Below are 144,179 nucleotides of genomic sequence, written 5' to 3' on the forward strand. Positions count from 1 at the left end.
TTACACAATAAACTACACTGAAAAACACTAAAAGAGGGTTTATAATCATTGCCTGTAGAGTTAGATAGTCTATCAGAACAGCCTGTAAGCATATCTTAAATTAACGTATTCCCATACCTCTGAATATACTGAGATCCCAAAAGATACTGTGAATCATTCTTACAGCCTCTTCATTTTTCCTTGATGACATACGATTGTGTTCAATTCTCTCTTTTCTTCTTTATTAAAAGAAAGAGTACAGGTTCAATCTGACAGCAGACCCATCTCTGAAGCCTCCATATAACACATTCCCCCACCACTTCCTGCCCCTAAATTAAGATTAATTACAGAACAGGCCTATATGCTGAAATGGGAAATTATATGCTCCCAGGAATGGGGCTTTATAGATGCTCTGTCTCAGTTAGTGGAACAGCTTTTAGATTGCACTCACATATCCTTATGCTGAGCACAGCAGGTGTGGGATTCACTGTCTCTCTGTATTCTGTGGGCTTGATAATACCTGGCAGAGGGGTCTCAGGATATGATGACACTGATTAAAGCCACTTTTATTGCATGTCAGGTGGGGTTGAATTCCTCTTATCTTTCATATCAGTTGATACGCACAGTGAGACAATATCGACTTCTACACTGCGGTATGCGTAGATATAACTGACAGCATTTAAAATTTTATGTTGGAGTCTTGTAAATCACCTGAATGTGTATATTTACAAATATTTAATACACACATGGAATGATGCACCACTTATCTATCATGTCAGCTGGCAACAGCTCAGGCAAATGGAGTTGTTTTGTCAAGGTTTTTCTGTCTTTTAGACATTGGCTTTGCAAGAGGAAAAAATACAAACCCATGGCAACATAATTTCACTTTATACTTTTATTATTTAGGCTGTTTTGTTAGAGTTTTGCTCTTGCATCCCATTGCACAGCATATTTTCACTAGAGATAATTTTCTATGTTGGCATTTAGCTGACATTTTTATTCAGACTGAAAGATACATACATTCAACTGAAAAAATTACCAACAACAAGACCAATAAACAGAAAAAAAAACAATAGAACCAATACTACTGATGAGTAATATTACCAGTAAAGTAATATTGCACTAGTATTGTACCAGAGTAAGGAAGCAGAAAGTAAGGAATCACTGTCTAGCCACTCTGCCACAAACTGCTTTTTGTCAACAACCTTGGTTCATTGTCACGGCAGTACAATATTTCTATATTTTATGTGCCTTCACAGCTGCATACATAACTACTGACTGCATACCTCCCTTTGGAGCCATTACAGTATGAGCATCAAAGGCCCTCCATGTATTAGAGGCTAAGCTTTGACCAGCATGGACCAGCTCAGCCACATGATCTCACACTGTGAACATCACCAGAGGAAAATTCATGCTGAGAGAGCTGAGGGAGAGAAGGGGGAAAGGAGTAGCACCTGACATGTTATGTAATGTAAGGACATCATTGTTCCACATGCAACTCTCTGTGTTGTGCATTACAATCTGTGAAACGTTATGTCCTGGACTGTGTTCGATCCTCTCACCAAGGATGGAAACAGTGATGGGCAGCTGGTGGCTGCAACATGCTTCTAAACAATTTCCCAAAGATCAATTTCACACATGCCAGAATCTGAAACAATGTTAATCAATTCAGTTTTGAGGGAAAGAGAGCTGTGCACAATGCAACCATTTAAAAATAGACCAAGGCTTCTGTCTCAAAATCTCTCTGTGTCCAGAACCTTGTACTACTGTTATAAGGTGTTCAATTCCCTCATGTCAAACATGAAGGTCTAGAGAGAAAAGCTTGAAAGCTTGGTCTAATTTTTAATGCTTGTATTGACCCTGAAAGTGTAGAATGTTCATGGCTTCCTATTTGGGTTTTGGTTTGCACTTCAGCAATTGGTCGTGAGAGCAGCGACATCCTTTAATGAAATAGCTACATTGTTTAAACTTTAACTCAAAAGTATTACTGTTGCATCCATGAATTTGGACAGAAAACTTTTTAAAAAATCTTTCCAAAATAGCCATGAATCATTTTACATTTTAAAATTTCAGCTTAGTTACAAAATAACTAAATAACCAAGGTCAAAGTAAACTTTATTAACCCAGATAGGGAAATTAGGGTGGTCAAGTACACAGAACAGTCAAAAAAAAAGATATAAACACAACTATACAATATGCAGTCCCCCCTTTCATCCCCCAACACTCCACACACACACACACAGCATTTTCAAGCATGCTTGCTCTAGCATACGCTGACACACTCACTAATGTAGAGGCAAATAAACAGTGGACTACATGATCCCTGAGAAACAAACTCTGCATTAGCATTAAAATCAAATACTAAAATATAAAATATATTGCACCATGCAAGTGTTGCACAAGGATTACCATTTCACATAGCCCTGGGCAAAATACCATCAAATCAAAGACTTGCTAAACCTGGTTTTTCTTATTTTCCTTTGCAGAATCCTTCCTTTATCCTGATAGCTTAGTTGTAACCTGTTGTGTAGAGGGTGAGTAGGGTCACTGAGGATGGGCTCAGCCTTACTCAGAAAGATGTCCTTACCCAACTGAGCAGCTGACATCTGGTCACACCCAAAGACCCCACTTGCCATCTTGATGGTCTTGGTTGTGCATGTTACCAAACACACAAATCAGGTCAAAGGACAAGATGCTCTGTGGGACAACTTTGTAAAACAGTTGCAAGACATAACAATGAACATTAAAACTGTACAATTTCCAGGAGAAAAACATTCGCTGTTGCAGTTTTCGACCTTCACAGTAGCACATTCATTGAACTTCAGCTGGTCATCGATCTCTATCCCTGAGTATTTGTAAGTATTAACTCTTTCAATGGGTACATTGTTGACATTGAAGAGTGGGACTTCTCCTCTACTACGTCTAAAATCTGACCATTTTCTTTTTTTTAGTCATGTTAACCTCGAGGAAATTGCTAGTTCCCTACCTCTTCCTCAAAACTACCCAAGGATGAGTTTTAAGGCTTTACGAACCCCATCAAGGCTGTGTCATCTGCATACTTAAAAAAGGTGTGACCTCGACATCCATTGGTGTACAGCATATACAGTAGTGGGAGGTAAAACGTGGGGCCCCTGTATTTATAAACTTAGGGGGGAAATAATAACTAAGAAAATTAATACAATTGACTGTTTTTATCAGCAGTCATGCAACTGCAATCAAGTATTTGATTATAGCATAAGATTGTTTTTTCAGAGAACTTCACCAGTGTCCCCATCAGAATTTAATTTTTATATTTCATCTTTCCAACCAAGGAAAGTAACATAATTTTGGTAAGGGGGGCCTCTAATAAATGATGTAGGTTTTTGACCCACCTGCCATTTCTCACTTTTATCCAGAAATACCTATAAAATTGTATTATAAGTGTCAAACCAACTTCTAACATTGCCATGGTAGACATTGACAATGACTGCAGACACTAAGTGCCTGACAGGTATGCAGATCAATAGCCTGCTGCTGCCTTCATTTAAAGAGAGAGGGTCATTGAGAGTAAGCTCTCTTTTAGCTGTCTTTTATATACTGTAGATCATTAGTAAAACCTATCTGGGTTTAAGTTTGGGGCATAGCAACAGTACAGTATACTTCATGAAATCGGATAGAATGGGGGAAAAAAACATAATATGGACATGATAAGAATATCAATAACTTATGGAGGATTAGTCAGCTAACACGGCCACAACAGGTTTAAGATAAGTTCTCATGAATTATTGTGCAGTTTCAAAGTTCAGTGAAATTCATAATTTTAAACCTGCTCTTACTGCAGAAAAAGCTTATTTTGCAATTTAGTACCAGAAACATCTCAGAAGAAGCATTTATTTGGGGTAAAATTGCACACAGGAGTCAGAGTAGCCAATTCTATCCTCCAATTGCTCAAACAAGCACTTGTATGGGATGACTGGTTGGCAGTCAGAAGAACAGCTAAGGCTGCCGACATGAAAGTTATGCCTTCTGTACTTTTCACCAGGGATGGAAGTAAGGAATTAAATGCAGTATTATCACTGTAATAAAATTCGTTTTTGTTTACTTCACAAAGTAAGAATAAAAGTCCTTTTAAAAAGTCACAATAAACCGTATGCAAACATAACCAAAGAAAGGTGTCAAATCAGCAGCTCCACCAGAGAAGAAGCTGCTGCTGTGAATGAAGCCGCAGGATGTCTTGATGTCCTGTGAGATGTCACTCAACACTCCACTGACATTGTGTAAAAAGATTCATGTCCTAAATATAAACGTAGACTGGCGGAGCGTCAGATGGTGCGAGAGGTGTGGTTACACTGGGACCGTGCCTAGCCAATTGTGATAGGACAAAAAAAAGTCTAACAGTGCAATAAAATTAAGGAAGGTGTACAACAGCTGACACTCACACCACCCTTTTCACAAGTCCTGAGTCGATTTGCGAACAGGTCCACTTCTGCTCTCCCAAACTGGTTCCAAATCTGCTGCACTATCTCGGGGTGTAGCACCCACTCGTCTGCCGGAGGGCTGCCTCTTGACATGAGGTCGGTGCCCCTGAACTCCAGAAACGGAATCACTGGCTCATACCAACATCTTCAGCACAGCAGTGGACCGGACTCCACCCTTACTGTTGATATAGGTGACCGTGGTGCTGCTGTCTGTTCTCATCAACACATATCTCCCCTGAACCAGAGTCAGGAAGTGTTGGAGCACCAAGAGCACAGCCTGAAGTTTGAGGAGGTTGATGTGTCAGTTTTCCCCTGAAGGCCACACACCACCTATCGCTCTCCCCAGGCAGGTGCCCACCTACCCCACAAGGGATGCATCTGTGAATGCCACTATGTAGGAGGTCTCTCAACCCAACAGTGTCTCCATTGACAGATACTGTGGGGGACCCCCAGCAGCGCAGGTCCTCCTGCACTGATGGGGGAACATTCACCATGCAGTGCTTGTGCCTCTTGGCATCCAAGTGCAGGCTGACAAACCACCTTTGCAGGCGGCGCATGTGATGGCCCGCTGCCATGAGCCCCAACACCTGCATATAGTCACAGCTGTCACCGCTGCTCCTCACCCTAGTCTGAGAACTGCCTGCTGCAGGGCCATCCATCTGGTCCGACAGAACAGCCTGCCAGCTCTCTTGATAGCAACAGGCGGATCATGTTGCGTTGTTAAACATACCCCTAGTAACCCTTACTCTATCAAACTTTGTCAGTTCCTGCTCACTATATTCTAAATTTGTGATTTATGGTAATACTTCAACTAACATTTACAAAAGTGAGATAAATTCAACATTGTGGTGTTGTTCTGTTTATACATAAAAATCTAGTGTCCTCCTAAGGGTGACAACACAATATTTTTATCCTTCACCATCAACATATCTGATCCCAGACTCAAGAGACACTGTCAATGTCACAAATCTCACCAGTTCTGATGGTGCACAAAAATCAACAACATAACTGCATCCTGACTCACCACTCCGGTTTTAATGGTGAATGTTGAGTAAAATTAAGAAGAATGGCCCTATGTCAGCGCTTGATATAAGTATCAATCATCTGACAATAAATGATGCAGTGGAGGGAAACTGAAAGGGTCCTGCTTCTGTGTAAGACCTGATAACTCTCTCCAAACATATCTCGTCCTTCAGCAGAATGTCAGAGTGAACCTGTTTCAGAGACAAAAGAATGCAATGATTAAATTCCTGCCTTCAGCCACAGAAACTCAACACTCAACAGTATAACACAAGCCAAGGTCATTGCATTCACATTCCAAAGCATGGCTCCTCAGGTCTGTTTGCTTGTTGTTGTTTTTCCTCCTAGCTCCCTGTAAAGAAATATGATGTCTGAAACGCGAAGGGGAAGGAATGCCAGAGAAAGATCGGTCGGAGAACTATCAATGTGGTGGACTGTAATCTATTACAATGACGTTCCCAAGGATCAAAAGCAATGAGCTGCTGACTGTTTAATAAACTGCAAGCTTACACTGCAGTATGGTCTTAACTATGATTCATTACTGTCACTGGATCTTCTATGAAAATAAAAGAGGTGCCTGAGGAGGCAGCTGGATTCCAGCCACACTAAATTGCTGCAAATTGCCTCTGCATTACATGTAAAGACTTTTTGTGGAGTTCATTTTGGTCTGTTTTCTTTCGTCTTCCCTTTATTTTACCACCAATTAAAAATGCATGAAAATAAGACTTTTAAGATCCTCATGAGTTGCCACGGGGTTTTCAAGTTTACATACTCAAGGCCCATTTGATATTTTATTCATTAATGTGTTTTCTTACATCATAATTATAGAGGTAGACTTAAACAGCTTGCCTCAAAGTCACAGCTGACATTTTTTACTTTATGAGGGGCTAACTGCAGTGAATGTTCTACAGCTCTTGGGGGCTTCATCTCATCTCTTACCGCACTGCTAAATGAACTCTTTTGGACACTCTGGCACTGTACAGAAGATAAAAGCTGCCATATTGAGGTCAGAAATGTGTAGAATGAGAGATAATACATTACTTATCACCAGAGATGAAAATCCTCTACATCCTAAATTAAAAGAAAATCTCCAATATGAAATTCTGTTTCATGTCATCCATTGAGAATCTTAAAATGTTTGTTTTGAGGAGAACCATGTATTGCTCAATTATGCATTTTCATCTTAGGATCTATGGTATGTTTCAAGATTTTCCAGTTATTACAAAGGTGAGGTTGGCGCTGTTATTTGCATTTTAAATGCCAAAATTAAAAAGCAAAGGCGTTGCTTATCGCTGAAGAAAGGCTGTTTGGAAGGCCAGCCAGAGACTGGTGGGAATTGAAGGGGAAAGCGCGATACACAACACACAGCAGCAGCAGCAGCAGGGCTATGGTTTAGGGTGCTGCTCTGGTTAAAGCCAACGCTTGGCTGACTCATTACAGTGCTGTGAGTACACTCATTAGTCAGTTTGTGTGGGCACTGGAAACAGCTTAAAAGTGCCTTAAATGGTCACCAAAATTTACTGTGTACTATAGTGCTCATATTATTCTTCAGAGTAGGATGATCCATAATTCATTCTGCTGGGTTCATTGTTATTCTCACTGGTGAAAAGGATAGTCTGGGGAATGTGATAGTGGCTCTCCTTACTGTTAATTAGCAGAGCAGAGAGGATGGCTTTTTTTGAAACTTGTCATGAACATGACACAAGGCCATTAGGTGACTGGGAAATTTGACTCAATGCGATAGTGCTGAAACACAATCTGTAGTTCACTTCTTATTTTTCAAAAGCTATCTTTCACCAATGTATCATGGAAATTGTACATAAAGATAAAAAAAAAAGAGGCAACAAACCAGACAGAGAGGAGGAACCTTGTGCATGCTTCAAATGCTTAAATCCTTGTCCACTGCCCCGGTGTGTATTCATGGTTTTGTTTAAGTGAGGGGTTTCAAGGATGCATAGCTACCTCATAACAGAATAAATAAGCACATGGGAGGCACTTCTTTCCATTCATACATGATGATCCACTTTTTAACCAGCAAACACAATTCACCCGAGATTGTAATGTAGAGTAAAAATGTACCTTTCTATCAGCCTCCAAGTGTACAAAAACAGTGCTACAGCAAAGTAATGATAAATGCCTGTCAAACTCTATTAAGGTACCAATTCACTTCCCTCCAGAGCTCTAGGTTATATTTATGATATAAATATATGAGTGGAGACGAAGCATTTACATCAGGGTCATTAAAGAATGCAGAGCTACGTTATGATTGACGGAACTCCGCGTTTCTCGATACTGAAAATATTACATACTATACCTACCTATTATGCAATAAATAATGTTTGAGCTTTGGACAGGTATCATCAAATTTTCATTTCAGTTTTTACAATGCTGTATCTGTAGGTAATAATAACAATAACATTTATGTGGATCTTGGTCCATCCTCAACTATCACCCACTGTCAGATTCTGCTTTTCATATTGTAAGAGGGGTGAAAAGAAACAGAAATAAAACCACATGATGAAGTGTTACTTTTAGAGATTTGACAGATAATAAAGAATCCCAGACCAAGCTTAACAAATACATTAGACCATTCCCTAAGCCCAGGGACATATAGTGCAGTTGGAGAATATTCATTCTTAAATAAATAATGTTGAAACAGCTTATGGGGGCATCTGGCTTTATATTCGTATTAGCTGCTGTGCTCATGAAACCATGTATCATGATAAAGAGGATTCATGAGCACTGAGCCGCTCTAAAATATGGTTTCTATTCAAGCTTTTTGTTTCTGCAGAAAGGCATAACACCCGAAGATGCATTGTTTTCTTTTCTATTGCATGTTCAATCATGCTGTTTTCATAAAATGTAGATAACATTCTACATCAGAGTAAGATTGAATGTATACATACATTTTCCAATAATCGTCATGTTGGAAAAGGTTAATCCAGTATACAGTTTGTAAATCTTTCATACTGAACAGGCTTGTGTACTAGGGATGTGTAGAGAGCCCAGTATTTGTATTTGTATCTATATTTGTTGAAGCAGCAAAATTATTTTGATTTGTATTTGTTTTCGAAATAAAAGCGGAAAGAGGCTTAAAAATCCTGTTTTTGTTTTTATTAAGCTTTTAATTTTAGAAAATTAAAATGTTACAATAAGTGTTCATGAATAAACTATCTTACGAAGGAGGTCACTATACCATGTTTCAAACTGGAGTCTCCCAGATCATACACGACTATCATAAACGACTGCGCTGACTACTGAGCTAAAACTTTATTCATCACCTCATTGCAGACAGACCTCTACTTAGTTATACAACCATAACACAGAGACAGCACACCGTGTAACGTGTAGGGAGGAACTTCAAAGGTGATTATTGCTTTGCACTTTTCATTGATGGCCTATTTTTTACAACCTAACTTTGTGGAAAGGAGAAGGGGAACAACAGGTTATGGAAAGTCCCTCGTAAGCACTTTGCATGTGTCAGTAACTCAGCTTTATCTCTGGCGAACACCCCCAACTGCAGGAGTGATGTCCAAATTAGGAAATGTGCGTCATATAGCAGGTGGATATGACTCCCCTCGTTGAGATCTGCTGATAGATGTAACAGTGGACCAGAAGAGAAGACTGAGATAGCATTTTTTTTCCTCCTGAAAACAAATAATTTTTAAAATATTTGTACAAAATAAATACTCATAAAAAAAACACTATTTGTGCTTTGCCGAATAACATTTGTATTGGGGCACACCCCTATTGTGTAAATAGTTGGTTGTTACCTTGATAGTCTTGGGCTGTACCATCCTCCTCATAAATTGTCCAGCAGGTGGTGGCTATTATGTCTGGAAATGGAAAGACAGTGACTTCCTGGTGTTGTCTGGTCACTTTTTTTACGACAGTATACCAGCTGTAGAATGGCTGGCGGGCTGATTATCCCAGTTTGCATTCCATTTGGCCCATTTCTAGATTTCTACTGCCTCCTGAATCCAGCATTGATACTTGTTGCTTTCAGACGTGACCATATCTCTGAAAAGATCCCAAGTTTTGTTGCAGGAGAAGTATTGGATCTCACAAATGTGTTCACGTTTCTTCTTTTAAGTTTAGTTCTGGGACTGGAAAGTTCATGCAATCCCATGGGTACGAAAGCCAATACCAGAACTGTCAAGGTAAACATGAAAAATGACAAGAAAGAAAATAAATGTAAAATAAATGTATGCATACTGTATGTACATATGCAAATGAAGTTCTGACCTGCTCACTGACGGGTTCAGGCATTTTGATCCCAACTTGATGGAAATCACATGTCATCAGAGTAATTGAAAGTAGAAATCTGCCAAGCAGCATTGTGCAAAGGGATCATTATACCTGTCTGATCCTGGTCATACAACCATGACAACAAAAGAATGGAATATTTACGTACTGCATGTTATTACAATGTAAAATTGTTGGCAGTGGTGGAAAAAGGTCATTCACAGCCATGTCAACACACTGATCCACGCTGTTGATTAAATGTCAAAACAGTAAGTTTGTATTCTGCTGTATCTTATGAAACATGTAAGATACTGTCATATACTTGGATATTATGGTATATATATCTTGATATGTACTAATGATTACATATTCCTGTTGTGAGAACATATTGTTTCTGTGATTAAGTTGTAATTCTATTTTCAGAAACAAAATACTTGTTGAATTAATCACAAATCTGGAGAAAAAATAATAGATGTTTTTGTCAAGTCAAGTCAGTTATCTCAGCTTTAAGCTTTTTTTCACATAGAGCAGTTCTAGACTGTATTCTTTAATTTACAGAGAACCGACATCCCCCCTTAAACAAGCACTTGGTGACAGCGGCAAGGAAAAACTCTCTTTTAACATGAAGAATCCTTGAGCAGAACCAAGCTCTGGGTAAGTGGCCCTCTGCCTTGACCGGTTAGGTTTATAGAGAAAGAGGGAGGGGGAGAAGGGAGAGAGAGACACAGAGAAGCACAGAAACAACAATAATAACAATAATAATAATAGAAAACTTGACTAATAATAATAATGCTAAGTGTAGGCAGATATGACTAATAATAATAGTAGTAGCAGTGGGCATCAAGCTGGACCACAAGGACAGCAGGTGGTCCGCAGCCACAGGCAGCAGCTGGTCCACAACTGAAGGTCCACATTGCGAGATGAGAAAGCACAAAACTACAGGGAAGATGCAAAGTTAGTAACATGCATTAATGGGACATGAATATGTACAGATGAAGAGGGGGAGGAGGAGAGAGAAGCTCAGTGCATCATGGGAAGTCACCCGGCAGTCTTGGCCTATAGCAGCATAACTAAGGGCTGGTCCAAGGCAAACCTGAGCAGCCCTAACTATAAGCTTTATAAAAAAGGAAAGTTTCAGTCTACTCTTAAATATAGAGAGGGTGTCGGCCTCCCAGACTCAAAATGGAAGATGGTTTCAAAGGAGAGGAGAATGATAGCTGAAGGCTCTGCCTCCCTTTTTACTTTTGGAACTACAAGTAAGCCTACATTCTGGGAGCACAGTGTTCTGGTGGGGTAATGGGGTACTATGAGTTCTTTAAGATAGGATGGTGCCTGACCATTAAGGGCTTTGTAGGTGAGGAGAAGTATTTTAAATTCTATTCTGGATTTTACAGGGAGCCAGTGAAGAGAAGCTCAAATAGGTGAGATATGATCTCTTTTTCTGCTTTTTGTCAGTACATGTGCAGCTGCATTCTGGACCAGCTTGAGAGTTTTTAGAGACTTGTTGGGGCAGCCTAATAATAAGGAAGCTGCAATAATCCAGCCTTGAAGTAACAAATGCGTGTACTAGTTTTTCAGCATCTTTTTGAGACAGAGTGTGCCTGATTTTTCTAATGTTATGTAGGTGAAAAAAGATTGTCCTTGACATTTGTTTCATGTGGGAGTTAAAGGACATATCCTGATCAAAGATAACTCCCACAGAGTTTGATTTGATCCTTGGAGTACATCTGTCTGTGAGTACAGTTACCTATCTTTGTAATTTAGTCATGTGTTTCAGAAACGCTGTTAAGAGGATTTGTTGTTGTTTATGAGAAGAGTTATCTAGCTGCTGAGTTAACAATCTAAACTAATTTCTAGCATAGGCTACATTTTAAGTTAACACATTAATGCAAATTTATGTTGTTTGGTCTGTATAAGTTGTGTAGGCTAACTGTTACCTCACTTGGAAGCTTGTGAAGAAGAAAATTGTTGTAATATTGTTGCACACATTTCATTGCAACTGTGTGACATATTATGTATTCTTGTGTTTGTGATTGCAGTTTTACAATCTCAAGCTTCAGTAAATCACACTCAACATGAAGTACAGCCTACTGAGTCTTGTGTTAGCTACCTGTCTAGCTATGCAGTATGACGCATCTGCGAGGGCAGAATAGTAAAAAGACATTTACACAGCAGGAAAGACAAAGAAATAACTCTGTGAACGGCACACCACTGCTTCAACCTTCAGACTCTCGCAAGAAACACCACTATGATGGATAGCCAGCAACCTACCTGACGACAGAGCGGAGATTCCCACTCCTGAGATCACGCAGCATTTCCCACACCTCAGGCCAGTGGCTGACAAGATTCCTCCCCTCGATACCAGTGTTCCTATCCTCCTCCTGCTATGCAGGGACATTCTGAGCTTACATAAGGTACATGAACAGTGCAGCGGACCTCATAATTCACCATATGCCCAATGCCTTGACCTAGGCTGGGTCATAGTGGGAGAAATATGCCTAGGTGGAGCCCACAAGTCAGATGATGTCAACGTCTACAGGACTCATGTCCTTCAGAATGGAAGCACCTCCTTTCTCAAGCCATGCACCAACAGCATCCACGTGAAGGAGAGGTTAAATGTTCCAGCCCCATCTCACAGCCTGGTGATCTCTCTTAACACAAATTTGGATGGTCTAGGGGAAAGTGTATTTCAAAAAAGGCTCTACACTTACGTAGCCAACAGAGTGGCTCGCATAAGAAGTTCCACCAAACCAGAACAGTGGCATTATGTGAAGACCGAAGAAAACCCTGCAGACCACGGAACCAGGCTAATTTCAGTAGCTTATCTGACTTTGTCCAGTTGGTTCTTCGGTCCATCATTTCTCAGCAAGGCAAACACAGGTCAAGATGATGGGACTGAATCATTTGAGCTTGTGCAACCAGAGACAGATGAAGAGATTCGACCTCAAGTTACCTCTCTTGCAACCAAGGTCACAAAGCAGTCTCTTGGATCAAAAAGGTTTGAACACTTCTCTACTTGGAAGGCTCTAGTAAGAAGTATGGCAACTCTCATTCATGTAGCCAAGTCCTTTTCCAGTGAGACTCATATTGATGGGTGCAAGGGATGGCATCACTGTAATCGATCATGCACCTCAGAGCTTTTTCAGGCCAAGACAACCATCTTCAAGGCAGTGCAGGAGGATGTGTACAAGCAGGAGTTCAAATGCCTAACTCAGGGCATTTAAGTTCACCGCTGTAGTTCCCTTGTAAAATTGGATCCCTTTCTTGACAGGAATGGATTGCTTAGAGTGGGAGGTCGCATCCACAAAGCCGAATTGGAAGATCAAGAGAAACATCCACTGATCTTACCAGCTGGTCATCATATAGCCACTCTCCTAGTCCGGCATTATCATGATCAAGTAGCCCACCAAGGTCGCCACTTTACAGAGGGTGCACTGCGTACCGCTGGTGTCTGGATAGCAGGAGGGAAGAGGCTCATCTCCAGCATAATATTTAAATGTGTCATCTGTAGGAAGTTGAGGGGCAAGTCTGAGGTTCAGAAGATGTCTGACCTGCCTGCTGACAGAGTTTCTATGGATCCACCGTTCACACATGTAGGACTTGATGTCTTCGGTCCGTGAAGTGTGACAACCTGTTGTTAGAAACACAACTGATTGGTGACTACTTGCTCAAGGATCTTAGAGAGAAATGGAAGGTTAGATATAGGTCTATAGTTGACTAAAACACCTGGATCAAGAATAGGCTAGGAAGAAATTTAATTACAGCTACTTTAAAGGACTATGGTACATAGCCTGTTAATAAAGACAGATCGATCAGATCTAATAAAGAAGGGTAAGACTTCCTTAAGCAGCCTAGTTGGGATGGGGTCTAAGAGACAGGCTGATGGTTTAGATGAAGAAACCTTTGAAGTTAGTTCAGGAAGATCGATTGGAGAAAAACAATGTAAATATATATCAGGTTTCACAACTGTTTCCAAGGTTTCTGTGTTTGTGGATAAATCAGTGCCTGTTGAGGGCAGGGGGTGATACATTTTGTCTCTAATAGTTATAATTTTATCATTAAAGAAGCTCATGAAGTCGTTACTACTGAGATCTACTGTATAGGAATACTTGGATCAGTAGAGTTATGTCTCTGTCAGCCTGGCCAAAGTACTGAAAAGACACCTAGAGCTGTTTTTATTATCATCTATTAATGATGAGTAATAGGCGGCTCTGGCGTTACAGAGGGCCTTCCTATACATTTTAAGACTACCTTGCCAGACCAAGAGAGATTCTTCCAGTTTGGTGGAATGCCAAATCCTTTCAAGTTTTCATTTTGTTTTGTTTGCTTTAATTTGCGGGTTTGGGAGTTATACCATAGAGCTAAATTCTTTTGTTTTATTATCTTCTTTTTTAAAGGGGCGATGGAGTCAAGTGTCATTCGCAATTAGCCTGCAGCACTATCGACAAGGTGATCAATTTGGGAGGGACTAAAATTAGCATAAGAGTCCTCTTGTATTGAGACATGGCATTGAATTAAATGCTGATGGCATAGCTTCCTTCAATTTAGCTACAGCACTATCAGAAAGACATCTGGTGAAGACATTTTTGTCTAATGGCATGTAGTCCTGTAATAGGAAATCAAAAGTTATTAAGTAATGGTCTGATAAAATAGGTTTTTGTGGAAAGACTATCAAATGTTCAGTTTCAATGCCATATGCCCCCCAACAAACACATACATGCACCCTAAATTGGAGCATAACCCTACAAGACAAATATGGATAATAAATGTTTTTTTATAAGCATGCTATTTTCATAAGAGAAGAAAAATCAGTGCAACACTGGGACAACATTGTGATTGGATGTCCATGTGTGTTCGCATCTATATTAAAATCAACTCACTGTTCGGATGGCTCTGATCAAAATCAGGAAGACTGACGATTTCTCTCAGTGCTAATCTTGGTGTATTTGCTTTGTCTGAAAGCACTAGATAAAGAGGGAGAGGAAATGACAGCAGGGAATAATAAACATTCAATAAATAAAACAATGAACAAAAAACAGATTCTCATTTTCTTTGAAATTTCACTCGTCTTGAACCATTGATGGGTCCCCAGGTGCTTAGATCTAAGTCTACAGGTACTGAGTACCATTCAGCAGTCCTGATGACAGGGGGACATGGCCTTCAGCCAAAAGACCACACAAACACACACATACATACTCCACTGAGGGATACACCACATTGCAGCCGTCCCACCTCCACCCGACTCCACTGCTGTCTTGGATCACTGCTCATGTTGTCCAACACTGTTCCGCCTGGGAAAGATCTCAACTATCAATCTCCAAGCTGTCAGCCACACTGAACCACTGGACCCCTGACGAATCCTGCAATAGAAATCAAACAGCCCTTCCTCTCTGTAGTGAAAGTCTGTTGCTGTCTTGTCCTGCTTTGAACATCAGCCTGTGAAGGTTGATTGAGTGGTCTCGGGGAAAAAGGAAAACAAACAAGCAGCGTGAAAGTGAATGTGAGATGAAGCTCAGCAGCAGATAGTAGAAAACACGCACCTAATTGGCTGCTACAAGGAGGAACATGACAAATTAATGTTGTTAGTGGGGCAGTGGATTTTACAGCAGATTAGGTATTCAGTGTATTATTTCCAACTTTTAAATGAAGGTCAAAAACAACTAAATCTTGCAGTGTTTATGAGCTCTATCATCAACAATTGCACTGCTATAGGAAGAAAATTATTCAAAACAATCTCTACCATGACTGCAGATGAATACAACCTACCTTCCTCTTAATGGATTAAAATAAGCACTTACTTACAGATAAGAGGTAGCATCACTACCTCTTCACAGCTGCCATTATACTCCTTTTATATGTGAGACCCCAGTTACTGTGAGGCCTAGACACTTTATAATCTGTTGTTACAGACAGGTTCATGTTAGTGACCTTTAGCTGTGCCAGCACATGCATATTATGCTTAGGGTCTTGCACTTCTCTCCGAGAACCTCTCTGTCTCTGTCTTCCCCTGGTCCTTCCCTTGAATTCCAACCTCCTTTTCCTGCCTTCTAAAATCAATTATTATTGATTTTTCTGCACTCTTTGGGGTGGAGTCAAAAGAGGGGACAAAGGAGATAAAACCACAGGCGAATTGCTAAAGTAACTCCACTGTACCGTGGGGGACTGACATTATCGTGAGAGAGGAGTAAGGTGTTGGTTTGACTCCATTTAAAAACACTGGAGAATAAGAGTAAATGGCATCCTCTGCTTACCAGGAAATTTCAAATGATTCATGCGCTGGATCTCAGCCAAGAGTCAACTGTTTTATGGCACAATCTGATATGATGCCTACTAACTAGGCGTAGAGAGAGGGGGGGGGCAAACTACTTCACACTTTGCACAGAGACAACTGTGGCTTAAGAGCTGCTTTAAAATGATCAAAATCAGCAAAGTGGTGTGATATGACGACAGATGATACAACATTCAGCCCTCGCTTCTTATGGACACCAAATATCTTCAACAAGAGATCTGTTTATATAGTTACAAAAGTTAGTATAAACCCAGAAGGATATAAACAAAATGTAAAAGCATGGCAGCTGTTTGTGCTATATTGGTTGAAGACGTTATACTGGCATCTAGAAGCATTTTTTATGGAATTCATCATATAGTACAGGAATGATTAGTTGAGTAATCAATGAACAGAAAATTATTGATTAATGAGTACAAGCACAAGTACATTTACTCAAGTACTGTACAATTTAGATGTACTTTACTTGAGTATGTCCATTTTATGCCACTTCATATACGACATACCACATGCCATTATACACAGAATAGTAGCTGTACTTTACATGCTTTACGCTGCTAATACTTACTTTCACTTAAGTAACATTTTGAAAAGACTTTAACTTGTAATGGAGTATTTTCACATTGTAGTATTGCTATTTTTACTTAACTGATTGCAGCTTCAAAAGAAACTTAAAGACATTACTGGTGGCCCGGATCACTAGTGATCATTTTTTGCATAATGAGCATAAAAATCAAATTAATAAATGGAAGAATCAACAGCAGATGAAACAATAATGGCTCAAAGCTAGCTGTTAGATACAGAAGGAGCATACTGTTTACAGACAGCAGCTCATCACTTTACTTCCTGCTTGGTTGAAAGAAACCTAAAATCTGATTTGTTTCAAAGTATTGACTTAAAATGATCTTGAGCCAAGAACATGAATTGAAATTCTTATTGTTTATTAAGACAAAACTAAACTAATATTTAATTCTCAACCAAACAGTGTTAAAGGTGTTAAACGACAAGTGGACACCCCTCTCAAGAGTTAAAACTGAGCTCAGACATGCATCTGCACATCTCAGCTCCTGCACCTCCATATTCTGCGGCCAGCAAAGGCTTGAAATAATAATCCTGTCCAGAAATTTAGAGCCGCTCATGTATTGCACAGCCTTGAGGTCTCAGATAATAAAGTCTCTGCAGCAGTGAGACAATGAGCAGTAGATTTGTGTGCTCACACACACTTGCCCAACCCCTGCTGGATCTAAAGTTGATAAGGGGGGGGTGGGGAGGCATTTAAAAATTAAAATTAAAAAGGGCTTCAAAATGTGTCTCAAACTTGTGACAGCTGCAAGAACACAAGCGCTTTTGTAAAGGCTGACTGTGGACAGCCTTGCACATATACTATTGAGTGGTTGCACTCATTATTGGCTCAAGGTAAGTTCACAGACTTTTCTGACATTAATCAATGTGAAGTTGTGAAACAGTAATGTAGAGATCTCTGTAACTTTAATGTTCAATTATTTTTTATGCTGAATCAATGAGTTGAGCTACATGTTGTATAGAGGCAGGCTGAGGGCCCATTTGTTAGAGAAAAGCTCCCTCTAGTGTAAGAATAAAAATAACCTCACTCTACATGGACGAACCCTGTTGCCCTTATCAGGGGCATTATAATACAAGACACCACTGTAACTCTTTGAATATTTTTAATCAGATTTTTCATTTTGCATACTTGCATGGGTAAACCAACAAACAACAAAGTATATACACATTTGTCCTTTTGGAGAAATACAAAAAAAGTGCATACATGATAACAAAAGAGAAATAAATTAACATAGAAGACTTTGACACAGTCTAGTGTACTTGCTTGAAATTACTGAATGTCAAAACACTTTTCTCAATGCTTAAAAAATATAAAAACTTAAAAGAGAAACTCAACAGGCAAATGCTGGAGCAGAGGCCCTAATGTAATTTTTCTTTTTTAAAAAAAAGAGTTGGCCAGTACAGTCGATGCAGATGTCAATAACAACCTCATGTACAATAAGGAATACAGTAAAACAGCCTTAATAGGTGAAAAAATTCTCAACAATTGCAACATACTGTATTTTACAAATGCTTTAGGACTGATCATTTTTAAAAAGACATAAGTAAAACACAAAAAGATCAAATGGCAGACACTTTAGCACTGTAGTGTTTTTTAATGTTAGCTTAAAAATAACATCCATTACAGTTAGATTCCTACTCCAGTTGGTTGGAAATGACATTCATTCATTACGCAGCCCCTTGGTTTCTGTATCATCACAAAGATACAAACGATCCAATACAATTTGTTTTGCTTAAGGCTTCTGAAAAGTTTAAATATCATTTGTTTGTGGTGGTTTACATCTGAAAAATGTCCTCAAAAGCCACATCTATCTGACCAAAAACAGTTTTACTCAAAACTAACAATTTAAGTTCCTTATTTTGAGTCTTTAATATTGTTCAATGCAGCTGTACAGCATCTGCAGAATCTTAAGGCTGTGGCTCAAATGTAGGATTTAGCTATTTCAGTTTAAGTGGTTTTTGCTAACTTTGATTTAGTGGTAAAACTCCTACACAAAAGTTGTTGCAGATAATAGAATTAATTAATGTGTTTCACCTTGCAAAAGTAGAACTTTTTGTGACTCGGTTAAACAACTACGAAAACAAAACAGCCGTGTCACAACAATAACTTGATGCGGGATTCTCTAATCTTAATTAACTTCTGCTAGGAAGCCTAAATGCATTTTCGCAACTAGACTGAATAATGTTTTATACCCACTTCAACAGTCATCAGAACAGAGTCGCACTGCTTTAAAGCATGTTTGGAAGATGCTGCTTGTTTACTGATAAACTGTCTGTTTTGAATCAAAAAACTAATAAAATCACATTATGACTAAAATGATTGATGTGGCAGAAATACTACAAAAAGTATTAACTGAACATTTACATTTTAATGTCACTGTTCATTACATACTGTAATATAAAACTATAAATGTGTTATTTTACTTTATTGCATTTTGATGTATATATTTATATGAGTTTAGGGATTGGCCACATCTTTGATGCGACTGAGAACATTTTAACAGAAGGGTCACAAACTATTATCACTTGGAAGTGAATCAATAGAAGGCTTTTTCACAATACGTACATACATAAATGATGCTATTTAGTAAAATTATCGCATCCATAGTGTTGTCTCTGCTGGTGTACAACAGTAAATCTTTAACATCTTGTCAAGAAAAAAAGACTAACCCACCAATTTGGCAGGAGCACCCAGAGAGCACAGATCAGCAGAGTTAAAATAAAATCAGAAGAAAAAAACAAAAACAAAACATGAACATTACATGGTAAAAACAATTATGGCATTAAATAGTATTTAACATAGGCAAGTGTTTGTGTGTTTAAGTTTTTTCTCTGTACAGATGAAATATTCTGTAATTTACAATTTCTAAATATTGGAATGGTGTGCAAATGAAGCTATGGAATATACCAGCCATGCTCTGCTCTCTACTTTACACAGCAGCAGATTCTTGCATAGTTAATGAAATACATGCATTAGCGTTTCCATGCAATACTGCATTCCTTAATCATTCTCAATTCTGTACACTGACAACAAATAGAAAAAAAAAAAAGACAATAACTGCAGTGAAGAAAGCTAGAGAGGAAAATCAATCATGTAAAGATGTGGATTCATTTTCTCTTACATTTACATTGATTTTCAACATCTTGTTTCAACATATGGATTAATTAGTTAGATCTACTTCTCATATGGACTACAGCACTCAACTGGTCTTCGATGGCCTTTTGAACTCACAGAGGTCAGCCATGTCACACTTTTTGCTTATTCAAACCTCAGACTCTTTAGCCTGATTGATAAACAGCAAACTATAAGATTATTAAATTATTGCTTTACCACTAGTATGTTGGTCAAGGCAAAATAAAACAAAACATCCTACTTAATCTAAGTTTAATGTTTGTCACTGAATGACGGCAGTTACCTGTCATATAATACAGGATCCAAGTGATACTACAGACATTCAAATCTTACATCGGGCTCTACAGCAGCTCTACAAAACCCTACAGACCACCTGACTGCTACCGAATGAGCTGCTGAACCATCACATCTCATCTTATCTCATGTTGAAAAGGATACTGTAACATGGGCTATTATTTAGTGGGCAATGTGGTGGCTACTAACACAGCTGTTAGAGGTGAATGAAAAATCATATATTATAAGAAATATACAGAATGACCCACACCGTATCATTCCCAAAACAAAGTTAATATAAATAACTATCAAATGTAAAAAAAAGTGAAGTGGCATCAGATCATAATGTACGGGGTTATATCTACATGAATGGATTACTAATCCAATAAACTGCTTTTCTCACAAGTGGACAAATGGACAAACAAGTGAGTGTAATGGCATGGTGCAGTTCTAAAATTCACACCGGCCATTACAACTTAATTACAGACTTTAAAAACAGGCAAACAAGACGGTGAAAGCCACAATTACATAAAATTGTCCTGCTTTGTTCCGAGGTGCCGTGTACATGGCTGCAATTACAGGTTCCTGATAGATTATAATGTTACATAGAAAAGAGCAGCTACAGGAATACCACCTCATTTAAACAATTTAAGGACGTTATTGTTCTATGGTCTTACACAGGAGATGAAGATGATTCATGTTTGGTTTGTGTTTTGTTGTGTCCAAGGCCTAATTAGTATTCTTAACAGATTACTGTTAATTTAAGTAAAACATTCCTGTGTAGGATTTGGGTAAATAGTGATGCCATAGAGCAACTGGTGAACAATCTTTTTACAAATAATAACGTCTAGTGAGAAAACAAGCTGTAGCTTTCAAGTTGATACATGGCTATGTTGCCTTACAGTTTATTTTTCAATCATGATATGTAAAAGATTGTTAAGAAAATTTGATTTGGACTGGTTACTTCAAAAGCAAACCTCTCTGACCAAAGACAATGGCACCCATTTGAATCCAGGCACATCAAGTGTGTTGATTTGTTTAAACTTGTACAGGCCAATCAAATAACATACTTAAATCTTTAAATTGGGTGGTATTTTCCTTTAAAACCATCTGAGAACCAATGTAAACCTTGTAGGTGCTACACAGAGAAATATTGTATAGTTCAAAGATTATGTTAATGTTTAAAATAAAAACTACCGACTAATGGTTAAGTTTTAATGGCATAACCACATTCATTCATTAAAAACATACACTATGCTGGCATCTAATGTATGTATATTGCAATTGCAAGTGGGGTATTTCTACAATGATACAGCTGATTGTTCAAAATGTGGCCAGCAAGCATCGTGGCAGCTGCAGCTGTAACAATATGCTTTTATCATTTTACTGCAAAACAAATAGGCCATGCAGTGTCTGATAGCTGAGAAAATTCAACCTAATGTAGTTCTATGATCAATTAAACAGCTCAATATCAATGTTCTGTTTCAGTCTGATAAAGAGAAAAAATGTCAAAGTATTGTCTTCTCCAATGAGGTACCACAGGTTATGATAAACGCTGCCAACAGGTTTCTAGTTCACTGAAGTGTGTGGTCACAGTTCTGAACATCAGCATGTGAAAATATGCTCATTTAAGAAATATCAGTGCCAGAAGAGCAGTGGCTTGTTACAGCACCAGGTGTAGTAAAGGGGTGATTTCTTCAAATGACCCCTGAAACATTGAGATGAATGTACCCTTTTACCATTTCAAGTCTAAGGCCTGTTGACACTACTTTACGATATGTCTTGAAATCATGTACAGACAACATATTAAAAATGAGATAATTACATTGTTAAGTTAGTGTGTGTGTGTGTATATCACTGTTCTGGGAAAAAGAAAACTATTTTATCGATATTTTATCTATACAAAGTGCGAACAACATTCCTACTCAGTGATGCATACAGTAGTGGACTACTATGTTGCCAAAGGCAATTATTTGTTTCCATGTACAGCATAGAGAGGCGAAGTCCCTCCCCTCCCACTAGACCACCATGCGACCTTATTTTGGAAAACATATGTATGGTAATGGTCAACAGCGAGAGACAAATCATTTTTTGATCCCGTTTGTGCCATGAATTACACATCAGATGTTTGTCAATTTAAAAGATAATTTTGCAAGTCCACAAAGTCATAGTTTGTAATAAAACTGTTAAACTATAAGATGGTGAAAATATTTAATTAGAAAGACTATACATGCAAAATTTGTGCAAGTAACTTCATAACTTTCTCTCCCCACAAGCTACCCAGAGCCGCTCAAGCTAACGTTAACACGATGCCTGTGTGTTTTGTACTAGGATGTAGTCCTTTCGCTTAGCTGCAGCTCTCAACATGGCCAGACTTGTAGTGATTTTCACCTCTTTTAATACTTTTAATGAGTGAAATGCCAAAGTGCCAAAGTGACAGCCATGTTGTTATGTGTATGTGTGAAGTCTTAAATACTAATGCACCATTTGAGGTTGACGCAATTGGAATTTAACTGTGTTTGCACAATGACAATAAAGTTACTGCATCATGTTGGTGTTGGTGATGTATATTGTGCGAGACGAGGGATGTAGTTCACTGAGCGGTTTCACACAAAACTAAATGGTCCTTTACTATTTTTACACATAACTTTTTTTGTGTAATTCATGGCACAATTCAAACTGGATCAAAAAATTGTCTCTTGTCTTTGACTACTGTACACATTTTTTTCTGAAAAAAGGTCCCATGGGGGACAGTGGAAGGAGAGGGACTTTGCCTCTTTATCGAAAGGCGCTTAAGATCATTTTCATCTTGCTCATGGAAACGAAAAGATGAGTATATACTATATACTTTCTGTACAGACCAAAGACTGTATATAAAGATGGATGACGTGTCTCTACTTCCTGCCCCTATGCAAAAGTGAAGCCAAAATATCTTGTTTCTGGGAGCTGGCTTCTTGCTTATGATGTCATTTGCAACCAGCCTGTGCAGTAGAGTCAGGTGGCAGGATGACGGCCTGCAGGACACACCCCCTCAGCTGTCACCTTTGAGAGTGACTGTCACAGCTGTCAATCATGACATCACACTCCTTTTTATATGAACCAATAACCAATTAAAACAAACTTATCAGAAAAATGAGCATTTGAACAAATGTCAGCGTGATAATAATTACCTAAAATGATGGAAACCATCTTTGGGAAAAATCTATTTGACATGAATTTTGATTTTTTAATGTTTGGCTTAGGTCCCATCCGCTAACATGGAGGGGGCGGGACTTATGACCTATACTGCAGCCAGCCACCAGGGGGCGATCGAGATGTTTTGGCTCCACTTTTGGGGAGCTGTCATGTCGTCTATCTTTATATACAGTCTATGATACAGACACATCTATATATATACGTGTATATATTTATATACTTTGATTTTAAAGGGTTTCATTCCAAAACGCACCATCCTTTTAAGAAAAAAGTACTTAATTTCAATAAGCATTTAATAAAATACATTTCTATCATAAAACTACTAGTATTTAAACAAAAATAAAGTTTTAAAAGATCTGAAAACTTGTCTCAGTTTGTGTACCAATTCTAATTTTTTCTCACTGCAAATCTTTTTTCTGTTTTGGTCAAGGGCCTGCCATCACCTTTGTATTTCGATTCTTTTAATGGTCATAATCAAGAAGTTTAAAGTAAACTCCTCATCTGTCTTTTCATCTCCCTAACGATCCAAGATACTACCAAGACATGAAGCATGTGAAATAACTAAATCAGTACATTTAATCTACAAATGACTGTTCCTCCGTAGCTTTTGACAAAAAGCGCTCATATGGGCCCCTTTAACCAATGCATTAGGTGTGTGAGAAAAGATGGAAAAACAGATTGAAGGTTTTTACTTATTAGTGGTCAATTTGATCAGCTCAAATCAATCTATGAAAACTACTATGAACACTTTGCCACAATTATTTCGGAATGAAACTCTTTTGTGTGTGTATACAGTATATGTGCGTGTGAGCATATCAACTGAGTTTCAGTATTTGTCCAGAGACTATTTCTTATGTTAAGGTGCCATACTCTCTACCGATTAAGATGCTTAAACGATAACAGTGAGGTTGAAACAGCAACAACCAGCTTTTATAACAGGATCTAGCTTAAAATATTACTAGACAATATTTACTAGTCTTTTTGGTGCAAACTGAAAATACTTCTTACCACTTAATTTTTGCAACGTGTATTTAAAAAATGTCTAAAAAATGTTTAGCAAGCAAACTACTCATATTCGTGCTGTACAGATGAACTGAATACACGTGCCACACTTATGTATCCTCAATGCCAGAAAACAGCTAAGGTGTCAAGTTATTACCCTGCACTCAATTTTCTCACTCGTACCAAACTTGCTTATGCTCAAAGCTGTAATTGGTAACAATACATGATACATGGACAATATGAAATTAGCAGCATTCCAGGCGGCAAATTGTTTGGCACCCAAAATATCCAAATGACAAAAAGATCTTTGCTTTTTATCCTGTACAGCTAAAAATAATCAAAGCTGGTTGCCTATATTCAAACCTCAAAAGGCACCGTACGCATCTGATGCCAGTGTGCTACCACAACATCAAAAAATGTGTCCCTGTACAAATACATCTAGTGCTCACTGAAACTTAGGCACAAAGAAAATAGCTGCATTATGTAATATAACTACTATGGATATATCATTGAGGCCTCTGTGTTGTACGTGCAGGAGATTGCATGCTTGATGACAGCTTTCGGGAAGATGCCATCCTTTCTAGAGGCTTCTTCCCGTTTGAGGGAGACTTAAGACTTACTTCAGAAGTGGAAGACTTGGACTTGCCTACATGTAACAGAGTGCGACTGAGAGAGCTGGAGGGCTTGGAAGACTCCTTTGTCTCGGTCTTTGTCTCACCTCCATGAGTCTCTAAAGATGTCTGTGATGACACAGCGTCTCCTTTCTTTCCGTTATCACCACTGATGTCCTTGGCTTGTCCGTTCTGCTTGCACGTCCTCTCTGAGGCCTTTTTGGCAAGCAAGGTGCTTTTTCCTAAATCAGCCGACCGGCGGCTTTCCCTTTGTCGAAGGGCACTCTTAAAGAAAGACAACCCTTTTTCCTCGGATTTGCTGCTACGTTGCAGGTCTCTAGTGGATACGCTGGGTGAGCGCAAGCTCGTGACAGAAGAGCTGCTGCTGGAGCTCCTCACAGATCTCCTCTCAGGCCGGTTGCTTTCTCCAGTCTTAGACGGGGTAGAGCGGGCTACAGAGCTTCCTCTGAGATTGTCGACCAGAGGGCTAGTGTGCATAGAATCTCTGCTGTAGCTCCTTTCTACCAGTCTTTTCCGACTGCTCGTGGAGATCTTCTCAGTGACGCTGGAGCTCTTCTTTGCAGTTGGAGAAGGAGAAGCTGAGGACTGTGGTGTGGAGCGCACACATGGCTTATGTTGTGGTGTTGCCTCTAGAAGTTGAGTCGACTCCTTTGTTTTGGAGGGAGTCCCACTGGGTGTGGAAGTGCTTTTCTTGGCACTGACACTCTTCTCTTTAGTATTGCTCACCTTTTTGCCTTTCACAGGTGTACTGGAAGACGTCTCAGAAGTGGAAGTCTTAAGGGTTGAGCACAAACGTTTCTTGGAGGTTTTCTCTTGCTCCACTTTGGAGGTCTTTGTGGAGCCTGTGCTTTCCGCCTTTGAGGCAAACCCTACGATACTGCTTTTGCGTTTCTGTTCTTTGGAGGGAGTAGCTTGGGTGGGGAGAATGTTTTGGTCTATAGCTGTAATCTGGTTGTTGTTTTCAGTTGGCTCATTTTTGGTGGTCTTCTTTTCCACTGGAGTGGGAGCCCTACAGTATATCATGTCTAGGAACCTTTTATTGTTGTCCTGGTCACTGAAGTTGCTCTCCGTCATAGACGAGGGAGTCCTGCTGCCAAAGTAGCGCTCATGTCTACTGTAGCTGCCAAAACAGGACGTGGAGACTTTGTCATCACAGGCCTCACCTATCCTCTCCAGAGGAGGTGAACATCGAGAGTCGAGGGAGAAACGTGAGGGTGAGTTGGATCTCATGTGCAGCTTCGCAGACAGAGACCAAGAGGGCTTTATCCCGCTGTCGCTGAAGGCTAAAGGGCTAGCGATGGACGACCTGGAGGACAAGCTCTGACGCTGAATGCTCCTCACAAAAGGGCGGACAGAGAATCCTCCTTAAAACAAGGAAACATTTCAGGAAGAGATTTAATTCTTGTTCGGGAAGTGCTGAAGACCCTGAACTCAGCTTCCATATGCAACTAATAAAATAAACTCATACAGTCTGGCATACAAAAGGCACAAAACAGGACAAACCGTCATACTGCTTTTCATTCTTCTTCCATAAATTAAGTTTTGCAGATTATACAGTACTATTTTAATTTTAATTATGATGACCCAATCACATTTTGTTTTTATACAGGCATCAATATTTAAATGTTGTATTAAATGAATTAGTCACAGTTTTGCCTGCATAATTTCTGCCTATTTAATTTCCTTCTATTCACCATTTTGGCCTTTGGGTTAACATTGTATTTATGAAGTACCTGGAGCTATATGAATAGCTTTAATTAATTTACTCTTTCACTGATGCACCTCTATAGTGACATGAATATCATCAGGGTTTCACACAATTTTTTTTTTTATAACTGAGGGGAACCTCTGCCTGAAATAAAGCTCACCTCTACTAAAATCATAAAACATGTAAGCACTTTTATAAAATAAAACATTAACTTTTAAAGAGGTGCTATTTTCACACAGTAAATCCCATACAGTTAATTAATCTTGTTATTTTTAGGTTGTCATCTAACTAAATTGATGATGAACTGACCACCACCCTGTACATTTATGTAAGTTGTGTAAACCTACTACAACCTGCCTACAACTTTACTATTATAATGAGAACTGATGCCACAATTTAATGATCTGAGCACTGAAACACGTAAGTATTGAAAAACAGGAAATATATTAAAATACATTACACTGCATCACATAATTTGGAAGCATTATCCATAGTCAGATCTGTGGAAACTAGAGTGAAGTACTAGTTTAGCTGGCCACATTATTTGAAAGGCTGCTGATCCTGCACTCTGGAGAGTAACAGAGATCCTACATTTATATTAACCACAAACAGCAGCCCGAGCCAACGTCTGACTCACTTTGTATTCACCCCATGTGTGAGGTTACAGATTGGCATTTGAACTATTACACTAAGTTTTAACTGTTACACTCTTGGTACAAAGGTTTGTGTTGCTAATCTTAAGGTGGAATACACCGAAATACAATGAAAGCAAAGCTGTCTCTTTGAAGCCATTTAGTCTGTTTTCATTTTGCCACTTAGGTCTATAGATAGATGAAAAAAGGTCTAGTTTCATCTTGTGAATGAATAATCAAAAAACAAGAGTTTAAAATCATAAGCAATTCTAAACTTTGTGCTTTTGCAACATCAACATGAGTCAGAAGACTTGCTGCATATACTAAAAATGTACATAAAGGCATCACAACAAAGAATTACAAGCTGGTAAAACTGTATTAATTAAAAGCATATAAATATGAGCATCGTCTCACCATCATCTTCACTACGTTCTCCAGGAAACTCTACTGACTCAGCCAGTGAAGCCAGTGAAGTGCGTCTGGATGAGGCTCCAGAGGCCAAGCTAGCAGGCCTACTACCAGGCAACCTGTTGATCCAGTGGTCACACAGGGACGAACTGGTGGAACCTGTGTTAAAGACAATAAAAATTCCAGTTTCTACAAACTTTGAAAGCCACAATAAAGCATATTACCCAGTTTTTTTATTCAAATAATATGATAAGAAAACCCCCAAAAAGGTCTGAGTCGGTTGCTGAAGGCTGCCGTCACAGTAAGGGGAAGATCTAAACTAAAGATTTAATGTTACAGATCAAAGTAACAGCTCTAAAGATATTGAGCATCATCGACAAATATCTTGTAAAATGTCCGGTGTAACTGGTAACACTGGTTTATTAACGAGTTTATTAACCAGTGGGAAAATTTCCTCACCCTGGCATCGTTAGTACAAATTTATTTCTTTTGCCTTGCCATGTCTGTGTTTGATGAGATCATACAGAAACCATGTGTATCTTCTGCAAATTGGCTGTGAACATCTAATATCTAAATATGCAGGAGAAAAAAGAGAGAAATGGAGTGAGTTAAAAATGGTTTAACTCCATGTGTTATCTGAAAAAGGTTAAATTAAAAGCTGGTCTCTGTGGTCGGTTAGTAGATTTGAGGCTTCCCCTTGAGGGTTGAAGGTTTTTTTCTGGACCAATTTCAGGTTGCATTCCGACATAGATAAAAATGATAAAATTCACATCAGTGGAATTACACTCTCGGGGAAGACGTTTTGAGTAGGCGGGTGGGCTTATTTTGGTGTAATTGATATCTGTAGTGTGAGTTTATGTCCGCAGGGAAAGGAGATTCTGAAATGCTTCTGGCTCCAGAGATCTAGGCGCCAATTAATTGTGTACACGGGTTCATTTATTATGAATAAATAAATGGATATTCTCAAATTGCCTGATTAAAAATAAAAATAAATCAGACTAGAAGGGAGCGGAGACTTTTGGATGCTGCAACCAGATGTGTGCGTCACTGCAACCAGTCTGGATGTAACAGTTACTACAAATACATGACAATGTTAATGTAAACACTGCAATAAAACTCCACCTTCCTCAAAATATGATTTACATTTCTAAATACATCAGGTAGACACACAACGAGAGATGAACACTGACCTGCAACAGAGCTGTTGGCTGACCAGGAGGGAATAGCAGTCCTGCGCTGGTAAAACAGTATATAGGCCGTCTGCTGACATACGTCATCATCAGCTACTGGTGAAACCTCACTGTCATCAAAGCAGTACCACTGACCATCAATGGAGTTCTTACAGTAAGCTGTGAGCACAAAGCAAAGGGAAGAACGAGTTGAAAATAGATGACGAACACATGACTACACAGTCTAATTCTCCTACATCCTGATCATTTTCACATACAGCCTTTATATTAACTGCTACATGTGTTACCTGTGTAGTGGCCTCCGTGCATATTCCCATGATGGTTGCACACAGCGTACAGGTCGTACAGGTAGTCATCAGGGTTTCTTCCCAGGCCGTACGGTCGTCTCCATGGTGACCAATGGGAAGGTAAACTCCAGCTGCTCTGGCTTCTTTTAACCACATGAGGTGCCATGTCCATGCCCATCAGCGGGAACTTCACCATGTTCTGCATCTTCACCCTCCGATCCCCCTCCTGAGAGAGAGGGAACGACATACACATTAGCAGCTCACTTAGTGGTTGCAGCAGTGATACATTTTCCTTTTTCAGTTTATTGGAGATTAAAATACATTTTGCCTAACCTATAAATGATGTAAGCATCAGAAAATAAAATGAAATTAATAAACACATCAAGTGGGGCTTGAAGTTTTTTCAATATTAGTGCAAACATGACCAGTACAGATAAACAACTTTTCATTACCTTTAAGTACTTTGAGAAGTAAACATATAAACAAATGAAGAACTTTGCTAAAATAAACTGACCAAATGTTGATTGTAAATCAGGAAATGTCTCATCTAGGGCTGCAACTAATGATTATTTTCATTACCGACTAATAAATAAATGGTTAAAAATGTCGATCGCTGTTTCCCAAAGCCCAAGATGCAACCTCAAATGTCTTGTTTTGTCCCAACCAACAGTCCACAACCCAAAGATATTCAGCTTACTATCATAAAAGGATAAAAGAAACCAGAAAATATTCACATTTATGAAGCTGGAACAAGGGAATTTCTGCATTTTATCTTAAACTAGAAATATCGCTGTGCGGTTGTATGTCTCTGCCAACCAGTTAAGTTGCATCCAAGTCTGTCCGGACTCATAATATTTGTAGTGAAGCCTCTGAAGGAATTTAATAAAAGTTATTATGTGTATTTTCCTTTTATGTGTTCACATGTTTGGCCAATAAGGATGATTCTGATAGAACATAAAGTTGTAGCCACGACAGCACACAAAGCTTCAGATATGGATGTTGCTGCACAGAAGCTTCAAATTCTAAAACACAGATGGTTCACACACACATCTTCAACCCGGCAGCACAGAAGATTTACACAATCACATTAGTGTCACCAATTCAGTATCCAACCAAATGTGAAATATGGTCACAATCTCCCCTTCTGTTTCTGAGTTATGGCGTTAAATAATGGCCAGAAAAGATTTTTTTTCCAAAACAGTAAAGTTGATCTTTGTCCTTTTGGATATAAAATGTCATCACATTTTATCCTATTAGACATTTGTGTGAAGCTTTGTCATAATTAGCTTATGAATTCTTGAGTTATGTCCAAAAATGTGTTTTTAGAGGTCACAGTGACCTTTGACCACCAAAATCTAATCAGTTCATCCCATCAGCGTGCCAAAAAAAGCACTGAGATTTGATACCCGGCTCTAAACTTCAGAATTCCAACATTTACTTCAAATCCAATAAACACAGATTAAGGAGAGCAAGTCCTTCTCGCTCTTGACAATCAGAGAGTATTTGAACAGTGATTTCTACTGATCTGTGTGGAGATGAGCTGAAATATACCTGTCTGAACCTCTTGAGATGCAGTATGAGCACATCCGGCAGCGTCCACAGGCTGAGCTTAATGCGGCCCTGCTGCAGCTGCTTGCAGTGGGGACAGCGCCAGGCATCGTCTGGGGCCAGCTGAAACACACACACACGCACACACACACACACAGCACAAAACAGCGCCCATCAAGGACAAGCTCCGACCACACTGCTTATAAAATAGGCCTCACACAGGATGAGGCCCTGAGTTTTTCCTCTCTATTCTCCTCTTAGAGCAGTCGCAAGCAAGTCAAACCACAATGTATATGTAGGTCTTTGCTTAGAATTTCTAGTTTATTCCAAACATAGCATTAGGAGTCAAATACCCGGCAAAACCACAGTGAGTGAAAGGCTTTTCAAACTTCAGATCAAGAATAATAAACCCGTGGGGAGGAGACAAATGTGAGGCTATATTTCAAAATATACTTATCACTGACATGTGCCAAAGCAAATCTATTTATTAGCTAATGTCAAACTACTGACAGAGCAGTAATCGACTGTGTGTTTATGTATGTGCGCTGTTACCTGCTCCTCCTTCGTGTAGAGCTGGAAGCACTGAGCGAGGGTGCAGGCCTGCGGCTGATGATGCTGTTCCCTGTGCAGATAAACACTCTCGGCGTCAGGGATGTACTCTTCCTCGGTGTGTCCAAACAAACTGTGGGGGGGAAATAAAGCACAGTCGTCCATTCATTCGCCGACGTCGTCATGTGAGGATCATAGGATCTGCTTTGTGATTTTGGTGAAATTGTTTTTCTATATCGAACTAAAATATTTAATTAAGCTCACTGAAATGTCAGAGGTTGATGTGATTGTTTAACACAGAATACCAGTTGGTCTTATGATGTATTGTCTATGTATTAAAACACAGAAAAAAGGTTGAGAACAGCTTCACAAACTTAAACGTTTACAGGTTTGTAAGGAATTTCCTGCATATGCTTTGGAGCCGACTTGGAAAATTGATTAAAAAGTAAACTTGTCATCAACACATGACTTCTGATCAAGATGTGACTTCTATTTGACTACCAACGGGTGTGTATGTGTCTTCACCACACGACAGTAATTAGCTTAAGTGAGGCGACTGAGCAGACGTTTTGTTGATTGTGTAGTTGGGACTACAGACTCTGGTGTTTACTTGGTTTAAAAAACACAACTGTTTCAAATTAAGCACATCTGTTAGTAGATTTAGTAAGTTTATTTTTCAAAAGCAAATAGTGTGAAGAATAGCAGTTAGAGAAAAATGTTGGGAGGGATCTACACTGAAGGGCCTCGAGAGAGGGTGAGTCTTGTATAATAGCTCAGTTTAAGACTGAAGTGCTGCTGAACTTGACAGTTAGTCTTTTCAGAAGTCCTGCGCGGTTTAACGACTGTCACCTTCAATTACTCTCAGACGTTACCACACCTTCACCTGCAAAATTGTGTCCTTAACTGACAGATGAAGGTGTGGTGATGCTTGAGTGAGTTTATCTTAGTGACTGGCAAGCAGGAATGTCAGGTTGTGAAAACGAGGATTTAGCAATGAAGGGTCAAACCTCGGTAAGGTTTTTGGCCGTCCTATCAGGGCCCACCGATACTTTGATTCAGTGCGTGATAACGTTTGTTTCTTACTTCTCGTCTCTCTCATGGCTGACACACACACACACAGCTGCAATGTTCAGGCATATTTTTTCATAAATTTTTTAGCATTCAAAAGTCATCAATTGTGCTTTCTACATAATTGCTTACAAGACAAATCTTATTAGCCTTAGTAAATAAATGGCTTTCAATTAAAATTCTAGAAAATTACACATTAAATGCCATATCTACAAAGCAACTGACGAGTTATTAAAATCAGTGGTTGAACCAGTTCCATTGTTTAATCAAATGTCATTTGGTCTCCCAGACTAACAGTTTTGCAACAAACAGTCCAGCTTTTTGAAATTCAATATATTGTTCCCAATAAAGATTACTGCAAACAAATGTCAAAAGGTGGCATTTGTTTAGTCTGTGCAAAGCAAAGGCAAAACAAAAACGGACGGAGCAAAGAACCCCAGTAAATATTAATCTTTTTCACTCACTAGTCCTTGGTCTCTTTGTCCCACTCGACCACAATCTTCACATGTGGCGGCCCCCCCTGTCCACAGGACTTGTACGCTCTACGGTGAAAATAGAAAGAGTAGAAAACACATGACATATTTAAGCAGGTTAAATTTAAATTAGATTATACCCCTTAAGTTATGTAATTGCAGGCAAGTGTGAGAAGTCAGTGCTGGGTAAAGCTGTGTGCTACATGTGCAATTATGTGCAATTTAAGACAAAGTGCAGGACGTGTTTATCCAATACAAGAAAAAAAAAGAAGAAATAATTCAGTTTATTCTTGAAAAACAGACGTAAGTTAAAAGTTGAAACATATTTTGTTAAGGTTATAGAACTGTGTACATAATAAACAAGTATATATTTAAAGACATTCAGCTCTCTAAGGACCCATTTATCAATCACAGCAGTGACAAAAACAACTGTGATTTCTCTTTGATTCATGCGTCTTTATTGAGCAACACTGTTGTGGCTTGTTTTATTATTATGAAGTCATGCAGGCTACAACCCAAACTTGATAAACTGGCATTTTAACAAACAGTCAAAATCATGTCAGGGCACGTCAGCTAACCAGGCCTGAGAAGGAACAGAAGTGATGGGGCATGTTTGTAAAAATAAGATTTAACGAGAGGAGTGATACAATCTTGACCTCACCCCTATTAACCAACGTCATGCCTGTCTCAACGTTTGCGTGCACGTATGCAAACAGTGACAATGTCGCTGACATTAAGGTTTGAAAAACACTTTTTAAAAGACTTAGTTAGGCATAAAAAATTCACCCTCTTAAAACGGATGTATAGTTTTGCTAAAATGACCGTGTTACTCTACTACAAACTATCTGATTCCATGATTTGGTTTCAAATATCTTCCAATTTCAATCCTAGTAAGGACTGTATTTCCTTGCCTGCAACACAGTGGATGAAACATTTGACTCTGCCTGTACTTGCTTCACAGGAAGAGGTAAAAAAAAAGAAAAAAAGATGGAAATAAAGTAAAATCTCGTCCAAAGCTGAAAGAATCTGATTCAGTATCAATATGCAGATGCAAATGGGCTCCAGTAAAGTAATACAGTATTTTTATGCAACAGTAAAATGCCAAAAAAAACCCTCAAAAAATGACATATCGCTCAAGATTTACCATAATATACATTTTACATCATAACACCCAGCTCTAATGAAGCAGTTAACAGATATATAAAATAGCAGCGCTGACCTTTCCACAGTTGGGTGACACAGTGGTCGCTCGTCTTGAGGAAGGAGGTAGGTGATACCAACGACGCCGACCACTCGGAGACTGAAAGGTCCCACCTGCACCCAGAGACGTAGTAACATAAAACACACCGCAGTCGATATTTTCTATTTACTAACATAATCTGAAAGAAAGGAATTCCTGTCGCTATGTAATATCACTAGAAATAATTGAGATGCTTTCACGTTTGTAATCTTCCTACCTGAATGTAAACCCCGGGTCTCAAAAGATGACGCATTTTCTCCAGGATCTCTTTCTGCAGAGCATCCCAGGTCACAGTGCGCTCCATGTACAGTACAAAAGGAAGACCGAACCTAAAACAACATAGGCACCGTTAGCTGTATAATACTGTGTTGCAATGACATTCTAATATTTCTTATTGACATGAACATGAAAAAAAAGGTTATACAGTCATAAGAAAGACAGAAGACATGGTGGCATCTAAGGATGGAAAATATTTGAAGTTGCTGTACCTCTTTCCTTGGTGGCCGGAACAAGCTCTGTTACACACCAAAAGGATCATTTTCTCTGGTCCCAGGTTTTTATTGGGTGATGCAGTAACAGGAGTCATGGCCCCCTGCATGAAAGATGGAGTCCTGCTGATTTCTGTCCCATATTTCAAGTTGTTATGATTTAGGTTTGCCAGAAGACTTCCTGCGAAAGGTAGAAAGACAGGTCTTGATAGTTTCCTTTGTATTAATTTATGTGTAAAAGAAAGTATAATATTCCAAAAAATATTCGATATGAGTTACCTCTTTTTGTGCGTATGTTTTCCAGTTTAAACGTCTCTGGTGTCTCGAAGGCAAAGATGGAATCGCTCTCTTGAATGATGTCAAGATCGTCGTCGTCGTCGCAAAATGAACGATGAAAGCCGTCATAGTACATTTCAGTCAAAACAAACTGAAACAGGGAATAAGAAAGGAAATTTAACGATGTGTAACACTAATAGTGTCTTAATTTCTTCAAGTGTTTCTACTGTTTTATTCCAAAAACAACACAAACATCACAACATCCCTCCTTATGCCCCCCCTTAACTGTCATTTACATGTACTCTCGTGGCATTTTCATCATGTCATTGTTCATTAACGTTGGCACCCAGCTGTTGCAGCCCTGAGGACAAATGTGTTTATAAATGTGTTACTCTCTTAACTACGTATCACATTCACTCTATTAAAAAAACTGGGCGTATAACAAACTACTGCTCAGAGGTAGAACTGGCTTAAAGAGTGTTGAGCTAACATTGTGTGACTGTAATACAGTCTCACTGTGGCAGACCCTGAGCTGGTAAGAGACAGAAATAGCACCTGGTCCATTGGGATCTTGGTCTCACGTGACACAGCATCTCTGAGGCGATAGACAGTGCTGTTGAGGGGCACCGCAACTCCAATCCTCATACAGTGAGAGTACTTCCCCTGGTAGACCACTGTCACATACAGGGGCCTGGCAAAAAAAAAAAAAAGGTAACACAGTTTACTATGCTGGCGGTGTTTTTCCTGCTTTAAAGCTATGATTTACATTTATTATACCTATAAGAGCAACATAAAGTATAAGTTTAAGGCTATTACTCACCGTGTGTGTGGTAGTGGGATGGGTAAGGAGATGCAGAGGAAGGGATCAAATGTATTGCTCTGCTTTTGGCAATGTGGGCAGGTGAGAGAAGACCTGTTGGGACAAAAAAAATTTAAAAAAATAAACCTCTCAATGTACCAGATACATAATGTGACAATACTAACAGAACACAGAAGTTTTTATTAGATGTAAAGCTTACCTGTACTGAGCCTGAAACAGTTCTTGTACAAACGACCCAGCTGAGAGAGGAGGAGACGGCCCCTCAAGGCTTTGATCGTCTTCCTCAATAGGTGGCTGAACAAACACATGCAAGTTTTATTAGTCAGATTAATAAGTCATAAATAATGCCGGTCTATCAGGATGCATAAGCTACTTTGAAAGCCATACGGCCTCCTTATACTCTGTTATTATTGACTAATTCATGAGGATCAAACAGAAGCAAGACAAGGCAAGTCTGGCTTAGCTAGACCCTGAATGCAGTCTGTTGGTAAGATACACTAAGAGTGACCAGAATAATTTAAGCACTTCAGCTTTCCAGATCCCACCAACTGCACAGCTGAGCAATACAAGGGAAATATCCCATTTAGATTTTTATACTGATAATGTGATTTAAATTGCCAAATATTTCTTTTATACATTAAAAATCCAGGTTTCTACTGGTGAGCCACATACACTGAGCATTTTTCAATAAAAAACACCAGAAAATGTCCATTCCAGCACCAGTAAATGCGTTAAATTCACCTTTATAGCAGGCCTGCTGTTGGGGACTGTGTTGAGGTCCTCGTGCACTCTGTCCAGCAGCCACAGAAGAAACTCTTGAGCATCATGTTGAGCATTCCCTTTAAACTGAGTGGCATTTTTTGACACAGCGTTCTGCAAAAAAAAATATGCATGACCAAAAAGTTACAATGTGTGCAAGGCCGAAGTCACTGTTTATACTTAAATTACCCAAAATGTGTGTGTCAGTTGAGTTTCATTAACTGCAGATCTTTAACTTCATTTGTGTGGCAGTTTGGTAAGATAATTTTTTAACTTCTTATACCTTCTTACATGCACACTTATGCTTCTAAAATCAGAACCAATAACAAAATACAAAACTTAAAAGGTACTTTAAATATCTACTAGATGTTTATCATAATGGCTTATCTGAAGAAGCACCAACATAACAAAAAATAAATCCTTTTCTACATGTCTACTGTATGTTGCCATTTAGATTTTTCCTTGATAAACACTGATTATAAAAGCACAGTGTCAGTCCACTTCTGACACTATCTCGCCTTGCATCATCCATGCCGCTCTTACCTTAAAGTCCCTGCTATGTTGAGGGGTATACTCAAATGTCCATAAAGCCCGCACAAGTCCTGACAGTTGCTCTGTAACCTCTCCTTTGGCCAGGGGACCCTTCTTCTGCAGATGTACACCATTTGTCTTTGGTTTGTCCTCATTCAGCTCATCGTCCTTATAGTGCTCCAAAACGAGGTACTCAGCAAAGAGTTCAGTGTTACTGAGGCACTGCAGGATTGCATTCATGAAGCAGGTGTTCCCGTGGTTTTTCAGACCGGACACTCCAGGAATTCTCTCTCCGGACAGGAATCCCCCGAGGTCCCCATCATCCATGGGCACATCCTTGTTTCCAGATTTAAACGTGGAAAATCCTCCATCATCTTTGTCATCCTCGGTTTGCACTTCAGATCCAAAGTGGGATAACGCTGATAGTGTCCTCAGGACTCTGCTCATGAAACTGCCCACAGAGCGCACAGAGCCTCGCCTGAACAGCTTCTTGCTGAAGCTCGACTTCTTGTCCTTGGTTGCGGCTTTGCAAGACATGATTTCCCTTTTCACAGGCGTCCAAACTCAGACAGATGTGTAGTGCAGAGCCAGAAACACCTCAGCGGCTTGCAATCTGCTGCTCCATCTCAAAACATGTAGACAGCAAACTCTTGCTGCTGGCAGCGATAGGTGAGTTAGCTAACCTTCTGATAACTAATAACATTTTAACTGAGGTGGCTCTCCCTACAGTATGCAACGGTAACAGCGTTAACTTAGATGTTTAATTTCACTAATTAACTAAGTTATAACCTTGCCTAAATCAACATTGCTAATGTCAGTTGTTTCTGTCTGCAACTTGCTCCGGAGTTGCCTTGCTTTTGCGGTTTACTGTCCCGCAGCAGTGAATCAACATCGGCTCTTCTGAGAACGAAAACAGCAGTGTTGGCTGATTTAGCTAATGCTAACGCTAGCTACAATAACAACAAGAGCCACAGAAACCGCGACAGTCCAGTTCAGCCGAGATGTCCAACTCCAACAGAAAGTGACAGTCCGCCATGGTATGCAGCTAATGGCGTTCAAAGCAGAGAGTGTGTCAGAAATGTGGTTAACCTCACATTTCTCACATATTTGGAGGCACATTCGGGCTAAGCTACCAAATAGCAGAATCCTTCTACTTCTTCTTCTTCGTGTTGTTTGTGTTGGCAGCTGCTGAGCCAGTTTACAGGCGCATTACCGCCACCTGCCGGACCGGAGTTACAGCAGCAGCCTGGTTGTAAAATAAAAGTTTATCCGCCAACCTTGTTTCTTTTGAGTAGTTCACAACATACACTCACCGCCCACAAAAGTGTTCCTAATATTTTGTCCACTCCATTAACATAGATGAGGGGGACAAAATATTAGGAACACCATTCAATATAAAGCACTGCAGTACACCACCACCACCACCACCCATTACGACGTCAATAATAAACATAGGGTAGAATTATCAACTTTCTGACAATGTCAACAAAAACTGGAAATGTATAAGCTTCACAGATGTATATTTCATGGCAGAGCTATTGTATTGGATTGCTTTAGATTGCACAGGTATACCTAATGAAGCCGTCTGTGAGTTAAGAACCAGCCAACAATTGTAATTGGCAATAATTTAATTCTATATATTGATAAATTATCAAATGTTCTCTGCATCACGTTAAGGAAGCAAGTATGCCACACATTTTTAACCAGAATCATGACTAAACATATCCACAGGGTTTATTTCATGAGTAGGACTATAACATTGCATACATTATTCTCCATGCAAATATAGACTCAGATATATTTTCTTAATTTCAGCAGCAGATGTAGAGCTGAGGTTGGCATCACAAATACCCAGAGTTTTTGGCTTTTGCATTACTTATCCATTGAATAATTCTAAAATTAGATTCATTATGCTTTCAATACTTTTGTAAGATGCACTCTGTGTGGTGTGAGCTGTTCCCTGAATGTTAAACCAGTGCATAAGTATTAGTCTGACTCTCCTAATCATTAGCATTTCTCCCATTTCAAACTGTTTTGAAGACCACCAATTATGCCAGCTCAAAACCCACTTTTTAAAGATTTGTTTCTGCTTTTGACTTGAAGGGTTCATATTGTGATACAGCATCTATATCAACCTTGATTATGCTTTTTTTTTTTTTTTTTTTTACAGCTGAACCTCCTACTGACTGAAACTGTGGAGGATTCACTTCTTAATGATGTTTCTTTTAAAAGGAATTTATGTTTTGAGGGAGGTGATAACGTACCAGGAGGTGAAATTTACAAAAGATCAGATGTGTAATCAAGGATCACCATGATAATAAAGACATAATGTATTAAAACAAAACAAAAATAAGAAAAAAGTAAGAATAAAGTCATCATATCACTGCTTCTGGTCAGTTCCCTCCTCTACCTGAGGGAGGCACAAAGAGCACGGGAAGAGAAAAAGAGACAGAAAGGGAGACAATGTGCCCACATGTGTATGCGAATATGTCTAATTATTTGAGTCCCTTAATACAGTAATGTTATCAGGTGGTGTGTGTATGTTTGCATGTGTGTGGGTGTAGTACAGTCATGCTATAATAATGTGTGTGTATGGTATGTGTCTGAATAAAGACTCATGATACACTTTGTATATCCATGTCATTAAAGATCTTAGCCTGAAACAAAATGGTAAGAATATTGTTGCTTCAGTGGCCGGGCAGGTATGATTAAATAAAGTGAAATTGAGTTTGAAAGAGCAATAACACTGTGAGTATTTTAATCATGAATCATCCATCTGGACAGATGATATAACAAGTTTCTTTTGTCAGGTTAGTGGGAGGAGAAAATGGGAAATTTAATGATGCCAGTGTTAAAAAACGTTGTGTAGTTTTTTATGCTGCTTAGCGTAGGACGTCATATTGATGCTGTAGTGTTAGAATATCATGTGAGGTGACTAATACTAATGTTGAAACTGCCTTAAGTAATGCTATATTCCTGCTGTACCTGTATGCACTTCTACATATGGGTTTTGTCATCTCTTGTAATTCCTTGGAAGCCAAAGTTTGACCTTCTCTAATATCAAAGGCATAATCAATGCAACATATTGTAAATACGCCTATAATGTGATGGTTCTCCCTTGAATCAGCATGTAATTACTCAAGTGAAAAGAAGTGTGCAGGAGAAAAAGTGCTGTCGGACTTGTCAATAACTACACAGATAAGTGTTTGCGGATAAGAACATTAAGTGACAATTATTTTGTGTTGACGAGTGCTGTGATGTCCATCACATGCTGCAGATGAGCTGCTGTTATATGTACATGACACAGTCCAAGGAAGCTCAGATGGGACAGGGTCGCTCAGGTCGTGCTTCCATTTCAAGCATTGATTTGAAAGAATGTAATGATATCACAGGAGTTAATGTGGTTTTCTTGTAAAACACATCTAGACTTGCGTGTTGCACCTCGTTAAAAGCTTTACTGATGATGTGTCACATACAAAAACACCGACCGAGGCTACATACTCACTACTCACCACTGGGTGGCTGTGCATGCATTTCATACTTTTTAAAGCCTTTTTCTGTCTGCTAAACTTCTACTTATTGAAGATATGTGAACGAAAAAGTGTTAACATGTGATATACCTCTCTTCTCATGGATAATATACTGAGGTCAATCATCTTACTGTATATATTGTACACATGAGAGAAGAAATCAATAACTTCTATCTCTAAAAGTTGCAACAGTAAGATGTTAATACAGCATGTCTCTGACAGGCTTCGGTATGATTTTGAGCAGTTAAATGTAGTGACTTGACATTGATTGGTGATTTCACAGTCTTCATAGGATTGGATGAAATAATTGAGACAAACCGATAAAGGAAATAATCAAAAATACAAAAAATAAATATACACAAGTAGAAGACATTTTATTTTTTTAAAAAAATGTAAATGTGGAATTAAAAGTCAGTTTTGTTTTGGTCTTGGGTTGGTCTCTTGTTATTCGCCGTAGACACTTGGAGCAGTTGGAGCCAGCTGGGGAAGTTCTCTAATGATGTGTCCATGGAAACAAGGCAAAGGGTCACATGTGTCTTATCACTCAACGCAGGAAAAGCCTTCTGCTCCGGTTTATCTGAGATTTTAACATGATGTCAAAGCATATCAAAATTTACAGGAGAGTCTACCCTTTTCTTTTTGGCACCATTAGTGAATTAGAGAAAGCTGATAACTCGCTGTCAGACTGTTATGTGTGGGGTTTTTTTTTGTTTGTTTTGTTTTTTTCATTCACAGCTCAGGAGGCACTCAGGATCAGTCAAAAGAGAAAATTTCCTCTCTTAACATGCGTTGGTGAGAAAACACCAAACAACTCAGGCCCTTAACATGAGCAATTATCCAATCATGACCCTGTTAAGGATCAAGTATTAAGGCTTTGTGTTGAAAAACAGTGGATGTCGGATGCCGTTTGAATACTGAACTACAGCTATTATGTTCTTTTAAGTGTTTACCCCATGTACAACTGAAGTGTTGTATTGTTTTGACCTTAGCAGGAATGTGAAGTAGCTCCAAAAAGGCTCCTAAACTTTTCTTTTTTTAAAAAAAAATCAGGCATTTGCAGCAGAGATTTGCAACACAACGTCGCATTGTTTTCACACAACAGATAAGATTTGATTTTACGTTACCTTGGAGTTATAAACACATTTCACTCTCCGTAATTGATTTGAATTGTTTCACATTGTAAAATGAATGCTTCACAATTGCCCCTCATGTAGATTATTGCAGGTAAACAGTGATAAGGAACACTCTCTAATCGCAGGATGCTGATAAGCTTTGACTTTGTTGACGGTGATGAAGGGTTCCATTCTCGGATTGTCAGTCCTGCACTACGGTGCCCGTCTGCAGCTCTGTTATAATAGCCATGTGTGAAATAATTTCTATGCTTAGAGAGAGGCACCTCTCCCCTGCGAGCATATAATTAATGTTCCTGTGCCTATTTAAAGCATTTGTGCACATGCCCCTCCGTTCATGTGTCCTAATGTGCAAACAGACGAGTGAGGAAAATGCCTGATGTGTCCTATAATACGAGAGGGCTCCACAGTGCTGTTTATCATCTGCTCAACCGTATTTGCATGGGCTGTAAATATTAGGAGCTTAATTCAATGAAGCATCGGCACACAGCATATTGTCAAAACAGGTGTCAAAGCCAAGAGTCAATTTAGCACAAGAATCATCAAGGAAATTACATTTTTTGTTCCATTATTCAAATGTTAATCCCACGCTTGATCTTCTATTAATCAACAGGAAATTGTGGTTCAGATAGGATATTGAATATGTCCAATGGTTTAATATGGTTACCATTACATGTTTAGTTCTCAACATACCTGTAGTAGCTCATGGTGGACATATACAGTGAACAACAGGCTCTTGGGGCGGTAACTCTTGTCCCTTTAATGATGATCTGTCTTTTTTAATGGAAATATCCAAAGGTATTAGGCTATTGTTTCAAATAATGTGTTACATAATGAATAAATCATTTAAACACTAACAATCACAGTAAAAGAGAGGTCAGTGTTGACTCCTGCTTTCATTCATGGCTAATAAGAATAATGAAATATTATAAGGAGGTGTTATTTCATTGGCCAACACTAAATGTTCCCCTTACATATTAACACATTAGTGTATGTTTGTTTGTTGAGGATAGACTACACTGATACCTGGTTTACTGGTCTCCTGCTTAGTCCACTGACACACAGGATTTAGTCCATTGAAGTAATGTTAACGACATTTTTAAAGCACCGGATGAGCTAATTAGGCAGAACAAAGTAAAAGTACATGAAACCCAGCCTGACTGACAGCTGAACCTGTTACCTCTTTCAGCGAGAAGATTTTTCTCGGCGGCATCCCTCAGCAACAGTCAAATGATGCCTTCAAGTGCACTCTGTAAACTCCTACATCTGGTTCCATTCGAGTGCTTTTGGTCGGAAGTAATTATCCCAGGTACTGAGCAACCCAGATATGTAATATGAATATTCTTAGTGTTACTTTTCTGATAGAAATCGAAATAAAAAATAAAATGACTAGGTATAGTGTATTTAAAATTGAGGTTGTCAGTTTTGCACATAATTTAAGATGGTTATTTATTTCATTAAATTCTTGTAGGACTTAGTAGGGGGCATATGTCAACAAGACACTTAAAATATGAGCATAAAAAACTGAAACCATTACTTCTCTTATCTTCTTTTGACCAGTTGATGATATTTCAGGTTATGGGAATAATGGAAAATGTGTGCTCTATAGCAAATTCTGTTTAATTTGCTATTTGATTAACTGCTTCCCTCCAAAAAGCAAAAGAATAATCACAAACCATATCCCAAAATGTCCCAAAACTTGCCCTAAACATCCAACTACTTATACATCATTAAGTAAGTAAGTAAGTAAAATGGATTTTGTTTGCTGTTGTTCATCTCAGTAATAATAATGGGGACACGATAAATGTAACATGGAGCAAAAATTGTCATACAGTACATTTACATGGCCACTACTTAGCATGCATGTCACGTTATGATACAAGACAATGATAATCAGTACATTTGAACAGCACATACAGACTTGCTGTACAAATAAGTTGATCACAAATGCAAAAACAGCAACAACCAGGCTACACACAATACAACTACTTATAAAAACATGGCTTTAACAACCAGTTGTCCGCACAGCTCCTACCTCTATACGTCAAAACTAAGATTTTCCTTATAAAATTCCTTGTTTTTAGCTCCTGCACCTTTTTGGGTCGCTCGGTCAAACTCGCGGTCTACGATATATCCGACACTAATCGAGGTCAGTGAAGTATCCCTGCTCTTCCTATGGCCATATTTGGCTGAACATCGGTGAAGCGTGAGCTCAGGAAAGCATTTCGAAGGATTAAAATGAGCTTTTGTCTGTCGTCTATCACAAGAAAAATACCCAAACGTTGTTTTCACATAAGTTGATCGCGTCACGTTGACAGAAGAGTCCTGCTGCTTTGACCAGAGCTTTGATTCACTGGAACTCTGACACACGCAGCAGCAAAAAAAAAGAAAAGAAAAAAAACATTGCACCCTGGAAAACTGTCAGGAGACACAGGTGAGCTGGATTTCTCATTTTTTTATCAGCATGACAAATTATACCTTTATAGTTTGAATGAAATAAAGCAGAAAACATGCATCAATTGCACTGACTCAACTGATTAATTGGCACCTGTTGATCTGAATTTTTTTCCTGCAGCTGAAAATATTTTGAATTGAGCCCTTTTGACAGAGGATAAAGTTATCTTGATACCCAGATAACAACACTATATAGTCCATATTATATGTATATATATATATACATATGATTGACATGATAAAGCTCAACTTGTGAATTAGACCTGTTCCACGTATTGTGTAAAGAAATTACATGCTGGACTAAAGGATATCTGCCACACAGAAGTTATAAAGATTTTATGTACAATATTGGAAACCTTTTTAGAAGCTGCTCTATGTGAGGTCAGATTTAGGGAGACACACATTCTGACAATCCTTTTTTTTCTAGTAAAATGTCACATAATGTCGGTTTTATCAAAACTCTTAACAGGTGGATTAGGTTGCATGTTTTTATGAGGTACTGAATTTGCCATTTTTGTGTGGTTTTGTACACCCTCTCCAGCCACATAGCCTATTACTCTGCACATCTCAAAAGCTAGAAACGCCCCACACCCATCCAGTATCAAAACACACACACACACACACACACACACACACACACACACACACTAAAACACACAGTATATACAGGAGCACCAGAGCAGCATCACATCACATAAAGATTAAGCATAAAGTTGCTGTTGGAGACATGAATTATTTTTGCGGTGAGAGGTGAGAGCACTGGTGACGAACATCTTGCATGTTCCTTCTCTGTTTTACTTCACTTTCCAAGTTTCACCAAAAAAAAAAAAAAAAACAAGTTTTATCTCTCATGAAGATAAAGGCAAGTTAAGACCTTTTAGTCTTGATGCGATTTTGACCCCTTTAGCAGCTAACACATAATGCTTGCTGAGCCTCATACTGTGTATAAATCAATCTAATGCTTTGCAGATGCTTGTGGAGTGAGCTCAGAGAAACAGAGAGAGAGAGACATAGCTCAGCTAGAATTAGCTTCCCCCAAAGGACAGCAACAGCAACTCTGAGCCTGTAAATTACCTGTGCTTTTAATATTGGCAATAATTACAAATACAGCAGATTAAAGGGGTAATAAAAAGGATTATGTGTCATAATTGATTAACTGCATGAATTAGACTTTTCTTTTCTATTAGACTGCCGTCTAGCTCTGGTTCACCATGTAGTACAAAATTATTATAGATGTCTGAATTCTGCAGAAATGATCTTTTTTGGTTTTTTGAGGGTTTTTTTGATAGTTAAAATTTTCTGTCTCTGTGTGACTTTCTCCTTTTTTCTTAAGAAGCTGCCTGGCACAGGTCATAACTCCACTTTAGACTAATCATCAAGAGTCCATTAGTCATTAATTAATCATTAGCACTTATTATTATACAGTAGATCAGTGGTCATTACTCATAGCCCTGTCTATAAAAGACTGGGCTGAAGCCAGCTTTCCCCTGTGTTTTCTTCTCGCAGCACATTCAAAGAGACATCATAAAAAGGTTATGGCAACGCTGTGCAAACATAGTTGTTCTGTTCGGAAGTACGCCATTAATTATAGCATGTGTGAGTAGTTGTATGACTTCAGAGCATCACTTGTATTGTAGCACATCGTCTTGTAGATGCAGATTGATGTTTTTGCGTAAACTACGGAGGTGGCTTTATTGCCTCGGCATAAAGATTTAGTGGCTGCTATTTTTGACGATAGTGTTGCTGCTGGAGTGAGTGTTTTCAGGGCGACAAAGGCTCTATTATCTGTGGTATAATAGGCAAGGATTTGTAGCATTGTTTAAGTTTTATATTTTGTGCGTAGCTGTCAGTGATTTCTGCTGCTTTGGCTGTGATGCATACGCCCTTTACAAAAAAGCTCACAACCGTCAATTCCTGGGATTTTCTCTTGCAATCAATTTCTTAGCCAAAGTGCCTGTCATTTGCCTTGACAACACTGACTCTAGGAGCTTTTGGGAATAGATTGGGTTTCTGGATTTCCTGTTTCTTTAGGTCAGAGGCTAGGTGCATGCGATATAGATCACAGCAATATCTACACTTTTACACACCCAATCAAGTGGACAGCTTGTTAAGGATTTGACACAGAACTGGCAGTTTCCATCTAGCCAATGTGTCCCTAAGGGTTATTCACATAATAACATTGATGTCCGATCCATATCCCAGCTGATGAGACCCTCGGTTTTTGTCTTAAAGGTTATGATAGTCATGCTCTCTAACACCAGCAACGCTACCGTGTGATCTGCACAGTTATGATTTGAGTATTCTCTCGGGCTGATGTGGCTAAGTTCTGACGAATATGGAAGTCAAAATGTGCACATCTTGTTTCATTCAATTACATAATCTGCCGTCATAAAAGGAGAATTGAGAGGACAGTTAATATTTCTCTTTCATTTTGTAGACTCATTGTAGACTCAGGAGGATGCTCCTAATTACATTGATTATGAGACAACAACAAAAAAAAGAAAAATGTAGAAAATCATAGTCTCCCCCACCCCCTCCTCTCTTTCTTTCTCGCCCCGTTTGAAACACTCAACAATGCTGTAAAGGATGAAGCTTTTCACGCTCAAACAGACACTTGGAGAAGTGCTCCAACAACAAAGACTAATGACTCAGAAATGTGCATTGAAAAACACACAAAGACTAATCTTGAGGTGTCTGTTTGAGGCTGTTAATGACCCACTGGTGCAGAAGACATTGTAAACCTTGCTACTTTATCGATCTGCAACATTATCTCTTGTTGTTTTTTTTTTTGTTTTTGTCTGACATATACATTAGAGGCTTCAAAAGCGAAGGCAATGAGAAGCAGGAATAATAGTTTACATGCACAAGATCATGAGTCACATTGAAATCCATCACTGTGGACTGATTGACACCTCAACAGTGAGTGAAATCTGCAGATTGGGCTGCTATGTGGGTGAGGAAGTGTTTTATTTGCATCTGGATTGCAAATCCCCTTCATATATGTCTCTCTCACAGTTGCGTTAGGGGACGAAGTAAGAAAGATTTTGGCCTGTTGTGACTGGCAGTATGAACTGTGTATATGTAATGTTTTGCTGCGTTAAGGTGAACACATTATAACATCAAGGGTCTTTTTTTTTTTTTTAGCCTTTGTAGAATTCCATTTACCTGTATTTACCAGCTCCTTTTCCTCTGCTGTTACCATAGAGACACTCCATCCCTATCAGCAAGGCGCCTTTGGCTGCTGGGCTCATTGGCTCTCACAGGAGAGAGACACTGGTGAGCAAGTGTTTCCCTGGCACGACTTCGGCACCAGTGTAGCGAGAAAGGCATTTACTTGGCTTTGACAGTGTTTCCTTGGCAGTGGGCGCCCCACCGACGGCGGCGCGTCGACTCGTTTTGTCACTATGGGTTGACGGCTGAGACAGAGTGAAATCCAGTTGGGAGAGATCCACTCCTGTAATTGAAATGAGTTCACCAGGGAGACAGCTGCTCCACGGTGCCTGTTAGCTGTCAGCACAGTCCCCCTGCTCACCAGCCTGCATGCACTGGATATGATGTGATGCTTGAGCAGGGTTTTTGCCTGTGACACCATAGTTTGAAGTCAGAAAACATTTTCCCTGTTTACCACAGCGAGCAAATATGCCTCAGGTATTTCAGCTGCAGGACCTTTCAAAGATGTCATGAAGAGAGCCTAACACTGTTAAATAGAAGTCACCCAGTAGAGCATGAAACAGCAAACAATTTCTCACCTTGCAAAGCTGCAGCCTCTGATGTTCACTGACAAAATGCACATGAATGCAGTGTTGTTTAGCAGCCAACACAAGACCTTCTCTTTGCTCTAAGTGGGCTTGCACATTTGATAAAGATGACAAAATACAGAAATGAAAATAAAGCATTTTTAATATTTAATATTTAATTTGTCATGGGCTGCACATAAACAAAGACCTTTTGTAAATCAAAGACAAAGAAATGTACAATATGTCATCTTACACGGTGATGTTACTTATGTTTCAGGTCAATTAGACCCCAATGAGCAAACTGTAATAAAACTCCAAATCATGGCTCAAACTACAGATTATTTTCATTATCGATTAATCTATCAGCTGTCTGGTTTATAAAATGTTAGAAAATGTTTATTACTGTTTCCCCAAAGCCCAAGATGCAACCTAAAATGTTCTGTTTTATTCTAACCAACAGTCCACAACCCAAAGATTCTCAGTTTTCTATCATAGGGGACTAAAGAAACATGTAAGAAGCTGCCCACCTGAGACTTTGGCATTTTACTTAAAAAAGGACTCAAAACAATTAATCAATCACCAAAATAGTTGCCACTTATGTGGATCAACTAATCGATTAATCAACTCATCATTGCAGCTCTAATCCAAATAGAGGGATGGTGCTGCGTCATAAGTCCTGTTAACACCAATTATAGATGAAGAGCTGAAAAGCTTTTAATCATTTAACCAGGTTTTAGCAGCTGCGGTCTCTAAGACCCCAAATAGAACATTAGAGTTAACAGATTTGATTCCCTTCATAACTTTGAGATGTTTTGCAAATCACTTCACAGTTTTTTTTTTTCCTATTCCTGGTGATAAATATCGCACTATACTTTCTTGTTTGTGACATATTTCCTGTGCAGACACAGCGGAGATTGACAGCAGAAAATATCATTGACTGTGAGATTCAGCCAGACTCAAAGAGCAAGAGCTCTCTCAAGGCTCGTGTTTTAGCACTGACATTCAAAAAGCACACCAGAATAAATCCATCATAGACGATGCAGAGGCAGACAGTCTCTCCACTCATGGGAGCTTTTAGTAGACCATGATGCAATGCAACCACAAGACATGTTGCTGTGTTGACAGACTAGTCAGTTAGCTGTATGTTTATCGGCACATGGAAATAGAAAGTTCACACCTTTATCTCTTTGAGAAATATGGGAAATCACTATCTGAAGAAAAAAAATAGAGAAAATTCTCAGCAACAGTTCGTCACCGGAGCGCCTCGGAGATGACGCGTTGATGATATCTGACGGAGGAAGAGTATTGACACTTCAGTGTAACGGAGTGAAGTGTGGATACTCTAGGTGGCATCCTGGATCGATAGCGTACTGTCCTTTGGCTCAGCCGATGATGCAAACTTGTGCCATGAATTTCTGGCTTGTTCTAAGCTGGAAAGATGACCGCGTGTTGCTCTCTGTGTACAGTTGGCCCGGAGCGCCGAATGATAGCAGTCATGCAGGCAAATATGTTTCATTTTCTCTGGATCTGTTTGGTATAAGCAGTGTGATTGAAAACAAGTGACCTTCAGCAGTGCCATCCAAAAAAAAAAAAAAAAAAAAAAATCCTTTTAAAATGGGCAGCATCAGCTCAGAATCACTGAGCTAATTGTCCTCTATTACAGTTTGTTAATAACAGCGACTATTGTGTCTCCCAGCCCACGGTTCATTGCTTCTTTTTCACATAGATGTGCAGACATTGGCTGTCAACTGTTGAAAAGAGTGTCTGACTGAGTATGTCTGACTGTCTTCTGAAACAACTTCTCCATCAATCAAACCCTCTCTCTTGTGTCCTTGTCATTCCTCCTTTTTTTTTTTTTTTTTTTTTTTAGTGTTCTGTCTCTTTCTCCTGCTCCGCTTTCTGTGATGTTTGGTCGGCACACCGAATGTCGGAGGCTCATAAAAGACTCCCAGTCATCCAGGTGGAACCGGCATCACAGTCGCATTTTAAAAGAACTTCACATCACAGTCAAAAACGGAGCAAATTGGACAAGCAGGGACATAAATGATTGGCTGCTGTTCAGGAGACGGTTTGATTTGACAATAAGCTTCACTCTCCTCCTCAGTTGCCAGGCAGATGTGTGAGCATCCTTAAGTGTTTTTGCTTTAGTGACATTTGTGTGATTAATGACCTTGCAATCAGATTATTTTCATGCTTTTTTTTTTTTTTTTACTGTCATGTCTCGAAATGAATAATGAAATGAAATGTGACATGCCCTATTAACAGTCTAGCTGCCATAGTGGCTTGAAATGTTGTGTTACACTTGAAAAAATGTGGCAGCTAATAAATATACTCTGTTCCTGTGAGGATTTAGTGACCGACTTCAATATTGAACTGCAGGTATTTATAGACATTCAACCTTCTGTCAAGCTTAAAAGGATTAACTCCTAATAAAAGGTAGATATACTGCAGATACATAATGACATTCAATGTATGACTCTGACAAAAAGGGTCATAAAGGGGCATTACACTAAAATATAGCCAATTATGTGGCTCTTGGGTATTTCATATGGAATATATTCTCATTAAAACCTGCAGAAAATGGAAGAGGAGCCAGTTTATATTTGACTTTCTGTGTCTATAGTGGAGCTCACTGCAAACTCAGCTTTGGTTATAGTTAATAGGCTAAAGAGAGCTGATATAAAAAGCGTCTGATGTCGCTATTGCATGGAAATTGTAAAGTTTCCTTAATGCCTTACTTCTCTTCCCTCACTTGTGGAAAATGCAGGCATGCACAGTTTCATTAAATATCTTTGACAGAACAGTTTATTTTATTTTTTCGAATCTTCTTCTCTCGGGAGCACTGACAGTGCACAATATTGTTATGGAGGTCATATAATATAGTTATACTTTAAAAGACACCGTGAAGCCAAAATGAGAGTTCACTTTATGGCAAGTGGCTCAGAGGAAGACCCACTCAGTCTCAGTGAATTGCTTAGCAACACAGTGCCAATCTCTCTAAGGTCGCCAGATAGGCTCATTTTTCTAAATTCATATTTCACAGTTATGATAACCCAAGTATACGTTTCTCTAAAATGCTCGGATAAAGTTACTGCTTCTGTTAAGAAGGCCGTGTCAAGATTCATAATATACTAGTGATTCCATGCAATATTTGTTTATTTTATATTATTTTATTGTACTCTTATGCTTGTATTCCATCATTTCTCCCTAAATTGCTAATATCACGACTGCTTTGTGCTATGAAATAACCGTTCCTTATACAAAACTCAATGGTTGGTCAATGAACATAAAGGATGTACTTATGTTTTGTCTCATAATTTACCAGATTCAGTGGCTGGATAAACATTCATGTACACAACATTTATTCTAAAATTGTATCAGACGTTTTCAAGCTGTAAAAGACATGAACAGTAACTTATGGACAGGCCACTCCACTGTTTTTTGATTGACATCACATGTGGAGTGTGCTACTTCACATAACCTTTGGGCATCAGTGACACCTGGTGTTGATGTGCCTCTGAGCAAAGCATGTGACCCCCCACCCACCCCCACCCACCCCCAACTGTTTCAGGGGAGCTGCTTCCTGGTGTGAAAGTTTATTATTATTTATTATTTTGTTGAAGAAGAAGAACATTCATGTTTATGTGTTTAAAAACAGGAGTCTGTTTTGCACCACCGCAGTTCTTACTACATGTTTATAATTACTTGTTGAGACATGGCAGCTTTGCAATTAATGTCAATTAAATGTTTATTGTTTGAGCAAAGAGGAGGAAGTGTGAATCATACAATTAACAATGAATCACGTTTAATTATAGATCATGATATTACTTTTGTACAGGTGAGTACAGAAATTGTTACTTAACCAGTTTCTCATTATCTTAACAGAAAATCACTAGTGCATTTCTTTATTAGTCGACTACTTCTCCAAAAAACTTTTTTTAAACTAAAATTATCTCAACACTTTGCCATCTGCAAGCCCACATTACATAACAAGGTCTTATTTTGTGGAATTCAATAACAAAAGAAAAGCAATCTTTAAGTTCTTTGTTTTCAAGTGATCCGGCTGTTTTTGTATCATTTTGTAGATCCTCCTCATTTAGACCCTGCAGATACTCTGTGATGAAGACATTTGGGGAACATTTCTAAAGATAACTTTTACTTAGCTCTATTTTCTTTTTCCTTTTTCATTTTTATTTCATGGTTGAACCGTTTCTGTGACATTGCTGTTATGTGGCTCCTGTGAATCTCAGCTCTGGGAATCGTCTTGATTTGCATATTTTGTACAAAGTGCAGTCCCAAATATAAAGGTCGATTGACTCTGAAGTGACCACACTAAAAAGGTGGAAGATAAATTGCACACCCTGTGGCATCAGTCAGCCTCAGACAGAAATAGAACACACCTTCTGCTGAGGAAGAGTATAATTATGTTAAAAGCGCGTGGGGGGTGATTATGCAGCTGATTAGGCCGAAAGAATACCCCGAACCAGTCGTGTTTCTAGAAACAAATGGTTTTATAAATATGATTTCACTACTGACATGAAAATGTATTTTGACTCACTTCCTTACCCCAATCAGACTCAACCAGAATAAAGGCGAGTGAATCACTCCTTCTCACCGCCAATCAGGGTTTGCAGCATCTGCAGCGGAGTGACAGTGTCTTGATGTTTTGCTCTTTGTGTCCGTGCCGGCAGTGAAAGATCATGACGACGCTGCTGGACCTGAAGAGTAGCGTGCTGAGGCAGGTGCAGAGGAGCCAGTCGTTGAGGAGCAGACGGGAGCCGCCGCCCACCGCCAGCAGCCCCCTCACACACTGTCCTGACCCCATACCTCGCAGGTTAGTCGCTGGTGTGCACACATACAGTACGTACATATATATATACATGATACTTTAGATCATGGAGCTCTAAGATTCTTGACAAATAGTCTCTCACACATCATTGTTCCTTGTACACCCGGCTCGGCTGATACTCTTTAACCTCCAGTAGCTTACAGCATTAGATTATATTTAAGCAATATTACATGAGATGGTGTGCTTTTCCGTCATTGTTGGCACAGTCAGGAACAAGGCGTCTGATAGTTCTAAATGTCTAGTTGACCAATCAGATTGCTTGGTCGGAACTACCTGTTGTGTAATCATCTATACGCCGTTCTTGGATTACAGCTACTTTATTTAAGTCACTGTTTAAAAATGCCTGAAATTCTCTGGTTCCAGGTTCTTAAATGTGAGAATTTGCTGTTTTTCTTCAACATACATAACAATCAATTGAACATCTTAAGATTCTGGGCCCTGTTTCCCAAAAGCATCTTAAAGTTAAGATCATCTTAGTCTCATCGTAAATCAGTGGGCTAAGATGTCCCTGGACTGTTGGTTGGACAAAACAGGCAAATTGAAGGCATCACTGTAGGCTCTAAGAAACGGTAAAAGGCATTTTTTTTCACTATCTTTTAACATTTCTCAGACCAAACGACTCATCGAGAAAATAATCGGAAGATTAATCGATAATGAAAGTAATCATTAGTTGCAGCTCTACTGAATTTTGTGCCTTTTAGAGGTGGGTCTGCTTTTACCTTTTATATAATATACTGCATTACTGTCAGACATAAATGAAGCCTTGCTTGCTTGAGTCTTAGCAATCAGCGGGAGGCAGGCTGTTTACTAATATATTAATTTTTCTAGAAATATAGCTACAGTTAATATTTGCCTGATTGTTGCCATTTAGGACAAGTAATAGCTTCAGTAATGAGAGTCTTTGTTTAGGAAATTAAAGTGCAGTCAGTGTAGCTCAAAAAGATAATGACAGCCTTTCGTAAACAGCGGCGCAAGCTCAAAAGCAGTAATTCATTCCTGTTATTCATTTGTTTTCCGCCGGCTGTCCTGCTGAAGCCACAGGTCGTCATTTCTTGTCAACAGAGTGTTTTAATGTGGCTGGCATTTATTCCAGAGTAGCGACTTGCTGTGAGCAGGCCATGCACAAGCTGCTTCTCCCCCAAGGACACATCAACCAAACTATTACATGCACAGTCAGGCTCTGTAGGGATCACAAATGCTGCTTTCTTGTATATCAGTTAACGCCACATGATTCTGATGTCCACACGTCCCCTACATCATACAGCACACTGCTGTTTTTACTTGAGTGACAAAGATATTCTGCTGCATCGAGAAGCAGGAGAATCATCACCTTATACATGTTGATGTATGTATGTGTTTGTGTGTGAATGGATATATACATGGAAGTTATGGGTACTTTTGTTTATGCATGTATATGTGTAGATATATGTCAAAAAATTAAAAAAAATACAGAAATACATCTTACAGCTCATATACAAAGCCAAAAAGAAGATCATAATAATAAATATACAGAGACAAGCTGTACAGAGGGAAGAAACAAAAGGAAATACTTTTGCTATAAGCTTAACTTTCATCCTGATAAACAACTTTTTTTCAATGTTTTCTGTGTGAATAACCAACAATAAAAAACTAAATAGATTTAATTTTCTGTGTCGTTGAGATGACAAATCATCTACATCTTCATCTACATCTTCCAGACAAAGCATCCAGATGGTAAAATAGATTTCAGCTGCATATAACGATGCACACTTCTTCAATAAATGGCATAAAACATATTTCTTTACACTGTATCTGTACTTTATTGTAATACATGTACACAGTTTGGTTAACTCCACTTATGTTTTCCTTTTTTTCACTGTCTTTATTGTTTACAAATACATCCCAAGTGCAATATTGTGGATAGAAAGGATGTCTGTCTGCCTCTATTGATTTCTGTTTTTATCTATTTTTATTTTTGCACATTGTCTTTTAATATATGTTGTTTTTAGTCGTGTCTACAGTACCGTTTTGTTGTACTGTACATGTGCAATGACAATAAAAGGCATTATTTTATATTCTGTTCTATTAACATAATATTAATGTTTACAATATTAGAAGATACCACAACAAATTCATAGCTCTTGATCTGTTATGTGTTGATTTGTTATTGTTTCATGTAAATTCCTGTTCACATATACTGTTTGTCTGTATGTATTTGTAGTAATGGGGATATGCTGTAAACTCGGTGCATATATGTATGTCTTCATTTAAACATATGTGTGTATATATATAGATAGAGTGTCTTTTCTGTACATGTATGTTAAGTGTATGTGTGTATGTATACATGTATGTGTGTATATGTGTAGTTCAGTGTATGTATGTGCCATGTAATGCGTGTGTTAGCATTAGTTTGACAGCACTGTATTCTCGGGAGCATGAGGTCATTAACAGGACCTCAGTCTTGATCTTGTCTGATCCTTATCAAGATTTATTCAATTTTTTTTTTCCGTTAAATATTTTTTTGGGGAGTTTTGTCTTTGCCTGCCTCGTAACAACAAATAAAGTGGCACAGGTAAAATAAATCGTCTGATTTTTTTTTTTTTTTTCAATCTTGTTTTGAAGCTTCGTGTGAAGCCAAAAGTAATAGTATGAACCTGAGGTTTCTATAGCAACCTAAACATGGGTTTCTGCCACGATGTGAACTTATACTCGTAATAACGACTATGTCTATTTTTAACATGGAAGATAACCTCAGATGGTGTGCTGAACATTGATTAATTTTGGATTTCAGAGACTAGCAATAATAGACCTCGAGGGGACTTTGTCTGTACATTTTTATTTAATCAATATTCTTGATGCTGCCTCAGTATGTTTTCATTTTAAATGATATTTCTAACATAATTTCCCATCACATCTTCTTCAGTAGGACCCTTTTTGTGTTGTTCATTAAAGAGTGATTTGAACCGTCAGTATTGTGCATCTCACCTTTTTCTCATTTCCCATGCCAGCACCCTGGTGCTGCAGCCTTCCCACTGAGCCTCAGCCGTGCACACACTCTGAGCGCTCATCATTAGAGGCAGGCTGTTGATCTTTGTTATCCATTCAGACTGCTGCTGACCCGCCTGCACTCTCACTTTAATTGAGAATTTGCAAATGAGGCCGGGTAGATTTGGACCGTTCCATCCGCAGTTGTTGACCCAGTAGTACGGTCGGCTGTCAGAGCCTCTCAGAGCAGAGACTGGCACATTGGAGGTGTTTAATTCAGTTGAGCAAATTATGCTTTTTTAGGTCTGTGTGAGCTAGTTAAGGCTCTGGCAGTGTTACAGCATAGATCCCACAGGGATTTACATTTGAATGTATATTTTGGCTTATTATTGTTTGCTTATTTCACTGTTCACTGTCAACAACAATGGACGTCATATTGACTTGACAGTGTTTTGAATCTTGAGCTTGCTGCAGTGTCATTAATGGATTTGACTCCTCTGTGTCAGTGTATTGAGGCTCATGTTTTTTTAATTAATGCAGAATAACACAATCAATTTAGAACGACACTAAACGGAAACCCCTAATGCACCTGTGATTACATTCATTAATGGCACATATACAATACGTTTAAAGGACGAGGCTGCTGCTACTGTATATTTTTCATCTTTAAATCCAATTAAAAGAAACCAGCAATGTTCTAATCCGTCCGCACAATATTTTCTCGACTTCCCGACCCTGTTTGTGTCATTCAGTCTCAAGCCAATTTGCTCCTATTGAAGACATAAATCTTTAAAAAGGAGTTTCAAATATATAATTAAATTTCTTCTAAAAGACTAAATAATTTCCAATAACAGAGAGCCACTGTAGTTTCATCAAACATTAATAAAACAGGAGTGAATAGTGTATTTGTTGGGGATTTTCTGCAGTGGATTAACACACATTTGGTGATTTGGTGTTCACGGCTCCGGAACAGTCTATGTGGGGTTTTACTCTGACTAGCAGAGGAGTGGATTCACTTAAGTACAATTTTGAGGTGCTTGCACTTATACTTTATACTGCACCACATCTATCTGACAGGGATAGTTACTTTTATAAATAATATTGTACGTGCAAAACATATGGGCTTATAAAACGTGATGTAGTGTTATATATCCAGGATATATACTGTATAAACCAGTGCATAAACCAGTTCAAAACAGCCATGCTCAATACACATGCATCAATAATAATAATCCAATATTTTGATATGAAGTATATACAGGGTAATAAAACACTTACTGGGGCCATTTTTCTTTTGATACCTGTGTACTTTCACTCAAGTAAGATTTTGAATGCAGGAATTTCTCTTGTAATGGAGTATTTTTACACTGTTGTATTGCTAATTTTCCTTTTATATAAAAAATAATCTATATCAGTTGAAATTAAAAGTTCATACTTGACCGTGGATGCATTAATTGACACAAACAATCTCACCATAAAGTCCGTTAGTACCTGTTCTGAAGCTTATAGTCATATAACATTATCTTCCTCAGCCAGAAGTCCCCCTTCAGTCAAAGATGTATGTTTCTTCTTGTTACTTAAGTTGGATGTTTGAGCTTTACTGTGCAAAAATGTGCAGAGTTTGAAACTAGTAGGCATGGTTTGTGACATCACAACCAGTTTGGAAGCCAATCCTGTTCCAGTATGCAACTTACACAAGTTCTAGAAGCCTCCAGTGCACAAACACTGAGGATCCCATTGAAGTAGGAGACATCTTGTGCTCAGCAGTTAAACCTTTAAACATTATTTGCATATTTATAGATTGTGGGTTTTAATGAGGTAGGAGGAGGAAATATCATTTTAATTATATTTAACATGGTAACTGAATATTTTTTGTGGAGAAAACATGTCAAACACCATTTATTATTTCAAGCAGAGGATTTATATATGTTGTAAATCATGTCTGGAGGGGATCTTTAAAGTGCACAGAAATATAGAAATTTGAACAGCTATAAAGTTTGGCTAAACAGGCAATACTTGTTAGTAAGATTGATTCATTTTTGGTTTTTTGTTAGTTGTTTTGTTAGGGAAATATCATCAACCTTATCCTTTAATACCTAACCTAATCCTTTAACATGTATTTACAGCCATTGATGACAGACCGTACATTAAGGGCTGAGAAGAGAATATCCACTATACATTATATACTGATATAATATTCACAGTATGACCTAATACTGTCAGATATATCCAGGAGTAACTTCCCATGAGCTCAACATTGCTTTAGCTGTAGCATAATACCTTACTGTGTTGCTTGATGAATAATAGATAAGGAACATAAATCAGAAGTTTCACCGCTCATACATTACCCAACTTGCAGTCAGGAATCATATGTGGAAACATGAGATCCTTTGCCTGTTTTAAAGTAGGTTTAATCTTCAGTCAGCTATTGACCCGCACAGTGAACTGTGAAACAGAATTGTGAAGCACCCAACTTGGATATAATTTCACACCAGGCTACTGTTCTGTCTGTCAGTAGTTGTAGCTGGGAGACTGCTGTTTTCTTTCACAAGCTATTGAAAGGAGAGATTCTATCAGAGATGTTGTGCTTATAATCTCCACGTTGAGGATTTGTCACCTGTAGTGTCTTCTTGCTTAATCAAAAGTGTAATTAGAGTGAAACAAACAGTCGCGTATCAGTATCGAGGAGGGAGGGATCCTTGTCATGGAGATCCTCGCTTGTGATAGGAGCTCCAGGCTGATATTATGCAGTGACAACCATGATCAATCAGATTAAAAAAAAAATCATCTTATTTTATTAGAATGCATACAGACGTCACGTTGTCTTTCATGCTGCAGACGACAGTGACGTCTGCGCTATTAATTACCATGTATGCACTGCCACATTATATTGGAAGTTGGAAGTGAGGGGTTGCTGTCACCTTCAGATTCTCAATTAGTAATGTTTGAAGACAGATTTTCGCAGATAGAAGTTCAGAGTGTTTGTGTTTTTTTTTTATTTATGTTTTTGCTTCTGATTTACACTCCAGACAGGGAAACATAATTGAAGCGTTTGACTGAATTCTGAAAATAAATTAGAATAAAATGACAGTAAAAAAAAAAAAAAAAGGACCTGTTTCCTAGCAACATCAAATCAGTTTGTTATTCTAGTGGTGTGTGTCTGTGTGTGTGCGTGTGTGCATGTGTGTGTGTGTCAGAGAGGGAAAGAAAGGTTGAAAAATATCGGCATCATTTTTTTTTTTTTTTTTTAGATGTATCAAATCAGAATTGACTGGATTTGCATCATTTTAGCTTTATTTCTGCTCAGGAACACGTCATCCCAAAGCTCAAAACAAAACATCCCAGGCTGTCTGGACAAATCGTTAGCTGCATGACTGACAGATGATGGGGTAGATTTCCGGATACGAGAACACCCGGGACGATTGAAGACGGATGTGGAGAGATTTGAGTGTCTCATAACACGAGCATGACGATCAAATGAAGCTTATTTGTACTATATGTGCAAATGAAAACTGTAAGCTTCAAAAAATCTCTAGTTAGAGGACAGGCTTTGTTTGTGGAGTCATTCACTGATTGCAGACTCAGTTTGTAGTTTTCAAGCTTTCAAACACTGACTGAGGGGTTCAGATGAGAATAACAACTCAGTTTTTGATCGGTATTTAGCAATATCAACAAACACACCAGTGAGACTGAAAGTTTTTGATGCAAATTAGTTTTAATTCTAACAAATGAATGGTTAAGCTCCAGCCTTTAGTAGAAATACAGGGACTACCAGGCATGACTAAGGAAACTACAGATTAAAACTGTGGTGGTGTAATTTGTACTCAAAAGAGGTCGTTTATTTTAAAGAATATACTGTTAATGAGCCTTACATTGATAAAATATTTCAACACTTTTAACTGAATGCCTCCGCTTTTGAAGTTTAAATGGGGTTGACAGCACTGGAAACCTGACCAACTCTCCCAGCATGGCTGCCATTAGTCTTCATCAATACCTCAGGGGTTTGCCATCCGCTCCCCCACCATGGCGAGAGTCAGTAGGTGCTGGGATGGGCTGCCACACGCCCGCTGTGATGCGATGACGCTAATAAAGGAGCGTGACGGGGGCCTCTGCGGACGGCTCTCCTGCATAATACGACGGGGGTTGGCTGAGAGACGAGGTAGCTGTGAGGGTGAGGTGCAGACGGCATGGCTGTTCCTGACCGTTCTGCTACAGCTCACATCAGAGCTGCCTGCCCCCAGTGATTTCCATCACAGGCCAGGAGGAAGATGCCCACTGAGAGATTTGGGGGGGGGGGGGGTGAGGGTATTCCCAAGGTGTTCAGCCATCTACTCCCTCCATGAATGTGCCTGTATCACCATGACAACTGGAGCTGGTGGGGAGTCCGGGGATCCACTCGCACCTGGAGGAAACAGAAAACATCATTTGCATTTGCACACAGCCCTGCTCATCATAGTAGATTAACATGGTTCATGCAGAGTGCAGACATGTTGGGTCGCTGAGAGCTTTAGTCCAGATCTAGCTTTTGCTTTTTTTAGTCCATGAGATAAGACAATGTTTGATAGCTAATAAAGAGATGAACTGTAGGCGATGGAGTCCAGTAGTTCAACATAAAAAGGAAACATAGTCTATATTGACAGACGCTCCTCCAAAGTGTTGTCAGTAAACATGATAGCGTGATGCCACCAATGTCACCGGATCCCACTGTGTTTGTAATTACCATCCAGACATATTCTGTTGTTAGACTGAATCTCAACCCTAACCTTATACTATGCATCTCTCGACTCACCGTTTCTCATAAATGAATATACTTTCCTATTTTTAGAACTGTGTTTGCCAATCTGCTCCCTCTTCTTGGCAGGATTTCTGAGGAGAGCGTGGCGTTCTTTGAGCGTATGAATGCCATCCTGCAGAAACAAGAGAACATGCTGCGGGCTGCCCAGGCTGAGGTAACCTTCACCCAACTTCCACCTTTCCGTCTGTCACACACTTGAGGCACATGTACGTGTAATGAGTAGGCCTCGGCGCTGTCACTCAGCCCACTGCTGTGGCCAGTATGACGTCCGTAGACAGAAGGGCCGGGTTTGAGTAGGGTGCCCAGAAGACTAGAAACTCAGCTGTGACAAGCTGCTGTCGATGGCTGCGTTCAGCTCATCCTGCTGCCAGTGCTAAGACAGCAATGATGCTTTATTGACATCTTTGCAGTGAGTGCTTGATGACTGCTTCTCCAAATTGCTGTATGACAGAGGAGCAAAGACAGAAGCAAAAAGTAAGGGACATCCGCACTACATTTCATAATTGGGAAGACATCATACTATCTTTTGAGACCTTAAATTTTGGCTGCAAAAATTTGGAACGAGTCGTGTAAAGTGATAAAGTGGTTATGAAACCAGTGGAGAGATTACTCCTTCCAAGTGATTATCGAGGGTCTACTGTCGATAATACCTTACTATGTCTTCAGCTTCTCCTTTGGCCAGTTCTTACTCAACACAGCTTTAAGGAGCAGATTCTGTGTTAAGTAAACTGTTTCTGTCCCCTCACAGTGCCAAAGAGGAGCCTGCACAGTGCCACCTCCCCAAGAGCATGTGGACCAGGCCTTTATTCCTGACAGGATCAGCAGGACAGAGGTAAGTTAGCTCAGCTTTTCTTTTTTTTTCGGCGTATTTCGAGCAGAGATTAAAGTTTTAAAAGTCACAATAACAGAGCGCAGTCGTGTTTTTTATCCCCGCTTTTGATGTGCAGCAGAGCAGAAACCACAAAGGCGAGAGAGAACATGAGCGTTTATTTTTCAAAGGTTGTTATTAAGTGGAGTGTGTTTTCGTGTAGCTGGATCTGCTTTATGAGGAAGCTGTGTACACGGTGGTCAACCGAGTGGGAGTGCCTTCACCAGAACAAGTGAAAAGTGACGAAGAGCTGTTTGCTTACCTTCTTAAGGTATCTATCTATATGTATTTATCTACAGTATCATCCTTTACCTTCCCATCAAGGACAGATTCAATGATACAGACAGTAGTACATTTGAAAGTTTAATTTAATGACCATGGGCATATCAGAAAAAAAACAGACTCTATTTCCTGAGCTCCATTAAATCTCTGCCAGAAACACTGATGCTGGCCTCGTAGAGAGTGTTATTTGTTGTGAGCAAGAATCTGAGCAGATGCTTTTGGCTCAAACCTGATTAAACATCAAAGCCCAGTCACACTGTGTACTGATATTCAGCTGTGATATTACATCTATTCAGCTGATGTCATGCTAAGCTTTGTGGCCTCTTTTGTGTCTGGAGTAGGCGTCTTTTATTCAAAGTGTGTAGCATGTGTTCCCAGCTGGGCAGGTGCTAGCAGGGGCTCTGACTTACCATAAGATGTTATGAAGGAATTTTACTGGTGTTTCTTAAGCAATGCAGTTTTTATTCATTCAGTCTTGAATTTCAACTGTATTTCCATGATGATAATACAAGCTTTTTTCTTGCCTGACCATCTCTCTGAGGTGTTTGATATGGGCGAGGAGGAACAGGATATCATTCTCCAAAAAGTCCAAGAATCCAAGGTGAGGGGCACTTTGTACATGACTCTGTGACACTAACAGTCCTTATTCACCAGCTTTCTATAATTAAAGGGACATTTTGGCAGTAATCGTGCACATTTCCATATTCTGCTAATGATGTGCCATGTAAATAGTTCCTATCTTGTGTGCGATTGCAGATTTAACACATTAAAACAGAGTGGAGGCATCTGGTTTGCTCATTAATGTTTCAGAGATATTGAACAATGAATATTGAAGGAGCTTACCACTATGATTGCAAGTTGTGGCACCTTGATCCATGTATACTTTCTTTTTTGTGAACCTTTTTGGATGCATGCTGCATACTTTTGAAGTTTTTACATATTTTTTCTGCTCTTAGCAGAACTAAAGGCTCTAGGCAGCCTTTAGTTCCATTACTGTAGATAACAGATACTTACTATGAATAGGCAACATACCAGAAAAGTGGACCTGTGAATATACCGGTGAAACTGGTGTTTTTTATAATTAGTTTATTCAGTTGGTTATAAAGGTCTTTTGACTGTATTGTTGGGTTAATAAATAAACACATTTTTTGTGTCTTCTGACACATACTTTAAATGTTTTGAGTGCTGAATGAAGTGTTGAGCTGCTCAGGAAAAAAATGATATCGTGATTCAGAACCAAGCAATTTAAAAAACTGTAATTGTAGTGTAAAAGTAGTTCAGTAAAGTCAAACCCTTATTATTATATTGAACATTATGAACAGTCTGAACTGCTTTGCCTGGTATCAATTCTGTGCCCTTGATAAAATAGATTTTCATGTAATTCAGAAACTAATGGAAACCAGTTGCTGCCTGGAACGACAGAAAAAATACTTATTACTTATTATACTGAATTTTTGAAATACTGCAACACTGTTTACATAACGGTTAGCTGCAAGCTAAAGTACAGAGTATGTGACTTGTTTGCTAAATTGCATGCAAAACCATAGGTACAGCCGTTTCAGTCATTACCTTATTAAACTGATAAAACTCATTGCAGAAATGAACTCCTCAGTGGTCACAAAGTGCAGTTTTAGATGTCACTAAATCCTCAGTTCTGCAGCCACAGGTGGTGTTTTAGTGCATTCGCTGCTTTCTTCTCATGCCCGTATTTTGAACAGTGCAGTAGTAATAAGGTGAAAGCATGGCCTGGAGAGTCACAGTTGGAGTGCATTGTGCCCTTGGAGATGTTTTCTCAGAACTGTGAGATGTAAGACTTGTAACACCTGGAAGCCCCATTTTGTATGAATCTTTGTCTCTAACTTGACCGCCAATATCTCGAATATCTCTCTTAAGAACTGTGAGGTCTTTTGCTACACTGTTGGAAATGTGAAAATATATTGTCCTTTGGTAGGACATTGAGTTTTTCTACCCTATGAGTCACGGAGTCTTTATACCTGATGAAGCATACAGGAATTGATTTGCTACAGTCTTACTCTAAAATGCATGCTGATATTTACTTTAATGGAGATACAGCAGAATCAAGTCAAAGAAAATGCATTGCCATGTACTCTGATTAACTGTACAGTTTTTTTTTTTTCTTTTACTGAAACAAATTATTTTTTCACAGCGTGCCAGTTTCTCTTTGAGAGTTTCTGTTATGAAAGCAAAGAACCTGATGGCCAAGGACGCAAACGGTGAGACGTTTCAAGTATTAAATCTCCATTTTAACGAGAAAATGGTTATTGAGCAACAATATGGAACTGAAAAGCTTTTAATGGTACTTGCTTGGTGAATAGTCAAGTGATTTACCTCCCATCAGATAACATCATACAGTTTTCAGCTCTTTGTGGCAATAAGATTGTTCAAGCTAAGTGAGACCTGTGCAGATTTTACCAGCAGTGATGATACAATTCATTCTGTTTAGGATGTTGTCCAACCTGCTTATGAATTACGATGGTGTCGTGCAGAAATTAGAAAACATGATCTCAGAATATCAGTTTTCTTGAGAGGTTTTATTTGCTCTCCTCTGTTGAAACACAATAGGAAATAACTGGAACTGCTCTGACTAAAGTGCTCATTTATTTCTCACAATCTTGTTCATTTCCTGTTTATACACATAGAATTTGATTATATTAGGTTCAATTTCCACCATGAAAGTTTATTCATTTCACACAGTACTGTTGTGTTAACTGTGAGCTAATGTTGTGTGGTTGCAAACAGTCCTCCCAGCTTCCCTTAGAAGCTGAATAAATTATATTTCAGATACGTGTACAACATGAACAATAAGAGAATCTCTGTTGTTTTTAAGATTGTGAATTCACACAAATGCTTAGTAACAAGCTGCAGACACATTTTTAAAAGGAAATCAGCTCAGATGAAAAGCCCTGCATTATAATTGAGTCTGACATACTGTATCCTTGATGTGCATATTTTGTATGCATGCCTTCTTTTCATCTCTCAGTGTATGAATTATTATTATTTATTAATTAAATAATAAATGGTGCCATTATGATCAAAATACACGCAAATACATACAGTATATAATATACACATGTGGCTAATAATAGTGTGGTAGTAATAGTGATCCTAGAAATATTTGACTTCCTGTATCATTTTCAAACCGTCCAAAGCTTTGCAGGGTTTTTTTCAATGTCCTCCAACCGCAGCCGACTACTCACATCCTCTTTCCAAGCGAGGTGAAATTAATCTCAAACAAGCCTTTTGTCAACCAGTCGCACTGATTACACTGACAAGCACCATATCAAAACACAACACTGATTATAATCACAAATAAGCCCAACGGCTTTCCGTCACAGCGCCGCCAGTGTGATTAAAAAAAAAGTTTCAAGTGTGCAATAACCTTTTGTGTGTGTGTGTCACCCTGTGGCCGGCAGGGTACAGCGACCCCTACTGCATGCTGGGAATCCTGGTGGGCCAGAGCCCGCGGGAGACGGAGGAGAAAAAGGAGAGAAAGTTCAGCTTCAGGAAGAGGAAGGAGAAGCTGGAGAAACGCTCCAGCACCAAGGAGGTATTACCTGCCAAGTGTATCCAGGTGACTGAGGTTAAACCGGAGACTCTTAACCCGGTCTGGGACGAGCACTTTGTCTTGTGAGTACAGCACTTTAACCTTTTTCACAGTACTGGACACAGTGATATGTGTGACATGCAGGATTCACACTGACACCCAAAGCTGTGACCAGCGCAGCACCTTTTCTTCTCTGTCGTCTGTGGAACAAGGGTTGAGTTGTTTGATGTCAGTGTTTCCTGTCTTTTTTCACAGTGAAATAGATGATGTCCACAATGACCTGTTACATCTGGATATATGGTAAGATTAGTGCGAGCCTCAACATGAATATCTTGAATGTCACCCTGCCAGAAGGACTGGGAAGGTTTTTTGCTTTAACGTCAGATAATTCAGAATTTTTTCTTGCATCGCAGGTAATATACAAAAGCAAACTCGAGAAGTATACACACAAAAGACTCAAAACATCCCACTAATGTTTTTAGCTGTGGTGCTTTACAATCACAGGGCAAAACATTTAATATCAGTAACTTATTCTTTAAGATTTTAATGAAGTGCACTGTTTTTTTCTCTTCTGTTTTTCATGCAAATGAAAGTTTACAGTCACCAAGTAAAAACAAAAGGTCTTTTAGGTGGGATGCAAAAGTTTTTGTTGGTTCTGGTTGTGGGTGTAGTTGACAATTTTATCCCTTATATCCTTTGTTAAATGCTTAAATGTGAATGTTATCATTACACATTACTCTCAACCAATCTGTTACAGTATGTTGCATAACAGATTGGTTGTGGAGTCAATATTCAGCTGTTAAAGAAAGTTTTGCTTGTTTTTATCGGTAAAAGTTCCAGTAAGAGCTGACTCTTGGTTCTAGTTCAAGTCTAGAAGGCTTTCTAGTGAGCTATAATGGCTCTCAACAATGAAACATGTTCTTACAGGAAATGAGAGGTTGTAATAACCTCTGAATTATCCTCTTTCCTTCAGGGATCATGATGATGATGTGTCTGTTGCTGAGGCCTGCAAAAAACTCAATGAAGTCAGTGGACTTCGAGGAATGGGCAGGTAGAGGAAACTGTGTCATGTGATGCTGAACCAGCTACCAGCTACTCTCAGTTGAATTCTTTTAGTAATGTTATTTGGGTTTTTTTTAGAGCTGAAAATCAAATGATTCACAAAGTCATCATTATAATTTTGTGTACTTTAATGACACATAAATCGGTAACGAATTAATTCATCCAGCTGGCATTATGGCAATGAAAAGATGAGTCATTCAACCTGCCAATCAAAGGGGAATTTACATCTGAATTAAGCCAGAAGTCGCAGTTTATGAATGAAGAGGCCTGGGTTATCTGCATTTGATGAACAAAAAAACTAACGGCAACCTGCTTGTTAAATTTACAGCATCGTTTAGTTATTTGTCCTTTCACCTAAAAGAAAGACTGACATACAGGAAAGCTCAGTGCCAATAAGTCTGTGTACACAGAGAGTTCAGCCGGTTCATGGAGAGACCATTAAATAGCAGACATGTCTAATGAAAACCTGGGAATGCCAATTACTGTATAGTCCAGGCACAAAAGAATCATAAGCTACTGGTGGAAAATATGTAATTTAAATTTTTTCTTACCAAAATTACCGAATAGTCAGCTTCCATCAGGAAATGATACTCATTTTACCAGCGCTCTAATTGTACATCATTGTGAAAAAAGGCCTAAGCTAAATGCCTAAAAATGAAAACTGTTGAATTATAGGTGTTATAATTAAACATTATTTGAAGCTGTGATAAGCAGGGAAGCTAACTTTGCTAACTTTCCTCGCATACTGCTTTCTCTTGTCAGGTATTTTAAGCAGATAGCAAAGTCAGTGCGTTCCAACGGATCTGCATCATCAGGCTCTGAGGAGAATGCCGACGACTTCCTCGGATGTATCAACATCCCGTTGAATGTGAGTGTTTAAAGTGGAGAAATTCAGAACAAACTCTCACGAGTCAGAGGTGCCGTGCTGCTGTTACAAATCAAACCACAAATAGATTCTGAAGCAAACAATATGAAGGATTTCCCTTCAGTGCGTCAGTGCCATCTGGCTTGTTTCCTTCTCGCAGGAGATCCCTGTTGTTGGCTATGACACCTGGTTTAAGCTGGAGCCTCGATCAAGTGCGTCTAAAGTTCAGGGAGAATGTCACCTGATACTGAGGCTCTTCACCAGCCAGGTATGTCTAACAGTGATTCACTATACACATGTTTTCTTACATGTATTGGATGTAAAAAATGTTTTTTTTTCTCCTTCAGAGAGACACAACTTTGTCTAAGAAAGACTCAAATGTGTCCATTCACAAGAAACTGCTGTGTCAAATTGTGGCGTATGAGCATGCTCATGTTAAGGTGAGTTTCCTCCAGATTATTTAATCAAAATAATCTTTACAATAAAGCTATCAATGATTTTTGGTAGTGACTTACTTTTGTGCAACAGATTTAATTTCAGTTACTGTTTAATAGTTTTTTAGTGTGTGTTTTAACCATCCCTGTGGTGTTTATTCTTTTTATTTTACTGACTTAATGTAAGGATTAAATTAAGTCAGTAAGGATGGCTGGAGTCAGTTAGTTGCTTGTACAATCTGTTGGTTGAGACTGTCCTCTGTGGTTTGCTAAATAGGATTTAAGATGATTAGACTTTGTTTTGACTGCAGGGAAATTAATTTTTTGTATGTATGAGTTGAGTATTTCCAGTGTAAAAACAAAATAGCAAATTGCAGGATTGAAGACTGAACAGCATACTGTAATACTTGTTGTGCTTGAGAACTCCTCTGTTGCACCAGACAGCCGTTGCCGCTGAGCTAATTGATATACAAAGTCTATTTTATGATGCAGTCAGAGTAGCTGCACTCTGGATACAACTATTACATTTTTTTATAAGGATAAAAAGATTCTGATCACAATTTTCGGAAAAAAAACATCTGATTTGGTGTGCTCATTTAAAAATCTGTAATTATAGCTGTGCTCAGTTGGTTTATTAATAAGTAAGTTATAGTTATAATTATATTTAGGCCTTTTTGCAATATAAACAAAAATTTTGGATGAGTACAAACCTAAGTGTAGCTTCTTCCTATCCTTATTAAAGTATGACATGATAATCTTTCCATCACACCAGAGAGAGCCATACAACTGGAACGGGCAGGTTAGTCCTTCAGCGTGGACTGTACTGACTCACCATGCTGTGCAAACTGATCTCTCACCTCTCCAACAGGCCATTATGTGAGTATTAATGGAGAAATCAAAATGATTAAATCAAATCTGAAAGCTTTAGCATCAGGTAAAAGGTGCATGTTTTGTCTTTTAACGCAGTCGCTGGCAGTGCTACAGCAGCCACCATCGAACCCAGAGGGTGTGCTACTCCCTGCTGCTTCGCCTCCTGAGGACCATCGATGCAGAGTGGGACCCTCCCACTGTGAGAGGAGACCTGGTAGGTTCTCCGCCACTGGCCTCCCAGTAGGAAAAAAACCTTTCATCATGTGGAAACAGTCACCTCATTAGCTCAGCTCTTCACTGACATTCATCAAGGTTTTTGGTTCAGCCAAAAATGTCTCACAGCCAGTGTACTTGAAGCTATAACTGAGGGCCCTTCCTGTGTCCAGGAGAGGCAGTTGTCAGACAGCTTCAGGCTGTACACAGAGCACTGCCTGTGCCTGATGAAGAACATGCGTCAGGTTTTCCCCAGCACCAGCGCCGCTGCCATTACACGCTACGAGCTCATGCTGAGGTAAAGTCACACCGCCATTACATCACGCACTCGCCCGTGCTGCCATACCAGGAACACGCTCAACCTTTCACCCCAACAGACACAGTGAGACTACAACCAGTCAGTCACACTCTGTGGAGGAAGCAGTGTTTGGATCCTTACCCAAACAGAAATATCTTAATCATTACTCATTACTCATGTCAAAAGAGATATTAAACATTTGTTCCCAAGCACACATTTTGTTGTATAAAAGCTGTAACCTACAGATTATCTGCACCAGCACATTGTTTTCTTAGGAGCAAAACAACAAGTGCTGTATTATTTATTCCCTGTAAGCAGTCATTCTTTTACACTACTATCATATTCTGCTTCCATTCCACCTGTAAAATCAGTCACTGAATCCTTTCATACCTTAAAACGCTGGTATTAAGGCCATACAGTCCCCCTCTTGGAAGCATGAAAGTGCTCTGCTAATTTCTGGCAAAAACTTCTTGTTAGATTTTGATATTTCTTGTGTACATCTGGAATTTTTTACCCAAAATCATTAGTATTCATCCTCTGGGGACCATGAGTATCAACAGTGAATATTATTATTATATTTGACCCAATTCTAACACTATATGAAAGCTCTGGTGTCAATAAAATCATTAATTAATAATCCTTGAAGGAGCATGAATATCTGTACATTTGATGGGAATCTGGCCAGTATTTTTGGAGATATCTTGCTCTGAATAAAAGTCTCGGACATGATGACTGAAATCACAATTATTTGATTTTAACTTCAGCTTACCATCGAATAAAAGAAGGGAGGTAGAGCAGCACAATTGACCAAATTAGGGAGTCTGTTCCACATAAAAGGAAGCTAGTGAAGTCAGCTAATTATTGAAGTTCATGTTGCTGTGTCAGACTAATTTGGAGGAGACTGTTTTTTTTTTTTTTATAGAAGTCCAGCTCTGCCCAGTGATCAACACTTCAAGGGAGATCTCTTCTACACCTCTCAGAAATACACACACACACATACACATACACAAAGTGACTCAACTAACAGTTAAAGTTGCATCTCTCCTCTCCTGCTGAGATAATGCAGGATCCTGCATACAATTATAGTGCAAAGAATTTAGTGAGGTAGTAGCTTTTGTCCTCATTTTTGTCCTCACAATAAGCTGTTAGATAATATACAGTATATGTATATGATGTTAAACCAGCATTTAGGAGACCCGGAAGCAGTTTTTTGTATTATAATTTGCGTTTTCCTGTCTGTATATGCCAGGGGGATTGGCTACATGCAAAACATGCGGGCGTTTAAGACTGTATGTCCTCTTCGAAATGAACTGCATTTGGATATCACCACTGCTGTCAAGGTAACAATGAAAGTGCAATAAAAGGACCAGTGCATAGGATTTAGTGGCATCTAGCAATGAAGCTGCAGAGTGCCACCAACTCATGAAAAACATGAAAGGCCCTCTAGAGCCAGTGTTTGGTTTGTCCATTGTGGGCTACTGTAGAAACGTGGCAGTGCAACATGGCCGGCTCCATGGAAGAGGACCCGCTCCCTAAGTAGATATAAAAGGCTCATTCTAAAGTAACGAAAACACAACAATTCTTATTTTCAGGTGATTATACACTAATTAAAACATTATATTATATTTCTGCCAAGTCTATTGTGCTAGATGCCACTAAATTCTACACACTGCACCTTTAAAAAACAAACATGTAATTTACTTAAAAGGTACCTTGTGGATTTTTTGACCACTGGAGGTACAGGAAGAAGGAAACACATGTCCATCATGAAAACAGGAATGTATAACTGATGGTGTTATGCTATCAAAGTACCAAGAATAGAGGGAAAGAAGAAGAACAGAAATGGTTGTTAGCGATGCATTTTATGCAGAAGTAAACATTTATAGGCTTGAGGGATTCACACATTGTCTTTTGGTTAGAAATGCTGAATGCTGCATCTTTAATTAACCCACTGTCGTTTCAACAGAAAGGATCAGCAGAGTGGTACGAGAGCTTAATTGCACGATATAAACCAGAGGAAGGGGTATGTTTATACTGAAGAATATAAGTCCCAATGACAGAAACCATAGTTTGCTTTTCAGGTTTATTTAGTCTTTTGTTGATGTTGTGCTTTGTGTATACACACCGTAGACTCTGGAGGAGCAGCTAAAGAGGCTGGTTCATGTCGTCGATGCTGTGTGTGCAGACGTACAGAGAGCCCAGAACATCTACAACAAACTCTTCTACAGGTGACAATCACTGCTGTGGAGGAAATGCTCAGAGGAAGAAAACAGTTGTTTGTTTGTTTTTCTAATACAAGGCACTGCAATTGTTCTGAACATTGATTTGCATTAAGAGGTTATTATTGAACTGATGCCATTTCCTCTTTTTGTTTATTTGTTCCCACAGTGCAGTGAAAGTAGATTTCTTCAGCATAGCATACAGGCAGCTGGAGAAACAGGTATGTAATTGAAAATAATGTGAAAAGCAATTTTTTGAGTCATGCCATATTGTCGTTGCTGACATTTACACTTCATCAGCACTAATATTTGAACGCAGTCATATCCTCTCATTCTTCAGGTAGCTGATGATGTAAATGTAGCGATGGAGCGAGTGTGTGGGACTCTGGAGCAGGAGAGCTCCAGACTGACTCAGGCGATGGGAGAGACCATCTTTGAGCTCTTCATGTCCTTGAAAATCCTCAAGGGCTTCCGGGAGTTTCTTCCTCTCAAGTTGGTTATCAGTTCAACTCAATTCATATACCAGCGTGATTGACGGTTTGGTGGTTATTTCTTTGAAATGTCAGGGAAAACTCCAACCTTTTCTTCAGCTTTGATTTTAATAAAAAAAAAACATATGTTCTTTTTAACAGGGATGCTAAGATGTTGGCCTTAACCGGCTTTCATAACTGGTTCAAGTCCTCCATTCATAAGTGGCTGCAGATTGTTCATGACAGATCCTGTGACAGGATCCGTAAAGCAGTGGAAACAGACAAGGTGAGAGGCCACTGCTCTTTAAGTAATGAGTAAAACAACATGAATTTAACATATACTGTATAGGTTTTATACAATTCAATAAATGTTTGTAAGTCATTTTAATGTAGTTGTAAGTAGATATAAGGTGTTTTACTTGTTTATCAATCTATGTTGTTTCTTTATTAATATACCTTTCTCAATAAAATATCTCTATAAATGCTTAAAATAATGAAAATTATGAATTATGAAGATATTTTACTATTACAGTTCTGTGTTGTTAAGCATCTTGTAACTGTTATACATGGGATTTAATTGTTAATGCTTTATAACAATTCTGTTGTGTGTGTGTTATAAAGCATTTATTAAGTGTTTATAAACACACACATACACACATGTACAAATGTAGGTGGGTTTATAGTTGTTTATAATGTCCAGATATCATTTCTTTTTTTAATATATTTGTGAAAAAACAATTATAAAGATATTTATATTCAACAGTGTTTATTAACTGTTTATACACGTGTACAAATCATTTACAGGCAAATGTGTTTAAAACTACTGACGACATATATATGATTACAACTATGTAACTGTGTTATGTTTATCAAGTATTGATTGGAAGAAATTAAAAGATATTTAATCTCTCACATACTCCTTATAAATGTTAAATAGTGGGGCTCAAAGTGTTACCAAACTTTTAAGAAAAGCAAATAAATCCTTGTTCATTACATATTGTTACATAATAACATATATCTCCTGTTTTATTAATACACTATGCATGTTTCATGTTGTGTTTGTGTGTTTTGTGGGCAGATGGAGCCTGTGCAGCAGGCCAAACACAGCTCCTCAGCAGTGGAAGTGACAACATGCTTCAGCCAGGTGCGGGAGATCTGGCTCCAGCTGGCCTGGCCAGACTCTGCGGGGGCCTTCATCTTTATCACTCGTTTGACAGACGTGAGTCCCACTTCCAGTGTGGCCGTGCTCACGCTTGCACATAATGCAGACATACAGACACGACTCTCAGGAGATGCGAAGAATTAATAAAAGGTTTTACCAGTGTTGGACCCCAAAAAATGTTTAAAAATTGTTAACTTTCCACTTATAACAGGACTGTGATTTTATCTGTGACAGAATTTCTGCAGTGAGGCTGTGTGCTACTCAGAGATGATAACACGCAAGATTGAGAGGAACCAGCTGGGCCGAGACCACAAGAGCTTCACAGTGCAGGTAATGCCCGTAGCAAGACAGAACTGGGAGAGGGCACACAATGACGTGGAAAGTAAATGTCAGCAAGAGTTCTCACTGATATCACAAAGGGCACAGCTGGAGATCAGCCCACTGACATGTTTAAAAAAAAGCTTGTCGTCGTCAATCATTTACACTCGCACCCCGTCCTTCCACTTCTCTGTAGCCCTGCTTCTTTTCCTTCTTTGTTTCTCCACCTCCACCCTCTGTTTCTCCTCTTCTGCTCCTCCTCGCTTTCTGCTAGCTCTGCATTGCCCTGAACAACATGGAGCATGTACGCGTTTTCCTGGGTCACCTGCCTCGTGACCTGGACTGGTCGGGTGTGGAGCGTGCCATGGAGGAGTCCTGCGGGGTGGAGGGGAAGGAACAGGTTTACAAGGCTCTCAATGGGCAGCTCTTCAACATGGACCTGGACCTGCAGAGGGAAGCCAAGCGTCTCATCACGCTGCTCACTGACAAGGTGCCGCACAGCCGATACAGTGATGAACACGTACAAATCAACCTGAAAGCATGAGACATTTACTTGTTCTTGTAGCACATATACAATTTGTCATTGTCCTTGTAACTTCATTGTTGGCTATTTGTGTACCTTAAAGGGAGAGGATGAACCTTGACAGGGTGAAGTTTCTACAAGCAGTGACTTTATTGAATATGTTTTTAAAAATGTTCAGATTGGAGAAATAAATGCATGCCCATCGCTAAATACAAGACTATTCTTTTGAAGAGTTGGCATTTTGGAGAAACATTGCTCGCTGCCATAAAACAAATCCTGTACTCTGTTCTATACTTGGATTTGATCTCACGTGTATGTTGGAATTTTTTCGAGGTATGTATCCAATTTGGCAACAATGGAAGTCAAGATTTCAATAATATTAGTCCATTGAGGGTTTTGCTTGGGGCCAAAATACTCTGCACCATTTCCTATATTCAAATTGTTTGCAGAAATGTGATACTTTTTGTAACTGTACATGTATAATACATATGTGCACAAACATTTATCTGCACCTGCTTTCACATGTGTGAAATTATTTCTGTGCAGATGCTGCCTGAGCTGCGGAGGTACATCCAGCACATCAGCCTGTCTCCAGACTCCATCAACAATGACGACGTATGTCCCAGTGGCTTACTACACCTTTCATTCTTTTATCAGTCATGTTTGCAGCCACAGTGCTTGTGTGATGTGTGTTTATTGAACATTCTTCCAGGCTGTGTCCCCTCTTATGAAGTACTTACAAGACACTATGGTGATCCTCACTGAAAACCTTGTAAAGGAGAATCTGACCAGGTAATTACTCTCGCCTCCTCGCTATAAATATGACATCATTTATTTTTGTTGAACAGGGACAATCCCTAATTAACAGAACTATTCTGAATTATAATTGTGCCACATTCTGCCTAATTGCTCATTTCCATTTGGCGCGCCTGTGCACCCAATGATAAAAGTCTTAAAAAGTCTTAAAAACACAAACATAAGTCATAAAATAAAACATATATAATATCATAAAAGCACATAATACAAGAATATTTACAGCACATGAAGCAGATGCACATACAGGATATAATGCTGTAGACATAAAGCTACTATGTGTAAAATATGTAAATTTCCCATTGGTATTGTATCTCTTTACATTAAAATGTACCTTATATGATCAGCCAGTGTGTAATGTGCATCATTGCAGCGTGACACTCCTGTGCAGCCTCTTGCTTGAAATTATTTTTCATTCATATACAAAACTGCATCATCAGCATACATTTAGGTAGAATCAAATCAAATAGACTTTTGAGGGACTCCAGCTTCATAAAAGACATAACTTTTGTCGAGTTCCGCAATCACACTCACTGTTTTCCATACTCCACATAAGAAATTAATAGAACCAGGTGAAAAGTGTGAGATGCCAGCAAATAAGATGCTATATGTAAATATTAGCTTAGGGGTGTTAATAATGCCCCTCAGACATGTTTTGTCTTAAAACATATTATTATTGAGCTATTATCTCTCAAATCATACACAACGGTGAGTGAGGGTACCGGGGTGTAATTGGAAGAGCTGGTAAACAAACGTGTCCCATTGTGTCTGCTGCCTTACAGAGTTCTCCAAAGCATGTGGGAGCTGCTCCTGCGGATGATCCTGGACACTGTAACAGAAAACAGGGGTGTTCAGGTGGAGTTTTATAACCGCTTCCAGTACACTGTGGAGGTCAGTGATAATTGCATTTTATCACACAAAACCCTTTAACTGTTTCTAGCTTAACGTGATTGTGTGCCCACCAAGAAGAGTAGTCTGACATGTGTCAACGCTGTAAAGATTATCATCATGTTAAAATCAGCCTTTAATTAGCTCTGTATGCTCGCTGTTGTGCAATCATTTGCATATATCAGATATTTATGAAGACACTAGGTGGTAGTTCAGCGCCACAGTCAGTTCCCTCATGAATGACAATGTGGGAGCTGCTGTGTACTCTAATGCCAACTTAACCAGCTGGCAGGGGACATGACAGATTTTCATGAAAAGTCATGGCATGCCACACAAGTGGGCTGAATTTGGAGTTTGGCAGACACATATCGTGTTTGCCTGCCAGAGGTTTCATGCTGTTTGTGTGAACAAGTCACTCCTGTATGCTAAGATTTGCAATACATTGAGATTAGAGGGAAAATGTGGATTTTTTTTCTTTCGAATTCTTTAGACTCTGTTGCAATTCTTCCACTTCAAAGGAGACGGTCTTTCCCTGGAAGATATGAAGAGTGGAGACTACAAGGTATGAAGTATTGCAATATATCAATCAGGACTCTTGATGGTTGGATGGTTTTCTTTCATGATTTAGATAGATAGATAGATAGATAGATAGATAGATAGATAGATAGATAGATAGATAGATAGATAGATAGATAGATAGCAGGTTATCCAGGCATTGTACTGGAACAGTAAATATACATACAACACTAGAAGAGAGAAATATATATCTATAGAAAAATAAACACAACAAATAACACAATAAAATAGCTCAATGCAAGAATATAAGAAAAAAACTTACCATACAATATAAATATAATACAATATAAAATATAAACATAGGATAACATACTATATACATTAGACAAGTGTAAAAGTTGTTGAATTTTTAAAAGAGAAAGTGCTCCGCTGTCGGGTTTTCAGGATTATCCATAATGGATAACAGTTTGTTCAGTGTCCTCCTCTCCATCACAACTTCAAAGGTGTCTGGTTTGCAGCCAATTACAGAGACGGCCTTCTTCATCAGTTTATTAAGTCTGTTGGTGTCGCCGGCTCCAGTTATGTTCCCCCAGCAGACTACAGTGAAGTACAGTGCACTGGCCATAACATATCGGTGGAAGATTTCCAACATCTTGCTGCACATGTTGAAGGATCTTAGCTTCCTCAGGAAATAGAGTCTGCTCATCCCCTCCTTATATAGAGCCTCGATGTTATTCTTCCAGTTCAATCTGCTGTCAATGTGGACGCCCAGGTAATTGTAGTCGTCCACCCCGCCAACATCCTCTCCCAGAATACACAGGGCACAGGGGCTGTGTAGCCATCCTCTTCCTTCTGAAGTCGATCACCATCTCCCTTGTCTTGGCAGATTTCTTTCAGACCACTCCACAAAATCATCCACCAGTGCTCTGTACTCCTCCTCGCACCCATCACTTATACACCCAACCACTGCAGAGTCGTGAGAGAGCACTTCTGCAAGTGGCATGACCCGGAGTTGTATTGAAAGCCTGAGGTGTAGACGATGAAAAGGAAAGGAGAGAGCACAGTCCCCTGTAGAGCTGTACTACTCTCCACCATTTCAGACGCTGAGCGCTGCCCAGTTGGACAAACTGCAGCCTGCCTTTATGCCATTTATGTCTTCCTACCTAAGGTGTTGTTTATCCTTTTCACTTTCTGATCTTCCTCATGCTGCTTTAGGTCCTGGACGAGGAGCTCAAGCTGAATAAATGTTCCTCCTTTGAGCTGATTGAACAGTACTATCTGGAGAAGATTTCCCAACAGGTGCGTTTCAACTTAGCAGCTTGACAATCTCATTTTAGCCCTAAAGTGGACAGAGGGGTATTGATTGAACAGCAAAACACTCTATCTTCTGTTGTTTTACCTCTGATTGAAAATCTGCCTTCTCCTGGACACTTGAAAAACACAATGCTGTCAAGAGATGCGACATGCAGACTGATACGTGCTGAGTATGATGAAATACTTTATATATATATGAATCCTCTGTATTTAATGTTTCAGAAAACACTCAAACATACCCGTTATGGTCGGATCAGTGTGAAGTGCTACTATGACGCTCCAGAGCAGAGACTGACGGTGGAGATTCTGCACGCTGCAGATATCATCGCACTGGATGCCAATGGTAAAACTTAATTGGTGACTGGTTATTGGTTAAATGGTCAGAATTAAATGCAGATTGTTGTTTTAAAGTTGAGTTTTCACTCCATCTCTTTGTTTTTGATCTTCCTCAGGTTTGAGTGACCCATTTGTCATAGTGGAGCTGTGTCCTCACCACCTCTTTCCTATGGCCAAGAGTCAACGCACGCAAGTGAAACTGAAGACACTGCATCCAGTATTCGACGAGCTCTTTTACTTGTGAGTTTCCCTCCTTTTCTCTTCCCATTTATATGTGCTAATGTCCCTGATTTGATTTTTTTCCCCCCATGTCTTCCAGCCATGTGAGTCCTGAACATTACAGACACAGATTTGCCTGTTTGACCTTCACTGTGATGGACTATGACTGGCTTTCCACCAACGACTTCGCCGGTGAAGCCGTGGCTCCTCTCAGTGACTTCTGCTGGCCAGGGAGACCAAACGCCTCGGCAGCTGGCAAGAGTGTCCAGCCAGTCATTCTCCACCTGTCTCGCAGTAAACCCAGTGGTACATATACCTTCAGGCTGTATCAAGTTTTTTTGTTTTTTTTACACAAACATAATATTGGCTTCTTGGGAGACCAGAGGGTGTAGGTCTGGTTTTCCAATTACTTCTCCAATACGACATGAAAAGCCATTCAATCTAGAGATATTTGTGTCAGGTGTAGGAACTACTCTCATCTGTTTGCTCTCCCCTCCAGAGAAGCCAATCATGAGGATGCTGGACGCTCGTGTCGGAGACAGGGAGGCTCAGGAGTTTGTCCGCAGGCTGAAGGAGATTGAGAAGTCAATGGAGGAAGAGTAAAAGCTATCAGCGCTGCCTGTATTGGTGTTTCCTGACCACGTCTTACGATATGTGCTTTTGTACTGGTACGATGTTTACAATATTTTACTTTGATTTTTACAATATTGGATGTTATTGTTTGTTCAGTAATTATACCAAAATGAAAAAGAAAAAAAGAGGAAAACAATGAAGCTTATCATTGTTTTCTAACTGGGAGATGAACATCCTGTCACTGTGCAACCCTATGCTGTCTCAGTTAAACACTATTTTAGAAATTAATGGATAGTTGATCCTAAATGTTACTAGTCTATATTTTTTGTAATGAGGTTATTGTTATCTTTGTTGTATGATCTTTGATATGATAGATTTAACATGTCAGAACTATTTTGTGGACGTAGCTTACATATCCAATAGTATTCCGTCAGAGTCTAAATCTATACCTCAGATATGCTCATTAGTTGCAGGGGAGTTGAACAGGTATTGAGACTTTTCACATTACTAAAAGACATTGTGGATATAAATTGTGTGAAAGCTAATTTAGAATGTGACAGCTTGAACCCACAGATCATATAGTGGCTTACCAACAAACAGATATGAAGGAAATGATATGAAGGAAATCATGAAGACACAACACATAGCTTTGGGGAATACACTTTGTGAAATCTGATATTTTAAGGCCAGTCAGACAGATCAGGAGCAGAGAGGCCTAACGCTCCCCTGAGGCACACGCCGCAGCTCGGGTTCATTCGACTTTTCAGATTGCTCTTCGCAAAGCTCGTGATGGGTCATTGAAGAGGTCAAAGACAGTGCTACCTTACTGGTGAGAAGACCAATTCTTTTAACTCAGTTCCTTCTTGCTGATTGACTGCAGTGAGTCAACATCACTGCAGAAATTTATATGACCATTTTTTTTCCAAAAACACAGCACAAACTTAAAGTTGTACAAACTCAGCACATCGACAAATTTGATATGTAAAAGTGGAAAATCAGTTTAACAGGTTCTTTTATAGAACTAATAGCCCGGTGAGGAAATAACACACATTTGTGTTGCTTTAATTCAGCCTGAATTGATGCTGTAGACTCAACATACTTTTTATTTCACTGTAAAAATTTATATCATGATTACCAACATAGTCAGATAAATACTGTCTTCATTTTGTGAGTTCAGCATTCATGTTCAGGCTTGTTGAAACGAGAGCACAGAGCAGCTGAAGAAGTTGAACAGACAAATATATTTGTTGATTTAGTTCAAACTGATGCTTGACTTGTGAAGTGACTTATCACTTTGTAGCTTGTTTCTCCTCATTGGGGAGCAGTTGCTATATTTAGAACAACTCATACTTTCATGGTTGTGGGGATACACCAGGAGACCCTGATGCCTGATAATTGAAAGGAAGGAAATTCACCATGATTCCCCTAAAGATAACACAGTGTGAGGCATAGTGAGTAGCCTTATGTCCACATGGTAGAGCTTCAAAAAATTCTATTAAGAGAAACCTACCTAATTGCAGCTAATGAGCTCATGTAGCGTTCAGAAAGTTCTGGAAACAGCCATCAAACATGGCAAAGCCTTTCTTATCCCAGCATCAAATCAATTCAAGCTCATCGCAGGTGTTCTACAAGGACCCAAATTTGAGTTTGAGTCTCGGTGTGAGGCTTAATCTCTTGAGGTAACGAAAGAAGAAAAGCATAATGAACCTGTGCAGTGGCATAATTATACTTCAGGTGCGAGGCAAGCCCTGCATGCCTGCTGCTCGATGGCCTACCAGGCATGATTCTCATTCTCGCCAGGACTCTAAAGTTATGTGTGTGACTGATAGGTTAGGATTTTAATGTTTTCTTCCAGAAAAGATACAACTATTATCTTGTAAAGAACAACACATTTTTATGCAATTGACACTTCACTAAACAACTCAGAAAGCACGAATTCTGGAAGTAGCCTAGATTTTACTCTCATAGTAGCGGTGACCTAGCAAACTAATATTAACATAGCAAGTCCAAGGGGTGGATTTGATTTAACCAGGAGTAGGCTTAAATCTAGGATAGTTAAAGTGACTTTCTAAAATGTCTTTAATTTTACTTATTGACTATGAAGTCCCGGACTAACTAGATTAATTTCATTCACCTGTATTAGTCCTCCAGTGAGAGTACGCACAGTTCTTACTAGCAAGGTTAATATCAATAACCTGTGTTAGTTTTCCTTAGTACTGGACTGATGGTGATCATAAAAACTGAATCTAGTCACAAAAATCTCACAATTTAGTGGAACCGAAAGCATCAAAACAAAGAAATCAATGGACAAATCTGACCTCCTAACCTGGTGGTTTAATTTAAAGGTGCCCTGTGGAGTTTGTCTTGTAAACAAACAAAAAGTACATTTTCATTGAGTGTTGGGTCGTATTCAGACCAAATCAGGTAGTGCAGAGAAAACGCCAGCTCTCCCATTTGAATTGGGGTAGTGCGTTTCAGCTGCGGCCGTTTTGGCTGCTGCGGTGCCCCACCAGACTGCGGCTGGAAAGTTGAGCCAGAGTCAACCTCTGGAGAAATGCAACCCGACGTCAATCATAGCCAGAGATCAGTCTGATCAGAGCTGTAAATTCTGCCATGAGGGAGTTCAAAGACGTTACTAGGACAAGGGGAGGACATTTCTCTTCGTTTGATAACGTTAAAAGTAAAGTAGACTTTGCTGTCAGCTTCCTGACTCAGAAGAGAAAGAGAGAGAGAGCTGAGAGCACCAGCGAGAGAGAGAGAGAGAGAGAGAGAGAGTAGCTGTGGTCAAGCGAGCTAGAGAGTGAATGAAGAGAGGGAGTGCTGGTAGCGAGAAAGCCAGTGAATCAGATCAATAAAATGTTATTTTCTGATTGTTTCACAGCAGTTACGTTCTAGAGCACAAATAAACACACCCAAAAACCCCACACACCTCCGCTCGACCCTGCGGCTGAACGCCGCACTGCCTGATTTGGTCTGTATATGGCCTTACTCACCAAAACACATTGTGCATATCCTTGAGATCTAACAAGTGTTGAATGCATTTCCTTCCTCATAAAACATTCGCAAAGCAAAGTGTTTTAAATCCTGCATTATTGTTTACATCTGTCTCATAGCTTGTGGTCCTCTTCTCTGCTTTTACTGGCATATTGCTGCATTTCTTGGCGCATGTGTGTCCTCCTGCACGTGCATGAGACAGCAAAACAGCGAGCCTCGCTCATAAAAAAAAAAAAAACTGCTCCATAGCACTACTAGAGGTCAAAAACCCCACAGGGTGCCTTTAAACCTCAGACCAATTAGTCCTAGAGTAGCTTTAATCATCCTTCAGGAAACTGGTTTAGTTAATACAAGACTGGGTTCAGTCTAGGACTTTGCTAAACCATATCAGGCAGTTCCTGATTGGAAAATGTAAAAGCAAGGGGCACTCCTTCACCCCACTCAAAAATACCCTAAAAACAATCCATGTGGGTATCATGTGTTTGAGTTTCTACTGGCGTGTTAAAAAGCATTTACATAAAAGAATATACAAACAGGGCTTTAGGAGTTGTTACTAGATGTTGCCAGTTCAAGCATGGCACGACAGACACCTTACTGACAAGACATCGGGATCATTAAGTAGTAACAGATGTATAGAGAAGAAAAACTGTGTAGCAAGTACCGAGAACATAGCACCAAATTTTCACACCGACAGCATTTTGAACAGTGATGTAACTTTACAGTAGCTGCTTGTGTAGTGCTTTGTCGTTACCCCGTGGAGTTGTGAGGATGAAGCACGCAAAAACCATATCTATGCCTGGAAAGTGTTCTGCTGCATTACAGGGATTGTTCAGGTGCTCAAGAAGGCTGCCTTACTTAACAGGAGCGAGGAATCCTTTCAGTCCGTTTAAACAGCACTTGCCTCTATGTTTTGTGTTTGTTTTTGAAGATATTGCAGGCAGAATTTGTTTGTTAGCCTTGTTACTGGACTTGTTAGATTGTTAAGAAAAATCATCTGCCGTGTATCACCTGCTGTCTTCTTTGTTGACGACATGCTGTAGGTTATCTAGGTTATCATGAAGAAGGACTGAAGGACTTGAGTGTTATATTTAAATTATTAGCTATTCTAAAGTTCCTCTGAGACAGGCATTCTGGCCAGTATTCGTTGAGTAGAGTACATTTTTAAAATTGATTGATTCTGGTGATTTACAAATTCGAGCGTATGGTATGTTCAGTCTAAAAATGTTCAATGAAGTCATAGTATTATCATAATATTTCCTACAAAGTGCATTTGATAAAAGGCTGTAGTTTTGTTGTCCGTAATGGAAAAAGGAGGCGGCAAAGTTCAAATGCCTCAGTATATAAAATATGTCAAAGGACATCAGACTGAATTAACAGAATCTCATCACAGCCTAGTTTCATGACTCTCAGTGCTGACATGAACACAATTTTATTTAAGGTATTAAAACGGAAATATTGTTGAATTGAATATTTGGTTTGTCATCTGCCGTCCAAATTTAAAGGAAACAGCTGGTGAAATGTATCTTGAAGAGGCAAAAACACCTTCAATTTGTTATTGTAAAAGTGAATTATTTGTCCTTGAATTGTAAATGCCTGTGTTGCTGTTTATTGGATTATACCTTTGGGAGATGTCTATGACCTTGAATAAAGATTGTATTTAAATTTCAACTTGATATCTTCACTGAGCATGACGCAATTAAATTTGCAGCACAGATATATGAATAATAGATTGAAATATTAGTAAATGAACAAGTACAACAACTCCTGCACCTGTTATTTCAAGGTTCTCTAAACTCAGCAGGTGTATGTAGTGTAAGTAAACGCAGTAACTCTTTATTTTACAGGTTAATTTTTAGGACTTTTTACAGAAGGGGTGGTGGATTACAAGAAAAGTGGAGAGAGAGTTTAGTTGGTTGAGTTGGCAAGTGCCCACTCATTATATCTGGGTTCATATGTAGTTGTTAATTTGCAAAAAGACGTAATAACTCAGACTCTAAAAGTCTTTAACTAACAGAAAATACTTCGTTTATGTGAAATGTGCTTATCATAGAGTTTATGTTGTTTGTCTATGTTGTTAATATGTAGTTTGACATACAAAACTACACACTGAAAATTTTCTGTCAGTCAAAGACTTGTGAAGAGTCTAATTTATTAAGAATTTTTGCAACAATGAAACTAAATATGATGAGTGGCCACTTACCAACTTAACCCACTATAACAAATTGCACCACCCTTTCTGTAAAATACCTGCGAATTACATAGAACATTCCCAGGAAATTTAAAAAAAATTAAAGGCCCTTTAAAACAAAACGTTACTGGAAATGCTACAAGCTGACACTGTTTGTCTACTCTTCATCTTCCCTACAATGTCAGTAAGTCTCCCATGTGTCCCCCCCCGTCCCTCTGTCTGTCCTCGACCTTTAATATGTTACATCTACTCCACAGCGGATACCTAGAGATCAAACACATCATGTAATGCCACAGAAACCCCAGAGGAAAAGCCACATACAAACACTGGGAAACAGGAGTGTTCATTATGTCCGGTGGTGTGAGATCAGAGGGCCAGCAGACTCGCCGTAACACAATCACTTTGCTGTCCAGGTTTCTCAAAGGGCTGCTATGATAATAGATTAGACGATGAGTTCTCATACCTGGAGGACATGAATGTCTGCAAGTGCTTGTACTCTACTGAAGGCCAGTCAATACATTTTAAATTAGAAGCCCTGTTGATGACTGAAGGGTATTGGATTGTGTGCTGGCACAGGTGTGGAGAGGACCTTTTCATCTAATGCAGACATCAAGCCCTCTTGGCAGCACCTGCACATACTAAGTTCATCTGCAAAGCTGGAAGCCTCGAAGGTTAATAATACTCCCATTGGTTCCCTCTCATCTTTACTTTATTTTCAATTGGGATTTCTGATTTTAACCACTAGATGTCCCCATAATTTCACAAATCATTACACAAGCCTGGGCAATGTCAGCATTAACAAATCAGCATGCCAATACAACAATGAAATATATTCAATATGCTGTGACATTTAAGCGGCAACTATGACAAATCTTGTCACACAAACATTGACAAACTGCATTAATGCACTTTGAGGTGCTGATTTGAACTCATTCCTAAAACTACAACACAAGAAGTAGCTGTTATGTTGAGGCATCCTGTGATTAATGTCTCGATTAAAAAACTAAAACCATTTAGGGATAAAAATAATAATAATTTCCAGATGACGGATGATGGTGGTGTGAGAGGCTACAGTAAGCTTCCCTTATCAGGTATTCTTTAAGTTTTGGCAGCAGGGTAGAGAGGTGGGAGCCTTCAGCTGGTGTTGATCCCCAGGAATGTTGGCAGAGTCTTTGCGTTGCTGCTGCTCCTCTGCTGGCTCTGGCAGATACATTGAACAGTTCTGTGATCTCACGGTGTCTTATCTCCCCTCAAACAACCCTAATCCTCCACACAGAAATGTTACACCGCAGAGCCCGTCCCCTCCCACTGTAGCAGCTCACGCTGGAGCCCCCCACACAAACACTCCTTCCCCCCTTTTTTCTTTTTAAGTTTCAAGATTACACACCTGCAGATTCCCTGATGTGGCACTGCATGGTTTTTCCTGTGAAGACTGACGCCACAGGTTTAGTCATGACACTCCACCTGATACATTTCCAACAAACAAGGAAGGAGAGATCATCAGCTCAAACCAACCAAGCTATCTTGTGTGTGCCTGTGTATGTGTGTACATGCTTGTGCTTGCTTGTAAGTTATTTTAAGTGTCTTAAGAAAAGTTAGGGAATACTTCTGGCGCACCTCCACAGAAATTGTGATTAAATCAGAAGAGCATTATAAATGTCTGTCAGTGCCAAGGAGAAGTTTCTTTCAGACAAAAGGAAGTTTCCATGCAGGCTAAGGACATAAACACCTGTTGTCTGCAGGTGCATCCTTTGCCGTGGCGTCAGCGTAATTAGGCACTTCTGAAGTCAGCCTCTCCTCTCCAGCAAAATGTGATGAGGCCAGGGTGAGGAGAGGCCAACACAGCAAGTCCTTTGTGGCTTCAGGGGCCTCTGTCGGAGCGAGCAGAGATAATATTGGACAGCTTGCCCCTGAGGAATGCAAATGGGACAGTGCTTGGGCCAAAGCCAGCGACTCCGCTGAGCCTTTTAACAGGACCCATCACAAAATCATCCCTTCAGCTTCACACAGAGCCGTGTCAACTGATCTCAGCACAGTGAGTGAGTAAGCGAGCGGTCCAAACCGACTGCACACCATCTTGGACTCAGAAACTTTGATGCATGTCCTGATTAGTCCACAAAGACAAAGGTCTGGCACACTGTACACTCAGTAAATGCTTGAGGGCTCACTTTACCCACAATTTATAGCATAGTTACATAAAAAAAGGGAATGACAGGGGAAATCCAGACCTGTTGAAAGAGTTGAAAAGAACAAGTTTAGGCTTACATGTACTTAGCTCACTAGCAAGCACTGTGTGTCGTTTGCTCTTCCATTAATAACAATTTCAAAATGGTTTTTATATAATTTGAGCCAACAACAATGTCATTTTGCTAATATAATTAGACTAATACACATATTCATATTTAACTACATATAAAATATTAGCCTCACTGATGACAGAAATGCCGTTGCTCTGGTCACTATGAAATGCAGTACTTTGAGCTCCTCATGACTTTATGCTCAGCACACAGGTTACATCAGTTTGGCAACCACCATGAATGACTCCCACTGATGGCCAATAAATGCTGGTGCCAAGAAAACAGGCTACTGAAGCTAGTATTTAAAGGAATAATTCAACATTTTAGGACATACGCTTATTCGCTTTCTTGCCTGAGAGTTAGATATGAAGATATATTCTCATGTCTGTATTGTAAATATGAAGCTTCTGACAGGAAGAAGCTTAGAATGGAGTCACGTTGGGCACCATGAGTTTGCCAGACCACCTTTGGAGACTTCACAAAGATACTGCGCCTGGCCAAGAAATAGCCTGGAAGATAAGTGTGTTGTTTTTATAGTTTATTTACAGACATGACGTGTTAACAAGCTGTAGACATGTTGGTAGGTAGATTTTGTTTCCTTTGGACAGAGCCAAGCTATCTGTTTCCAGTCTTTGTGCTAAGCTAAGCTAACTGCTTGCTCTAGCTACATTTACAGCACATGAGGGTGGTATCAATCTTCTCATCTTGTCTGCAAGAGCATTATTAAGCATTGTTGCACGTGTCCAATATACTCACCCACCACCAAACACAATTCTTCTCTTCTCTCCTGTTCTTTTTATATTGTTTCTGTGTTCAAACAAAGTTGCACCACATAAAATGGTCTGTAGACATTGCAACAATAATGAACTTCTTCTCCATTCTTCCTTGGCGGAAGTAAAAGTTGGAGCTAGTTTTATGAACAAATTAATCAAGCAGACACCCCACTGTTTGGCTCCTCTGCTGCTCCTGCTTGCAAAGTTTGGCTCCAAACATTCACTCCATCTTTCTGTGCATGCTCTTGTTCAAATGTCTTCAGGGCATCTTATGGTGTAAGCTGTGAAGAGCTCTATGTAATTAGTTATGACAGTAAATTATGCACAGCAAAATGCCTCAGATCATGTAGAGCGATATGTGCTGCACCAACGTACAGTATGGTAAACCAAGAAGTTGTCTCATGAACAGCATCTGATTTCCTTTCGATCCTTGTTGTGTCTGACACCAGATGAGCAGCAGCCCTTAGGTTGCTTAGGTTGGCTCCTTTGTAAACCACTAAGTTTGTAACTGTCAGTACTCCAAGACAAGTGAATGTCTTGCTGGTAGATGGCGAATGGCTGACTCATCACAGAGAAGGTGGGACTACAAAAATAGAGTGTGAAAAGTATACAGACAAAGAGCATACGGTACACTGGAAGCTAGCCAGCAACAGTTTGATGTCTGAGACGGATGTTCATTTTGGGACTTAAATGAAAACAGAACGATTTTCTCTGTGAAGAAGACATTATTGTGGTAGGGTATGTCCACATGAATCCTCTGTTTATCCACTCAGTTCAGCAAACGCACCAACTGTGGTTCCCTTGGTTGCTCCCAGACACGCACATCTGCATCCCCCGGGTATTTCTGCAACAGTACAAACGACTTCCTTGGATGTTTGTACTCACTCGAGGCTCAAATCACAGCGAAAGAGTTAGATTTAGGCACAAGTTCATGTTTGCTTTATTTGGTTCTGATGACACTAGGGAGCCGACATTGGAATGCATGCATGTGTTTACAGTATTTACAGGATAGGAAGAGAGCATTAGACATCATTCGTCAGCTCTCATGGTATTCTCCTTTGTTTATGGGAAGTGTGTTTCAGATTTCATTCTCTCATAGCAGTCTGTTTGATGTGTGTACGTGTGGATCATAGTGTTAAAATTGAACTTTTACTGTACCTAGAAACGAGGGGCCAATACAAGTTAGTTGCCACTTGAGAGTCTTGAAGCTGCAGATTTCCTCAAGCAAACAGGAGGTTGTCAATAAAATTTACTATGCAGCAACACTCGGTCCAAATAGGAGCTGTAAACTTGAAAATTACTTTCCATGAAAGTCTGAGATTAAAAGAGAACTAACAATACTGCACAAAAAAGGTTCCTGTAAATTGTAATTTTATTGGATTGTATGTGAATATAATATCACATTCATATATGAGATTATTTAAGGCTGTAAATGCATGAAATCATCTCATCCTGAGGACTTTTGTTTGAGGACTACAAATAGCCTAAATAAGTACTAGTTCCAACAAAGGAATGACTTTTTATTTGCGTGTGTTTGAGCAGTGACTATAAACACCGTAAAATTTGAGTATTACTAAATCTACTGTGTCTTATTCCTGTGCTATTATGCACACTGTGTGTTCTGGCACTATGAGAGTAAAATGGCAGACTTTAAGGAAAACTGTATTTAGGGATCATGCCAGTAATCTGGCCTTGATAAAACACTTCAAACAGAATAATTCTCCTTCAGCACAGCGTCTATTTTTCATCACATTAGTCATACACTGACACAGTTTTACTTTTACTACCACTGCATGAGTAAATGTAAACCTCCGTTTTTGGCAAATGTTGAATGCAGTGATGGATATAGTTAAACCTGCTTCACTCTTTCTCTCTTTCTCTCACTCTCTCTCTCTCTCTAAAAGAAATGCACAAACTGTATCCACTCTAACCACAGCTGGGGGGTATGAAGGTCACAGAAGGTGAAGTTTGTAGCAGAGGGGAAAGATTTGTATCCACTGCTAATCAAAGCATGCTCACCATTGCGTCAACAGCCGGGGTGGCATTAAAGATGACATTTTAACCAAGGCTGTTTAGTCCTCTTGTTATGTATTCTGTGTCACTGCTGCCCTTTTCAAAGCCAATAAATAACACAGCCGAAGTCTGAATTCTTCAAAGTAGCAGCCATGCCACCCAAAGTCAGTATTAATTGAATCTGACGGACCACCACCCTAGCATTTATCTCTGAATGGCCTGTGTATTCTTCTCTTTTCTTGCCGCAAAGGCTAATATCCTCTGGTGTGAAGCCCTTTTTTTTATCCCCTGACTGATTATGGTTAGAGTAATCTTTAGTTCATTTCCTATTACAGCCCTCCACAAGCAGGGCGTCCGAGGGTCAAGTGGTCAGCCGCAAAGCCAAAGTGCTCACAACTCCGTCTTTGAAGTCTTTGATGGCCACTAACTAACAAAGACAATTGTATCCATGGCCACCAGTGGTGAAAGAGGGAGAATGTGACCAGTTGCCGCAGATAAAAATCTCCCAGTTCATTTCAAGGTCAGCAGATTTTTCACACTTCCCAAACTTTGTCGGCCAAAAAAACCACATAGGGAGTGTACACTGCAGCACCTTTGGAAACCCACGTTATGATTCATACAGGAAATATCTACCACTGAAACAGACTTGAACACAATGTACTTCCTCTTGGCTACAAATATTTCATTGTGCAGGATATACAAAGTATGTGTGTGTGTGTTACAATAAATTAAAGCTGCACAGAGTTCTTTTCTTTGCAAATTTCATTGGAAGATTTCCAGCCATTTCACATGAAGGATCTCATGCCCCCTTTCATTCTATGCATTAATTGGATGGTTAAGCAAGGAGCTGCGCTACAGTAAACTAAACAAAAACATTTTTAAAAAGGTAAAATGTCAGATGATACAACACAGTTGTATTCACACTGAATGAATGTGTGAGTATAGAGGGAATTTCTCCTCCAGTTCATGAAGTCTCCCCAGTCAAAGTTCACTGGGTGGGAGGTACAGCCATATGGAGCTCTCTCTGTCTTTCTCCTAACTGGAGGCTGTGGGAATGGACTGCAGGAATCCTCCCAAAGGGGAATAAGGGTGAGAAACACAAATCTAAAGAGAGCCTCTGTGGTCACGGGGCCTGTGGGTACAGTATGAGAGTTTGAAGAACACTGTATATTGTTGGCCTCGCTCTCATGCCCCCAGAACTTCACATAAGTCACATCAACTTTCCCTGACAAAGCCTCTGTTTGGCCGAACACCACTACACACACCCCTCTAGCAGTACATCAGCAGTGCTGTACACAGTGCACGCTGGGGGTGGGCGGGTGGGGGGGGATCAGTGATGGGGTGTTGGCACTTTCAAGTTGTGTTTTTTCAGGACAGGAGCAGCTGTTAAAATGTTATTCTACCATTCTGTCCAAGCACTCAATGTTTCACAACTGGCTCAGCTGTTCCATGTTTTGTTTCACTGTCGCCTGTGATCTTGACTTTAACTTTGAGAGCCTATTTAACATTTCAGAAATGAATGTGACACATTATCAGAGCAGGTGAGAACTGCATGCAACACTTTCACACCCACAGACAACCTATTCAGAGGTTGCTGAGCATGTGATACATGAAAGACTGTAATAGAGTTTTGCATATTAACAGCCTACAGTATACAATACAATGCATATTTTAATATTCCTTGTCCATTTTATTCTATTTTTCTTGCTAACCCTTGAGTTATACAAATGATTCCACATGAGCCAAAGGCAAATTGGGGGCCATCAGTTCAGCCATCCAGTTCTGCCATATGTGTATAAAATACTCATCCTCAGCTAAATACATGTGGCCAATTAGCCACTTGAATATGGTAGCAATGTCAAAAATAAGAAAGAGTAAACTCGCCTTTCAGTATTGTTGATGTCTGTGCAGTGCGTGATATTGCCTCTACTGCTGTTGGACCTGATTGTCAGAAGATACCACAGCGCAGAGAGGCAAACACATTGGAGGTGACAGTTTACTGCAAAGCAAACCATACGGCCCTCAACATGCCAAAAATCCTCTACAACTAGCCAGGCTTTAGCCAAAATCCCTCATTCAGCCTCTTTAGTCTGCTCAAAGCCTGATGGATGTCGTTGTTGAGTCCCCGGGACCACCGTGGTAGCTGCCAACACTCACAGTCTGCTCTCATCAGCTAGTAAACTCTGTGGCCATTGTGGGTTAGCGCTGCAGTGTGTTTTTGTATCATGTGGACATCATGTGGTGAGCTTTTCAGCAGAACCTGCCATCCTGTATTCCAGCAGAACAGTAGCTCAATGCGCCCCCGCCTCTCTTTGCAAAGGATCCAGGAGCTAATGCTTGGTAATTCGAGGGTACACTCAGTCTGGATGAAAAGAAGGGAATATTGTGAGTCTGTGTGCCAGATTGCAGTGAGGTGACATCTCACTCTTATGTCGCCTTGTACTTGTTTGTTCTCACTGGCGAGCTCGATGAAGATGTTTTACTGCAAAGCTGGTTCAATTAAACTGTTTACACAACACCATCTGTCCCAAATTCCTTTTGCTAACAAATTAGTTGCCTCTGTTCTGAGCAAAAAATGCAGCCCACAATGAAATGAATTAAAACCTAAATTACATATTCAGGCGAAGCACTTGCAGTTTCTCCTTGAAGTTTAAAGAAACACCATTGATCAATCATCACTCACTTTTACAGTAAATGAAGCTTTCCCTGCCCCGACCACAGAACAGTGTGGAAGCACTCTTCTCCCTCATGTATATGTTATTAAAACTAGCCTTTTGACAAGCATGCATGAAATGAGTGCACATAAGTGTGAGGGCCGCCCCTCTGGTTCTAATCAGTGTTGCGTTGCTTGTTTGGTGAGCACCATCTGCTGAGGACCCTGCCCCAGCGGGGTGAAACTCAATCCAGATGCCTGCTATTTGGCAACACCAGCACCGTCTCATCCTAAAGTCCTGACTGGCTTCCACCAACAACATGGCTGATTCCCTCGCGTGGCAGCAGAGCAGTCTGTCATTCCCTCATCTTGACTTTGGCGGTAGTTCTGTGAAATGATCTGACTGTCTGATAAAAACAACAGCAACAACAGAAAGAGAGAGCTGTGAGAAGTCAGGAATGGAATAGCGCTCTGATTTGTAGCATAAAATATACATTTTACAAACAAAATGATTGCAAAAGCCTGAATATCAAGCACGTATGAACTACCAACGTGACATGAACCCTGATTTATTTATTTATTCGTTGGATTATCTTGAAGGCAAACTTCCGCAGCTTTTAGATACATCTGAAGTCAAGATAAAGATCCCTTCCGTGGCTCCAGTTTTAACGCACAATGTAATGTAGAATGAAGTTCACCAATCACAGTTTGTATTCATATCGCCAAAACCTTCTAAAATACCACACAGATAATCAGTGCATGGGCAGACCGACTGTACTTTATCAGATCAAGTGCATTCACCCCCCACACACAAAAACACACATACACACGCAGCATAGCCCTGGCCAGCCCTCATACACACAATCCCGCTCACACACACACATCATCGCTTTTGCTCAAATCCTAGAAACACCCCGTGGTTGTTACACAACAGCAAATTCCTGCAGTTTGCCCCAGAATGCACTTCTCTTGTTGAAGTCACGACTGATGGGGCCACGTCTGTCTGACTATCTATCTAGCAGATAGGCAAATAGCAAATGTCTGGGGTTAAGTCTGTCTAGCTCAGGACTTAATGTAATGACTTCATACATTTCCTGCATTTATGCGCAATGGACTCAAATGTTATTCTATTTGCTAAATCAGTACCTAAATATGCCTCAACTATCACTTATAGTTAATTGCAGTATATAAAGACATCAGTCTGCAAAGGTACACCAGCTTTTTTTAGTTTATATTTACATCACAGACTATTCGTAAAATAGTCTGTGATAGTCATAAATCTCTGCCCATGTGGTGCAACGGCTGAATTACAGTGTAGTATACATGGTTTAAAAAGTCATACATCAAACTCTACACCCAGCCAAAATAAGTAAACAAGCTATTAGACATAATGAAGTATTATTTATGGTCGATCTAATTCTGGAAAAAGAAATGTCAACTTAATGACATCAGATATTAATGGGATGGAAATGCTTTTCCTGATGACCTAATCCATCAGTCAAACCTCAAAAAAGTAAACAGTGTAAATAGAAATGGTTTCCGTAGGGGTCTTAAAGAGACAAATGAAGAAGCGAGAAGCATTCTGTTTAGGGCATGACACGACTTGAGAGTAAAGCTGTGGGACTATTTTTAGTTATTTTGGAGGCATGATTGCAGTTTGTTAAATTGGTGAATATTGCATTCAGCAGACTGAAAAGCAGGAAGGGGGTGTTAACTTTGCATTTTTATGGTCTGACAGTATTTTTACACATTTAAATTATTATATATCTCTCTTTCTTTGACATCATATTAAAATCTTTATTCAGAGAACGATACATTAACTACAGCGATGTGATCCAGATCATATTTCATCCTTTTTTTGCACTTAAGATAAATATATCAAGTCAAGGGCTGAAAGAATCTATTGTCTACCACAGTAATGAATTCATATTAAGCACTCTGGAGGCTGTACTTCTATCTACCACAACAAGGTAAACTATCTGTTTTCTCTTCGTGCCTTTACTTGTATGACATACTTGCTTTGACTTTAATGTAACCAGGTGTAGAAATTGAGAAATACCCCCTGGAGGATTCCAGATATACCTTTTCTTCCTCCCTACCCTTATAACTTCATCTGAACAAATGTTAAGGTCTTACAACCGTGAAATATCAACACCTTAAGATTTACTGTGATGGCACTCACACAGACTGTCGGATGGATTTTCCCAGGTGCATTGCAAGCAGTAGGAGCAGCAATGTCAATACAACTACAAAGGTGGTGAACATTAATCAAATAGACCTGCAGAAGTGTAAATAAAAAATACATGACGACAGAGAGAAGAAAACTTGGGGGTATGTTCCTTTAATATGTAGAGACAGTGAGTGATTCTATGCTATCTCCTTGCTATTTAATACCACATACTACAGCTGGGTGGCCCATTATTCTCCTCTCCCCATTATGTACAGTAGATGTAGGCTCTAATCACATCATCTTTCTGTGTGATCCATTTAGGTACAAGTGACTAAAGGCTTCTATATCTAATAAACAGCACACATCCTGCACTGCAACTAGAATAGGGGCCGCAGATATGGAGGGCGGACAAAAGCTGCCTTGTGTGTAGAGGCGGAGGAATGCTCAGGGAAGTCCATGCCTGCTCCCTGGACTTACTCTTATCTGATTGAAACCACAGGGAGGCCCATGCATTTATTCAGGCTTTCTTATACAAGCTGGTAAAGCCTGAAGTCTGGCTCTCCTGCACAGCTGCTACAGAGTGACTTGAGTTCAAGAAGTCATCCAGGAGGATCCAAGAGTTTGGAGACTTTGTGGTGACGGTTTTCTAGCAGTCAATCTGTCTTTGTGTTTCAGGACAGAGCAGGGGCATGGTCTTTGTTTGCACTACGTTCATGTGTTTTTGGGTGTGAAGGAAATGTGGCTGATGTAAGAAAAACTGTGTAATGACACCCTTGTGGTTCACTGATCCTACCCAAGGTCCTCCATGTGTTGGCTATAAACATAGAGTCCCACCTCTACATGACCTCAATATACTCACACAGCTCATCCCTCTCCCACCTTAAATACATAAATAATGTGCACATGAGGAACATAAGGACAATGGATTATGCTCCTGCAATGTCTTGATTCAAACTCTGTGTGGGAAAGGGAGGTGGGCATGTTCAACGTGCTGTTGTCTGCTAAAGTCTGTGTCTAGAAAATCCTGTGCGGTGAATGTAGACCTCCCATAAAACAAGGCTTCCAGACAAGGGCGGCCACCTCAGCTCTACCTCCACACAAACCTCCCACAATGCATTAAAAAGGCCAATAAACAGGGCTGTTGGCAGGCAAAAGAGAGGGGAATGTCTAGGGAGTAGAGAGAGGATGGTGATATGTGATGGAAGCAGACAGATTTGTCAGGCGATTTGCTTTGTTTAATGTTATAATTGAGACTTTTTCTTTTTTTTTTAACAGAGCAGGGAAGAGAAAGTCAAAAAGCCAGAATGGAATATATTTGAGATGTTTATAAATAGGAGAGTTGGAGCCTGCACAGCTGATAAGGGAAGGCCTCAAACAAAGCACCAAACATAAGAACAATAGAGAGTAGGAGGGCTTTGGAGGTGAAGGGGGCCCAGTGAGGGGCGGCTGAAAGGCCTATAGTGTAGCAGGACTGAGAGAGAGAGGCACACAGCACCATGCTGACAGCACCACTCTGAAAACAGCACAGCATATCTGCAAGGGAACAGTTCAGACATACTGCAACACCAAAACCCAACAATTTCACCATCAAAAAGCGGGAAATCAAACACAAACTGATTTATTTTCAAGGAGTAATGCTTATGGAACAATGATTATTACCATGTATGAATTAATACATTTTTACGTGCGCACTTTTTATCAAGTTTTGCTATTATCCATTCATTGTGCCTTCATGTACCTTTTGGATCCAGTAGATGTGCATTTGTATGCAGCTACATGTAAATTAAGAAAAATAAAAGATGAAGTTATGGGGATGCATTAAACACCTCACTCCTACACTATTTAAGTGTCTGTCATGTGTTCAAGTGAAGCATCAAAAGTCATACTGTAAACTCAACATATTAGGTTTTTTAACACTTGCAACATGCCTTTTGAGGACAACTCTCCAGTGATAATAGTGGATTTCTTTTACTGAACAAGTTGAAAAGGACCGTTGAAATGGACTGTCAGTTTTCATGAGGCTAGACCGCCTCATTTGTTGAGGGCAAGCAGATTCAGTCTGACCTTCAGATACTCTGAAAGACCCACCTTCATTGGCAATTAAGACATTGCTTGTGCCTGTGATATTGCATGTGACCCATTAAAACAAACAAATAATAGTGCTCACTTTGGTTAATCCATGTAACTTTGGCAATTTCACATGACTGAGGTGAAGGATTTTCCTCAAGTTTCATCACAAGCTGGCATGTGGTAGCTGAGAAAAATGGTGATATGTGAAGGGAAGAAAAAAAAAGGTCTATGTTAGATGCAATTTGAAATCCCACACAGTCCCTAATCATCTGGAACTGAATGCCAGGATAACATCAAGACAAAATGCCCATACTGTTATGACTGCAGTATGTTTTAGATCTAATTCTGGCGTATGCCCCATAAAAAAAACCCAGTTTTACTGTTAATTGAGCCATTTGTCATCCATTGATGTTCTCACATTGACACACGTTTTGTCTCACAATAACAAACTGTGCAATAGAGAAAAGTGACAGGTTTGAATAATGACAATAGCCCACGGCGTCAGTGCCCTTTTCTCACTAGTTACGGTGTCTAACTTTGTCCAGATCATAATGGCTGGAGGCGTTTTAACGAAGGATTATCCCCGCAGCCAAGATGACGATTTAATAGCACATCTAACTATGCCAGAGAGGCTGATATTGTTTTTCTGTCTTTTTTGTCGCCATGTGAGTCAGAGCTGTATTGTGTACTTTGTAAAGAGGCTAATGATTAATCTTGTTGGAACCATCTCCAATGAATACACTCTTGTTATTATTCATATTTTCACATCTATTTGTCTTCCATCCTCGGCTCGAGCTGTTAAATTTCTCGCTTTAAAGAGCTGTTAGAAAAGTGCCAAGCTGAGAAAACACAAAAAAGAATATTAAATAAACTTTTAAACCCTCAAAAATGAGTGTGCAAGGTTACCCTCATCATTCTCAAGTTGGAGCAGGTGGTACAATCACTGAGACATCATGCACACAGCAGGTGTTTTATTTTGGGTTGTCTTTGTGTACTCATACAGCCTTTTAGCTTTCCACTGCACTGAGAGATTTCATGTGGCCAGTCAACCATGTAATTTGCATCACAGCGAGATCAATGGACTTCCTGTGCATGTAGTTTCATATTCTCTGAGCTCTGCAGTACTACGTAGCAAAAATGGGACTCTTTGAACTTCAGAGAAACATTCATGCAGGAATGTAGATTATTAATGTTTGATTCCTGGATATACAAAACATGCAGCCTACTGTATGACGTCTGGCTTGAGAAAGCTTGGTATTATTTGAAAGATACATTAATTCAGAATTAAAAGAAAACTGTGCTATCAGGTGTATTGCGCTATCTAGGATTGTTGTATGGCTTGAGACAGTACACATTTATAGGTGAGCAATAATACACTGAGACATCTTGACATAATAAAAGTAATGAATATGGTATAGGAAAAGAACTCTCTCACCCATCTTATTTCCTGTAACATGACCATAGACTATAAAATAATGTACAGAGCCACTATGACATCATCCACCGGTTCAGCATTTTTACCATCGCCATCTTAGATTTCTGGAGCCAGAAGTGATGAGAGGTGACCATATATGGACAAGAGGGTGGAGCTGACCCTAATGCTAGCTGCTAGCTTGGTTAACATGGTGCATTTGCACTCTATGGTTAACTGTGATAATGCTAATGCTAATGCTAATTTTTGCTAGTGAAAAACAGGCTTAAAAGTAAAATCATTAAAACAAAATGAATTTACTGGACATCCAACTTGACTCAACATCCAACTTCTTAGAAGGCTTTTTAGTACAACCAAACCCTGAACAAGACTTTTTAGGTGACCAAAATGTTACAATTAACTTTCATGAACTGAAAACACACTGAAATAGTGACGGCTACGGCTACACTTATACTCTGTGAATCTGGGGTGACTCTGGGGTTATGCCAAGTTACGTTCACCATGGTAGCGACTTGTTAATCACAACATAGCCACGTCCTAAAGCATACCCTGCTTTATTGTCAAATTTAAATTAAATGGGACCATTTACAAAATGGCATCATGCTGTATTGAAGAAGACTTGAAACTAGCAATTGAGACCATAAACTCATTAGGAGACTGTTTACTGAAGTAATAAATCAAGTGAGAAGTAGGGTCATTTTCCCATAGACTTCTATACAAACGGACTTCTTTTTGGAGCCAGTGGAGTCGCCCCCTGATGGCCATTAGACGGCTATTACTTTTCAGACTCGGAAATACCCGCTTGATGACACATCATGTGAAGTGTATTGCGGTTTTTATACCATGGCAACTGACCACAGGAAAAAAGAGAGGCGATGTCTTAAAGGTCATCTATTTCTCAGTTTGTTTGCCATTTTAACCTGTTTCATCTGTTACAGTCGTAGATGTGAAGTGACACCTTCCAGTCAATTACAAGTATGGTATTTTCCATGGCCATGGTATGAGTTTGTTTCCATCTGACAGGTTTTACACCTAGCATTGCTGGCTGGGGGTTAATGAAAATAAAGAGGTGACATAAAATGTAATTTCAGGCCAAGTTGGCATACATCTACTTACACAGAGAGATGTATATCTTTGATGTATTTTATATTATACAGTATGCAATATTTTTCCCATCTAGAAATCGTTACTCGAATTGTTGCTGTATAAACACTTTCAAGCCAACATATACCTTACATTATGTGACTGTGAAACATGTGGTACTATTCTGAGGCTTCATATTCTACAAATGGCTGGTTGATGTTAGATTCCTCGCTGGTCGCCTTTTGGTACACCACAAGGGTGTAGAAAGATAAATCTCTTAGAACTTGTGGTTTTTGCCTGATCTGGTGGTGAAGCTACAACATGAGCCGTAACCACGACAAGAAGGTATAGAGCATTTTGATCATAATACAGTACACGTGGACCTCATGTGTAGTGTGACAATAAAGAAAATGTTGCCTTTCCAAAATCTGCTGGGTCATTAAAAGAAAAAGAGACTGCTGTTTTCTTTAAAAAGCTGACAGCAGCAGGTGTCAGAAACATTTTTGTTGCAGCAGTTAAAATGAAGGACAAGCCAGGATCACATAAGTTTCCTTGGCCAAATGTGAGATAGTCATATTTTCTATCCTCTAGCATGGGAAAATGTTCTCTGCCATGTTTCTGAAATAAGTCAAAGGGTGACAATGTTTTGAGCAGTTCGGAAAAACACAGTTTTCAAAAGAGTCTACTTGTAGACATATCATTCGTCAACATCCAGTGTTAAAGGAATAGTTTGAAGACTGCTACCACTCTCATGTCTGTAAATACAAAACTACTGCCAGCAGTCAGTTAGCATAGCATAAAGACTGGATACAGGGGGGAACAGCTTGCCTGGCTCTATCCAAAGGTCACAAAATCCACTGACCAGCACGTCTAAAGCACACCAATAAATATGTTATCTCAATCATTCAATCTGTATAAAACCAACTATTCTGAGTCTTGTCACCACCATGAGGTTGCCAGGTAACTAATGGAGACTCCAGGAAGTGACTGCGCCCAGCTAAAAAATAGCTTTTAACAGTGTTTGTATATGAATATTGGTTATCATTTACCATAAAGGAAGGCCCTTCTCAGAGGTGACTAGGCAGCAGAGGAGCCTTATCAGTCGCACTGTTATCTGATGCAGGGGCCCTAAGGCCATCTCATCAGGTTTGGTAGAGGCAGAAGAGGCTAATGGGAGGTGAAAGAGAAAAAACAACGAGAAAGTTGGGGAAGTTCTGATCCATTAAGAGCTGAAACATGCCAACGTTTGCTGCCAACCATCCCTCGCCTGTAAAACTCCTCATCTTTGATCACAAACTTAAACTCAGAGAGCTTTAAATGTTTAAACACACACACATACACACAGGTCAATGACTGGGAGATACCAGAAAGATCAATAATGTAACAACAAATGAAACAGACACTCGGATGTGTACTGAAAGGGGCATATCACTGTTAGAAGATCACTAAGAGTTGGTTTGGAGACAATTTTGTGCCAAGACTTTTTAGACTGAGGTAAAGCAGAAATGTTCTGGTTCCTGGCAGAAAAGAATAGATCTAGACGAATGAGGGCTTTATTCTGAATGAGGGCTTTTCAACTTCTGTGTTTTCTCATCTCTGCCTCACTAGAACTCCAAAAGACCTTTGGACGATGTCAGTCTTCCCTAGACGCTCACTCAGATTCCTAAGTGTAACTAAATCACCCCGGAGGTCATGTGCATCTATCAACCTGAAGATATATGTCCTGTTTATTGCCCATAAAGATCATTAGCATTTCATCCCCTGCTGTCTTCTGTTCCCTTGTACAAACATCCACACCAATTCAATTCTCCACACTCAGAGTGCCAGGCCTGATTCACATTGAGGAGTTGCTCAAACAGCCATGCAACACAGACAAACTCCATGTGCAGATCAAGAGTCATAAACGCTGAGGTCCATGGGCTCTTTGTTCTCAATTCAAAGAGTTCCTGACACTTGTTCACTTCTTTTGTCTCTTCAAGTCGGTCCCCACACAGTTCCTGTCTGTCTCTGGTTCAGTTATTCTAAAAATGGCTTAAGAGGCAACAGGCCTGAACTCCCTTCAGGCACCACACATTCACAATAAAAAGACAGGATTGTTTTAAAACAGTGAGTATCTCTGTCAGAGAAGATTCTTTTCAGAAATATATGAGGAAAATGTATGTAATTAACCACACATTTTCAACAAGTACATCAATTCTAACCAAAACTATCTTCTAGCAGTTTCTTGGTTTCATGTTTATCTAACACTGATTTGATATAATGCTAATGAAGCCTTCAGTGTTCAGCTAAGCCTGTGGAAAGTTATTAGTGGATACTATGTGAGATATGACATAACATATAGATGGAAGATATCAAATTATGTACAGTAGACAATATCTGTTGCACAAATAACAACTAACATTTCCACAGTTTTCTCCATAGCTGCAAAGCTATACATAAACAGGCCATGCATGAATGTAAAGCTGGTCCTTTTTCATAAACCAAAAGGTCGTCCTGTTGCAGATACAACTAATCTAAAAGAGGCTTCTTCTGCAATGGCTTATCTGTTCCTGGAAGACATCTAGAAAGTGCTGCAGAAGTTACTTTATCTGACAAAGTGAATGAAGAACACTTTTAATGAGATAAGCTTTGCACTTTAAAGAGTAGTCTGCATGAAAAGAAACTCTGACTGTGATTAAAGATGATGGATTTCATTAAAAAGTAATGAGCATGTTCTGTGTATGCTCCTCATCCTTAGGCTCATGAGCTGACTGCAATATACCGTATGCATCTGGAAGATGAGGGGAGCTGAAAAACATCAGCTGACTGGAGGTTGTTGAACTGGCTGACAGCCAGGGGCTCTTCTTTATGGTTCACCTCCATTTCCAGACTATACAAGTCTATTTTGCAGATAGAACAACATACAGTATATAGCAGAGTTTATGTGGAATGTACAGTACTTGTGCACATAAAGAAATATTGTACATACACACACATACATACTCAAACACACACACACACACAGGCAGTTGCTGTAGTGGATGGTAGACCACAGGGTGTAGGCAGACAGCCAGTGAGTCAAAATGAGGCCCAAAGTAACCACTCTGAAATGAACGCTTTAGAGGACAGCCAAACCACGACATCAAACACACAGACACACACAGAGAGTGAGAGGAGAGGGACACTGAATACAAACAGTTGTTAGCAATGTTGTGTGTGGGAGAAGGCCTTCTAGAAAAAGTTTGGAAAGACAGCAATTTCTCCTGACCTCTCTACTTTCTGATTTACTGGGAAAGTCTAGGAAAAGTCAGGAAAAGTATTTGGATGGAGAAAACAACGTAGCCTGTGCCAAACAACAAAACTCTAGGTCAACAAAGACATGAGATAAGACAGCTTTGATCCAGTGTTGCTCCTATTTTAGTATCAGTGTCATGATAGCATGTAGTTTAGTGAAATCAAACATAATAATAGAGGTGATCAGCTTCATCTAGTGCTCTGATTTAAGCCGAAGAGGTTCTGATTAATTAATACACACATTTTTTGTTGTTAACCTTGTTTGGTTATGTGTAAAAATTGAGTGGGTCATGCTGAATCTTCCAAAAGCCCCACAAAAATATTTCCATTTCACATACCACAAATGTGAGAACAATGTTTTTATCTCAAAAATGAAAAAAACGTTTTTACTACCTTTCTATGATGACATGACTTATTTGGATTGTGCTGGTTTCCAACAATGTGTTTTATATATTTCTCCAGGGCAGTTTTTTTTGTTGTTTTTAATGCTGGTATGTTGAGAAATGTCTTTCCATGAGGCATTTATCATCTGACATTTTCCACCAACTCTTTGTCCATTGGGATTGTTTTCTGTAAATAGAAACTGTCACCAGCTAACAGTGGCTGCTATGGGGACTTGAAATATGACCACACTCACTGAGAGGACATAAATACAACTTGGCAGCTTCACCTGCACAGAAGCAATTGTCTGTGCCAGCAAGGCTACTAGCACATCTAGGAGCAGGTTCTCAGACCCAAACAGGGATTTCTTCCAGTATGAAAAGAGTATTTAATCATGGCTGAGAATTACTTGCTTATTTTTACTCCCGTTGGATGTTTGAGCTTCACTGTGCAGAATGATGTATGTGCAGAGTTTGACACTAGAAGACTGTTGTTTCTCACCTAAAATCTAAAATCTAAAATCACAGCTAGTTTTGGAGCCAATCATGATCCAGTATGCATGCACACTGAGAATAAACCTTTTTAATGAAGTAGGAGACATCTTCCATCCAACAGTTTAGTTATTGAAATTAAAAAAATGTTCACATATTTATAGATTCTGGATTTTTCAGTACAAAAATGATGATGCTTTCAATGTCTGTGAACCCGTATAAATCCAAAACAATTGCTGCCACTGAAAAAAAGACTTTGATACAGTGTCTGCATGAGCACTTCATTACCACAATGCTTGGGGGAGAATCATGTTTCTTTGAAAGTTTTCATGCTGTTCCAGAAATTTCTGAGTTCCTGCTGTCTGCAGTCCAAGAGCTCCCTGAACTGTGAGGTCAGTGGGAGGGAAAGGTGGTTCAGGGTCTGAGCCAAAGCCAGAGACAGGCCAGAGGCCAGAGCATTATGAAACACACAAACACACAGCTGTGTGTGGACAGCCTCCCACTGTTCTTGCCGATCCACCACAACAGCCCACTAATCCCTCTTAGATCTGCTCATCAGGGCCCAGACACTGCCCATCCAGTGGCGCTGCCGCATCTGGTGGAACCAAACAGCGGAATAATCTTGGCTTACGCCCGCAGCAGAATGGGGTAGGGGGCCCTTAAAGTACTTCTTCTTCTTCTTGAAGCGGGAGTCCTGGGGCCCTCACTGGATCCCCTGCTGCACCACCACTCTTCTCTGTCACATTCAGAGAAACTTTGAAAAAGGAACGATGCCATGAGGACATATGAAACTCAAGCACATGTCTGTGAGAATAACTGTTTTAGTTTTTCATGTGTAAGTGCAAGTGTAAGACTGATGAGGTTAGTATTATCACACCATATCTAAAGTCAACCATTTTCTTTATTGATCTAAATATAATTGTGTGTTCAAGATAAAAAAATAAATAAATAAATTTTTAAAAAAAAACAATAAAGGGCAGCAAAAATTTACAAGACCCTTACACAATAACTGTTTAAACCCTATAAATTCTTAACTAGATTAGATGCAAGAGGATTTGCATGGCCTCACCAAACTAGGCTGCTCCGATAAAAGCTGAACAGGACTGCAGAGTTTAATTTGACTTAACCCGCATGCACTAGGCAGGTCCCAGTGTGTTTACACAAAAACAAAATGATTATATTTACCCCCCATTATAAGACTGATTTCACTTAGAAAATCACACATTCAAGGTATGTGCTTTATTTTGACTAGGGGTAAGAATTAAAATAGATGGTTGGCTGGTTGGATAGATTAAACAATGTCTTATCTGTCTTCATAAAACAAGCAGGTTTTTAAAAACGTTCTTAACCCACATAACACTTCTCTGGGGAGAATGTTATGACAACTGTGATTTGTATTGTATTACATCTGCTTTGAGAAAATATGACCTATGTCTGTAAATCACTGCATTTGTTGTATGCTCATTCACTCTTATTTGTTTTCTCAGAATGACTTTCCTGCGAGTCAAACAATTCAGTTTCATCGTCATACATTTCTGACTCTCACTGCCAGGAAATTAATAAAAATAATAAAAAATAATGAAAATATTGCTCCCAATAACAAGAGGAGAAGCCAAGCTGGCTTTCTGGAAAATAAAAGTTCCTCCCTGGGAGCCAAAAAGCACCATCAGAGAGCTGTTTTGTTACTCCAAACAAATACATTCCAGCATGTCAGAAAACCCAAAACTTGGCTGTGTTGTACACAACACTTAAAATAATGACGATGACAAAGCTGATGACAAAGCTGATGAGGGTAGATGATCCATCAGACTTCATAGCAGAAATCACAGCAATTATCAATTTGCCAGTGAGAGGTAGAGCATGTGATCAGGGGGCTATTTAATCACTCATATTGGAGGTCAACCCAATCTTCAGGATTATATTTACACTAAAAGCTTCATGAAAGCTGACCTGATTTGGACACCTATTCTGTGACAAAAGGCAACAAATAAATTTCCCTTGAGAGACAAAGAAAATCTAAGGAATGTGCCATAAAACTACTGTTTAAGCGTACGACTGAGGTGGATGTTATTGAAAAGGATACATTACAAAGTTGACCTGAGGTCAGTGCTCATTCTTTCACCAGGGACAAGCTAGCAGAGCAGTGGGTGGGAACAGCTGTCTGCATGTTTTTCTGCCTGCACTTGAGCGTGGTCCACCTCAGTTACCCTGCATCCCCTTTTTGAACACACCCACAACCAAAACATTAACTGTCCTCTTCACTTACTCCAGGAATGTTACTAAACTATGCAGGCCTCTATGCAGCTATGTACTGCAGGAGATCATCTACACGCTGATATGTGCAGTGTCAGGGTCACTCGTAATTTACACAATAATAAGACTTGGGTTAAAATGCTTCACAAGAATATAAAAAAATTGAGTCAGGATCTACCAACCTTGGTCAGAAGATATAAATTACCTAAAAGTGGTGCAGGGATTTACAGTAGAGGTCGTCACAAACCAACTCAGTTAATATGTTGAGCATGAACATGTTGAAAAGTAACACCTAAACTTTACCAAGGAACAAATAACAAAATACAATGTTCCAACTTCTTCCATTGTTTCAAGAACCTCAGGTTTATCTGCATTAAACTGCAGGAGAGTCATCTCAGATTTTAAGAGACATGTAAATCTACATGAACGGCATAGGTGGATGTCATCTGCATAGCAGTTATTATACTGCAGATACTTTTTAAAGGTTTTAATCATCTACCTAGGGGGAAGTATGAACAAGGAAAAAAGAATGGGGCCCAAAGCGGAAACCCTGAGGCACACCACAGGGCAGGGTAGAAGTATTAATGGCAGCCTCAATATTTCTGTCACTGCCTGCGGTTTGGCTGTTTTGTTGCTGTTGATTCACATGAACACAGAGCTGACTGTGCATTGTCTTGCTCAATGACAAGTGTTGAAAAAAAAGGTTACTGTCATGATAGTATGTCTGGAGACAATATACAAAGACCACATTCATGCTTGTAGCTGAAGTGGCATCATTCTTGTCTCCATGTGTGTACTTGTATTACTCATCTTGTGGGGACATAAATCTGTTTACACAGTCACATCATGGGGACTTGTTTCCCTTTTTGGGACAAAAAGCAAGTCTTCATAACATAAGTCATCAAATTTTGGTGTGAAAACTTGGTTTAAGGTAAAGGTAAGAATATGGTTAGGGGAAGTCTCCAGGAAATTAATGTAATGTCAATGTAATGTCCTCTAAAGTCATGGAAACAGGACTGTGTGTGTTGATTCTATACATTGGTTCTATGAATCATAGCTTTTGTGTTTTGGAAGTCTGCCAAAATGATCTTTCTTTGTAGTCTTTTAGCACAAGTTGTTTCTTAGACTTTAAGAAGTTGCTCCATTTTAGCAGAGGTGCTATTTACCATCTCCTGTCAAGGCATACTGCTTGTTTGAGCACAAACAAAGAGGAGGGCTCTGGGCCACAGCAAAAGAGAAAAATCAGTTCTCTTTATGATATTATTCTGCCTGCAAAGCCCAAAGGTTAATGAATCTTTTGGGGGGGGGGGCGGATGATGGTAGGAGTGAGGCAGATGGGAGGGGAATATCAAAATTCATCATCAAAAATCTTTCCAAAGCATCATTTGTCCCAGCAGGGAAACACACACAGACACCAGCTTAGAAGGCAGGCTTATGTAGTATTAATCCAGGCTCCACTGCCTATTCCATTCTTTCTCTGCAGCAGCACCATCCTTTATATGTGTGTGCATTCACCTACCTAGTCCAGAATTCACACATTTCAATGCTTAAATGTATGCTCACATTTATATTAGAGAGAGACACACACACACACACACACACATACAGTCTAGTGACACAAACACATCTTTCCACATGGGAAGCCTTTTTCCAGGAAGCTGTCTAACAGGATGACAGACCTTAGTGTGGTGCCGTATCAGTCATGATGGCAAAACAAAAACAAGCTGCAGGGATCATGTGGTTGTTTATATTATGAACTTGTTTTGGATTATCATGCGATCTCATTATATCTAAACTCTGCCCTCCTGCTGTATATGACAACATTATATGTAGTACTGTAATTGGCTGTTTTTACTAGTGTAGCATTGTGTAGTAGATGGCTTTTCCATCATCACATGTGTGCTTTAAAAGGCAGCAGCATTCATGCTGTTTAATTTTATATATTAATGAAGCGTGCAGGAGCCTCTGTCAGCCATCTGTCTGAACTGGAAATGTTGACTTGATAGTTACTAGGAGGAGCACTTCCACCCTCATCTGAAAATGAGGAGACATCCCAGCCACTGGACGCTGGTGCCTGGTCTGCAACACACCATAATCTCCACCACAGACTTAATGAGCTTAATGTGCACTCCCAGGCCTCTGAGCTTAAAGGCGTGTGCACAGCATGCACTGTACTGCTGTGTTGCACTGTTTGGCTGTGTTTGTGTGCATGTAAAAAATAAATAAAAATAAAAATTCAGACACACAAATGCTGAGGTGTGTCTCTCCTGCTATGATTGGTCGGCACATTCTGCAACATCATCACTCTCTGTCCAGTAACAGCTCTGGTATTGTGGCTTTTCTCTGTGAGAATGATTTAAAATCATTTAAAATCATTCAGTGTCTCCACAGACATTGTGGTTTAATCATTATCATTAGACCCACATTTAGTGTCTGTGACTATGTGGTGCCAAAGTGATTGTGCAAACAGCTGACATGCATCTGGGGCTGACTGAGGCTGAGCATAGACTTTCATTTGTAAACAAGCCGTATGTCGTCATACAGCCTAAAGTCTTTAGGGGAAAGTAAACGCAGACCTTACTGTGATGCTGAGGCGTCCAAGAATAGGAACAGATTTCAGAGCTTGATTGGGGATAAACTGTGATTTAGTCCTCAGACCCACGGTCCACTCTGCTCCTAACACTAACACTCACTTTCTCCCCTGCTGCAGTAAATGACCACATCACAGACACTGCCACACAAACTAGCATTAATCAGCATGTGTTTCCCATTTAAACATGCAATAAAGGATTAAATAGAACTTGTGTTGTACAGATGACATGCAACAATCTAATAAATTAAGAATACTGAACACAAAATATCCAGAAAATATACCAAAGCAGCAAAAGCTGTAAAATAAACGAACAACAAAAAATATAAGGGTTTAATTAAATAAAATCTTGGGGTTTTTTTTTTTTGGGGGGGGGGGGGGGGGGGGGGTTTACATGGAAATGTTCAATTTGATACATATAAAATTTGTGACCTAGATCAATCAGGAATAAGACAAAGTGATTTGAAGAAGGCATAAAATAAATTTTATCATAGCTCTCTTAGAGAAACATTTGACAGTCTTGAAGTACATGTCATACAAGCTAAAGAAAGCTTTAAACTTTGCATAAGCATAATACAGTACAGTAATTAATAACAAGGATTGTATGTGAGGGATTATTGCATTAAGACCCAACCTTCGCACACAAGTGACTGAAGCTGTAGGTGATGAAAATTTTGTGGTTTGAACTGTTCCTCATCTCTGAAAATTAAAAAAAAAAAAAAAAGGAAGAAAACCAGCTACGGTGTACCAAGCTGTGTCATGAGTTTTGCAGGAGTATGGAGGAAGTTGTTCAAAATAAACAAGCCTTCATTATTTTGTCAATTTTAAAAAGCTGGCAGAAGTGATGCATGCATGAATGACCACATTGTATTCTACCATTAAAACGTCAAATTTTGAATGGCGAGGTGCTCAAAATGTCTTATCTGATGAGTAAACACAGTCAACAGTATAATTACTGGAACAACTCTAATCTCTGTGTACAGACTGGTGTTTTCACAAGAAACAGAGACCTGAGAGTACTGCTCCACTGCTGCGCCTCAATTAGTTGACAAGCGGAGATAAAAGACAGAGATCAAGGCTAGCTGGCCAGGAAGAAGAAGTTTCTTACTTTTATGGGGACTTAAAGTAATGCTTAATTTCCTGAGTGGTTTTTACTTCTGGTTGTCAAAGTAGAGAGCTATTTCTGCTGCAGAGTGCAACAGTTTAAACTTATCATGGAGAAGTGCGTTATTGTGTGCTGACCAGACTCAAAGATCTAATGCTATACCTGTCGTACTAGACTGAAAGTTATTCATTGTTGTTATATCATCCATTTTTAGGGAGGACATGAAGATAAGCCTGCAGATCTTCACCATTAGCAGTGCATTTTTGAATATCTCCTCACTCATCTCTGCAGGAAATACTACTCTTTTAGCACTGCCTGTTATTTGGCTTCAACATCAATGCAGCTGTATAAAGTGTAGCGCTTGACATTTTTAAGACTCACTCCCGAGATGCAGAAGTGATTGCTATAGCACATGCAGAAGGAAAAAGATTGTATGTTTCCACTGAACTAATCTCCTCTTACTGGCATGTTGTATGTTGTGGCAACTTATATTACAACGTTCAGTTCTTTGTGTTGGGATATACGTTACTTTCATGCAGATTTTTTCCATTTTAGAGATAGTGTATTAAAAGTGAATGTATTTTCCAAATTCACATTTGGATTGCTGATTAGATTCAAATCAGGCAACAGTTTGAGTTGCAGTTTCCTGTAAATTGAACACTGTATTCTCAAACTTCACAGTTCTCTGGTTACACAAATCTCTAATTGAGGAAGAGGCTAACAACTTACTGTAATAGGATGAATAGGACTATGTTTGTGCTAACTCTTGCATATAAGATAATTTAAATATGCTGCTCTTGAATTATTCCACTCCAACTTATGTTAAACACTCCTACACACTCTCTATAAAGCCTGAGTGTGTTCACTAAGCCACGTCCAGGCTTTTTGTTTTTGAACTGTGCATTCCAAAAATCTTTCAGTACTATTTTTCATTTTTATTGCTGACACTGAACTAATCCATTACTTGCATGGAGAGCTGGAGGGGCAGGGAGACATATCTTATGAGTTTAATGAAATATCTGCTTCCAGGTTGTTGTTTTCTTAACACTGTGGACCATCAGGGTTTGTCGTTATATTCTTCCTTCCTTTCAGGCAATGAGCAGGTAATTAAGGGATGGATCTCTACACTGTGAGGCTGTGATTAAGACCTGATGTTACCATGCTGCATGCGCCATGCTTATCTACTGCCCATGGATAGAGCTCAGTAATGATCAAATAAAGTTTTACAGGTTTCCAGTGACAACTCCAATAAAAGTGAGCATGACATTTATTCCCGATCTCTGCATGACTCATCAACACCCACTAAAAGTTGGGTGATATAACATGGTAATACTGTATTTTACTGTAAGTGTTATATATTGCTATGGGGCCCTAAAATCATTGTGATTTATATGGATTATTAAACCACAATATGGACTCAGGCTTCCTGATATGCAACATGGAGAATGTGTAACCAGCAAAGCCAGAAACCAGAAAATTAATTAATTTGAGTAGTTGATTTGGTCATGCCTAAAACACCTTTAGGCATTGTAATAAAAATACAAGGTAAGCTGCCTCATTATATTGTATCTGAGTAGTCTGTGGTGAAATTAGCTTCTGCTGAAACAGTATGCATTTTCATACTTCATACAATCATCTGCTTCACAACACTGTTCTCCATGTCAGGATTATGATATGTGCTATAAACTGTGACGAATTTACATGTTAATCCTTAATCTTCTTAGCAAACTTCAGTTGCCTTAATAAAGACTCTATTCAACAGAACAGCACAAAGGCATTTCATTATTGCAACATATTGAATTTATTACAGTAGGCTGCTTTCCAAAGTAATAATGAACTTTGAATACTTGGTAGTTTTTTTTTTCTAATTTTCTCACAAATATGTTCAGCAGAGTGACAGGAATGTGGCCATCAACATAAAAAGTAAAACAAACTTTCTCATACTATCCTTGAAAAGGACATAATGAATGACTTGCACTCAACAAAAGTGGAAAAGTGCAGAACTTGTGTGCAGTATAAAAACACTTGGGTGTGGAGGAAAGAACAGAAGGTCATGTACTAACTGATGCATACTTGCAGCCTAATTCCACACTTGTGAATTGGCACTCATATCTCAAATTTGGTACGGTGATTCAACTGACTGGTGTTGCTCTCATGAATGGTAAAATCATCAAAATTGAGCCATAACAGCCTTTGCAGGTGGAACTAAGGTGGGGAATATCATCTAACTGTGCCTGAGTCAGAATCCACACAAATGCAATAACAAGTGTGAATGAATGTGATGCAGCTACCAGACTGTTGTATACTAACTGACTCATCAGCTCTTAAATTAGTTAATTGATGGTATTTCTTCAAAATAAAGATGTTTCTGTCATTCTCCTCTGCAAGGAGAGTTGTAATGGACTGGCTCAATCATGCAGTGCATTGGAAATACACAACTTTTTCACCTTTTTGTACTAAAAATAGGCACTGGAACACTTTATACAAAAACAAACTCTTATCACGGTGGGTATTATTTTATCTTTCGTTGCAATGATCAGAAGATAACAATAGAAATACTCTGTTCACATTACACTGTAATCCACCTCCAAATGTACAAATGTACACTTGCCAGATAATATTTTGCAGCAAAAGTTGAACCTGGTTGAAGTTTTTTGCCAGGTGACCCTTCATTTTTATGCCAGAGCCCTTTCCGTTGGCACCCTCACTTCAAATGAATCAGGGGGCTGAGTTTTTTCACGCATGACTAATGTCGGTCTGAACGCAGCCTTAGGCCTAAGCAGAGATACCGAAAACAGCCCTGCGTTAAAACAAGCTGCATTGTTGGGGCATGTTGTTTAAGATACTGGTGAGACAATGAAAACAGCAGTTGAAGTAACAGATTAATGCATTTAAAGGCTTATCAGGTGCTAAAACACAGCACAGCAGTTTGTAATGCTCACAGAAAGGATTTTACAACTCTGGAAAGTTACAGTTTTTGTATAATTGATTTATCTTTCGTTGCGACGAGTGCGAGGTAAACAACAGAAACACAGTGTTCATGTCATAAAGTAATTCACCAGGAATGTGCACTTGCTTGATTGGCCAATGCAGCGCCTTGTCGGATGACATCACACTGCATTGCAGCAAAAGTTGAGCCTGGTTCAACTTTTTTGCCAGACAGCCCTGCATTTTTTACTGGAGCCCTCTGCGGCGCCGGACTGTCTCCATTCAAATGAGAGGGTTTTTTGACGCAGGGCTCAAATCCATTAGGTAGAGGTAGAGGTTGGGTAAGATAAGGTTTGGTTAAAGGTAGGCATCACAGGAGACTCCAGGTTGGAAAGGTGAAAACATTGAAATACTCATATTAACATTTAGCCATTGGTTTGGCCTAGACAACAAGCTTATCTCATTATTCTCATAGTTGACGGGATTTCTCATATTTCCAGAGACTTCTTGGTTCACAAAGAGGTCTGGTGAACAAAGCAGCTTCCTCAAAATACTGATAGCCTCCTCCAACTGGCTGCCTGCCATTGTTACTGTTATTGTTTTTTTTCCTATGAATTTGGTGGACCAGTGTACTTCCCTGTTACACTGAAAGAACTTCCAGGAACATTGAAAAATATTTTATGCACACACACTCAGACACACTCACACACACACACACACACGCAGGCCAGACCATATTCAGGCAACCTCCGGGGCTGAAAAACGAAGCCAACGCAGAAGTGTCATAAACTGCAGTTCCTTGAATGGCCAGTTGAGGCTGGCTCCAAAAGCAAGTCAAACATGCTCACAGTCTGGTACAAAAAACGGATTTGGTCTCAATAGCTAATTTCCCTGTTCACGACAACTATATGGCTGGTGAATTTTTATATAATTCACCTGTTTAAATTTTATTCAGGCTTAAAGTTATGATTATTAAAAGAATGGCCACTTTGAGTGACAGGTGGGTGCTGTCACAGGCAAGTTGCTGCCACGGCAACAACATTGGTTAAGTAAAGTAACCATGGCATAACCACAGATTCACAGAGCATAGAAATAGCTGTCACTATATCAGTGTGTTTTCAGCTCATGAGAGTTTACTGTAACATTCAGATGTTTTTTTCTGGTAAGTACATTTTGTTGTAATGGTTTTAAGCCTGTTTCTCGCTAGCAAATATTAACATTAGCATTATCACAGTTAACCATAGACTGTAATGCATCTTGCTAACCAAGCCAGCAGCTAGCAGCTAGCATTAGGGTCAGTGCCACCCTCTCGTCCAAATATGGTCACTTTGGCTCCAAAAATCCAAGATGGCGACAGTTAAAATGCAAATTCAGGCTTCAATGGGAGTCCATAAACCAATGGGTGATGTGACGGTGGCTACGTCCATTATTTTTTTACAGTCTATGCTGATACACTACAGCAACTTCCAGGCACACTGAAATTAATTTACCCGCACACACCCAGATAAACACACACACACCACACACACACACACACACACACACACACACACACAGACAGACACATCCTGTTGTGTGTGAAGGTGGTGAGGTGTGAAAAATCTCATCGCCCATGTGCACTTTTTCAGTGCGTATGTGCACCCTGTCAGTGTGTACATGCAAGTACTTCAATGTTTTCACCCTAATCGGCCTCCCATATTTTCCCCTCGCTCTCCCTCGCGCCCCACCTCCCTACCCTCCGTCCAATCAGAGCAGAGAACGGCCGTTCGGGCCTCGCGACCGGAGATCAGCAGCAGCAGAGAGCGGAGCGAGGAGGCAGTGGGGGAGGGTCACGTGTGTACACACTGTAGGGCTCAGCAGCACTCCAGCAGTAGTAAAGTCTGCGACGGACAGCCCCTTTTCAGAACAAGCCTCGTCCGAAAAGTTGATAGATGAAGCCCGTCTCTACTGAAATGAAGTTAAACGATTTCTTTGGTTGTTTATAGGATTTATGAGCGCGAGGAGAGCAGAAGCGCGTATTTTAGGACATTTTTTTGTCAAATGAAACGACTGAGAAATGCCACTGGAAATGCTACATCCAAACTCAATGCCTCCGTAGGTTTGTCACCGAGCCAAATCTATACGTTTCTGGTGAGTTTTCCTCTCTTTTCTATTATTCCGATTCACCAATGTGATAAGTTTGCCTTTAATTTTCACCTGAAGCTGGTAGAAAAGTGAATTTGCCCCGTTGATGATGGCTAGATGCGGTTGTGAGTAGCTTCAATTTTGCAATAAGCCGTAGAAATGGTAGAATAATAGTGAAGCCGTGACAGTTATCCACGCTTTGATCTGTGCAGTCAAGTGTGATGGAGAGACACCGTGTCGGCTATAATAAAATAGACACCACCATATGCTGACTTGTTATGACTTGTTGTCTCTTATCCTTATTATTATTATACCCTTATTCATCTGTCTATAGTTCCAACAACGCGTTTATTTTTGGAAAACAACACCTGAAGATGTTTCTCACGGGATCCGCTTTCTCACATGCTGGGGGGGAGTTGTATCAGTTTAGAGACAGATCAGAGGCCTGTTAAGTCTTCAGAAGCATTATTAAAGCACAGCATTAAAGTTGTAGGAGACTTTGCATGAATAATAGCCTATATCTTGTTGACATAACATCCTCCATTGAGACCTACAACTAAGGGGATGTCACAGTGAGTCTGTTTATTTAACCAAATGTAATATTTATAACTAGTAGACTGCAGGATGGAGATGAAGCCTTGCTTACTGGATTAATACATCTACTAATATAGGCTATTTCACTCAATCTCAAGCCATCAGTAAGTAATTAATCCTTGTTTTTCTTTTTTTTTCCTAAATATGTACAGTCTTGTGATGTTAAAACATTCAGATAATACAATATTATAAACTGCTTAAAGCATGATACCAATATTAGATTCATATACTCCAGAGACAAATGAATATATTCACCTAGTTTATTCAGTTTACTTTTTATACAGTGGTTTCAACACTTTAAGGACGTTTTTGTTTTGATATATGATATTCATCATCTATAGGTAATAACAGATGTAACTCGTTATGCACCAAATGTTTATTATTCAGACTGTGGCTAATAAAGATGATACATGTATAGTAACATGTTAGTAATAGTAGTTAGATGGCCACCTGACCACATTTCAGAGGCTGAGTGAAAGCTGCAGTTTGACAGACTAATTCTGATCAGATTAGTCTCACTGCTCACCAAATTAAATACTTCTTGAGATTTAGGCTTTGCACTTGTTGTCGTCAACTTCCATCCATGTGACCAAAGGGGACATGGGCGTGTGTGCCGTGGCTTAATGGCGGTAAGCCTGCTTTGTGCTGACCATTGAACTCTGACTCTGTTGATGCCTGTGACAGTTGCTAAGAAAGAAAGTGGACGAGACCATGACCTGTGCTTGACCACATTTTATGACACTAGAGCTTGAAATGAGTAAACATTGTTTTCTCAGAAAGCAGATGTAACATTGCTCCACACCCTCTGTGCAGCTGTGAGTCAGTTATACCAGGAACATTTTGGACCTTTCGGTTTTCCAGTGATTACCAAAGATTTATAGATTAACAGATTAGCAAAGGACGGTAGGCAGGTAGATAAATGATCTGAATGTACGTCTGTAGCTTACAAGAAATTCATTCAAAAACAAGCTATGGCACCATGACTCATTTCTGAGGGGACTGATGATGATGATTTGGGGGAAATAATTTATAAAAAATGTATGAAACATGTTAGAAAGCCTCTCCACAGAAATGGAGTCAAAGGCAATTATTTTAATCACCACTGAGAGCTTAGTCATTTTAATCTGCAAAATTTTATGCAGCATTAGCATACACCTGAAGTCAGACCCCTCAGTAAATGGGCTGCTTTCCAAGTATAATAGGCGGCTGAGAAAATCACTAGAACCAGGAGAGATTCTGGGACTTTCTTAAATGATCCATTTGTATCTTAAGGAATTCTTAGAAGTAGTTCGGTGGTTGTGTGGGCTGTTACAGAGAATCACACATCAATGAATGCTGGAAATGAATGTGCTTCAAACGTCATAGTGTTACACTTCACCCCTGACACCGTTGCACAGTCACAACATTTGTAAACGGGGAGTCACGTAATCTTATTTTCCTTCTGTAGTATTTTCCTGGTGCTGCTCCACTGCACGTCGCTGCATACACAAGTAGTGAATCATGTGACATCACTCAGTACTTTCTGAGAAGGGCCTGTAAATTCCAGTAAGGATATATGAGGGGTGCGGGCCCACTATGTCACACTACTCCCATCAGCCCGCGAGATCTGTCTTCAAAACGCTGAGATGTCAAGCACGTGGGCGTCACTCTTAGGGGATCATGTTTGGTGGGGCTGGAGAACACTGAAGCAGGGCCTCCCCCTCTGGGAACATTTAACTTAACCACTTTTGACATGGAGTAGTGCAAAAAGTTCACACTGGGCTTAACCGAGTCTACAACTGCAGTCATGCTCGTGTGCAAAAAGAACTAAAACAAGACTTTTTCCTCGTGTTTTCCTCTATTGACAAGAGCTTAGGCTATAATTATTTACTTAGCTATGTTGTTTTGTTTCGCTTGAAGTAAATCTATGAACACATTCTGACATATGCATGCTTTTAGTAATTGATCACAACACTGGAAGTTTGTTGTAATTATGGATATGTGCATAATTAATGCAGATGATAGTCAGTACAAGTATGGTGGAGCAATAAGACCACATTTTTTTGAGTTGGCAGCTCTTAAAAACTCCTTGAGGAGGATTTCAATGGACATACATCCATATATTATGTTTATCACCCAACCATAAGCATGTTGTTAGTGACAGCCATGGTAGGGCTGCATCTAACAATAATTTATATGATAATGATTCAATAATTCATTATTTCTTAGTTATAGATGACAGATTTTCTTATTAATGTGTTCATAATTTAGTCACTAAAGTGTTGCAAATACCCGTTAGAGGTTATTAGAGCACAAATTAAGGCACTTAAATGACTTATTCAGTGTGGAGAAGCTCACATTTTTGCATTTGAGACCTGCAAAATCATCATTATACCAGACAAACAACAAAAACTGGCGTTAAAAAGAGCCACAAATTCTTATGTCTGTATGAGGTTGCAGTGCCTCCGCATGAGGAGTGTTTTTCCCTCAGTGGAATGGAAAACTAGAGATTTCATTATCATTGGCTGCTGGCAAAATGTGCACGTAATGACTTTCACAACACCAAAGTTGTAGTTGCCCAGAGTGAATTGGTGCAGACAGTGCAAAGCCATCAGTGGTTTGCTCACAAGCTTCATATGAAAAGCCTGATTTTGAACATGATTTAGTGTTGGCTATAGCGACTGAATGTATTTTCCTTCTTTGCAGTTACTTGCAGGGTATACAGAGGGGACAATAACGTTGTAACTGTCATTTACTTCCCTATTTGTGTTCCATAAATGTGTTGTGCAGCAACTACTGTGTGCTTAGCTTAATATCAGTGAGATAAGGGCGCTGAGGCTCTCTTTGTCACTCCAAGTAGGTAAATGTAGGAAATCCCAAAGTTTTCAGTGTTTACCTTCAGTCCAGTGTGCATAAAAAAATACATTGGAGTTAGTTTCATCCATGCTTTTATCTTTGTTTTGTCACCGTTAAGGTCTTGTGTCACATCCAAGGTTGCTGCTGTTGCTGGAGACAAGAAGTATTTCCTCATAAAACTCATAATTTTGAGTTAATTCAATCATAGCTAACATGTTTTCCTAGTCCTAGATCTGAAGTCATAATTTCTATAAACCTTGCTCAAACTGTTTGAGTTTAACAGTGATTAAACAGAAATCCACCACAACTTATGACACCTTTTTTATGTAGAATTTTAGGATTAGTGGTAGTTTACTTTGCAGCTAACGGAAGCTGCCAAGTTAGCCAATGTGGTAATGAAAGGGAGGCAAAAATGTCTGTATAAAGCAGGTGCTAATGAATGGGGACCGGCAGCCACAATGCTGGGTGCTCTCTTTAATAATCACCAACTTCTCCTGAGGTCATTTTAAGTGATGAAAGGTTGTTGAAGGAGTGAAGGGTGAACAAACTTCTTAGTGCTTCCAATTTACAAGAAGTTCAGATAAGAGAACATAATTTATGGGAGAGGACCACAGCTAATTATGTGCTTTTAGCAAAGCCTTTCTTAGTAAATGAGTCACCTGGTATCAGTGAGCCATGTTTACAAGAGGGCTGACCAGTGCTCTTGTCTCTGTGAAAACAGTTTACTTTTAGTAAAGAGTAACTCTACACTTTCTTCCTCCTGATCCTGTTCCAGTCCAGCTCTGAGCTCCAGCCTCCACTACAGTCTCATTACAGCCAATTGGAGTAGTATAGAGGAGGGACTGATCTCTTGTGTGTGTGTGTGTGTGTGTGTGTGTGTACGACTGTGTGTGAGGCTTAAGGCCAAAACAGTTCCTCTGTAGTGGTATTACGCAAGTGAACGGAAGAATGCGTTCCCTTTACTGGCATTGTTACCCATCTTCCTGAAAACAAAACTGTTTTCCTGCAAGTAATTCTAGGGTATTTTTGGCGGGAGAGGCTTTCCAGATAATACTGCTCATTCTTTCTTCAGGGAAAGAATCTCTTGGAAGCAGTTATGTGGAACAGTCTGACTTATAAAATAAAATACAGTGAACTTGTGTGACTGCAAGCCTGTGATATCCTTATGATCTTCCTTTTCCTTGTCCAAAGCTATTTGAATAATTTATTTAAAATGACCTGAGTTAATAATGCAGGGGAGCATTACATAAGTGTTTTTGAAATCTTGCAGCCCCATCAGGTTTGATCCCAAACGCTCCCGACATGCGCAATGGTCATTTTCTTTGACCTTGCCCTGAACTCTAACCCCACGGCTCGTTCCTCACGGGCCCTTCACCAGAGCCTGCTTCACATTTCACTCTTTATAAATCTACTCATCACCACGTGCCCAACCCCCCCCCCCAGTCAACCTGGCCCGGTAACCTGACCAGGAGGTGCATGTGCTTTAGTCCGAGCAGTAGCGCCAAAGTAGTCTGTAAAGTGTCAGGCTCCGAAAGGGCTATTCTTTATCTGGCTGCTTGCTGCTTGACCATGTGAAAAGCACAAGGGCAGTTCTGCACAGGCAGCAATGCCCCTGCATGTGACTGTGACACAGAAAGAAAGAGAGAGAGAGAGAGGCAGAACAAGACAGAAAAAGCTTGCTGAGGTGTCAAACAAATGCAGTTTTGTATTCTTCCACCAGAACAACAGCTCTGGTCAGTGTGGCTCTCGAGGAGGAGAAATAGTGGGTTTTGAGGCTGAGCTAGCAAATGAAACATATTGTGAGGCGTTCGTATTCAGCCAGTCAGATGCGGTGAAGTGAAATTAACAGTGTTACCCCAGGGCATAATAGCAGCGCCGTGGCCAACGTGTTTGTGTCAAGGCTTTACTTGCTCCTCTAGCGAGCACATAAACCAATAACAGAAAGATTTGTAATTATCTGCTCATCGAGGAAAACAACTTATTGTATTTTTGTGATTTCCTCAAAACATAACGCCTTAATATTCAACTTAATATCAATAGAATATGTCACTTTTAGTGTGACTCATGCTCACTATTATATTATGTTAAAATGGTAATAAGAGATTTGATATAATTTGAGAATTTCAACTTCATCTCTATTGTATCTTAGGAGAAATTTGTCTTAACAAAATACACACAGACATGAACATAAAATACATGAATCATATATCCTCCACAGAAGCTCATAAAAATTACCATGTCATTTTGGCTTACATGATATTATCATACTGCTGATCTTTTTCCACATGGTCTTAAAGGCTGAATTACAGGATCATATACAATCATATATAATACACAAGATCAAGATATCATGTTCTTATATGATTGTCCTGGCTAATTGAAATGAGCAATGAAAACAGAACTGAAACAGACTATTGTTACATCATCAGTATTGAAGCACTGAGTGAAAAATATCTGATTATAATGATCATATCTCTAATTACAATATTTCTGGTAATTGCTAACAACTCTGACATTTCTGATCAGTGTTGTAATTAACTCCTTTCTCCCAACTCTCTGTCCGCAGTCGACCTGTTGAGAGCGTTTGACCTGTGTGAGCCCAGAGATGTGGATCTGCATGGTTTACAATGAGACGGACACCAGCGTGGACTCCCAGCTCTGCCAGGACTTCGGCCTCATCCTGTCAGTCTTCTCGCTCATCTACCTCCTGGTGTGCTTCCCATTGGGGCTGTGCTACAATGCGCTGCTGGTCGTGGTCAACCTCTCGAATAAGGTGTCTATGACCATGCCGGATGTCTATTTCGTCAACATGGCCATTGCGGGCCTTGTGCTCAACCTGGTGGCGCCGGTGGAGCTGCTGAGCTCCACCTTCACCCGCTGGCATGCGTGGGAGTACAACAATGAGGTCTACATCACCTTGCTCATCCTCTTCAACATCTCATCTCTGGTCATCATGTATTCCACCACGCTGCTCAGTCTGGACTACTACATAGAGCGGGCGTTGCCTCGCACATACATGTCCAGCGTGTATAACACCAAACATGTGTGTGGCTTCATCTGGGGCGGCGCTGTGCTCACCAGCTTCTCTTCTCTGCTGTTCTATGTGTGCAACCACATCTCCACTAAGATGGTTGAGTGCACCAAAATGCAGAACAAAGAGGCAGCAGACGCCATCATGATGTTTATCGGCTACGTGGTTCCAGCTGTGGCTGTTCTTTATGCCTTTGTGCTCATTTTGCGCATAAGGAAGGAGTCCACACCTCTGGATCAGGACTCCGCACGCTTGGACCCTTCTATTCACAGACTGCTGCTTGCTTCAGTCTGTGTGCAATTTGTACTGTGGACCCCATACTACATGACCCTGTTGGTGCACACTATAGTCGGTCCACCAAGGTATATTAACTACATACATTACTTCCCTACCTACTATTTCTTGAGATGTGTGTCTAAACTGCTGGCTTTCTCTAGCAGTTTTGCGATGCCTCTCATGTACAGGCAGATGAACAAAAACTTCTCCAACAAGCTTCAGCGGCTGCTCAGGAGGCTGCACTGCAGAGACCAGTCCTGCCCCCATGAACGCTCAACAGTGCAGCAAGTGGTGACGTGAGATCTACCCTCCTGGGAGATCACTGACGCACCTCCCACTCCCCCCTTCTCCACCTCTCTGGCCTAGCCAGTACTTTTCTTCCCTTACAGAGCCAGTATCTGACAGGGCTCCCTCGTTGCTCTGGACTGTGTTAAAAGCGAAGTAGCCAACTGTGGAATTTCCTGTCACCTTCCAGAACTTGATCTGATATTTTTCAGTTCTGCAGTGAGGCGACAAACCAAGAAAAAAACCACTAAGTGCTGTTATTTTTTGTCACCAAGTGAAGCTCTCCACTAAGACACTTGAGCCTCCAGTTTGAGGGCAGTAAATTGGCGCAATCAGCCGAGTTTCACACAGACACCAACGAAATGTCCTGTTACTACAGGGACTCCCAAACACTGTACTATTGCAATGGGTGCGGCTTTCTTGATATGGGTAAACACTCTGCTGACAGTGTGCAAATTTGACTAATGCATGACTACCTAAATTTCACAGTAAAGTCACAATATGCTACAATATATGATTTATGTCCCTGGAAGAACAATTTACAAATTTTGTACCGGAATTGAAATCATGAAAAGTGACAGAATATCAACTTGCTTTGCGTGTCAAACTTGTAAACCAACATTTTGCGCTGCCAGAAAACATCACAGTTTACTGCCCTCAAATTACAGGCCTTAATCACTTGAATGTGAGGACAGTTCTACCTTTTCAGAGCTGAGTTATCCTTTTACTGAAATGTATTGAGAGTGATTCCTCATTATCAGAGTAAATATCCTTCACATTTTAAAGGTGGAGTACAATATTCACAGTCTCTTACTGTAGTCCATCAAAAGCTATTTTTATTCTTATACCAGTACTACCCTGTAGCTAGAAGTAGGTGCTGGTATGTAGAGATGTTCTTATTTCACTTTTCTAGATTGAGTTTTGAGGTTTTGATCCCACTCGAAGGCATATAGAGATTACTTTTGCATATGTCAAGGCAAGCGCCGCAGCAAATCATTAATCATATTAACACATGATGATAAAAATCTATATACTGTACATCCACACCAGTTTGAAATCACACACAGCTACATTAAAGGCTTATATCAAGCTTGTATTCAGGGTTCAGACATAACCGGTTTACCTCTTGTGATCTCTGCTGAAATCACCTGTTAACCAGTTTCAAGTCATGAAAAGTCAGCTCATGATATTTGGGCTGAGAGCAGTCACCTCAGCCCGATATGTGATTTGTTAAGCTATATTTTGCTACTGCAGGAAGTACACATGCCTCACATAGAGTCAGTGAAGTCCACACAGGGTCACAGACCCTGAGGAGGTGGCGTGCACATTCCCAAAATTGTATGAGCACTTGTGAGTGTTGGGGAGGTTTTGTTTTGGTGCCATCGAAAACCCTTCACAAAGACTCACCAACCAAGCGCCTGTAAACAGTGTGTTTGTCGGCGAAGTTTAAACTGCAATTCTGCTCAGATGCAGTAAACTGATCTGCACATTATTGGCAAAGCTGCTTTGATTTCTTGCCTGCCACTGAAAGATAGACTATTTGTGAAAAGTGAGCAGACTATTCTAGTCCCAGATACAAGTTGAAAATAAAAGACATGTTCTTGCATGAGGTCTGTTGCATCACTGCATTAGGTTAGTTTTTTATTAGCTTTCTGAACGAGAAGGCCAGTTTATGAATCATCCTGTGAACAGATACACCAGCGAGGTGGGGCATTCACTTGAAGAGAAATGAAAGGTGGGCACTCATAGTTTTATCCCACTCATAGACCATAAACGGTAGCTACATACTGTATGTTTCAATTTACACCTTCAAATAATTTAATAATTTTTATGTTAAAGCTGACTTGCTAAAAAAAAAAAAAGTGTGCTTGACTTTCACTGTAAAGTATAAAGGATTGCCAGATGTACTAACACAGATTTGATGCTTTTCATACATATATGGAATTTGTATTAGGATTTTAACATAGTATCACACATGCATAATGTATTTTTTCAAACATCTCATGCATTAGGGATATGTTGTGTCTACGACTGAGGTATGAAACGGTGTCCAGCATTTTAATTTTCCCTGCACAGCCCCCATCCTTGTTATGTGTATCTATAATCAATCAGTGGGAAGTACTGTTTATTTTCAACTGAGGCTGTGTGTTTACATTATGCGCTACAGTATGTGCTGCCCCATTTCAAAAAAAAAAAAAAAAAAAACTGTATCGTGACACAGTTAATCATTATTTGAACTCAGATCAAAGTCCCAATGGTTACTGTTCATTTAGGATTGGAAAGCAAACAGTAGCGTGTGGTCAAATGATAGGTGGTTTGAATCAAAGCTTCTGACGCACTGATGGAAGAAATTTAAGCAGCATTTCTGAAGATGATTAGTCTGTTTTCAGCCCCAAATTGGTGCACTATATATTGTCAGTGATTAACGTTGTGCCCATATTCATTTTTACCAAAAGTCCAACAAGTGAAGAGAATTGAATGGTTCCCAGTTTTCTGATTTGGTAAAACTTGAACATTTTGCCATTTGTATTTTCATGCAGTCGATCCAGATATAAATAAAGTATCCCAAGATGAATTGTAGGAGTCATCAACCATTTCAGATAATGTGAAAGAGAATTAAACTCCACAATCAACCTTGAATTGTCCTTCCAGGAATCAGATTATTTCACATGATTCACTTCAACATCACTTTACTTTCACTTTCAAGCTTAATCAAGTAATATATGGGGAGTTTCCATAGTTGAGCCCTTTTAATGATTCCCCGTTTGACAGAAGTCCTTAATATTTTCCATGAATGCCAACTTATTTCATGAAAACATCCAACTAGAAGGTTCTCAGAGAGCAGAAATATCTGCCAAGGTAGCACAAAACTCAGAATTTGTTATTTTGATAATAGATACTGTTTAATAGATTCCAATTTCCATCTTAATATGAATCTGCATCAAACTACACAAAGTGAATGACAATCATGATCGTTTTTAGAGAATCGCTAAACTAGAGTTATGGCCATTTAACTTTAGCATATCGTTGCAGCACCATATGTAGGCAAAATACCATCAAGTTTTTCAAGATTGCTCTGAGTTGATATGTGTATGTGCCATCAAATTTGTTTGCACAATGTGTTCAAGAAATATGGAGGTTTATGTGGAATTGGCAGGAATTCAGCAAGTAAGAAAAAACACAAAATTCCTGTGCCATTTAAGTGGCTGCCAATGTTTGTTAAAGATTGGATGAAAGTTTTTGAAGAAAAGATGAAAAATGTGTTGCGTAAAACATTTGAAATGGAAACAGACAATCTTTTTGGCTAATAAATATAAAATCTAGGGGGGAAATTTAGCTTCTGTGCCTCACAATGTCAAAGTTTTGAGTAGATATGTGAAGTAGTAGCAGGCCAAATTTCCAAATTTAATTAAAATCTGTCTAAGAAGTATTTAAGATATATTTCTTATGTTACAGATGAAACCTAAAACTAAATCTCTGGCAGAGGTAAAAGTTAGCACTCCCCAAAAATGGACTGACTGCAAAATGTACACAACTGGCAGATGAAGCTTGATCAAAGCATCTCAAAATCACACATAACTCAGATGCCTGCTCAAGTGTGAGTTTGGTTTGTTGTTTCAGAGGGGCCTGAATGTCACGTCAGTATGAAGAAATTTGAGTAATAATCACTGAGTTCGGTTAAATTGCTGAAACAGACCGAGTCACCCTCAGAGTTCTCCTGTGTCGAATGTATGCAGATGCATTTTAGCTATTTGAACGGCAAAACCTCAACAAAAAAAAATATCCAGATGAATCCACTTTCAGATGTGATGCTCTTGTGACTGTGTATACAAGTGTATATGTATAATACAAAATGATGTGTATATATTGTAAGTGAGAGAATTCCCGGAAGATTCCATGCTCTTTCAAAAATACAGTATTATTTTCTGAGAGATATATTTAGATTCTGTAAGTAATTTACTCTACTGTCAACTGAGTCAAAGACTGATTAAACAATAAACTAACATGGATATTACATCTCTTTCTTATCTCGATGATATATACCAACACTTATGATAATGTTATAACTGTACTATTGAAAGACTGTTTGGTAGAATTGATACTGAACCTCTTTGTGCTTGCAGGGTGTCACAATAAAATGACCGGACATGATCAGTCAATTTCAGGAGGTCAATCAAGACAATTGGTGCTTTATCCCCAAAAATGTCCCTTGAAACAGAAAAATACTTCTGAAAGACTGGCTCTTAACTGATTAAAGAAGTTGGGTTTGCTTTTATCTACAAATCCAGCTCTTCAACCCCTCAAATTTGATCCAGTCATGGCTGTGGGCAAGTGGTCTCCCCTCCCTCTAAGCAGCAGTAGAGTGGGTGTGAAGAAGGATGCCACGGCTTCCCATCCTGCCACGCCACTCTGACAGCGGAAAAGAGCAGCATTCCTGGCATTTGGGGAATTGTTGAGTCTTCTGAGGGTCTAGTCCAATACTGCTGCCATTCTCAGTGGAAAACAATGTTGTGTAGGCTACGTCTGGTAAAGCTGCACACTGAGCGCTGTGTGACTGCCTGCAACGAGGAACTGGTGCAAAAAGCACTGCAACAGGAAGCTAGCAGGAGTGAGATGATGAGGTGATGGATCACACCATCAAAATCTTTATAATTAGATGGGTTCAAATTAAATCTCAACAGGTAAGGTGCCATATGGCGTTGAGGAGTATTCATAATCATTCATTATTCATCAGCTGTTGTCAACTACTACACTGTTTATTTCTTACAGTTAGACCCAGCAACAATAACAACATAAGGTTGCACAACAGTGTATGTATTCGTAAAACCCCAGAGCCAAAACACAAATAGATCCAGCAGGAGGAGGTCTTGAATTATATGTACTACATCTGGAAATGATATGATAATGGAGTGAATTGAACATGGTTGTCATGGTTGCTGTTTCCCCCTTCTGAAGAAAGGAGTTTCATGGGGCTTTCACTTGACTCTGTTAGCTTAAACAAAAAAAACAAACCATCAGTCAACAAGTGTAGTTACCATCTGTATTTATGCCTTGCTTTTGATTTTTACAGTACAGAATAATAAGCTAATTACGCAAAGGGATTTTGTTTTTCTTATATGAAACACAGCTGAAGAAATATCAATATTAGACATCAATAGCCTGAAGTCACATTTTCTACATGGCCCCAAAATGCGCTAATCACAAAAGCTAATCAACCAAATTTTACTAAACGTTTGCTACAATTTTACTTAACATGCCAACTTTTTTATCATTACATTTACATTCACTTAGCAGACGCCTTCGCCCAAACTAAGCGACATACAAAGGAGGTAAAATCTGAGCTACAGTAGATCAAGAAACTGACACAAATGCCACAAGATTGGAGGTGAATGACATAAGACAGAATATTAAAGAGATAGACTGAGAAGGAGGGAGAGACAGTGAGAGAAAGGGCATATTAGCTAGGTGAGTATCGGTAATTTTGAACCAGGTAAGTCTTCAAGCTAGCAAAAGGGTTGATTCTTAAACTCTTAACATTATAAAAACTCACAAAAAATAATCTGTATGAACTAAGTGAACCGTGTGTAAAACAACAGGTTTCATTGTTTTCCTCAGGTTGCGTTAAGTCGAAGTGTACCAGGAAAAGCTCTTAACTGAACAAGCATCTGTCTGGGAATGGGGGGGTAACGCTGACCTAGCACAGTTTTTTAATGTGCTACATTAGTCTTAATGTTGTTTTTCTCCTTTAGAGGTTCAGCCAGACCAAAAGTATGAGGGTCAACTTCAGTCGCACATAACAGCATCGAGCATCAGACCACCTATGTAGTCAGAACATTTGGCTTGTGGCTTTAAATGTTTCATTTGGCTGTCAACCAGATTTCACACAAAAACCGTAGGACCACCGCTGTTTTTCTTATTGCGGACTGCAGAATATAAAAACGAGAACAAGATGAGACAAGTTACAGTGAGCGTTTTAGAAAAGAGTGTCAGACAGGGGGGACAGCAGTACAATAAAAATCATGTATCCTTGAACCAACCAACAGGAGAGTGAAAGTGTCAGAGCCTGAGGGCTACAACAATACTTCTGCAACCAAACTAACAATGAACATGAAATCAAATACAATAGGTTGGGGATTTGGGGAGCACAGACAGGACAGAGAACAAGGAGAATGATTGAATGCAAAAAACCAGATCAAATAGAAAAGACCACGTGCTGCAATCCCAGACTGGCTTTGATCCCAAGTTTGGATTTAAATGCGAGCAATAAAACAAACTGGACTGACTGGTGTCTTGTATCTAGAACTTTTTTCCTGCAATTGGTGAAGAGTATAATTCATCTATATGTCTTTTCAGATGTGGCTGATGCTGTCCTTGACCTACTTTGAAAGTTACTACCATAATGATTCCCACAGAACAGAGCAGAGACTTCAGGAAGGAACCTTCGTCTTTGACCCACCACATCACTTCAGGTCTGGAGAGACAAGTGGAGCAGGGCAGATGCTTGAAAAACAATCCGCCCTTCCTCCCCTGCCAATCTTGTTCTTCAGCTTTTCCTCTTCAAAAAAAAGGGGAGTGGAGAATTTAAAAAAAAAAAAAAATTAAATATACTAACAATGAAATCCCAGCATCAGCTAAATATCAAACCCGGCTCTGGAAGCGCTGCAGAGGAGCTGGGCTGTGCAGGATGTTCCATTCAGAGGTTGTGGTTGTGGCTGTGGGAGATGTTGGATGGAGCCAACAGCACATCAGATTGGTAAGTGGAGGCAGATGAGGCTGTTGTACCCTCCCTCTTCCAGACCTCCCACTTTCACTACCCCAACCACAAGCAGTTAAACCCCACAACTTCCCATTAACAACACTGGTAATGCTGTCTTGTTCATTAGATGTCACCATGAAGTATTGTTGTTCTTTCTTTCATGGTAAGCCTCTCTTACATACAAGGAAACAATAGAGTTATTATAATTATATGTTTTCACAGCTAAGGAAGGATTTCTTGGTTAACATAATTATAAAAAACAGCAACCAAAGTATTCACTTAACTTCTATAATTGAATTTGTGACATGGATAACATTGTCTAAGTTTCAAAATACAAAATTCAGCATGACGCCCTCACCTGTTAATGTATTGTTGGTGCCAAAAATCAATTTCATAAACCTCCCTCTGTATCACATCAGTCATTTGTCTGATTCTGGTTCAGCATGTGCTTCTGACATTCATATTTTCTCCATCTTTCCATCTTGCCAGATGGTATTCACAGTTTATGCCAGTGGGCCACCCAGTGGACATAAATTGGGAGTGCATCCTCTCCCAAAACTCTCAGCAAATTAATCCAGTTGGAAAATCCAGTTGAAGGCAATAGCTGAAGCAAAATCTCCTAAGTGATCATAAAAAAAGCAAAATCTGAAGGCAGGAAATGGCAAGCTTACTTGTTTCAGCCATGTTAATGACAGCAAAAGACATAAAGCAGAACAACCAGTCACTATAAATAAGTTTGCTACAACATGTGTCACCACTTCTTCAAGTGGTTCACATCAACCTTTTCCATCACACATCATTTCAGCGATTGTTAGCACAGACAAGAAGCTTTTTCTGACAAGAAGCTGGTCTTGGAAGAACATTTTCCAGATGAAACTCACTGTTTACTTTACCTTATGTTACCGTACTTAATTCGTTCCTTCCTTGGACGTGTTCATAATCTGGAGAAATCCTACTATCAGTCAGTGTCACGACTCCTATTTTAAACCTTTTGTGGTGTCTTTAGATACAGTAGGGTTATGACAGGATATGCACCAAGAGTGCTCTCTACTGGGCTTCGAACAGTGGTATCACACATGAAGTTTATTTCACTGTGTGTCTAAGATCTGTTTTCACCAAAGGTAGAACAAATATAACCTATTCTACCCACTCTGCTTAAAGGGCTGTGTTTGAGTAATGCTCCCTCATTTCACATCAACCATAAGACTCTCCTTCTTTTCTTCCTCCCCTCTTCCCTTCCCTCTTTGACAGCCTCGAGCATCTTTCCGATAGACTGACCTCTACATTGCCACTTTGCCCTTATCTGTGTGAAGTCATGTGGAATGAATAACAGAGATTTCAGGTAGCTGAGAGAAAATCACACAAATCGGGTTTTCTGTATGACCTCTCAGACTTTATGTTCTCTTCTTTCTTCATCTCAGCTGTTGAATCGACTTTCCACCACGACTAAAATCCTCTGCCTCTAAGCCATGGAAACCGTTCTCTGCTGTGTCGTCTCTTATCAAAAACCAAAACAGAACAATAGAACAGCCTACAGCCATACTGTCAAGCACACAGACAGGACTGAGCACAGGCAAGATATCAACTCATGATTTGCAAGATAGCACAAGCATCACATAGGCTATTTAGCTTGTTGATTTGAAGCTGTGACACTCATCATCTCAGCTGCCGATATAATACAATGATTACTGATGATTATTTATCAAAAGAAATTTACCAAAGCAACATGATTGGTCTGTCGGCAGGTAAGCTAGCTAAATGAGCAGCAGAGCAAACCAGTGTGCAGGGCATTGATACAAGCCTGTTTTTTTAACTCACCACCTCCTATAAACCCAAAATTGTATCCCATCTTACCAGGAACTCTCTTTTGTGGTATGAGCTGAGCTGCCACTTGTTGTCTTTACTAGACCTGCTTTGTCTTCAAACTCCGGATATGCACTCACTCCACTAGCTGTATAATATTCAAAGCCCTGGAGCTGGTGCACAGGGCTGCCAAAAGAGCTGCAACCCCATACCTCTAGGCGATGATCCCGCCTTTGGCCTTGACTCTTCTCCCTCTGACTGTCCGTGGATGAAATGATCTTTCACCACTTTGTGAAAACCTCAGTCACATGCTTTCTTTTAGAACAAACTGAAAATCAATGTTATCATAAAATGCCTTTCGCTGTCTTCCCTCCTTGTTTCTTCTGCTTCCATTTAATCCTTAAAATTCTTGTCATTACATACCTCTCTTCTAAATGATTTAATCTCATTTTATAAGAGGAATCCACCCATTCAAGCAACATTAAGCCCATAACAAGGGAAACATGTCAGAAAGCAACATCTGGTCTGTACTGAGCAATTTAGAAACACTGAAAGTTATTTCCCCAACCTGCTGGATATCATTGTGCTGCACATTGATAGTTGTATAATCTAAAATGATATGGTTTTATAGTTTTTTAGTGTGATGCTGTCTGTTCACCATATATACAGTATATATAGCTCTGTTGTAGCAGATGATTAATGTATGTCTGCAATTATTGCAGACATCTGCAGTTAATGCATCCCAGCTGTCAAAGAGACACTACAGCACCCAATACCACATCAAATAGGTCTCCATACTCACAGTTTGAACACATAACATAGATTAGTTCAAATTATGTTAATGTTACTCCTCCTCTTTGCTCCCAGGAGCAAAGAGTCTGTTCTGTGTCCCCTTTATTGAGAGTGATGGCTCCCGGTCAGGGGGAAAATATTTTAAGCCTCTTCTGAATGTAATTGTAATATTGAGAATGAACATAAAAGGAGCAATGATCAGTGTCTTATGTTGCGTATAGGAATCAATAATCAATACAAAACAGTAGGTAAACATTTTTTTCTGTTTTTAATCAATGGAAAAAAATAAGAAAGGTCCTGTGCAATGTGTTTACACGACCCTTAAGACTAAAAGCTAGACCACCCAGGTGAACAAATACTGCAAAAAAAATATATAAGTGGTTTCCATAACAACACAACCCGGTCAAGGCAAGCGTCACACTGTATTTATTTGCTATCCAAACTTTCCCTTGTGTTAAAATCAGCAGTCAGTCAGTTCAGTTCCTGGATCTTTTTAGATGCTCGGCAGACACCTGGAATCATAGATCGAGGGGGGGGGGAGAAAAGACGCGGAGAAAAGGGAATCTGATCAAGCATGGTGACAAACCATGGGTGACAGATCTTCTCTTGCCTTTCTGTCTCTCCCACCCTCCTCTCCTCTCCAGACAGGGTTGGGCCAAACAGCAGGTGGTGCAGAAGAGAAGCCCGGACATGGGATGTACAAATCTCTGGCTCTCTGACTTGTGCACAGGACAAGCATGGAGAAGCAACAAATCCCAAATTTTAAAAAGTAAGTGATGTTTTTGATCACCACATCTTTGTTACTATTGCTGGTTATTGTAGAGTGCTTTATGTGCTATATAGTAATTTCAAGTTGTATCTTTAAAAACAGGACATTTTGCAGTTAAATTATATGTTATACACTAAATATACTGCATGCATTCATTAATTTTCAGTCAATATGTCGGCCGCTCAGTTTCACTGTATATCAGGCATTCCCTCATGTCAAGTGAATCCAGTTGCATAATGCTTTGTATATTATGTCATCAAGTAGCTCTTTATCTTGCTCCATTACATGTCATGATTTTTTTTTAAGAGAGCCTTTACATAATCTCAGGTCTGCAGATCAAAATGCGCTCAAGACAGAAGAACTGTTTCAAAAGTCTTTCGATCTCTTCCAAAATATAAGATACGATCTTTGAGGTATTAACTCAGGATTCAGAAATAAACTATGCGAGCTTGGATAGGTCGTAAAACCAATTTAGCTAATTCCTTTTATGGAACTAGCGATGGAATTTATGGGATTTTGTACTCTCCATAAAAACTACCGTGAAAAGGAAAGTCTGTACGCTGCTAATGCTTTGATATTGATAATTCATTGGAGAGTATGGTTTAAAGAGTGCTGTGACTGCTGTGAAGACTACTGTTAATAACAATGCATTAATATTGCAGTGTTTCCTCTGGTGTGAATAAAACCCTAAGGGCTGTGAATGTTTGCTAAAGGTCATGTTTGTCAAACAGGATACAGTCTTTCTATCACAGGGGAAAGCCTACATGAAATTTTGGGCCTGAAAATGGTCCACAAAGGAAGAAGGTAGTCACTAAGGTATATAGCAAAAAAGCCTGCAGTGAATAGATATTGTGTTATACACATTCAAAGATATATCACAAAACCTGAGAGTGAGTGCCATCAAAACACACACAGAGGTTTGTTAAACGTTAATGACGAATATTTTTTCATCTCATCACCAATTAATAATCAGCATGTCTGGACAAACTGGTTGGAGTGAGCTCAGATTGGCTGAGGATTTTAAAGGAGGATTTCAATGCATCTGTTTAAGTGTGAAGTTTGAATTTTAATGTGCTTACTTTGTTGTCTGCCATCCATTTTAGACCCCTTAAAACTATTCACCAAATGGACTTATGCCATTTCCATATCTGATTTTGAATAGGAAGTTTTTGTTAATAAGTAAAACCAGCACTCCGCTGCTTCTATATTTTAATTTAAGTGCACTTAAGATTGCTTTTGTTCCGAGTCTTTGCGCCTAATTGTCTTCCATGTTCAGATTTTTTTTTTTCTCTTCTCTCCACTCCACAGCTCGGGTGTCACAGCAATAGCGTCTCTGGCCTGGGCTCGCTGAATAAAGATGCACATGGACTCGAAGAGACAAAGCAGCACTCAAATCAGATGACTCAAAAGAGGAGAAAGGAAAGCCACCCTCTAATCTCAGGTCCGCAGTTTGAAGAATCTGGACGATGTGAGTCATCAGATTACAAAGGCCAAAGGCAATTTTAAGACATGGAGGTGCTTCTGTTTTATGTCTGGAATCTATTGGTAGATGAACTTTGATGTCAACATGGGGTCAAAACTACCATAAATATTTTGATCCACTCACCTGACCTCTGTCAGCATGCCAACACAGTATAGATGATTCCCCCTTTAGAGAGACATAAATGGGAACTAACACGGTTTAATGATGTAGCAGCTACAGGTGACTTGCATGGTGCCTATGATTCAAGACAGTTCAACCACAGTAAGTATGGAAGTGCAGACAACCTCTATGCTCTGGATATATGTTAACAGCACAGAACAACTGAACACTTCATATGAGTACAACACAACGGATTTGATTGAAAACTCAGACAAATACCAATCTTACGTTATTGGTCTCTTCCTGTCCTGCCTGTACACCATCCTCCTCTTTCCAATTGGATTTATTGGTAACATCTTAATCCTGGTGGTGAACTTGAACCATAGAGAGAAGATGACCATCCCCGACCTTTACTTTGTGAACCTGGCTGTGGCTGACCTCATCCTGGTGGCAGATTCCCTCATTGAGGTCTTCAATCTGAACGAGAAGTATTACGACTATGCTGTCCTTTGCACCTTCATGTCCCTTTTCCTGCAGGTCAACATGTACAGCAGCATCTTCTTTCTCACATGGATGAGCTTTGACCGGTACATTGCCTTGGCAAGCTCAATGAGCAGCAGCCCACTGAGGACTATGCAGCATGCCAAGCTCAGCTGTGGCCTCATCTGGATGGCTTCCATCCTGGCCACCCTTCTTCCCTTCACCATTGTGCAGACCCAGCACAGGGGTGAGGTGCACTTCTGCTTTGCCAACGTCTTTGAAATTCAGTGGCTGGAGGTAACCATTGGCTTTTTGGTGCCCTTCTCCATCATTGGTCTATGCTACTCTCTGATTGGGCGCATCCTCATGAGGGCCCAGAAGCACCGAGGATTGTGGCCACGGCGGCAGAAAGCCCTGCGTATGATCGTGGTGGTGGTTCTGGTGTTCTTCATCTGCTGGCTGCCAGAGAACGTCTTCATCAGCATCCAGCTGCTGCAGGGCACAGCTGACCCATCCCAGAGGACTGCTACCACCCTGTGGCACGACTACCCGCTCACAGGCCACATTGTTAACCTGGCAGCGTTCTCCAACAGCTGCCTCAACCCCATTATCTACAGCTTTCTAGGAGAAACCTTCAGGGACAAGTTGCGTCTCTTCATTAAGCAGAAGGCCAGCTGGTCAGTAGTCAACCGCTTCTGCCACCACCGCCTCGATTTACACCTCCATGTCAGGAGCGAAGTGTCAGAGGTGTAACTGCTAAGAAGAGGGACAACTGTTGAGAACCAGTCCACAAATTATACTATTCTTAATATCAAAGTGATATATCACCCAGTGTGAAATATTACCTCAGCTTTCTTCAGCTGTTTAGCTTTGCATCATAGTTGTGCCAGTGTCTCCATTAACCTGCTCACTTTCTGAACAAAAATACTAAAGCACCAAGAATGTACACTCAAAGGTTGGAAATAACTTAATGTGTGTATCTTTGTAGTAGATGACAAATTCACATACAGTACTCAAAAGCTATTTTCACCCAATGTTAATCCCAACGTTGGATTGTTTTCCTTATGTGTATTTGGTGTTATTTCTTCACAAAGTTAGTTGGGTGGCAAAGCAAGTGAGACGTCAGCATATAACCTTGAGGTACAGCCAATGGGCAAAGGTAACGTATAAATAGATGAGTCTCAGAAGAGCTTCTGTGAAACATTTTTTATTGTGTGACCCATAAAACAAATCTTCAAGAATATGTTCAGGCTTTGTAAGAACATGCAACAATAGCAAAAGGGCTGAATCACAGAGTAAATAATGTGTCAAATTGAATCAGGCTATCTGTTTTGAGCTGGAGGAGAAGGATCATTTCAGTTAAAACCTACAGTACATGTACATATCAAGCAGTAAAGCAATGTCAAAAAATGTAATAACAGATAAGGACATCACAATTGGGCAACAAAATAGAGGACACCACAAGGAGCATTGACTTGCTTTTCACTGTCCCCGTCTAAAATATTACTGTACCCCTTGTTTTGTGCTTATCAGCTAACCCTTTTTTTTTCTTCTTTCGTATGTACAGCTTAATATTCATTGGACAATGCAAACAAATGTTCACAAATTTTGTTTTATTTTTAGAAATAAATAAATTGTTACACTTTTCCAGGAATATGAAGAAGAAGTTTCTGATTCTAATCAACAAATGTGTTTCTTAGACTTCAAAGACCAAACAGCCTTTAAAATAACCAGTCTTGTTCATGTCTTCACGTATTCCATGGAATAAATAAAGGGTTATTTAGCCTTATGCTGAATGTATTTATCACAGTCAACCTATGAGGTGGGTCAAACGCATATAAGATACATTTTTTATGGGGGTTGATTCCCCAAAAATGATGGCAGAGTATTTATATGGCAGCAAATGTAGGATTCAGTGAGTGCTCAGTTCAAATATGGCTGCAATTCACCCGAGCTATTACCCTACTTGTCAGTTCCTGTTAGCATGACGTTAGAGCAAAGAGGCAGGTGTTGTTTTGCCAGGAGAGGATGAGACTGGGTAAACACATCATTCAGTGTCGAAAACAAGAAGCATCTTCAGTCTTTTGTTCGCTCCTGTCTTTAACATACATTACGTTGATGAATGACAATGACCAACACTTGAGAAAAGTAATGGGCTCTTGTAACAAATTTTCTGTCAAAACATACTTCATCTGCAAATTTGTGGCTGGTTTTACATCCTTTGCTATAATTGTGAGCTGATTCACCTCTTTTTTATTATTAAATCAATACAAATACTAAAATCAAACAATTAGAACAGCTATTTCCATACCAGACTCATTATGATCACTAGACTTGTGGATCCTCTTAAAATATATCATCACTTACAATCTGATAAAATGCTTGACAGAGCAGACACACCTTTATTACAGGTTAATGTAAAACAGATTACCAGGCTACACAGGTGCAGCTTAAAAATTTTGAATTATATCCCACCAAAGGCTTGATAACAGAGCTTCCATGATAACCTGTCATAAAGTGTTATGGCCTCTTTGTTTGTTGATCTGTCAGAGCAAACATTTTAAATTCTACGTTGTTTTCTTAATCATGCTTACAGCGATCTACATAATATGAAATGTAACATAGATTACAGACTATTCCCTCTGTTATTTGCATTTTTGCAAAAACAAACACTGCATGTACTACAGGTTCAGTGCATTATATGGAAGAGGCAGATGGATGTATCATGTTGCACTGACAATAAGCATACAGGAAACTTTCATACCGAGTATGAAAATTGTACAAGAGTATATAAAATGTGTGTATTGCCAGCCTGTGGTGCGCCTGAGCTGTGTTTTTACATCAGGCAGCCAGAGATAATGGCGTGACTGGGAAAAACAGGAGCCCAAACCACAAACTGTTATTCCAGCTGTATCAGTCCCAGTAGCCTGGGAAAGCAGCGCTGGGGATTGTTTGAATGATTGTTTATTAGAGGTCTCCAAAAATGCAAAACTTGTTGTTGTGCTACATGACACTAAAGATTCTCTTGTATGAAATTTCCACCACACAGTTCTTTGTTCTGTATCCTCATTGTGCAGGTAAATATTCCTACTTTTCACAGTTTTGTCTGTAAAAAAAAACAAAACAGTTTACCTCAACAAAGACAGGTTTTAGTGTGGCTCATACTATAGATTTGTATATCATATGTGGCTGTAAACAGCACATGAGAGCACAGAGGGCACCAAAACAGGAAGACAGGCAAGTAATAATGCAATGAGTGCTGTCAAGTTCATTGATATAAACAAGCAACACCTAGACACCAGAGCCAAGACCCTCCAAGTTCATCCCCAAGGGAAAGGCAAAGGATCATCTTTACATCACACATACAAGCACACAAATTCAAGATGCTGTGAGAAGAGGTTGACAGCGGACTGTGTGTACAGCTGAGACTACTGAGTAAGGTTAAAGGTTTGCGGTGGCTGACGTCACAGAAAGGAAAAAGGGTGTGACTTTTCCCCTTGCTTACAGTCGTCATACTTCCTCTGAATGATGCCGGATTAAACAGCAAAAATCCATCTGATAATAGACTAAATACAACAGCTTTAGGTTATTCTTGTATAATATTGGGATGCTAATTCCAAATGGGGTTCAGACAGCAAAATTATGTAATCTAGAGACAAATTCTGGAGCATGTTTACTGTCTGAATGGGATAAAAATACTGGTTTTATCATTGTATCCCTGCAAGTACAAATATATACAGAGCCCATTTATTACCAGTTTATTAGCCAGTTTATCACCAGACCAACAATCTTGTGCAGAGGTCCTGCAATAAATATGTTATAATGTTCACTTTCTGTTCAGAGGTGTTGATTCAACAATAATAACTGATTTTTGAGGCTGTAGGTAGTGCTGGTATTGCATTGTATTGCATTATATTATTAGATATTTCTAATATTTTGTCCCCTCATGCATGTTAATGAGCATGGATGAAACACTAGAAACATCTTTCCACATACAGAAGCGTAGCCAAGTCCAAGTTAAATCAATACCACTCTGACAAAGTGTCAACAAAAACTAACGTGATAAAGAAATGAAAACTTATTGCAGTGCAGCTGTATTGGATTGCATTAGATTGTACAGATGTACTGAATTAACTGGTACTTAAATATACATTCCCCAAATTCAACTTTCAACTCATTATCAAGTGAACACATCCAGGTCATCATCAAAAATGAGAGTTGATGTTGTCTAGTTTGTAGCTAGAAAACAAAATTTAAAACACGAAATTTACAACAGTCTGCACTCTGCTTGAGCTGCTTAAAATGCACAGAAAACAAAGCAAGCAAAATATAAAAGGGCGAGCACCCTTAAAATTTTTTCTTACGTAAGAAAGGTACTGGACAACTGTAAATTGAGTGGGGTTGGGGCGTGTCAAAGTAATTACAACTGGGTAGTCCAGGGTTTATGCATAATTACAAGGCAGTGCAGTCAGTGGACCTCACCAGCTGAATAATGGATTAGACGTATAATTGCATTTGTAAATTAAAATCCCTTAGAGGAAAAAAAGAGTTCAACAGAACAGCTTCCCAGATACAGAAGGAGGGAAAAAGGATTGAAGGTTCCCATACGTCAGTAATGATGAGGTAGACCCCATCACATTTGTTACTGAAAATATTTTATATATTAAGGCAATCAAGCCCTTCAGTGTTCAGAGTGGTCTGAATAAACAGAAAAGTAAACTTATTACAGTGTGGACCATGTGTGTCCTCTAGTGAATCAAAAAAATAACATAATGACTCCCAATACATGGAGATACTACATTTTATCATAATAAACACGCAGAGAAGCCAAACATAGTAGGTGCTTTATAATTTCCCAAAATAGATCACACTTAATTGTTATTCTTACCTACAAAGGATATCATTAACACTGGGATGCATTATGAGATGGTGGGAAATATAGAACTACTGTAAAATCAGTTACATTTAGCCTACACCTGTATACTAAATGCAGTATGTTGGCCTAATGAATGAGATTAAAAACAATGTCTGTAGGCTGGCAGGTGAGGTAAACAGTATTTGTAGATTGGAGGACAACATGACCGCCCGTAAGAGCCTCATATAGAGAAAAAATGTGAGGCTTTTTACATCTTCCCTACCATACACACCTTCACAAGTGAGGTGTTCAAATCTAAATGTAAAGCAAAGTCAGAGATTCCTAACAGATGACTCAGTATCTAAATTAAAGGCTAACTTGTGAAAGCTTTTAAATTTCAAAGGAAAGCTTTTGAAGACACTGTTATTAACATTTTAATTCCTAACACAGCTTTTGTTATTAAGCTAATAATAATAATAATAATAATAATAATAATAATAATAATAATAACAGCAGGGTATTGCCATTGAAGACAAAGAGGACAAGTCCTCAGCATAGTTTCTTATATTTGAGAGGAAGAGTTTCAGACACATTACAGATGATGGGTTTACAAGGCTGATTCTATAAAGTCAATATTCTTGAACATGACTGTTTGAGGCCAATAATAATAATACAATATAGTGTATTTCTCCATCAGGATTAGCATTGCAGAGAAAGTTTTGAAACATAATTTAGTTTGTGTGGTCAGATAAAAATGTATTATTGTATTATTTTGATGTTTGATGGGAGTTTGACCTCAGTATTGCTAAAATCCTGGCTACAGCCCTACAGAGCAGACCAGAATATTGTCTGTAAATTCATTTAAATAAGTGTAGCCTTTAAAGCTTTGTCCTCATTGTTATGAATGCAGGTGATATATATTTTTTTAAATTCATATATATATATAACAATAAAGACAGTAAATTGAATCAGAAGGTGTATGGGAGACAAACCAGTGGACATAAACAATCAGAAGTGTGTCACGTGTTTGCAGCGCCCCCCTGCTTCAGTCTCTGCAGCAGCGCGCTGGCGTGCAGGCGGACGTGCAACAGATCCGAGCGCATGCGCAACTCATTGTTTTGACTGAAAATGCCGTCGGTTTCGAAAACGGCGGCCAATGCGTCTCCTCAAACCGAGAAACCTACCCACTATACGTGAGTAAAGCTGCCGCGAAGAAACCAACAAAATCGTTCGCCTCCCGAAAAACGTTATTTGCACGTGCACCTACGCGCGCGTGCAATTTCTCGCATTCCTCAACTCTTGTGTGTGCGCGTTGAAAACATGGTGCTTTTCCTGGCTTTGTGACTACCTAACGTTACATAGCAAACAGCGACTACACGCTAACGACAGCAGTCCTAAGGCAGGAAACACGCACATCTTAAATCACTTAATTGACACGGCGACCGTTACCGGAACCGTTTGCAACTGTTTGACAGACTTGAGCAAGTGTTTCGAATAATCCGTTGAATATTACACCGTCAACTCGGTCTGCTAAATGATTAGCCAGGAACTCGCTAACCAGTCTGCTTGTAAATAGCTCGGCCTTATTTTGAGTTCCCTCTTGCCACGCACATTTAAAGACGTACGCTCAAGGACTCAAAACTAGCGTTACGTAAAAAAGTATACGTATCTTTCTATGTGAATACAGAGCTAACGTTAGTGACCCAAAATATAGAAGGCTACACCTCTAGCAGCACGACACCTCTCCGTCTCTCAACTTTTCTGTTTTTTTTCCACCTTCGACTCATTTTTCATCAAATAATAGTGATAAATACTCGCTTATTGATTCCTCCTCATTGGTTTTCTTCGTTGTTTCAGATACTTGAAGGAGTTCAGGACAGAGCAGTGCCCGTTGTTCCTCCAGCACAAGTGTACGCAGCACAGACCCTTTACGTGCTTTCACTGGCATTTTCTCAACCAGCGGAGAAGAAGACCCATAAGAAGAAGAGACGGGACCTTTAACTACAGCCCGGACGTTTATTGCACGAAATACGACGAGACAACAGGCATTTGTCCGGATGGAGATGAGTGAGTCCCTGTTTCAGTCATTGCTATCCATCAGCTTCATGAAACTGTCAGTGTGTTGTGATGCAGCTGCAGAAATCACTGATAATTTGCTGCAATGTTTTGGGGTGAGGAGCTTTCTAACTATATGAATACAAAGCAGAACTTGAATCAAACCAGTGACCCTGAAATATTGATCAGCAGGTCATTTTATTAGTGGTGGATAAGTGTTTCTGTGTTCCCACAGCTGCCCTAAATAGTTTTGAGATGTGATGGAGGACTTGTGTGTGTAAATACCCTTTGGCTTTTTTGATAAAGTAGTATTTCATTGCTTCTTATAGTCAATTTTACAGTCAAACTGTAGCGTTTTATCATTGTGTTATTTATTATACAGACAAAGGAGGGGCTGCTATGTAAGGCAAGGCGAATTTATTTGTATAGCACATTTCAACAACAAGGCAATTCAAATACAATTAAAATGTGTTAAATTGGAAATAAAAATAAGCTAAAATAGAATAAGACAGATAAAACAGGAGAGTAAAAGATACAGTGCAGATTAAGATAGTAAACAAAAGCCTCAAATTTGATTTAAAAAAAAAAAAAAAAAAAAGCGAGAACCGTTTATTTAAAAGAACTGAGAGTTGCAGCAGACCTGCAGTTTACAGGGAGTTTGTTCCTAGATATGTGAAGCGTAAAAACTGAACGCTGCCTCTCCATGTTTAGTTTCGACTCTGGGGACAGAAAGCAGACCTGTCCCAGACGACCTGAGAGGTCTGGATGGTTCATAACAGCAGTAGAAGATCAGAAATGTGTTTTGTTGTTTTATAAACCAACAGTAGTATCTTAAAATCAATTCTCTGACAGACAGGAAACCAGCGTAAAGATCTGAGAACTGTAGCTGTGCTGTAGCAATGTGAGCAGGGGGGCATGTGTTTCTGTTGCTGGTGCATTTTGAGTTAAATTGTGATTAAAGAATCAAATTTGTTCATTCGTTGGTAATTTTACCAGCTTGCCGTGGCTACAGTAACTTAATCATATGCACACAAGGTGGATGTACAATAATGAAAGCGTGAAGGTTAAGCAAACTCTCTGTTTAATGTGGCAATGTCAGCTCAGCTTCGCCTGAACTGAGATTATAAACGTCCTGTTTGATTATTAAAGCCACGTATACATTTCCAAGCGGTTGAAAAGAGTGCTCTGAAGATAAGATGGAAAACTGGGTGTATTCTTGACATTAAGTTAAGCATGAAAGATGAAAAATATGATTCTGTCATTTTGCAATTCATTTGTTCATTCATTTAGTTCCCTTATTTGAAAAGAAGGATGTTGCAGCAGGTGTTCGCACCGTGATTGCAAGAATCACGTCTTGCCTTGTTCCTTGTTTTGTTGCATACATCATTATTATTATTAGAGTAAGTGCCAGATTTAATATTTCTAATTGAACTCACCCTTTGGTTGGAATCATTGCATCTCTCTGTTTTTGCCGCTATGATTTTCAGCTGATTACAAAATGTGGTTTCATGCGCAAACATTTTTTATCGCTAGCTTCATATTTTCACAAATGTCTCCTGTTAATCCTGTTTACAATAAGACACCAATCTGTTTGTGTATTTCTCATGTGTGACCACTAGTCTCCATTGTTTTGCACACATCATCTGTCCTCTGTCACTGTAACAGGAAAAACAGAGATTTCTTTTTTTTTCCAAACGGCTTGTGGCTTTAGAAAAGTGGAGCATTAACATGTTTATTGACTGCTGAGTGGCACAGAAACTAGATATGTGAATTCTTAAAATGGGTCGGACTGGTGTTCCTCCTTTAATCTTCCATCATTTGTGTATAAAGACCGTTGTTTTTAGCCACCTCTCTCTGTATGACTGTAGAAATTGAAAAGGGTGCAGCATTTAATTGAGCTCTACACAGAAATAAAAAAAAAAAAGAGCTGAAATTATTGAACTAATGGATAATGAACGACTGCAATCCTTACAGTTCCTCCTCTGCCAATGGCAGCTATTTTTGTATGACCTTACACGTTGCTATGGCAACTGTTGCTACTCAAGAAAGGAAAATTTGGTTTATTCAAGAGGCTTATTGCCTATACATTTCTCGAGGAATTGCTGATGTGTCGGCCCTGCATTCAAAGTAGAATCTTATTCCTGATTGAAAATGTGCTCAACTACAATAATTAACTCATTCTAGTGTAATTAATATGTCTTGTTTGCTCATTCTGAATTTTTTAATATAATTTTTTTGAATGTCAGTCCAATGCTTGCCTGTTTCATGCTTGTTATAGTCAGGTCATATGAAATAATATATAACATATAATGTTCGTTATGATCAGTTTAGATTTCAGGTCTTAGCTGCACTTTTTTGTTTATTATTTTAACGTGATACCAAGTCAGTTTTATGCACATAAACAGTTAAATATTTCAGTGTTGTGTTCTTGCTTCTTCAGCTGTCCTTATTTACACCGGACAACGGGTGACACAGAGCGCAAGTACCATCTACGCTATTACAAGACTGGCACTTGTATCCATGAGACAGATGCCCGAGGGCATTGTGTGAAGAATGGCCTCCACTGTGCTTTTGCTCACGGGCCACATGATCTCCGACCTCCAGTCTATGATATCAGGTGACATACAAAGCAAATACTGGCCTCTCTTTTCCCTGCCAAACTTTTCACTCACAAGCCTCACAATAGAGCCAACAAATCAGCCAATTTAGACATAATGTAAACAAAATACCATTTATGGTAGGGGATTAACGTATCGCCAGACTCACACTTTGGGTTTTTGGGTTTAGCTTCATTTCTAAAAAAGATAAACTTCTTTTTATTGAATTCTGTGCTGCCGAAAAGGTCTGATACCAGCTAGACTGTTGAACTAAGTGTTTCCTGAGCAAAATGTTTGTAGTAAAAATTCAGGAATTAGATTGATAAGTCTATGTAATCATTACATCATCTAATTTTCATTGGTGAGTTTGTTTTTCTTGGTATTTTAAGAATATTTCAAGATATTTGAAGTATGAATATTGTGATGCTGTTACACCAGCCTTTAGCCAATATTAAGATACAGTATGTGTCAGATGCTCCAATTTCAGTTTTTTTATTGGTATATTTAGACTTTTGAGATTTCGAGCAAATGGATAATATGATAAAAAAAGGGATAATAACATACATTTTATGTGCACAGAGAGATCCAAGCACAAGAGGCCCTCCAAAATGGACAGTTGGGATCTGGGGAAGGTATTCCTGATCTGCAACCTGGTGTACTAGCCAGCCAAGCCATGATTGAGAAAACTCTGACAGAGGACCCACGGTGGCAAGGTGAGTAACACCCCCCCACCCCCTACCCCTACTCTAATGACAATGGTAAACAAACCACAGTTCACCACAAAGTTTTTATTTTCTGCTTGATGAAATGAAAAATGACATTAATACTTTGTACCTATTTTACAGATACCAACTTTGTTTTAGCCAACTATAAAACAGACCAGTGTACTAAGCCTCCGAGACTTTGCAGACAGGGCTACGCATGTCCCCACTACCACAACAGTAGAGACCGAAGACGAAATCCACGAAAGTTCAAGTACAGGTGAGCTAAACAGGTCAAGACGACACATCAGATACATCAGATAATTAATATGACAGTGTATGAGCTGAGAGACAAAACACATGGAGTAGAAACAAGGTCACGCAGCTATGTGGCTGAACAGTAGACAATACTGAGACACAGATGACAAGAAGAAAATTCAAATTAATAGAAAATGAATAACTAATTTGTTAAACACAGCACTTACTTTACTGGCAGATAAGTAGGTTATCGAGTGTCACGTGTCGCAGGTTTCGATGGTTCTCAGGGATTTGAGCCGATGTCTTATCATACATGCAGAAGCCTCAGGGTCCTTTTAATGAAGGAGATGTAATTTGCCCACCTAGCATAATATTCCTCCACCTGGTTGATGAGTCTAAAAGATATATATATATATATATATATATATATATATATATATATATATATATATATATATATATATATATATATATATATATTGCAGATGTTTATTAATCAGAATAGGCTGCAGACACATATCCCACCCACCCAGTACGTAGTTTTCTTGTCTCTTAGTCCAATAAGTATTTTTCCTGAAGGAACCTCACATCACAGTGTTTTGACTTAAGAAATGCCAAAACTTTTTTTTCTTTTAATAGGCAAATTTAAACCCTTAAAAAATAGCACAATCCCTTATAATACCATTGCATACTGTGCATGTGCACCAATACATTTTTTTATATCAGCATCTACCATAATCTGAGAGAAACACTACATAAAACAACAAAAACATGCAGAGTTGACATTCAAAAAAAAACAACCACGAGCTACGACTAACTTTAAAAACAGTGCCATTAAGTCATGTAGTTGCAGTATGTGTAAAGGTTTACAACTGTGTGTGTAACACTGCAGGTCAACTCCTTGCCCTAATGTGAAACACGGGGACGAATGGGGCGAGCCATCAAAGTGCGACAGTGGAGACAGTTGCCAGTATTGTCACTCTCGCACCGAACAACAGTTTCACCCAGAGGTGAGTGAGAGTTTTCTCTTTCCTTAAAATGACCAGATAGGTCGGTTACAACCTTCTACTACCTCTACTTCACTGTGAAATATCTTTCAACGTACAGAGTGGGTGTTATGAGATTTTTGTTCTCAGCAGAGATTCATAAAAGCCTTAAATTGACCATTTATGTAAATTGAAAGGTTTGCCACCAGAGAAGATTAGTAAACTAATCATCCATCTATATTCATGGTAGATTGTTGACTCTGGTGCTCTATGCCAACCTTTATACCTTGACTGCGGTGTGTAATTTTTATGGTCTAATAATCCTAATTAGGCCTAATTATTGGCGCTGACAAGTCAATACAAAAAGCCTGATAATGGAAATAAAATGTGATAATATACGGTACCTATAAAACAGTTTTCTCCCTCTAGGATATTTTCTAGTTCATGACACTGTATTTGTGAGGTTTTCCATTGTTAATATTTGATATTGATCTTAACTTTCTCTCTCATTGATGTGTGATTCATTTTTCTATCCTTTTAGATCTACAAATCCACCAAATGCAACGATATGCGGCAAACTGGATATTGTCCCAGAGGACCGTTTTGTGCGTTTGCACACGTAGAAAGTGAGTGAAAGTTTCAACACCAAATACTGTG

The 144,179-nt window shown here is 39.4% G+C and overlaps 5 protein-coding genes across 7 annotated transcripts in view; 4 read left to right on the top strand and 1 right to left on the bottom strand.

Moving 5' to 3' along the window:
* Positions 1-24,251: 24,251 nt before the first annotated feature.
* Positions 24,252-38,112, bottom strand: usp31 (ubiquitin specific peptidase 31). Its single transcript, XM_067616068.1, has 16 exons — positions 36,794-38,112; positions 36,233-36,364; positions 35,691-35,785; positions 35,492-35,584; positions 35,227-35,362; positions 34,675-34,822; positions 34,396-34,576; positions 34,125-34,236; positions 33,887-33,981; positions 32,659-32,736; positions 31,130-31,259; positions 30,581-30,700; positions 29,030-29,255; positions 28,743-28,901; positions 27,559-27,711; positions 24,252-26,168 (listed from the first exon to the last, which is right to left on the bottom strand). Exons 1-16 carry the CDS (start codon positions 37,316-37,318, stop codon positions 24,679-24,681), a joined length of 3,873 nt encoding a protein of 1,290 aa, XP_067472169.1. The 5' UTR covers positions 37,319-38,112; the 3' UTR covers positions 24,252-24,678.
* A 5,483-nt stretch (positions 38,113-43,595) lies between these two features.
* On the top strand, positions 43,596-82,710 carry baiap3 (BAI1 associated protein 3). The gene is made up of 34 exons (XM_067570477.1): positions 43,596-43,875; positions 52,324-52,466; positions 60,307-60,394; positions 60,989-61,072; positions 61,272-61,379; positions 61,932-61,991; positions 63,558-63,624; positions 64,825-65,038; positions 65,211-65,255; positions 65,929-66,006; positions 66,780-66,885; positions 67,043-67,150; positions 67,230-67,322; positions 68,089-68,192; positions 68,283-68,400; positions 68,573-68,697; positions 69,947-70,037; positions 70,664-70,720; positions 70,828-70,925; positions 71,086-71,137; positions 71,257-71,408; positions 71,549-71,672; positions 72,465-72,605; positions 72,783-72,878; positions 73,141-73,356; positions 73,936-74,004; positions 74,102-74,181; positions 74,985-75,093; positions 75,581-75,652; positions 76,822-76,905; positions 77,143-77,263; positions 77,373-77,496; positions 77,576-77,781; positions 77,975-82,710. Exons 2-34 carry the CDS (start codon positions 52,333-52,335, stop codon positions 78,076-78,078), a joined length of 3,528 nt encoding a protein of 1,175 aa, XP_067426578.1. The 5' UTR covers positions 43,596-43,875; positions 52,324-52,332; the 3' UTR covers positions 78,079-82,710.
* Positions 82,711-111,794: 29,084 nt separating this feature from the next.
* Positions 111,795-123,902, top strand: gpr146 (G protein-coupled receptor 146). Of its 2 annotated transcripts, none has more exons than XM_067615710.1 (2): positions 111,795-111,904; positions 118,862-123,902. In XM_067615710.1, exon 2 carries the CDS (start codon positions 118,901-118,903, stop codon positions 119,900-119,902), a length of 1,002 nt encoding a protein of 333 aa, XP_067471811.1. In that variant the 5' UTR covers positions 111,795-111,904; positions 118,862-118,900; the 3' UTR covers positions 119,903-123,902. The 2 variants fall into 2 exon arrangements, with proteins under 2 accessions (XP_067471811.1, XP_067471810.1); XM_067615709.1 differs by lacking the exon at positions 111,795-111,904 and adding an exon at positions 112,550-112,872.
* Positions 123,903-129,516: 5,614 nt separating this feature from the next.
* Positions 129,517-134,306, top strand: gper1 (G protein-coupled estrogen receptor 1). The gene is made up of 2 exons (XM_067570958.1): positions 129,517-130,008; positions 131,317-134,306. The coding sequence occupies exon 2, from the start codon at positions 131,720-131,722 to the stop codon at positions 132,821-132,823; it is 1,104 nt and encodes a 367-aa protein (XP_067427059.1). The 5' UTR covers positions 129,517-130,008; positions 131,317-131,719; the 3' UTR covers positions 132,824-134,306.
* A 3,704-nt stretch (positions 134,307-138,010) lies between these two features.
* The window catches only part of unkl (unk like zinc finger), a 13,649-nt gene continuing 7,480 nt past the window's right edge, over positions 138,011-144,179 (top strand). For both annotated transcript variants that reach the window (XM_067571091.1, XM_067571092.1), the window contains exons 1-7: positions 138,011-138,118; positions 138,783-138,992; positions 141,421-141,597; positions 142,157-142,290; positions 142,423-142,558; positions 143,429-143,546; positions 144,064-144,148. In XM_067571091.1, the coding sequence (XP_067427192.1) occupies positions 138,054-138,118; positions 138,783-138,992; positions 141,421-141,597; positions 142,157-142,290; positions 142,423-142,558; positions 143,429-143,546; positions 144,064-144,148 (925 nt within the window). In that variant the 5' untranslated portion in view covers positions 138,011-138,053. The remainder of the gene's footprint in view (positions 138,119-138,782; positions 138,993-141,420; positions 141,598-142,156; positions 142,291-142,422; positions 142,559-143,428; positions 143,547-144,063; positions 144,149-144,179) is intronic.

Source organism: Thunnus thynnus, chromosome 17, assembly GCF_963924715.1.
Source record: "Thunnus thynnus chromosome 17, fThuThy2.1, whole genome shotgun sequence".
Taxonomy (NCBI): domain Eukaryota; kingdom Metazoa; phylum Chordata; class Actinopteri; order Scombriformes; family Scombridae; genus Thunnus; species Thunnus thynnus.

Bases quoted from the DNA above. Each gene is read 5' to 3' on its own strand.
- baiap3 (XM_067570477.1), top strand. From the start codon at position 52,333: ATGACGACGCTGCTGGACCTGAAGAGTAGCGTGCTGAGGCAGGTGCAG. The intron at 68,193-68,282 runs GTGAGTATTAAT...CTTTTAACGCAG, and splicing joins CCTCTCCAACAGGCCATTAT to TCGCTGGCAGTGCTACAGCA. The intron at 74,005-74,101 runs GTATGTCCCAGT...ACATTCTTCCAG, and splicing joins ACTCCATCAACAATGACGAC to GCTGTGTCCCCTCTTATGAA.
- gper1 (XM_067570958.1), top strand. From the start codon at position 131,720: ATGGTGCCTATGATTCAAGACAGTTCAACCACAGTAAGTATGGAAGTG.
- usp31 (XM_067616068.1), bottom strand. From the start codon at position 37,318: ATGTCTTGCAAAGCCGCAACCAAGGACAAGAAGTCGAGCTTCAGCAAG. The intron at 34,823-35,226 runs GTGCTATTTCTG...TCCCTGTTTCAG, and splicing joins CCAAGATCCCAATGGACCAG to TTTGTTTTGACTGAAATGTA. The intron at 31,260-32,658 runs GTGAGTGAAAAA...TCCCCCCCACAG, and splicing joins GACAAAGAGACCAAGGACTA to TTTGTTTGGACACACCGAGG.
- gpr146 (XM_067615710.1), top strand. From the start codon at position 118,901: ATGTGGATCTGCATGGTTTACAATGAGACGGACACCAGCGTGGACTCC.